This window comes from Clytia hemisphaerica, unplaced genomic scaffold (assembly GCF_902728285.1).
Source record: "Clytia hemisphaerica strain Z4C2 unplaced genomic scaffold, Clytia hemisphaerica genome assembly, whole genome shotgun sequence".
NCBI lineage: Eukaryota > Metazoa > Cnidaria > Hydrozoa > Leptothecata > Clytiidae > Clytia > Clytia hemisphaerica.
Window position 1 is genome coordinate 2457731 of NW_027103851.1, and position 143411 is coordinate 2601141.

Genomic DNA, 143411 nt, shown 5'->3' on the forward strand with positions numbered 1-143411 from the left:
AACATATCCATTTAATAATGTTCATGTATCAATCATAGCAGTACCAATGGATGTTTCGATTTGTTTGTCGTAAAACCTTGCAAAGGTCGATTCACATGACCAACCTGCTGAGTCTAGTATCTTCTTTACATCAATTTTTGTTTTCAAATTCAACGACGCAGCAGACCTGCAAGAATGAGAAGTATATCTCTTGATATCAACACCCGATAACTGTAAAAAATCCTTGCACCATCTTGCAAACTGTATCTTTTGAAACAGGCTTGAATGGTTTTATGTAACTGATAAATAAAGGGTAAGAGGTTCTATTATTTATGGTTTTAGATAGGTAGGCTTTCAGATTTGATGGCACACAAAGCTTTGGTTCATTAGGATACTGCAAAAACTCAAGTGGTTTAAGGTGTTTTCCAGGTTTAGTTTGCTTGATTTTATCCATAATGGGGATAATAATTTTATTTGGTTTAACTGTTATGTCTCTTAAGTCGATTTTATGAATAGTCTGCATTCTTTGACCACCTGCGAGTAGGGCCATTAGAACCACAAGCTTTTTACATAATATCTTCAAGGGAAGATCGTCTTGATGAGGTAATTTTCTGATGTAGTCAAATACTATTTTAACATCCCATGTTGAATAGAAACGAGGAAATGTTGGTTTACATTCAAAAAATCCTTTCATAAGTCTTTTAATAACAGGGTATTCTCCAAATGGAATGCCTTTATCAACCCAGAGAATAGAAGAGAGGGCTGATCTAGCTGTACAGAGCTGAGAGTAAGAATAACCTGATCGTGACAGTTGGACTAAAAACGACATTGCATCATCTAAGTTTGGATGGACAATGTTTACTTTATTCAGTCGAGCACACTGTCATATTTTAAACGACAAAAAAATGAGTAATCACATCATTTAGCGCCACGCTAAACAAAAGAAAAAAAAGAAAGATCAAAGGCTTAAAACAAAAAGTACTTAAAACGTTCAATAACACGTCGTGGTGAAAACAAAAATACGATATTCGTTTAGCGGCTCTTATAAGGAACACATTGATATATATTTCTGCTACCCCACAACTTGCAGTCGAAAAATTGAGCAAAATATTGAAAATATTTCTGCGGTGAAGTTTTTCAAATTTCCTTATAGAAATCTCATGTTTGGCACTCCTACACGGTAGAAAAAGTGAAGAGATGAGAAATATGACGTAAACACGATGCAACTAGTAATTATATTCCCAAGTGATTACGAAAAGTTATTCTTTCAACAATGGTAAGTTTTTTACTACGTCTATTAGGATGACGTCTTTGCAGATTCCTGTGAGAGTTACTTTAAGAAGGTCATTGACATGCGAATGAGTTCAAGGATATTATCTAAGGCCCTCTTTATATCACGATCAATAGGGGATAAAAGCTTGCTTTTTTATGCTTTCTCACAAGCATTAATGTAAATTAAGGCAACGTAAAAAGCTCGGTAAAATAATGGGAAGAAATATATTATCAGGTACGTATTATCCCTGTATCACGCGAGTGGTATTTTAGCTCTCCCGCCTCTCGCACCTCCCTGTGTCACAACAAAGGAAATATACCATATTACATCCCTGTCTCATGCGAGTGTGCGAGTGATGTTTTGCTTTCCTATCTCCCTGTCTCACAATGAAGGAAATACACATCATGTCCTTGTCGGAATACACATTACATCTGTCTTGTGCGAGTGGGATTTTTTACTTTCTCGTCTTTTGTCTTAATGACGCGACTTAGAATACGGCTATTATTACCCTAAGTCGATTAATTTTCGCATGTACTTTTTTTTAGAGAATTAAGAATTTTAAAAAATTCGCTGCGAAGCAGCCTCGTTTTCACTAGATTTCACCAAATTTCTTTAGTTTTAACGGATTTTCAATTTATAGCAAGAACTAAGTTTTGCGAAAAGGGCCAAAACTCATGAAAATTACGAATTTACCATTTTCATCGACCTCTAACGTTAGAGGTCGATGCCATTTTCAATTACTCCACGCGAAGTTAGAGGTCGATGCCATTTTCAATTACTCCACGCGAAGTTTAATCCACCTAAAGCGGCAGATACGTAAGGTACAGAATTTCACCGGTTTAGGGACTTTTAACGCCACATGATGGACATTTAAAAATGTTAGAAAGGTTTTGAAACGCTGTTGTGTGTCAACTGTTTCATATTTAATCGGTATTAAGATGATGTGGTTTTGCCAGTTGAAGATTAAAATAATTTGAATATATTGCTTTTCTTTCTAGATATTCCAAATGGACTTGCCGAATAATGGTACAGCTATCAAGTATCCCGGATCGAGAAGTCAACGCATCGCCATATTGCACATACAACATTAATTAGGAAAAGGTATTTCGTTCTCGAATGTTTCACCTGGTTTTATAAATCGTCATCCTTTATACCATTTTAATATGTATCTTTTCTTCTAGTAAAATAATTTTGTCATACACCCCTATTTAAGGTCGTTGACTTCTATCTAAAGATAAGCTCAATAATCTCATGAAGCCCTGAATATACCGCAAAATTAGTTTCATGACAATTTTTTTTAATTCATTGCCTTTTATAGGGATCACTGGGTGAACCGATAATCGAGATCGTTCTCAGGTAGACATGACTCTTAATTGTTAACTTGACTAAAACACGACAGAAAAATCGTTTGTTCACCATCGAAGCGCGAAGAACTATGCACCCGATTGTATCCACGGAGATTATATATACAAATTCTTTTATTACACCCCTATATCAGTGACCCGGTCAGCTCAACTCAATGATGAATTACCCGGTGAAAGAAATTGCATAGAACCCAAATCAAAGATCTTATTTATGGTCTTACCGTCTTACCCCGGTCAATCTCAGTTTTTTTAAGAATTCTTGAATATTAGTTGAAAGTCAATTTTTCCCTACCAGAGGAAGTTAAAGGTTATCACTTAGTGAGCTTTGGAGATCCTATATTAAGACCCGGTGGGTTTCAAAACTTCACTGGGTCACTGAGAAAGGGGTGTTCTATTATATATGAAATATAGAAAATGTACGTCTATGCGTGTTAGTAAATGTCCCGGGACAATGTATATCATCCGTTTATGAATTGGGGAGAGAAAAACTCCATATTGAGTAATTAAGTCATTCTGAGGGGCTCAGATAGCCGATAGAACTTTCCAATGGGGATAAACTTGAAAAATTTAGGGGGAAATGATGAAAATTTCGAAGAGTTAACAAAAGTACACGCCGTCGCAATTTTTCCCCGACCATTTAAAACCCCAAATTTTCTTCCCCGTTAAGATATTTTGCAATAGAAATTTCCCGCTGTAGGTCCCCACCGGGTTCTGTGATACGAGAGTGTTGTGCAGATTATTATGTTCTTCTATTGCTCGCTTATCCTTCTGACATGTGATCTTCACAGCTTTGGTAAAAAAAAACAAACGCAAAGCAAATTCTTGATGAGTTTTTTTGTTCTTATAAAAAGTCTTCGTTTCTTGCTCCATCTTGATTCCAAAGAAGACAGGCCCTAAAAATGAAATCGGAAAAAAGATCAAATTATATCTAATCTCACTAATTATGCCAATTAACTAAGTGTTAATAACATTTTCAAGTTTCAATTTATACCGTTGCAAAATCAATTTGCTTGCGTGTTCTCGAGTTTTTGGATATCGTGGGATTTGAAGATTTCTAGTGTTTTAATTGCTTTGATAGATTCAAAACACAAGTTACTCTGCGGTGGAACATTATGATGTTCTCATTCGATAGGTCTTTTTGCTTTTCTTTTTTGTATAGAGATGACTTGAAAAGATCGCTCAGTACTCGACTGTTATTTTCTAAGCAAAACGTATACCACTTTCTAAGAATGGGTTTATATTTGGCCAATGTGTTTTTCCTCCAACTTGTCATGATTACATCCACCACTTCGGGTGAAATCTTCATACCTATGTATGCAGCCCTGACAATAGACACATCATCAAAGGAATTTTGTGAGCCATCGGATGAACACCTTTTCCCACAAACATATTGGCTTTTTGGGGCTTTATGTTGAACGGCGGTTGAATCATAAGACGTTCTAGCATAGGATACCAAGCTTGAGTTGGCCAACGAGGAACAACCATTAAGACTCTTCTTGGCTTGTCCCTTCTGATCTTTTGTAGCACTCTTCTGATTAGGCTAAAAGGTGGAAATAAATAACACTTATATTTTGACCAGTCGACTGTAAAAGCATCGGTGGCAAAGGAGTTCTTCTTTGGGAATCTACATACAAATCTATCAATTTGGGCATTTGAGGGGCTTGCAAAACAGTCCAAGTCAGGCATGAAATTAACTGTTTAATGCCTTCATTGAAAAGCTCCCTATTAAGCATTGCTTCAGCATTTTTATACAACTTTCTAGACAGGGCATCAGCTTCAATATTCTCCTTTCCAGGAATGAATGTACAGGTAATCCATATACAATTTTCAATACAGTATTCCCAAATAAGTTGTCCTAATTTATTACAATAGTGCTGTGACTGGTTCCCATTTTATTGATAGTTGAAACAGCAGTAACATTATCACATACACTTTAATGTGTGAATTTTTTATGTATTTTGTAAACTTAGTGATTGTATTGAGTATTGCCTGCATTTCTAACACATTAATGTGTACATCTTCAACAAAATCCCAATGACCAGATAACTTTTTATTGGAAAATACAGCACCCCACCCTGTTTTTGAAGCATCAGTATATATTTCATGATCAAAAGGGGGTAGATCAATAGATTTCTTCATGTACATGACCTTATCTCTCCACCAGGAGCATTCTATTTTACATTCAGGAGTGAGCCTAATTTTAGCATCAAAATTGCCTTTGTTTTCTCGAAGACAAACAGTTTTATAGCTTTCAAGACATCTATAGTGTAATGGCCCATATGTTGAGCCAGGAAAGGTTGCAACGATTTTACCAATAAATCCAGCTAATTGTCTGATAGATATTTGAAAGGATTCTATTAAGGTAACTGCAAAACTCAAAATGTCATCTTTTTGGACCTACCTCCGGGTACCCCGGTGGAGGTCCTTTAAATTAACCCATGTCCGTCCGTCCGTTCGTTCGTTCGTCTGTTGCCAGCTTTTCTCGGGATTGGCTCATTAGTTTTTTCTGATTTTTTGCACAATGATGCAAAATGGCAATGCCCAAAATGTGACGGAGCCCGAATTTCGGAAAAAAATTTTGTCCGGCCGAAAATGCCGGAAATATCCCGGAAAAACTGGTTTTTTGGCACTTTCTCGAGATTTTATCATTAGTTTTTTCTGATTTTTTGCTCAAAGATGCGTGTTAACAATGCCCAAAACATGGCCGAGTCCGATTTTTGAGAAAAAATTTTTTCCGGCCGAAAATGTCGGAAATATGCCGGAAATCACTGTTTTTCTGGATTTTCATTGGACTTTTTCCTTATAATTGGTTGTTTTTTCATTCAAAAAAATTATTAATAGCAATGCCCACCATCAAGTATGTTCCAATTTTCAATGAAATTGATTTTTGAAGCCGGAACTATTCAAAAATCGCCGGAACAACCTATTTTCGCCGGAAAGACAGTATTTCTTGAATTTCTTGAGCTGTACTTTATATTTTTTTATGAAATTTTGCACACTGATGCAAAATGACAATACCTAAAATGTGACGGAACCCGATTTTCGAAAAACATTTTATCCCGGCCGAAAATGCCGGAAATATGCTGGAAAAACCGGTTTTTTGACATTTTCTCGAATTTTCATCCTTATTTTTCTCTGATTTTTTGCAGAATGATGCGTATTCGCAATGTTCAAAACATGACCGAGTTCGATTTTTGAGAAAATGTTTTTTCCGGCCAAAAAAGCTGGAAATTCCCGTTTTTGCAGATTTTCATTGGATTTTTTCCTTTCATGTCTTTGTTTTTTTCAAACAAAAACATCATTTATAAGAATGTCCACGATTAAGCATGGTTCAATTTTCAATGAAACTGATTTTGGTACAGGAACTTTCTAAAAATCGCCAGAACAGCCGAGAATCGCTGGATTCCATGAATTTCTCGAGTTGCTCTCGTATTATTCTGCATTTTCATACTATTGTTCTCATTTTTCAATTGTCTTATTACATCAATCTTCAGGTAGGTCAATTCAGCATGTAGCTTGTTTCTCCTGTGTTATTTCAACAGTCATGTCAATGGAATTAATCACAAAACCTAGATTAGTCCAGGATCTGGAGCTCAACTATTTTTTGCCTTTGATAATCTGATAGTGGAAAAAATAGAGATCGCAGCGCCATCATTCAAATCAGAAAGCGAAGATAGTATACGGCAGACTTTCTGACTAAACCTAGATATGTAATCTCATTTGATGGTATTAAATGGGATTTTATTGGATGGATAACATAACCTACTCCATCGAAGAGTTTTATTGATTTTATGACTCCTTTTTCACATTCATTGTATGTTTGACCTTGAAGGAAGAAATCGTCAATAAATTCAACAACAAAATGGCCTTTTTGTCGTAAATAGCACAGCAAAGGTTTGTTCAGTTTTGTAAACTTCCTTGGACATGGTCCGAGGCCATTCGGGTAACAGGTAAATTTATAGAGTCTTCCATCAAAAGAAAATTTTAAAAATCTTTGATATTTTTCATCAATTCTAACACTGTAATATGCATCTTTGAGATCCATGGATGCCATGTAACATTTAGGAGTGATATTTTCTAAAACAGTTTTAATAGTATCCATTTTAAAGTGTTTAAACTCAACATTTTTATTAAGATTTTTTAGATTCAAAATAAATCTTCTTCCACCATCAGTTTTTGGTACTGTGAAAATTGGGGAGACAAATTCTTTTTCTTCTGGTTCACATAGACCTTTTTTCAAAGAGGCCACCCTGTTGAATAATTATGTAGTCCAGCAGAAAAACAATCAGACAATGATAAAACTACGCATAATTATTACAATATGCATGATACAGTAATTATCCATGGCTCTATCATTGTTTTTATGGCTGGACTACATAATTATTCAACAGGACGTCCTTTTTGAAAAAAGGTCTATTGAACTATTACTCCTTTTGAAATAAGTTTTCGAATTTCTGTTGACACAAAGGCTTCTTCCACAAGAGTGAAATTAGCATTTTTACAAAAATGCTGATAATAGAAATCATGGTTAAATTTAATAGTGTCACCAAGAACAATTTGAAGAATTTCTGGATCACTTGTATAATTCTCCCATTCTTCTAAATGATTGGAGAGTTGTCCAGCACTAAAGTTTTCAACTTTCGCTGTTAAGTAATCATTCAATGCTTCAATTTGTTCTTTGATGTTTTTCAAAGAACTCACTTTTAGTTTTTTCTCTTTTGATTTCTGTTGTTGTTGTTGTTGCTTGAATGACGATGATTGTGATAATTCTTCCGACCTTGTTGCCAGGAATTTCGGCCGTGTCCTAAAAAAGACAAAAGACTGCGATTTGTTGTAAGATCTGTCTTGTCTGTCATAGGATTCTTTCTTTTGGTACGACGATCGGTTGTTGTACTTCTTTATTTTTCCACCAACTTTGTTGGTAATATCAATACTTTTCAAGACTTTCGATACATTTTCACCGAATAGTTTTGAATTTGAGGATTTAGTTTGTGTCGTCAAGCATTTGAATTCTGGTTTCAACACAGAAACGGCATGTTTTTTCCTGATGTCAGAAATGTCAGTGTTTACACGGCCAAGTAAGGCCACAATGTCAATCCCCACTTGGTAAATCTGTTGTTGGGTCAATTTTTCAGGTGAGATTGTCGTTGACACAGCAGCATCTACTAAAGTTAATGCTCCACAAACTGCAGTCCTGAGTGCTTTTTGTATGCCTTTATATCTCCTGTCATTCTTCTTTTGGAAAGACGAAAGCAGTTTGTTAATCTCCTCATTCATATCCAAAATGGTTAGTTTCTGACAATTTTTTGGGACTACATATTTCTCCATGAGTGGTTTAAGTTTGTCAACAGTTTTGGAGTTACTCCATTGTTTATTGCGAAGCGAATATACATGAGCGAAGCAGTTTTGCTATAGTGTGTGCGTACCTTTAAACCCTATATACCAGGGAAGCGCAGAAGGAAAATGAAAATTTAGTTCCCATCTATTAAATGTAGATAAGTATTTCGTTCAAGGTTGTGTTTCTCGTTCAAATATAGGTATCAATCTCGGTTTGGTAGATGGTTTCGTTAATAAAGTTGATCTTTACGGCACCGAAAATGTCCGAGTTAGGGCTTTTTTACAAAAGAGACATTTCGTCGTTTCCGTATATTTTGTATCTCTTCCTTCACCTATGAGACAGCTGATTGGTTGATATTTTCGTACTATCAGACAACTGATTGGTTGATATTTTTGTTGTTATGGTTTCGATCTTTTTATTTTTATTTATCGAAACCATTTTGTGAATTTTTTTTTCGAAGAATATTTACTGGAAGAATTTTATCGACCTGGAAGCTTCTGGAAAACTCTACCAACTAGCTACCAGTTTAGTGAATTTATTGCTCTGCTGTGGCGGTTATCATTTGGAAAAATCATATAATCAGTTTCATCCACCATAACATTTTGGATTCAACAAAACACAACACATAACTTTGTGCACCAACAGGGAAGTATATATTTGTTGACTTTTTCCTCACTTTTAGCAGTGGGAAGGAAATTGCACTCCACCTTTTACAGTCATAGTTTTCTTTTCACTTGAGAGAAATTTTTCTTGACACAAGAGTTAAATTTCCCAGCATCCTGTCTGTCTGTCTGTAACTATCTGATCTGATTAAGAAATACAGTTAGGAATATTTGGCGAGTTCCTGTACGCGGCCGCAATCAAAAAAATCATAAAATCACTCATTAAAAAATGGCGTTCGTGTCTTTTCGCATTTTTTTTAGCCTAGACGATGTAGCAAACATAGTAAGTATAAGCACACTGTGCTTTTAATTGGCTGAGATTTTTTTTTGCGTCGGAAAAACTTTTTCAAACTTTCAGCGATGATTGATCAAACTGTTACAATGAAAATTATCCAGCGCATTTTTTATCTTCTTACCTTCTTCAATTTCAATGAAGCACTCAAAGTTTACTGAAGGTAAGCACATAAGATATTCTTATAATTAATATTATCATTGAAACACGCTTCGTTATGCGCTGCGGTGGAGCGCATGACGTAACTTGCGCGGCAATTAACTCGCCTTCTGTTGGAAGATCATATTGGGCGTTTTGGCGTTACCACCCTCAAAGCAGCGGGCGCCTTTGTCTTTCCGCAACTCTTTCCACCATTTTAGATGGCCTTAACAATAGATCCAAAAGGGCGCCATAATCTTGGAAGATAATTTGTTTTGGTCTCCAGCTTTGGGAAGTAGCAATGTTTTTGGTTGTTTTCGATGGAAAATGGTAAGAAACTTAAGTTACAAGTGTCATTTAGTTTTTGCTGGCTTATAGAATGGCAGGATCCTGGATGGTTTCCCTAACTGAAATATCAACACCGACAGACCAACACTTTTTTAAATAAAGAATTTGACGTCCGACTAAAACAGAACAGTCCTAAATATCCACTATTTCTATATTTCTCTCATCGTGTTCGTCAAAATGTCAGGAGAATCAAGACTTTTTGGGCCAAAATGGCCAAAATTTTTTAATTCTGTTATTCAAGCATTATATTCTGTCAAAAGTTTTTGTGACTTTGTTTATAATTTTCAAAATAAATAAACAACACAAAAATTTGATTTTATTCAAACAAAGCTTTTCGAGTCTTAACTGCTCATCATCAGGTTAAAAATGACATTTCTAGGTTGAAAAATACGTATCTACATATCATACAAAAAATTGATTCTAGGATAAAAGGCTAATTAAAAGGGTCTATTAAAACAATATAAAACAATAAAAGAATTTTCAAAGGAGGCAATAAATCGTAAATTAATGGTTAAAACACATTGGGGAATTGATGACGTGAAGAGACGCAATGGGAAATTATTCTCTAAGTCTATTTCGCGTGAAAGATAAAGTTCGTCATCCAAGTAATGTTATTTACAAAGGAGAATGTTCTTGCAAAGCAGTATACATTGGGGAAACTACCCGAAATGCCGAAACAAGATGGAAGGAACACAATGGCAATTCAGGAAGATCAGAACCTTCAAAACATCTCATCGAAAATCCAGATCATTCATTTACTTGGAAAGTCATTAGCAAAGCCCCGTCATTTGCAAGAAAAAGGAAGATCCTGGAAGCATATTTTATAATGACTTTAAAGCCATCAATTAATGATCAAAAAGACATTAAAAAAATTACAATTATTTAGAAATGGTATTACCTAGAGAATAATTTCCCATTGCGTCTCTTCACGTCATCAATTCCCCAATGTGTTTTAACCATTAATTTACGATTTATTGCCTCCTTTGAAAATTCTTTTATTGTTTTATATTGTTTTAATAGACCCTTTTAATTAGCCTTTTATCCTAGAATCAATTTTTTGTATGATATGTAGATACATTTTTCAACCTAGAAATGTCATTTTTAACCTGATGATGAGCAGTTAAGACTCGAAAAGCTTTGTTTGAATAAAATCAAATTTTTGTGTTGTTTATTTATTTTGAATCATGATTTAGTGGCTTGGAGAAAAAAAAATTTATAATTTTGACATTAACTATGGTAACTGAGGAATGTTAATGATTAGGGAATTGTTTATCGCTATGTCAAATGCACGGATTGAAACATACCATTTGATTCCTTCTTTTTGTCTTGGGACGGATTATGATCACAGTCACTTTCAACAGTTTGATGCTCAAAAATGTCTAATATATTTGCAGTACCAAATTTATGATTTAAATCTAGGTTCTGCACCAGAAGAATCTGTTTTTACCATATCTAGCTTAGAGTGTATATTATGTCAAACATGTTATAATGCTTCAGAGAAAACTACATATGAAACTATCTGTCATATTGAGTTTCCTAATCGTTTTAACCATCATTCAATAAAAAATGAAGTTTCAAGATTAGTTAATGCCCCACATGGACAGTTGCTTCAAGACTTGTATGATTCTGCAAATTGTCCATCTCGCACAATAGCTACGAAAAGTAAAACAATTATCAACATATCTGAATATTTGATTGTCTCACTAAAAATATTTTGCTATGATCAGGCATCAAACACTTCAAGAAAACTAGTTCCCAACCTCAATATTGAAACTCATTTTGAAAATGCATAATCGAGGTGAACCCAGAACCCAGCTTACTTTGAAATGTTCTTTGTGCATTTTTTGAATGTGGAAAAGTTTTGTTGTCAACATATTTGAAAATTTTCTTAACTTTTGCCGTGAACTTTTGAACCTTCTTTGACATGCCTTTTGTCGTCAACTATAAAAACTTTGAAAAACCTTTGTTGCTTATGAGTTAGTTCATCTAATCTTTCCAGCTCACCCTAATAGAGACTTATTCGCATGCCTAATTTTGCGTTCTTTTAAACCATATGTAGTTAATTCCTGTTACAAAAAATGATGAATGAATCTGTAGGGGTGGTACAGTCACTTTCGGTCGGGGTTGTGGATGGCAAAATATGTTGTTCTTTGATTAGTTAGGGTTTTTCGTTCTTTTTTTGGTGCTTTTTAATAGATATTTGTCGTTCTTTTTAGATGGACTGGAAACGTTAGATTAAAACAGTCTCTTTTCTCCTTTTTGTTCGCATACCTTACAAATATGGAAATAAATTCTGTTTTGAACTTGATACCGTGAGATTGGGTAACTTGCATCAGTGGAGGCTAACATGCATAGCCCTCAAATTAATGACCTGGCTGGTCATTAAAATACAACTACGCAGCTCCGCTCACAGCTCTACTCTACCATTTTTGTTTTGATTTAACTTTGTGTTTTAATGACCAGTCAGGTCATTTATTTGAGGGCTATGCATGTTAGCCTCCACTGATGCAAGTTACCCCATCTCATGGTATATAATTGTGTTTTAAATGTGGAAAGCTGTCAATTTGGAAATTTTTTTCCACGTTTGTCTAATACTCTCGGTTATTCGGGGGGTTTGGAATAAGCAGGGTGCAGGGGGGTAGGAAGAAATCTCAAAATTTGATAAGCGAGGGGGTTTTCCCTCCTTGCAATCTGTTGAAAATTATGAATATGAAATTGCTTTGTCCTGTTTTGAAAGTTTTTTTCCTTTTTTTAACATTATAAGTATATTATGATAATGCAAAATGACTTTTTTTTTAATTATGAAATTTTTTGTGAAGGTGAAGCGTGACGCTACAGATCAAATCTGTGTTTTGACTGGACTCACCAACCTTTATGATTATAAGGGTACAGTTTGTTTTTTATTTTTTTTAATTCAAAATGCCCTGAATGTTTTACTGTAGTGTTTTCATCTTACTTTTCTTATATTGTTGTTTCTTTAAACTTTTTGCTATTTATTCTAGAAAATGAAAAATAGAACGGTTGAAGCTTCATTTTTCGTCAATGAGAGAATCTACAGATGTCATTTTTATAGATAGAGAGGGACTATAAGATTTTTGCGAATGATAGGATATTCGGAAAGACTGCAGCGAATGTATTAAATAAAACTTCACAAATGCCATTGAATATACAGTGTTTGTATGTCTTAAATTTCTTGCTTGCAACTTGCGAATCGAGGAGGCTCTGGATCGCTTCGCAACTTTTATATATATACGGCTTGTTGCGAAGCGAATTTATGAGCGAAGCAGTTTTGCTATATTGTGCACGTACCTTTAACTTCTATCCCAAGCAAAAATTTGCTATAAAATTTGCTATATAAATCACATCTTCAAACCGATGGTTTTATCAAAATGACCTTGAATGGTTTGGCTTGAAGCCACAAAAACTTTCTCGGTTTGGTAGCTAGGACTGCAAAAAATGCCGTTTTAAAATGGTGTACCCTCGCAGTGAACAGCAACAAAATTACCGGAAGCCGAAACACGGACGTAGAATCTGAAGTTGATCAAATTTCCGCGCGGGCGGCACGCATCTAAGCAATCTAAGCAGTGGTTCTCTTCGGTTTTTAATGTTTATTTTGCTGTTAAATGAAAAAAAATAGTTTGAACGGTGACAGAAAGGATCTTCATCATCCCTTGAATTTTAAACAGCAAAAGTATCAAGTATCAAATAAGGTCAATTAATGAGAGGTTTTTGCAAGTCGCGCGGGCGGGCGGGAGGAGTGCTCTTTTAGTGAACGAAACTTACCTTGCAAAACCAAGTGGATATTCTATGATAAAGAAGTACGGAGGTAATCAAATTTGTCGAATTTGTCAAGAAATAAATCAAAACTGCCCAACAAGCCATCGTTGTACATTTTTGTTTTTGTTTAATTTTATGTTTTGATGATTTCTACAGACGATTCGTGATTCGAATAAAAATGTTCGATCGTTCGACTAATATCGTTCGATTTTATTAAGGTACCATTTACACTAGAATAACTAGAAGGAAAAAAAAGAGCGATGCGCGGCGGGCGGGCGGCGGGTGCTGTGCCGCCATGGATTATGTGGTTTGTTTGGGGCATTAAGGCTCTTACGACCCTGTCTCTATAGCGGCTTTATTAGAGGGATTTTTGCGAAGCGAATTTATGAGCGAAGCAGTTTTGCTATATTGTGCACGTACCTTTAACATCTATCCCAAGCGAAAATTTGCTATAAAATTTGCTATATAAATCACATCTTCAAACCGATGATTTTATCAAAATGACCTTGAATGGTTTGGCTTGAAGCCACAAAAACTTTCTCGGTTTGGTAGCTAGGACTGCGAAAAATGCCGTTTTAAAATGGTGTACCCTAACAGTGAACAGCAACAAAATTGCCGGAAGCCGAAACACGGACTTGACTCTGAAGTTGATCAAATTGCCGCGCGGGCGGCACGCATCTAAGCAATCTAAGCAGTGGTTCTTCGGTTTTAAATGTTTATTTTGCTGTTAAATAGAAAAAAATTAGTTTGAACGTTGACAGAAAGGATCTTCATCATCCCTTGAATTTTAACAGCAAAAGTATCAAGTATCAAATGAGGTCAATTAATGAGAGGTTTTTGCAAGTCGCGCGGGCGAGCGGGCGGGAGGAGTGCTCTTTTAGTGAACGAAACTTACCTTGCAAAACTAAGTGGATATTCTATGATAAAGAAGTACGGAGGTAATCAAATTTGTCAAATTTGTCAAGAAATAAATCAAAACTGCCCAACAAGAAGCCATCTTTGTACATTTTTGTTTTTGTTTTATTTTTATGTTTTGATGATTTCGACAGACGATTCGTGATTCGAATAAAAATGTTCGATCGTTCGACTAATCTCCTTGTGTTTGGTGCATTAAGGCTCTTACGACCCTGTCTCTATAGCGGCTTTATTAGAGGGATTTTTAGAGCGTCTCTTATTGCTTATCTTGCTAGCAACTTGCGAATTGAGGTGGAGTCTGGATCGCTTCGCAACCCTTATACAATACGGCTAGTCTATTATTTTAGCCCAACCATCATCGATTTTTTCGCCCTTTTTCTCTTCTGTGCTCACAAGGTTGAGATTAGAGTATAAGTCAAGAGAAGTTTCTTCTTTACCAACACTTTCGTTGTTTTTCTTTTCAGCAGCACTTTGGCTGTCATTTTTGTAGCTACTTTGGCTACCATTTTTATCAGGGGTTTCCCCTGCATGAATAGATAAAGCATCACTGTCACTCAAATGTTCTTCTCTTCTCCTCCTCTTTTTTCTTTGTTTTGAATGATCGCTTGAGGAACTATCAGATGAAGATGAACTCGATGAACCACTGCTGCTGTTGTCGGAGTCAGATGATGATGATGAGTCAGAACTAGTATAACTTCGTTTTCTTCTTGGAGATGATGTCTCAAGTCCTTTTAAAATATCTTGTATATCAGCCATTTTTCTCAGAGAGGAGAATTCCTAGATTTAGATTCACTTCTAAAAGAAAAAGGAAAGAAATTGTACTTCAAGAATTTAGAATATGTTTTACAATTCTTTTATCAGAAATTGTAAAATATACTCTTTTAAAATGAAATCCTTCTGTTCAAGAAGGTTTGTTGTACACGTGTGCGCTTACCACGACAGCTTGCTATGGAATGATTCACTGTGCCGCCCACGCTCGCTATATCTCACCTAGCTCTCTAGAGACCTGGAAACTAGAATGCCGTTGAATTACAGAGCTTTACTTATATTTAAGAAAATTTCAGAAAAACGTACATGAAAAAACCCTTCGGTTAATTTTTTGCAATTTACGAGCGAAAGTTCACAAAGTATTTTAAAGCGTTCCCAATATTACTTCTGGTGTTACTAAATATTGCCTACTTTCAGTATCTAGATATTGCACCTATCGATCGTTGAAAACAGTTTGCTGATTATCAAATCTGATTTACAATGGTGATCACCTGGTCAGATGTATTTGCAGTTTTTGGTGGTGCGTATCTTAATAGAATTAGAAGTTTTAGAAATTTCGAGAAGGCAATTGCTTTTTACACATGTAATGATTTTCTGGAATTCTTAATCCGCTGTCTTATAAGGGAAAAGCTTTTTAGATAATCTAAAATGGAAAATGACTGCCCAGGTTTGCAAATTTCAAAAATCAAGTTAGACTGCTAAGCGGCCGCAGCCCTGAGACAAAAATATAGGTAGAAAAACGTGCATTGGGCTCAGAGGCAACTACAAAGGGCGTTTTCTTCTACGGAAATGGGATTACTAATGGACCAAACTCGGTACGGTCCGAGATACAGGACTTTCAAACGCACACTCCCCGTTCAAGGGGCTATGCTTTAATCCCACCCGATTGGGGCTTATATTTAAAATAAAGGTCTAATTTTGTCAAAATAAGAATAATGTGGAGTGCCAGCTCGGGACATACAATTTTTTTCCGATTTGATAAAGGTTGTACAGCTTTTAACACAAAAATATATAAGACAGTCACGTCTTTTGTTATAAAATTTGCAGCCAAAAATTACGCTTTCTTTTCGCTTTTATATAATCTCTCTAAACGAATATATATACCGGGTGTGCCACAAATAAGTTACCCTCTTTGACTTGATATTGTAGGTAGTAGCAGAAAGATTTTTTAAATATTGTTTCGGAATCATTCAGAGGAAAGTCAACTTAAAATTTGGTGTATTACTTTTTAATTTTACTTCATTGGTTCAAAAGTTATGTTCAAAAACCTAAAATTTAAATCTAAAAAATTGCCCAAAAAAGGCTAAAAACAAGGGTATCAACTTATGAGAGAAACGACTTCTCTTTTACCAAAACATTAAAGTACAAAGTCTTGCTCCTTGTAACACTCTTTATGTTTTCCTTATCTCTATTGATTTTTTTGACTTCTGTTTTTCCCTTGGGCATAAACAAGAATAAGATGCCGAATGCTTCAAACCCCACAAAATTTTCAACATCTTCCCAAGAGTTTCCAAAAGTTTTCTGTGTGTGCATCATCGTTGAGAAAGGTGGAGAAGGTGAAAGTTTTGAGAAAAATGCTTCGTTTGAACTGTTGCAGCTCATCTCGATTCACAGATGATAAAATATATTTACAGGGATGCATAGTCTTGTAAATAAGTGCTTTTTACAAATGGAAATACATTTCCTGATGCATAAAATCGTTTTCGGCCCCTATTTATTACAATCAATTTAATACACTCGTTTTTAGCCTTTTTCTGTCATTTTTTAAAATTGATATTTTAGGTTTTTTAACATAACTTTTGAACTAATGAAGTAAAATCAAAAAGTAATACACCAAATTTTAAGTTAGGCTTTCCTCTGAATGGTTCCGAAATAATCTTTGAATAATCTCTTTTCTACTGCCTACAATATCAAATCAAAGAGGGTAACTTATTTGTGGCACACCCGGTATCATATCCTTTCTAGAAACATTGACAAAGATCGCAATGCCTGTGGGAAAGACGCTGTGGTTTCTCGAATGGGCCGAATGACCTTCATTGGAAATGAGAAATTTATCGAGGAAAAATTTGGTTGGAGAATTTAGTCACTAGCCCGAAAAAATTGTCGTTAGCCTTCAAATTTATTTTTCCATGAGAAATAATATATTTGTTGAATAGTTTTTCTTTTAGAAAGTGATACTCTATAAATCGATAAAACAATAAAACATCTAAATAGCTGAAAATTAAAAATTTAAAACTTAAAAACTATTTATAGCATAAATTATTCTATTTTCTCTACGGTCATTATAACTATATCTCTTTGTATTAATAATATAATATTTTATAAATCTATTATATTAATATGAATTTAAATTTTTTTGCATAAAATCTGAAAATAAAACACCTATATAAATCCATTTTCTAATTTTTCCTCGACATTCATTTATACTTTTATTCTATAAAATTAAAAAATTGTAAATCGTTCGAAAGATATTTTTGAGGAATTTCAACCAGATTACAGATTTTCGAAAAAATGAAAACGAAAATAAAAACACACTCTATACAGACCCGGTAGGGCGGAAAATTGGCAAAAATAAATTCCCAAGTGAAAAATTATACTCCAGCCCCCCCCTCCCCGCTGAAAATAATCAACTAACAAATCTTCACTACAAAATATTGTAAATTTTTCCATCCCCACTGAATTTTGACTTCAAAATAATGAAATTCAAACCCCCCAAAAATATGAGAATATCAATCCCTATCGAGTTTCAATCTGTTATTTTTACCCTCACTGGTTGAATCGTTTCAAAACAAAGCGAATGTTATTCATTAAGCCTTTAAAGGACCATTCATTGTATTGCAAACTAATCACCAAATCATAAGTTTCTAAGTCTTTAAAATTATCATATAAAGCTAAGGACAGCAACTAACATGTATGCTACCAAAAATCCAACGAAGATCTTACTAATATTCTTCAACATTTTGTGATAGTCAGCCGGAAAAATATATGCATTCAAAGATAAAGTTGCTTTAAATAAAACATTCGACATGAAAATGTAAATCACTGAATTGACCAAAAAGTTTAACATCGGATACCCTCTAAAGTAGACCAGTAAACCTTTTGCATCTTGAATGAGATAAATATGTAGTTGAGAGATATAAGTCTCGAGTGTGATCTTGCCAAGATAGCCAAACAGTCCGCAATGCCAACGTCGTAGAAGTGGGTACGAATTACGTAAAAAGATATACGATAGCATGGGTATGAAAAATGTATACGGGTGTAGTTTATTATATGCGAATTTGTTCAAAACGAAAACATTCTTGTACCAAATATAATTCACGCCAAACACAACGATTGATATTGAAGTTATGATGAAGTGTGATTTTGAAGACGCGTTAATATGTCTCAAGGAAGCTTCAGTATTCGGATGAAAATACGCGCAAAGCATTCCAAATAAAGTCGCGTAATGATCCAATGTGCTTCGAAACACCCATTCGTGAATCGAATCTTTGAAATTCAAAACACAACCGAACGGTCGAAAAAGCGTAGTTGCAACACCAGGTACATCAAAAATGATAAAAACAACCAAAAAATATACCAAGAATTTGAATCCCATCACTTTAGGATTCTCGTTGTATTGGTGGAAAGGGCGCATCATGGCGTAAACCGATAAATACCAGAATGTATGCATGGCACATATATAGTACAACATGTATGGGTTATTTGTGACCATGCAAGTGATAAGAACAAGGAAATTCAATCGAAATAAACTGTTGAAAATACGACGCAATGAAAAGTCTTTACGGATCCAATAAAACGAGAAATTTCCTGAAAAATGAAAGAAAGTATTAAAAACATTAAGCAGTTTTATTCTTGACGCAATATCATAAGTGCTTGGGAAGAATGTCTTGTTCAAAAAATCTTTATTTTAATAGTCAGAATAACCAAAAGGTCCCCGTACCTTTTTCCCATTAGTGCATCGATGGGTACAGTATCTTAATAGCAGATTATCAGAAACTCTCAGATTGTTGTCCATATAAAACACCGATTCCACCGGACTAGATAACTTTAGCTATTCCCTCAAAAAATACGTCACTTAGCCCTGAACTTTTTCCCTGATAAATGATTTTTACGGAATAAATCCTTACCAAACCCAGTCATCCAAACGTAACATGCAATGAATATACGGATCATATTATATGTTTCTGCAGCTTTATAATAATGATACCATACAAACATCACTTGCATCCAACCTTTAACAAATAAAGTGAATAAGATTGAATAAATTTGCTTATTTGAAGTCGCTCCACACACCTGATAATTGTTAAACAAGGAATGATACAAAAATGTGAAAGTTTCCAAGGGGAGATTCATTATAATTTCAAAGCTACAAAAAGAACACCAATGCATCCTCGAAGTGGAAAACGGGTTTGAAAAAACATTCCACAAATTTCATAAGACAAAGAGACATCCATACCTTTCCATTCTTCAGTCTGGTCACGATTCAGAAGCTTATCATGGTTCCCACCATCAGGTGCCAGATGACCAGTATACACGGCATTGACAATGAACAACACAGCAATAAGGAAGAAGAACAAATCTCTATTGTAGATACGTTCAGCTCGAGGGAAGTAGTGCCAATAGTCACATAGAAAGTAGTAGCATAACACAAGGAAAACCATGCAGACATGTCTTAAAGCAATGTCGTGTGTAACAGTTGGATGACGAGGTTTTGGTGGTTGAGGGGGTGTTTGTGGTGTTGCTTCGTCTTTAATTGATATGGAGATTGAGGAGGACGAATCATTCTCTTCAAGATTTTCAGCAACTTTATTCGATTCTAGTGATAGAAAAAATAGCCTGTTCTTGTTGGATGTTAGGAAAAAAAGTGTAATATATTTTATAAAAATTCCATAAGTTTTTATCAACTTCATATTTTTTTGTGAGATAATGTTGTATGGTGTTCTCTAAACACATAGTACAGAACTAACTTTTTTTTAAATAACTGATACTAGAGTATCTAGCCATGTCATTCACAACAATGAGGCCAAGTCTAGAGCATCAATCGAGACATGATCATCAACTAAAGTACCCATGTAATCATGCTGTACAGAACTAGCCAATCCCTACGACTTACCTCTTCCTGTCCTTTTGAAGCTTTTCAACAATCTTGATACATAAACAACAATGGCTGCGATACCGATCAAAAAGAAAACTTTCTGGTGGATAGTGATTGGTCCACGGACAGGAATATATTGAACACTGGCTGTAAACTTTTGTGTGTAGTTTTGCCAAAGATTTTCCATTTTTGTCCTATTCTCGTCTGTCTTCTTTTTAAAGTTTTTTGATTATTTGTTGCATTATCCTCTGTTACATCATCTTAATCTAAAATGACAAAAAGAAAATTTCAATTTTTCTTCAAAAAAGCACATTTGACAGATTCTCTCTTTTGTTAACATTTAGTCCGGGGGGGGTCGTTTGGGGTCATGCAGTTATTACAAGACATCATCAGTAGTAAGTTTTTTTTGAAGCCAACAATTCTATACCACAACCATTTGATTGAAGTTATTAAATATCTGTAGTAACTACTTTTCAGCTAAAATTCTTCATACCCCATCCTTTGGAAGCCTTTCTTCCCTAAAATTGGAAATTCTAACAAATTAGTAATTTCTTTCCATTTTTAAAGCTTTCAAGGCAATGATACAGTATTCCATTGACATAGTTCTTGTTGAAAAGGGTTTGAATGAATGAACAAGGGATATAAAATCAGAACTGAAATTAGACTACCACCCATAGTAAGTGTGTTAGTGTCACGTAGTACTGTAACTACATGACCCCCTGGTTAGTGTTTTAGGTCAATTATTTGTGCTGTTTAACTCACTTTTGTAAGATGAACATTATTTGACTAAGTTACATACCTTTTTATTTAACATGAAGAGTGATAAAATATTAAGACCTCAACCAAACATATTTCTATCTAAACTTTGATGTTATCAAATTTAGTTTCAAATCTAATTTATTTCTAAAACTCTAGAGTTTTGATTTGAAACCAAACGTTGTTTTCAAGTAAGTACTAGATGAAAATTTACCATAAAATCTTAACTAATAGGAAACAAATCTCGTATTTCATCATAAAAAGAACTATTTACAAACTATTTACTATTTACTATTTACAGCGCTATATCATTTACTTTACTTGCAAGCAAAAAATGCGCCGTAAAACTTCTAAAGAGATTTATGGAAAAATAACCTGGTGCTTTTTAATGAAATCAACATTTTCAAAAACTATGAGAAATTGCCCAAAATTTGAGCCAAGCCAACCTTGAAAAACTAATTTTAAAGATCAACTTCCAACGAAAAAGATCTATGGGGGAGACGGAACCCACCTAGATCAGCGCACTGCTGAATAGGCTATTTCCCAGAAATCGTTGTCGGTCATTTTGTCTCATTTTAAGTTTTCAAGTTTTAATTAATTGTTTTGGGAACTTGAACTTGATTCAGGTAACTCTCATCCTTGTTGTTGCAAATACATCATGTAGATGACTGATGTTGTTTTTTCTGAAAGCTTGATTTCCTAGTGTGACTAACTGTCAGTCATCTACTGGATGTACCTATTTGCAACAACAAGGAATAATTTGTTATTCAATAGACCGTTACATTCTCCTAAACAACTATTTAGGTACCTTTAATTTATCACATTGGAATAAAAATCTTCTCCGTCTGCGTACCGTAACTTGGTCTAATATCGACATCCTCTTTTAATATCGACATCTCTCTTCCAATTCTGACACCCTTCTTTGGAGTTAGAAATAACTTGCTGATGGAATCTTTTTTTCTTTGCTTAATGATCAGAGAGGAAAAAGTATTTTGTCTATCAGTGATTCCGACCTTCCTATTATTCCCATCTCTACTGTCAAAGGCTCTAACTTGGGACTATCTGACAAAACATGGGATGGCGATTCGGCCATCCACCAATTCAAGGAACCTCTAAAGTCAATGTGACCGGCAAATTATAAAATACAGGTTCTTGGCCAGTTTTGATTTGTTTGCTTCATTGAATATCCACTTGGTTTTGCAAGGTAAGTTTAGTTCACTAAAAGAGCACTCCCCTCGCCAGCGCGACTTGCAAAAAACTTTTCATTTATTGACCTTATTTATTGGCCCAATCGAATCACAATAGACCTTTTCGCCTTTCCGTCCACCATGTTGAATTGTATGCAAAAATTATGGTGGCCGAATTGCCGCGGTGAAATTCCCTTAGAAAGTATGCAAAACATATGCAAAAAGAAAGTATTAATATAAACCTTACATGCATAATTGGTATTATATTAAAGTGTAATCTTGTAGAGGAAAGATTAAATTTGCTTCTCTTGAAAACTAAAAACAATTATATTCACTCATCTCTTAGAACAAGCACTTCAAAAGACCATAACATTAGACATAAACTCAAACTGAAAAATCACCCGCGAAGGTAAAAAATAATCCTTATTCGGCTGACGGTAAATTATTCTCCTGGGAATAGAGCCGCCAAATGATCAAATCAAAACATTGATGATGTGTGACGTCAGAATTACTGCTTTCAGTTTGCGTGTTTTGAAAGTTTGATGTGTGTACTCCGTCTTTGTGGAGTTTTTTAATGGCATGGAAACAAAATATGCTATGTCTTTAAGAACAAATTTCTAAAAGGCTTTTGTTAGTCTCTAAATATTTCTTTTTGGATTAAAAAATTCCATCTTTATTGTTCTAATGATTATAATATTTATTTAACAGTACACCCCTGTCTCAGTGCCCCGGTGGCATGGTTTCAGTACATGATTTTTTTCAGTACATGGTTTCAGTACATGATTTTTTCCTACGTCACTGCAGTAATCAAATTTTTATTGCACTCATTTGTGAATTGAGATATAAATTGAATAAAGACAGCGACAATAAAAAACAGTTCTTGAATTCCCAAGCCATTTAGGATGATTACAAATGAGTGCAATAAAAATTTGATTACTGCAGTGACGTAGGAAAAAATCATGTACTGAAACCATGTACTGAAAAAAATCATGTACTGAAACCATGCCACCGGGGCACTGAGACAGGGGTGTAACAGTTACAGAAGAATTTTTTTGGCCGCTAAGACGTAGGGGTGAGATGGTCTGAACCTTAACGGCCTCAGGCCGTTAAAAAAAAAGGAAAGTCGTTTGTCGACGGCCCCTTAGAGTTAGCTAGAGACCAAACTTTTATACACTTTTACACACTTTTACGATACATATATACTGCCAGACGATCTCAATCGAACGGAATCGACGATCGAACCAATCGAACCAAATCGAACGCAATCGACCGATTGAAATTCGATTGTCGAACGCAATCGAATCTCAATCGAATATTACTGCAATTTTCAGATTTGATTGACAGTCCGTCACAAACAGCGATATTTCGATCACACGGAAGCGCTTCAAAACACCAGCTTTTTTGGAGTTTTGTCTCGTTTACCCAAACGCTTCAATCTCGCGTAGGCTTAGGGGTCAAGACTAGAACCCCCAATACGAGACATTTGGCTGACCGAAAAAAAATCATCATCATCAATTTTGTTAATTGTCAGAATCGTTTACTCACTGGAAATACGAAACTTTCTGAAGTTTCGTTTTTTTTCGGTTGTGCTTCATTTTAAAAATAACGAAGATGAAAAGTTACCATCAATCCTGCGAGTAAAAGAAAGTATTCCGACTAGTCTACGAAAAGTGCGCTCGCGCGGCGAATAGAATATCTCGCAAATTAATATATGCATAAAACTGACGAAATCCTTTCTTTTTTATGCTTAGGTGACGTCACCATCGATCCTGACTTGATAATGGAGAACCAAATTTGGCAATGCATAATTATTACGAGCGGCCGAGAAAGTTTGTGTGACGCAAAAATTGCGCAATCAACAAAAAGCACTAGAAAAACGCCCACTGAAAATTGAAACTTGGAATTTATTGAATATTTCACTGATAAAGTATAAATTTTTTTGTTTTTGTTATTATTGTAAATTCATAATTTTTAGATACTATTTTTTGAAAGTCAAAGTACAATTAAAGTGAATTTAAGCTGATTGGGTGGATATTGGGCGGGGACAGGCGTTTTGCACGTTACGAGATCGGGAATTAAACGAGAGTAAAAGACGGGGGCGTCTTAGTATGTAATATTAATTCATTATTTTCCTATTTTTATTTTTCGCGAATGAAAAATGAATTTTTGATTTTTGAATTAGGGAAATATAATATAATATATTATATTGGATCGTCAATGCCAAAAGATATTTCTTTACTTTACAAATAATCTGCTGTGTTCTTTCGCCACTTACCCCCGGATTGTTTTACTAGGCACTTCGGTCACGTAAATAAAAATATGTTGAAGCCGACTGTGGACTGACCGAAATTGCAATTATACATAAATTATTGTGGAAGTGAACGCTTTAGACGAATGTTTGGGAAATCAAAAAGACAACTTTTGTGAGAATGTTGAGTTTTGTTTATATGGCAGTTTGTGATGGACTGATTGATATTAGATCACGTTCGATTGCGTTCGATCGTTGATTCCATTGACCCCCGGATTGTTCATCGCATAATTTCTACGGAAAATCGAAAGTAATTTCATTCAGCTTGTGATGTTTGAGAGCTTGGATGTTGGGAATCTGCAAGAATAAAGCCAGACGATCTCTCAATCAAACGGAATCGACAATCGAGAACCAGTCGAACAACAATCGAACCAATCGAATATTAATTACCCAGAATTTTGACGTTCGATTGAGATTCGATTGCCTTCGACAATCGAATTTCAATCGGTCGATTGTGTTCGATTTGGTTCAACTGGTTCGATCATCGATTCCGTTCGATTGAGATCGTCTGAATACTAACAATCCAATAAATAGCAATATGTTCTAAAATGAGTAGCTACATACCTGAAGGGGTTGTGACAATAGATGGCAGGAAGTCAACCTGAAGAAAGACTCTGACTGGACAGAACAGACACAGCCTGACAGGCAGGGATGGTGGTTCTTGATCTTGACTCCTTGTACCTTGACACTTTCACTTTCTTTCGCTGAATTAGCTGTGTGTACAGGCGGGTACAGCCTGATTATATTCTGAGGTTCGAAAACACTATACACTGTCTGCACCCCAAAATGTCGATGAATTTTGTTTTCTTTCTGACGCCTCAAATAATCATTGGAAATACAAAAATGAGCCTAATAACACTTATTTGTCACCTAAAGATTCTTTCCCAATGCATAATTCCATTTTAAACCATTGTTGATAAAAATTATTCACGCCCGAACTTTCATTTTTTAAAGTTACTGCACCCCAAAATGTAGGCTAGCCTTTTTCCGTATAACTTCTAGTGAAATCAATAAATCTTGTTGATTTTTTGTATGGTAAGACCTAATACAACACAGAATCGACATAAATTTTAAAAATAAGGGAATTGATCCAAAAAATTGTCAAAAATCTAAATTGCTTTTCTACTGCACCCCAAAATGTAGGTGTATTTTTGTGTGTTTGCAGAAAAAAGCAGAAAAATTACATCAAAATTTATGTTTTTTTGTAAAAAAGTTTTTAACCGGAGACCTTCTGTCAAATTATCAAAAGAAACCTAAAAGTTTTGCTTCGCTTGGTGTTTTAAAGTAGCATTTTAATCAGTTTTAGTTCCGTTTTTCACGGAAAAATTGCTACTTTTTGACGTTTTTGACGTCAATTTTGTCAAAATTTCGAAAAATGAGGGTGCTTCAAAATGACATATCTTTTATTGGGTTTGAGCTACCGGCATAAAATTTTGACACAATGTTCAGGATAAACAGGGCTTTAAAGTCGACCCTAGTTTTTAGGACTTATCTTTTAGTCTTGGTGTACCAATTTTTATTTGATTGAAAATTTGACCGAAAATTCAGACGTCACTTTGGAAAAACATCTCTGGTTTCGCAAGAAAATTATCAAAATAAACGATGAATTCGATTTAGATAACTTGATATATTCATAGGCTATCCATTTCCAAAGTTTTCTGGCTGCAAACACGTTGAAAAAATTTCAGTGGACGTCAAACCAAAAACCTACATTTTGGGGTTCACACACATTTTGGGGTGCAGACAGTGTACTACGATTGTGTTATGCCACTTGCATCATCTCCCCCATAAGAATGATATTATATTATTATTACAATGTTATTACTTCTTGATGACGTTACCGTAGTATTGAGTGAAATAATAGTATGCTCAGGTAAAGCCCGCCTTGTATCTACCACCAGATCGACTTTGACAATGGGCGGAGAAACAATTTGGGCGAAGGCGGGGAATATCACAAGGCGGTGTAGTTTATACCAAAATGAACTTAGCGTCGTGTTGGTAGCTAGCGTCATATTCAGATTCGTAGCGTCATATTCACTTTCAAATCGAAAGTGCTATCAAAAAGTGTTCTGGCCAACTTGGATCAAACTGTATGTGTTCCAATTATAGAACGGACGGATGCCACACCCATTGGTGACCTTTTAAAGAAAAAATGAAGTTTATAGCTATTTCCGTTCCTGAGATCGGATGCGGAACGTACTACATGATGAAGTTTCCGAAAGTGTGGAAAAGTGGAATTCTAGTGTTCTGGCCAATTTGTTTCGAACTGTATGGGTTCCGATTATAAAACGGACGGATGCCACACCCATTGGTGACCTTTTAAAGAAAAAATGAAGTTTACAGTTATTTCCGTTCCTGAGATCGGATGCGGAACGTACTACATGGTAAGTACGGCGTGGTATGACGAAATTCTTTTGTTTCAGGCCAAATTATGCGTAAACTTTAGGGGCTTATATTTTTGGGAGACCTCTTTTATACCAAAAGATACCTATATTTTCTTGCTCAGAATTTTCTAGCGATTCTAATGACATAACGGTATCCATGACCGCATAATTAGATTAAAAGCTAAAGTGCACGAAAATAAGAAATCAAATCTGTCTTTGATGAATTTCTATCAATTTTTTTAGAAATAATTTGGTATCATTGCGATGAGAATTTTTTAGACTACAAGTTAGTGTAAAATTTGTTACTGGATACTGAAAGTTTAAAAAGTAATGGATCAAAAACGAAAAACATAAAACCACTTTTATAAACACAGCATAGTTACCAGCCCTCTTCGCATGACGAGCTGTTTTTTTCTGAACTTTTTGTAACGACCAAATTAAAGCTAAAACAAAAGAGTTTTCAATAGACACGATCAGAACACTTCGGGTAATCAAAGAAGCACATTTTCTATTCCATCCCATTTCTTTGACTTATCTGGAATCAAATTATCGCTGACTATGGGTGCTTTTTCACTACGCTAGATAGATAAATGGTTCTCATCAATTGTCCTTTTCATAAATTTCTAAGGGTTGTAAAAAATATACAATGAAGATTCGTGCTTAACATCAGATTTTGATCGCTTCATATTAAGATTTCAGATTTAACGTCGAAAATTGGTCATTAAACCTTTTGTTCTTCAAGAGAGGGGTAGAACTCTCTTGGCTTAATGACCAATTAAACCGAAAATGAATTGTTTGCAATAAAATAGCATTCAGAGCATCAACATTTATCAGCAGTGGCTGCGTTTAGACCAACTGGCATTTGTAATTTGGCATTTGCTCATGAGGGATGAAAAACATGGAATTTCTCAAAAACTGCAGACATTAGGACTGAAACTTTTTGCCGTAGGGCTAGGCTGTGGCAAATCTTGCAAATTTTACAATCTATAGAAAGAACTGAATAAAAAACGTGCAAATACTTTAAAAAATCAGAAATGTCACTTTTTCTCTCTGTTTTGGTTCCTTTGTTTAATTCGAAATGCCAGAAAAGGGGATTCCTTTGCTCAAAATGGCATTTCAAATGCCAACGAAATGCCAACACGCTGGCATCATTAGGCATTTGACAAACCGAACAATTGCGCGGAACAATAGAATTCAAAAGAATACTGCAAGCAACTACAAATGCCAGGCTGGTCTAAACGCAGCCAGTGAAATGGTTTGGTTTTTGCATAAAATGAAAGAACTGCCTCCACTGTTGGAGAACTGTTTTTAAAAACGACTGAGTTATAATTACTTTCAATTAAATTTTGTCAAACATGCTGCAATTAACTCCAAATTCAAAGGGTCGTAAACGCTTTGACAACTGTTTTGGGAGTCAGTAATATTTTACAATCAATTTTTTTGTTTCAGCTAATCGATTATCGCCACACAGTCTCAATGAAAAATGAAAGAGCACCATATGCTAGCTTAAAATACCTGTTAGAGGCGATTTCCAGCTGGACAAAGGTGGGTGGGTTCGGAAACTAGGGCGGTGGATGACTTAAACTTTCTAATGATTAGTTTTGAGTGGTCGAAATTGCAGGAAGTAAAAAACGTTATCTCAAATAAAAAGGGTACAGTAGCCCTTTGCTCCTTTAGCAAATTCGACCTAACTGAAAAATTAATCACCTCGTTTGTTGTCATAGGTGTCTCTTTATGAACAGTCTGAATTGATCAAAGGAAATCAGTACCCGTTTGATTTTGGATAAGATGAATTTTGTAACTTCGTTCCAAAAATCTTCTTTCAGTCCGTAAAAAAGTCTTGACGGTACGCCATGGCTTTAACTCTTTCCCATTTCGAGCTAGTATCTTGTGGAATAAACTTTCGGATGACCTTAAGAATTCCAAAGATATTTCCACGTTTAAATCTAGTTTGCTTAAGCTTAAACTTTTAGATCTCTGTACTTGTAATATTTGCAAAATTCACTGAACTCTATTTTTTCAATCTTTTTTTGTTGTTGGTGTAAATTAGTTATTTATCTATGGTAAACTACACGCTTTTTTTTTTATAAGAATGGTGTAAATCCATTTCATCATGGATATTCTTAACTTTTTTGGGAAAATCATCCTAAAATATTCTTACAGCATTCTTATTACTTGGGGGTAATTGGCAATTTATAATTTAAAATGCTCTAAAAATGACATTCTTTGCTTGAAAAGCAAAACTCCATGATGGTGATATTCTTAGCATATTCTAATTTTTTTGGCCATTTTCATCATGGACATTCTTATAAAGTGTATTCTTATAAAAAAAAAAGCGTGTAACTTGAAATAAATGAAATGAATAAAAAAAAAAATGTAATTAAGGATTAGAGTTTAACTCTGGTGGAAACCCGAAATTAAGGTCATCCCACCACTCCGTTCATTTTTATGCAAGTTTTCTTACATTTTAAGACTATTCTTAAAAGATATTTATTCTTTGGGGAGGAAGGCTATTTTCTGCATGAACCAAAAGGGCTCTGTTGAATTCGACTTTTGCAGATGGGTTGGGGAGGGTGTGAGAAATAGGCCAAATATATGCGCGTGTCTTTTATGGATGGTCCAGGTCTCTTGGTAGAAAAAAATATATAAACAAAGAACAATTAGTTGAAAAATGCCTTTCATTAATTTCTTTTTGATTGATTACTATCTCGTCAGGAAAGCTTACATACCTATGGATATGTACCGTGAATAGCACAGGTCAAAATCATATTTTGACGCTGTGCCGACGAATCGAGATTCTATTCAGCGCGCAATCAACGAAGACAGAACCATGACGACCATCCAAGATCTTGGATGAAGTTCAAAGTTGATATTTTTATTCCCCTCTGCTAGATATTAATATGGTAATATTTGCTCTTCATCTTTGATTTTTTTCTACAGTGATTAGATTGACACATGCGCGATAAAATTTCTTTTATTGGTCTTCAGAGGTTAATATATTCTTTGAAAACTTAACCTCTGATACTCAGGGTAATGGATATGGCCTTTAATGTATTATTTTAATTTTTGTATCATTTATTCCTATTTTTACAGCAATCATTTTTCTTTTGTTTTCATAATTATTATATTCAAAACAAAATAATATTCTTCGTTTTCTTGTATTCTTTTTGTTCTTCATTTGCCTACTCAAAAATCAAAAAGACTGTCACAGAGTTAATACAATAGACAATATGGAAATTGACATGGTAGTGCATTGCAAGTGAATTGATTCATCTTTATATGTGGTATGCATTTTGGTTGATATCATAAGTCACATGTGGATATATGTATTTCTATTTTGAAATTATTACAATTGATGTATCGCTTATCCCTAATGCAGCTTATATTCATTGATTTTCAAATTATCGTAAATTGTCGTCATTTTCAGTCTTCATTAACAAAAAGTCGAATGGATTCGAAAGTTTTCATTACATTCACTAACATTCGATACTGCATATACGCTTGAAGTAATTTATCAATATTGTTTCATTCTGTTTCAACCGATTGCGATATTCTATATTTGCTCATTGGAAACATAAAATTTTATGATTTTCAGCATTTCTATCGTAAATCAACTGTCGCACTCAGCCACCAACCGACCATTGACAATAGTAAAATACAGTAACAATTCTTATCGCGATTTCTACGATTCCACTGTGACTTCTTTCGACCTATGTATCCAGACTTGACCTCTATCTTCGAACACTAGAATTCCACTTTTCCACACTTTCGGAAACTTCACCATGTAGTACGTTCCGCATCCGATCTCAGGAACGGAAATAGCTATAAAATGACGGTGGCAACGCAAGATGGCGGACGTTTAACTGTCAATCTTGTGAAAATTATTTTTGAACATTGAAAAATTTGATCACGCAACGAATTGCTGAAAAAGAATCAAGTACAAAAATGTTCAAAAGCTGATTTAGAAGAAAACCATGATTGCAGAAGCCGGTGATCCCGCCACAGTAAACAGTACGCATCAAGACGAACCGTCTGTTCCATGTGTAAAGTGTGGAAAACTGTTCCGTACTGCTAGAGGTGCTCTTCAACATCAAAGACAATGCAAAATAGTCGCAGATCGAGTCCAGTTACCACCAGAACCAGAAGCAGAACCAGAACCGCAACCTCAAAACAACATCGAGCGAATCCCAGAGAGATTTTACTGGGGAGATATCAAAGGAACTGACTTTGAGAGACTGATAAACAATAGTTATGAAAAGATAGTTTATTGGCGAAAAAATCTTTTCAAGTTACCGAGTGGACGTACAGGCAAAGATTTCATCCGAGAAGTGACAAGGCTACTCAATGCATGGATCGAAGATAGTCCTCTCGGAGTTGTATCGATGAAAGCTGTCCATATAATGCCAGCTTTGCTTCTTCAGAAACCAAGCAAAACTTCCAAAGCCCACGATCACGTCGAAGCATTAGAGAGGAGACTGCTCCAATGGCGAAGAGGAGATATCGAAGTTCTTGTCAAAGAGGCCGATACGCTTCAATCGAGATTACCAAAGCCGGTCGAATAGAAAACTATTGAAGCTCTATCGAAGCAATTTAAGATAAAAATGGAAAAAGGCGATGTTAACCGGGCAATCAAACTACTCACCAACAACATGAGTGGAGGCGTGCTACCACTGGACGATCAAACGATCAATCTCCTTCGACAAAAACATCCTGAAGGTCGCGATACCAATGAAAACAACCTGCTCAATGGTCCAAAAAAGAGACATTACAAGGAACGTGTGAACAGTGTCGAAAATGGTACCTTCACCCCATTAGTATTTCCTACAAACGGAGGTATAGGACGTGAATGCATACAGTTCGAAACAAATTGGCCAGAACACTAGAATTCCACTTTTCCACACTTTCGGAAACTTCACCATGTAGTACGTTCCGCATCCGATCTCAGGAACGGAAATAGCTATAAACTTCATTTTTTCTTTAAAAGGTCACCAATGGGTGTGACATCCGTCCGTTCTATAATCGGAACCCATACAGTTCGAAACAAATTGGCCAGAACACTAGAATTCCACTTTTCCACACTTTCGGAAACTTCACCATGTAGTACGTTCCGCATCCGATCTCAGGAACAGAAATAGCCATAAACTTTATTTTTTCTTTAAAAGGTCACCAATGGGTGTGGCATCCGTCCGTTCTATAATTGGAACACATACAGTTTGATCCAAGTTGGCCAGAACACTTTTTGATAGCACTTTCGATTTGAATATGAATATGACGCTACGAATCTGAATATGACGCCACCAATATGACGCTAAGTTCATTTTCGTGTAGTTTATTTACTTTAGCTAATTCAGACACTTTGAATTTGGAATTTGTATTTTTGTATGTATTCTTACTTTACCCGGGGGTCGACGATCACCTCGCAGGTTCAAAAATTTGAACCATGTAAACAAGTGTTTGAACCATGGTCGGATAATGAATGCTTAGATGCTTTCAAAATCATCCAAGCATAACCTATGCTTGTTATAATCAGATAATATGCTTATGAAGTGGTTATTTTTGTTGTGTATGTATGATGCTGAATTATAGCTTAGATGGAACTGACTAGAGGGTGTTTAGAACGTTTCACAAGGTTCGAATTTTTCTCCCTTTTTTAGCTAGAACTATATGCGTAAATAAAGAACAAGAAGCTGGTCGAAACTCACCAACAAATCAATGCGCCAACACTACTACTACAAACAAGCTTTCAACATATTATTTAAGAATCAACCTTATTTCTTATCATATCGAATTTACAACATGAAGAGAAAAGAAAAAAATGTTTAACATGGACGCTACAAGTGTACAATATTTTTAAATAAATTTTTGAAAGTGAGAATTCATTCGACTTCCATGGTAACTCGACTATATGAAAAAGGTGTAAATATCATTTTCAGAAAGCAAATTTTATGTGCAGTCGGCATATAACTCTAATAATATTCAAAATTAATATCAGCACACAGGCTTTAGGTACTCGAATTTCATTTTTGAATTTTCATTTGACTTTTGTTGCCTTTTGTGTTGACTTATAAATTAAATTTTTTGATTTTTTTTGATTTATTTACGAGAATTCTTTTATTTTTTTACCACTTAAAATGTTATCATAGTTGGGAAAATTTTTCGATAGAACTTGCCTTACAACGGAAACAAAAAAATATCCTTTTTTTAATATAAATAATAAAGATCTTTCGGTTAATTGAATCCATAGTAAATGCTAAAATGACTTTCCTATGCGTTAAACATAAAGAGAACTTAAAATAATAAAATATCATTTGAAAAATAATGCAACTTGACATATAATATCCTAACTACGATACATTTAACCGAACTGCAATAAAAACATTACCTAAAAAGTACAAAACAAAGGTTGTGACAAAAAACAAAATTGCCAAAACAAATTCTTTGGGGAACTGGGAATAAAGTTGAAAGTGACCCTCAATGGAACTTATGTACCTGGAAATTCTTCTTGAAATTCCAACATTGACATTTGGCCCTATGTAGCCCCAGAGGCTCACACACAAAACATCCCTGTCTCAGTGCCCTAAGGGAAACTTTTCCCCATAGTTGTAATGATAATATCTATCGTAATCCCAGTGGGGATGTACTATTGTTCCCATCTAATTTTCGCCAAATTTTCAAGTGGGGCGGGGGTCCCACCGGGTTTTTAACACAGGGATGCTCCAAAAAGTCACAAGGCCTTCTTCACTATTCTTCATAAATGCTTTTATGGATTAGTCTTTCATTTTAAGTATCAAATATCATACCTTTTTGAACTTATAACTGTGAGTGACGGTTGATTTCATTTAGTCATTAAAGAGTTAAGAGGATGCATCAACAATCGTGAAGACTGAATTAGCAAACCTAGTCCAAAGTTACAAACATTAGAAAACATAAACGTTAGAAAAAAATAACAAAAAACAGAAAAGAAAAACATAGAAAAAGAACAAACTTTAAAAATAATTATTTAGGAAGCCAAATATAGACTAGCAGTGAACACAATATCTCTTCGTATAAGACTCATCCCTTCTTCCATTTTATCGCAAAGGATCTGGACACCGATCACGTGGGACGCTTTTCTGACGTCACGACACAACTCGTCTAAACGTTGGATGCATCGCACGATATTCCCTGAGAAGATAAACAAAAACTACATTTATAAAACAATGATAGCTACAGCCAGAAAATGATAGACATTTTTAAAGCTTAATAAATTTTCTCTAGATTTTAACCTTTTTAGTGTTTTATCAGAATGACACAAAATCGCCCCTCTAGCCATTCTAATAGAACTGAAATCTATTAAATCTTCCAGAATTTTCGTATCCAAGCAAGAGGGACGTAAATTCCATTCAAGTCTTAGAAAATATTTTAAAGATCACAGTAGGTATGAATTTCTTACAATTTGGTGGTCGTGGAAGTTAGAAACGAAGAAGAAAAGGATTATGGCATTTGCCACAATCAAAAATTGTTCTTGATTTTAGTGTAATCAATCAGTAAACCAACTACTATAACATCCATCTAACGTTCATAACGTCTATAAAAGGTTGTGTGTCAGCAAAGGAAATTTAGAAAGTAATAGTTTCTTGAAGTATCAGAATAACAGGGATAACAAAACAAAACCAAAATGCAACAACGTGTGCGCATAACAATGTGTTTTACCTTCAGAAACGTCAGTCAGATTCATCACATCTTTAAAGGGCATACCACGTGCCCATTCATAAACCACCTCCATTAGTCCTGGATGTAGACCACCTACGTATTCTTCTACTGTCGTGTCCAGGCCGCATTCACGTTGACATTCTGCCACACGTGTTGCTGTCTCCTTTACTTGACAAAACACCTTAATGGAAAAGATCGAGAATTCATGACATTACATCACGGACCCAATAGCCGACTGGTTGTAAGTGACGTAAAATCAGTCAATACGTCAACCAATCAGATGTTGGGTCCGTGGAAGACATTGCAATGGTGCATATTATGAATACAATTCAGGACCAAATAATAGCACTTCGAACGCTTTAAAAATCACACGTCTTTTTCTAATAAAGCTAATATATTGCCCCTCACTTAAAGTTCTTGAGGAATTTGCCCGCATACCAAACCGTAAGCCAAGCGGCTGAATAACTCTATGACCCCTTACTTTAGTTCTCAAAGCAGGTGTTATAAAACAGCCTTGATAAATTGCAAATTGAAAGTAAGATAATCTGAGACAAGAATGAACCCCTAAATGAAAATTTAGGCATGCATTACCTAAATAAAACAAATCAAACAGTTCGCATAATGGTTGGAAAGTGCAGTGTTAATTATGACGGGTTTTTGTATCCTTTCTATGTTGACTGCTTTCTGTGCAGTGATCTTTGACTTCGGTCAGGGCCTATACCCACTTGGGAAGGAGTGTCTTGTCTTGTTTTACGTTCACAGAGATGCACAATGTGAAATGTTAAACTTACTGTTTGGAGGTTTTCAGTTAACGTTGGCTTTGATGCGCGCCTCTACAAGTAAATAAGATCAATGTATTTCATCTTGGGAATGACAGAAAAGTAGAATGAACAGTGAAATTGTTTCAAGGAAAAAATAACCTCGACAGCCTTTACTGTGACGTGCAAGTTAGATATTACACGTTCACGAGGATAAGTTTTTCATTTCTAGAGATATTGTTTTATTTTAAGTAATCATCATTGCTGAAAAGGGTATTTTTGCTGGGTAGAAGATTAAGTATCGATTGACTCATGAAAAACTTTGGACAGTTTTTGACGTCGTAATGCCGAACAAATATTCTTCTATACCCGTTTTTTTACAATTCTCAATAAAGCGAATTTTGACTTTTAAAAGCTCCGAACTATTGAAGAAATGGCTCAAATTTAAGTTACTAACCTGCTCAAAAACGAATAGCGAGAGTATGGAAACAATTTCAGCTGGATGTAGATCAGTGAGTATGTTGTTAATAAGGAGTTCAGTTATCATGACCTCATGGTTACTGATCTCGAACGCTACTCGCCCTTTATGACGTAATGTTTTGTCTTTATCAATGTAATCAAGCTTTTGCAAAACCTGAATATAGAGAATGGACATTTTTCTTTAAAAAACATTCCTAAATATATTCATAATGATATCATTCTGCATTTGTCGTTGAAGATGGAAATCAGGGGGAGGCTATAAATATGTTTTTTCTCCGATGATAAATTTAATGTCCCTTGAGAGATTTAGCCGGGGATTAAGCTCCCTTGGTGGATAGCAGACAACAGCTAAAGGACCCTGGTACAACAAACAATGCGTAAAAACCATAAAGAGTGTTTTTTTTCAAATTTATCACTCTCTTAAAATAAAAAACTCACTTTTTTGGTAGAATATTTCTCTTGACATTTTCTGGATTTTAAATTTCCGCTCTTACAATGCAGATCAAATGTCTCGAAAACACCCCCTTGAAATGTAGACAGAATGATCAATACAATGTGTCCCGAAAAAAAGCGGACAAATTTAAATGTAGACAGTCAAATAATGACGAGTCAAAAACATACCATAATTCGTTGCTCATATTCTTTGATAAGTTGAAGGTTTTCATCAGATAATTGCAATTGAAGTTTGGAAACGTCAATTCGAACTTGCATGTTCGCCCGCATCAAGTTGAACTGAAAAAATAATCGAATCTTTTACTTGTACTTGACCATTGACCGTTATTGCGCTATAATGTGGTATATTGGAGTCTGCTAAATCGCGTGCCACGCGTGCCAGCGTGCCATCGGTTTTTAAGCGTGCCATGCGTGCCAGCGTGCCAACTGTCTTGGCGTGCCAACGTGCTAGCGTGCCTACGTGTCTTGACGTGCCAACGTGTCTTGACGTGCCAACGTGCCAGCGTGCCATCCAAATTTCGGCGTGCCATCCAAATTTCGGCGTGCCATCCAAATTTTGGCGTGCCAACCAAGTTTTGGCGTGCCAACCAAGTTTTGGCGTGCCATCCAAGTTTTGGCGTGCCATCCAAGTTTTGGCGTGCCATCCAAATTTTGGCGTGCCAACCAAGTTTTGGCGAGCCATCCAAGTTTTGGCGTGCCATCCAAGTTTTGGCGTGCCATCCAAATTTTGGCGTGCCATCCAAGTTTTGGCGTGCCATCCAAGTTTTGGCGTGCCATCCAAATTTTGGCGTGCCATCCAAGTTTTGGCGTGACAACCAAATTTTGCGTACTTTTTTAAATTTCCGGAGTCTTTATTTTCCATAAAACATTAATTGGTAGGCGATATTTCGGAATATACACTTACTACGGTCTCTTACACGGGTTAAAGTACGGCAAGTGAGGGGAGTAAGAAAAAGAAAAAGTCAAGAAAAATGATGACTTCTGAAAATTACTTTAGCCCTTGGACAACCATTTAACTAAGCTCCTTATTTTTGGCTACAGCTCCTGACCACTTGATTTAAAAAGGCAAAAACGGTAACCGTAAACTCATGAGCTTTTTGGCTATTTTGAAGTTTTAGGTTTTCAAAAAAAAAAAAATCCAGAAAAAAACTTTTTCAAAAGGTTTCAGAATGAAAAGCTTTTTCAATTCTTTAGAACAGTAGCGTAGACAGGGGTGAAGAAAGATCTGCGTATGAGAGTAGATTTTAACGACAAAGCACTTACCTATTCGTGACATAAAAACATCATTATTATGTCGTTAAATCTACTCTCGGATACCTAATAGCCTGGGCGCTATAATTAATTTTTCGAAAATTTTACATCCAGGATATTTTTATTCCACCCCCCTCGCATATTAAGTTTTGACATCTTTTCCAACCCCCGGTAGGTACCTGAAAGTAAGCCAATGTTGCTTCATCCTTGTTTACTCTACTGTACAAGACTCCAAACTGCTCAAAACGACTGAAAATGACATAACATCTGGAGGTAGTTTAACGTTGTTTGGAGCATTTAAGATAAACGCTTTTTTATATAAGAATATCTTCTTGGAATATCAGGGTGAAACTCAAAAGTCCAAAACTCTCAATATGATTATTTCTCATGTTTGTAAAATAGCTAAGTCCAAAAAAGTAAGAACATGTTAAGAATAATTCACCCTCAATTTTGGCAATTTCTTAAGAATACTTGACCGTCATCCAAAGTACACTACACGTTTTTTTATTTATAAGCATAACGCGTGTAAGCATAACAAAGCTGGGATTCTGGCTCGAATACAATGGATTTATTATTTTAGAACAATAGAAAATTAAGCATATTAAGCATGTCCAGCCTCAGCTTAAATTACCATATGCTCAAGAAAAAAGCATAACGCTAAGTATCTAAACATATATTATATATAAAGCTGAAAATGAGATTTTGCTTTGTCAAGAAAATGACAGGTAGACTACTGCCTTTCGCGTGGAAGAATCACGTGTATCTTCTTTAAAACTTTTAAAGTTATGTAATGCTGTTCATCTAAAAATGAAAATGATAAAATAATAATAAAAGTACTATGTACTATTTTCATATCTCTAAAACCGTTGTTACTAAAAGTGGTAACACAGGGTAACACATGGTAACAGGGGGTAACACTAGGGTAACAGGGGGTAACACATGGGTAACACATGGGTAACAGGGGTAACACATGGTAACAGTTTGAAAATGGTGGCTCTGAGGGGTCGGAAATTTGAAAATTGACTGAACCAATGTTGTTGGTGAATACAATGATAGAATGAATGATGCTGGTCAATGCAATGATGGTGTAACTGGTGAATGCAATGATGGTGTAACTGGTGAATGCAATGATGGAATCAATGGTGCTGGTGAATGTAATGCCGGAATCAATGGTGCTGGTGAATTCAATGTTGGAATCAATGGTGCAGGTGACTGAAATGATGGAATCGATGTTGCTGGTGAATGCAATGATGGTGTTACTGGTGAATGCAATGATGGAATCAATGGTGCTGGTGAATGTAATGCTGGAATCAATGGTGCTGGTGAATTCAATGTTGGAATCAATGGTGCAGGTGACTGAAATGATGGAATCGATGTTGCTGGTGAATGCAATGATGGTGTTACTGGTGAATGCAATGATGGAATCAATGGTGCTGGTGAATTCAATGTTGGAATCAATGGTGCAGGTGACTGAAATGATGGAATCGATGTTACTGGTGAATGCAATGATGGTGTTACTGGTGAATGCAATGATGGAATCAATGGTGCTGGTGAATGTAATGCTGGAATCAATGGTGCTGGTGAATTCAATGTTGGAATCAATGGTGCAGGTGACTGAAATGATGGAATAAATGGTGCTGGTGAATGTAATGCTGGAATCAATGGTGCTGGTGAATTCAATGTTGGAATCAATGGTGCAGGTGACTGAAATGATAGAATCGATGTTGCTGGTGAATGCAATGATGGTGTTACTGGTGAATGCAATGATGGAATCAATAGTGCTGGTGAATGTAATGCTGGAATCAATGGTGCTGGTGAATCCTGGTGGTCCTTGGAATCAAACTAAATAAGATTAAATTTACCGACAATACATTATCTTATAACTACATTATTTTTCATTTACTTTAGTGTACAGAGAATGAACCATCAATGGATATGTCTTTCCTTGACCCGTCATGCACGATTGAGACTGAATACATGTTGGTCCTCAGATCTGACCATAAATTGTGCCCGAAGCAAGTGAAACGCTGTCAATACTGTCGAAGGGATTTCTTGTCAAAAGATCTTTTAGTGATCAAGACCTTTGGAGATCGGGGTGAGTTTGAAAATGAAAGAGGGCAATTGGTCCTTACCGAAGGAAACATTTACGTACATTTCCTAACCAAATGCCTAACAGAGTATGATGGCAAATTTCTGTTTTCAGAGGTGGTTGTTCCTGATAGAACTCGCCAGAAAATTCCTGCAAGTTGGAAACCACTCTTGATAAGTTCAGGAATCAAGATTTATAAATCGCAAATGAACTATCGAACTCTTATCTTTTATTCTTGAAAGACTTTGCATCGTGTTAGATCATGATTGTTATACAATTTACTTATGATATGAATTCTACTGTAATAGAAAACAACTACTACCAACGTTTTACCTACTCTACCTATGTACGATAGATTACGGCCTCTAAAACAGTAAAAGTTTTTATGTTTAAACGATACTATATTTTTAGAACGTTTTATCTTATGTTTGTATGATAAATTACTGTCCTTTAAAACAGTACTTTAAAGCTTTTATGTTTAGGTGGTTTATCAAACGATACTATATTTTTAGAACGTTTTCTTTTATGTTTGCACGATAGAATACTGTCCTTTAACACAGTACTTAAAAGTTTTTAAATTTGAGTGGTTTATCAAGCGACACTATATTTTAGGAAGCTTTATCTCATGTTTGAATTTTCTTATGGTTATTGCTGCGGCTAGGGTAGTGCATGTTACTTTCGTTTCGCGTTTCACCTCACTGCTCTCAAATTTCGTCATCTTTCGATACTGACCATTTTATTTTCCATATCTCCTAAGATCCTAAAAGCCAAATTTAATGGTATAAGAAGAAAGAATTTTTTGGGTGATTTTTATTAACTCCGGTTATAATTTCTTAATATTTTTACTTTGTAAATAGTTAGCAAAAAAGAGAGAAAAGTAATAACTTGTGTTCCTTTAAAACAAAGATTAAATTTCCTTGTCTTATACATAAGTTGGTCATTCTTATTCTAAACAATCGTGTACACCCTTAAAAGTTTATCTTTTGACTAACTCGGATCAAGCTGCATTCCACTGCATCGCCAAATTTATCAAAAAAATCGAAGTGTCCAGGGGTAGATCTTTTCAAAAATTAATTGATTTTTCATATCCCGTAGAACAATTTCTTACTAAAATAGCCTAAATTATAGAATTATCATTTTCCTTGTTCTGAAAGTTTTAAACTATTGAGACATATTTTTGATTACTTCGTTTGCATTTAGGGGGAATGTAAATTGCATTCACCAGGACCATTAATTCTACCATTGTATTCACCAGCACTATTGATTGCATCATTGCATTCACCAGCAACATCGATTCAATCATTGCATTCACTGGCAACATTGATTCCATTATTTAAGCCCTCTGCACCATTGATTCCACCATTGCATTCACCAGCACAATTTATTCCACCTACAGATACCAGCACTATTGATTCCATCATTGCATTCACCAGTAACCATCATTGCATTCACCAGTAACATCGATTCCATCATTTCAGTCACCTGCACTATTGATTCCACCATTGCATTCACCAGCACCATTGATTCCATCATTCTGACGTCAAATAAAAACTGAACGGATGTGTTGTTAAAAGATGTAAAGATGGCGGAGAAAATTCAGGAAAATCTACGAAAACAACCGAATTCAGCATCAATTTACGACCTTTGCAGCCCATCTGAATGTGTTACAAGTGAAGAAGGAAGATCCAAAGGCACACTTGAATGTAAAAAGTGCAATCGAATCGTACACTACATTTGTTCAAAGCTCCCCGTCTATCAAATCCAGTTATGTCTAACATACAAATCGAGAGCTTTTGTCTGTCAAAACTGTGTCGTGATCACCCCTGATCTATTGGAACGGGTCAATTCATGTGAAACATCAACAGTTTCAGGATTCCGAAAGGAGATAAAAGCTTGCGAAAATATAATGAAAGCCCAGGACGTAGAAATCACTCAACTGAAGTCCAAAGACGTTAATACAATGATCAGCGAAATAAAGGATAGCTTTGAGACCAGAATGGCAACGATCGAAAAGAAGATGGAAGACATCGTTGAGAAGAAAAGAGAAAATAGATCACAAAGCTACGCAGCAGTCGCATCGAGGCAAATCGAGAAAAACATAGAAAACGTACTTCGAAGGGAAAAACAGGAGGAACGACAGATTCAATCCACGGCGTCCAATCTAATTCTTCATGCGGTGGCGAATCCACTGAAGATTCAGAGGAGTCAACCAAAATCTACGACGAAGAATATCTAAATGAAACAGTCTTACCTAAGAAACTAAGCTTAAGGAATATAAAGATTGAAGAAACTCAAAGAATCGGAAAATTTTCGAAGGAAAAGGAAGATGAAAAACGCTATCGACCAATAAGAGTCCGATTTGCAAACGAAGAAGACAAAAATAAAGTGTTAAGAGCAATCACTAAAGGAGAAAGATTGCCCTTCCGTGTGACAGAAGATCTTACGAAAAGTGAAAGGAAGGCAATCAAAGAGTGGTGTATGAAAGCCAAAGAAATGAACACGTCACTAAAGGATGCAAACTTTAAATTCAAAGTCAGGGGGAGCCCTAGGAAAAAACTCTATTTTAAGAAAATTGTAAACCGAACAAAGGGCGGTTCATAGAGGCCCATGTGCTCGCACGGTGGCCTGCGAGCTTGTATAGCATTATTATTATTATTATCATTGCATTCACCAGTAACACCATCATTGCATTCACCAGTAACATCGATTCCATCATTTCAGTCACCTGCGCCATTGATTCCAACATTGAATTCACCAGCACCATTGATTCCAGCATTACATTCACCAGCACCATTGATTCCATCATTGCATTCACCAGTAACACCATCATTGCATTCACCAGTAACCATCATTGCATTCACCAGTAACATCGATTCCATCATTTCAGTCACCTGCACTATTGATTCCACCATTGCATTCACCAGCACCATTGATTCCATCATTGCATTCACCAGTAACACCATCATTGCATTCACCAGTAACATCGATTCCATCATTTCAGTCACCTGCACCATTGATTCCAACATTGAATTCACCAGCACCATTGATTCCATCATTGCATTCACCAGTAACACCATCATTGCATTCACCAGCAACATCGATTCCATCATTTCAGTCACCTGCACCATTGATTCCAACATTGAATTCACCAGCACCATTGATTCCAGCATTACTTTCACCAGCACCATTGATTCCATCATTGCATTCACCAGTAACACCATCATTGCATTCACCAGCAACATCGATTCCATCATTTCAGTCACCTGCACCATTGATTCCATCATTTAAGCCCTCTGCACCATTGATTCCACCATTGCATTCACCAGCACCATTGATTCCATCATTGCATTCACCAGTAACACCATCATTGCATTCACCAGCAACATCGATTCCATCATTTCAGTCACCTGCACCATTGATTCCATCATTTAAGCCCTCTGCACCATTGATTCCACCATTGCATTCACCAGCACCATTGATTCCATCATTACATTCGCCAGTAACACCATCATTGTATTCACCAGCAACATCGATTCCATCATTTCAGTCACCTGCACCATTGATTCCACCATTGAATTCACCAGCACCATTGATTCCAGCATTAAATTCACCAGCACCATTGATTGCATCATTGCATTCACCAGTAACACCATCATTGCATTCACCAGCAACATCGATTCCATCATTTCGGTCACCTGCACCATTGATTCCAACATTGAATTCACCAGCACCATTGATTCCATCATTGCATTCACCAGTAACACCATCATTGCATTCACCAGTAACATCGATTCCATCATTTCAGTCACCAGCAACATCGATTCCATCATTGCATTGACCAGCATCATTCATTCTATCATTGTATTCACCAACAACATTGGTTAAGTCAATTTTCAAATTTCCGACCCCTCAGAGCCACCATTTTCAAACTGTTACCATGTGTTACCCCTGTTACCCTAGTGTTACCCCTGTTACCCATGTGTTACCCATGTGTTACCCCCTGTTACCCTAGTGTTACCCCCTGTTACCATGTGTTACCACTTTTAGTAACAACGCTCTAAAACAGCTCTCTTGGAGCATTTAATGTTTTCATTGCATGACAATCTATATCCCTTTGCACCGCCAGCATCCTATTGAGCATGAGAAAACATCTTGTTGTAAATTGGTGTATACACCTCATATTTTGTGATAATGCCATTATTTACATAATTTAAGTGTCATTACATAAAATAACCTTGAAATTGCTTTCCCACTAATTTTGAGGGAGTCCATATTGGGGTCCACAATGGGGTCCATAATGGGAGGGTCCAAGTTGTGTCATCGTCTCCCCCAAGCTTTACCGAAATTTCGGTAAAACTTCGGACGAGCACGCCGAAATTTGGATGGCACGCCAAAATTCGGATGGCACGCCAAAATTCGGATGGCACGCCGAAATTCAGATGGCACGCCAAAATTCGGATGGCACGCCAAAATTCGGATGGCACGCCAAAATTTGGATGGCACGCCGAAGTTTTATTGGCACGCCAAATTTGGATGGCACGTTGGCACGCTGGCACGCCATGGCACGTTGGCACGCCAAGGCACGCAGGCACGCATGGCACGTAGGCCCGCTGGCACGCATAGCACGCTGGCACGCGTGGCATGCGATTTAGCAGACTCGGTATATTGGAGTAAATTTCTCCTAATTGCGATTTTAAGGTTCACGTCTTACGGGCTTAAAGAGCCTGTAGTTTTGACTTGCAAGTGATGTCTAAGTAAATCGATTCTTTAAACAAATTTGCCAAGGCAACACATTTTCATTTTTCGGGTTAAGTCTTACATGCTCGTTGATCTTCTTACACTGGAGACATTGGAAATCATTCAATTTGTTTTGAAGCACATTCACGCGTTTCGATTGGTCCACAAAATCAATGTCCGTTATTTTCATGTCTCTGATTGGATCAATGATCGGTGATTGGTCTGTCGTCCTCCAATCAAAAGCCATATTTAAGAGTTCTTGTGTTGCCATAATGGTAGACTGGGATGGTGGATTATCCCTGTGAGAATTAATTGATCAGAAATTTGTTAGGGACTAATTTGAGAAAATATTTTATCCTTCTACAGTGTACCGGATTAAAATATGATGAAACTTTTTGTTCAAACAAAGGTTTAAAATAGGGTTCAAAAAAAAGGAATGATTAGGTCATAAAAATTAGATGAAATTATTGTATAAGGATTTTCCTTCGCGTACAGTAAATTGTTCCGCTATTTCCCAGACACATTGGGCTTTTCCAGAAAAAGTCCGTGCCCCCCTGTTGAGGATATGGGATATCCAGGGGGTTAACGATTTTTGTTCAAAAGTGGATATCCAGGGGTTAAGTATCTACAAGGGAGCGGATGTCCAGGGGTAAAGTGTCTTTTCAAGTAAAAAATACGATATTCAGGGGGTGAGCATATTTTTAAGGGTGGATATCCAGAGGGTCTTTACTAATATATTTAGATATCCTATCCAGGGGGTTCGATACTTCGAAAAATCAATATCCTCAACAGCGGGGGTAAAAAATTTTTTCTGGAAAAGCCCATTGTTATTTGTCGATTGAAAATAGCAGTCACACGATAGAGAGTGTGAAAGCTGCTATAGATGGTTTTAATTTTGAACTATGTCTGTGATTGGGCTTTTCCAACCCCTTATGGCTTGAAATGCTGTAACCCCTGGAATTCCAGGCAATTTTAGGTATAAACCCTTCTAGAATTCTGTATCTTTATGAGATTTAAAAAATTACCCCAATCGAATTCCAGTTTATTCTAGACATATTTTTTTATATATCTGTGGAATTCCGCCACATATCAAATCATACCCCCCTTGGAACGGAAATTGACCCCCTTGAAGAGAGAGAAAGAAAGCTTAAGCGAAAGGGGAAAATATATAAAATACTGAGATACAAAGATTTTAATATTTTCTACTGCAAAGGATGCAAGAGCAAAAATTAAAAAACAACTGGAAAGTATTAGCGATCCAAAAGGGAAAATAGATTTCCTTTACCTGAACCTAGGGATCAACCTTCTCTTATGGTTATCAATAATCTTCGTTGCATCTATGGTCACACTTCGATCAAGAATTTCTTCTATACAAACTGCTGTTATTTCTTCGACAATTTGACCACTCTCGTCCTCAGGAACGTAAATATCCGTGCTCAAAAAGCGTTTGGTGTATTCTTTATTATCTAAATTGTCCTGTGTTGTTGAACCATTACTCGCACCCAGTTCTTCTTGATTCATGCATCTCAGTTCGTAAACTTTATCGCAGATAAGTAAAACTATATACTTTTTCTCCAAAGGGTCTTTAGAGCTTGACGAAGTAGAAAATGTTGAGTCTAATGTTCCAGCTTTTAAAATTACCCCTAATGCATTGTGATAGTTTTCATTAGTGACCAGTACAACACGACCTGATGTTAAACATTTCTGTGCCACACTTGATCCAAAAATTTTGACCTGAAGATGAAAAAACAAATAGAATACAAACATAGATGTACAAACTTTCACGATTTTCGCAAATTTTACCATTTCTCACGAAAGTAAATGTCTTTGAAAATTCTTGAAAGGGTCATTCGCAAACCCCCCGGAGGGGGGTACTAGGGTTGGCGGATGAGGGGCATGTGCGGACGGGACCTCCGAAAACCGACCCTTACCGTCCGCACATACCTAGCACACATTTTTGAAAAAATCCCCCCCCCCCCCCGTTCGCAAAAGTTTGTGCTCGCAAAAAATTCATTCTTGCGTTTCTAGTTTACCTGGATGTTTTCAGGAGGACAGATTTTAACTTAACTGAAGTTACGAAAAAAACTAAAAAATCGCACTAAAAAACTGCCTGAAACTGATAAAAAGTGGAGAAATCAAGACAAGGTTTTGGCAAAGAAAGAGAAAGAGCAAGAAGTAAAAGAAGGTTTTTATACGGACTATGGTCAGACATACCTTTAGCTCTTTCTTTCTTTGTAACAGTTCAGCCCAAGTCAGGTAATAATTTTTCAGATCAATTGCACAGAGTTGACAATCGGGGTCCTGTAATAAAGCAACTTTCTTTTCAAGTTCTTCGAGTTTCTTCTCATTTTCTGGTGCATCCTTTTGTTGGTAATATTCAGCGAAACTTCGTTTCATCATGTCTTGTACGGTCAATTGTTTGACTCGAAGCAAATTCAATATCATGTAGTATGTTAATCGGAAACGCGATTCTAGCTTGGTTGGCATGCCCTTTGAAAGAAGAAAATTTATGCGATAATAAAGTTTTGGGTAAAATTTTACAGTAAAATTGATCAAAGCCGATCACTATGCGATTTCTATAACTTAATTTCCAACGTCAAAATGAATTTATTTTTCAGACAAGAAACCCAAATCCTTTCGCAGGATTCAACGCTAAGAGAGATTGAACACTCATAACTTACCAACATCATAGCATGTAGAACCGAAGTTTCCGGGACATCACCTTTACACAGCATAATCACCATTCCAGTCGTATCCAAACCACGTCTGCCCGCGCGGCCCGCCATTTGAATGTATTCAGAAGAAAGAAGCTCACGCATTTTTTCACCATCGAATTTTCGAGTTGAGTCAAAGACGACTGTTCGGGCGGGCATGTTGACGCCCATGGCGAATGTCTCCGTTGCAAAAAGAATCTAGAAAAAAATAACAATAGCATAGTCAGACTAAATCAAATTCTTTTCAGGGCGTAATGTAATGTCAAAAAAGAAAACAAGTCTCTCAAAGATCGTTAGGCATCGAAAAAAGCATTAAGATTACGAAAGCAGTCCGGGGCGACCCACAATGATCAAACAACAAGATTCTGTCGCATAACATCTTTGAGATCGACCCCAATAGGGTCACCAAGGGAGGGCGAGTCTGGTTTTAGCAGTGAATACTCATTAAATAAGATCATCTGCAACCAAGTGTTTTCTGTAGAAAACACTCAGCACTTATTTCTGCAAGACAATCTTTGTTCGACAAACTTCAGACCCTAGGCATTGTTTTTCATCCACTTAACCCTCCTTTTTTCTGTCGGCTTTTATTATATGGGGAGGAAAGTTTGACCTCAATTCTAAATAAATCTATTCTTTGTTCTGTTGTTGAATTTTTTAACGAAACTTTAAAGGTTTAGCGGTGCTTTATTTTAGTTAGTTCCTAGTGGGGGGGGGGGCTAAATTTATTTTTAAGTAGTGTTTTGTAATATATGTTCGTAGTGTACATGTGTATTTGTCTCAATAAAGAAAAAAAAATCGTATGAGAAAGCGAACTGCGAACGACAGCTTGTCGAAAGATTTAGTAAAACTACTTCAACTATATTTATTAGCGAATAAATATAAGTATTATTTTGGGAAAAGATTTCTAATTCAAAGGAATGATTAGCTTTACTAGGAAATCCTTTTAGTGATAGCACATCTGGATAAGGAAGTTAATAAATCAAAGTTTCAGAGAAAAATTACTCACAAAAAATTAATGGGATAAACAAGAAATTTAATGAAATCAAAATAATATCGAAATTGAAATTCGCTTTTAAAATAACTTCTGCGTTTTCCAAATCAGGGAGTTGTATGAGATTGTATCAAAATTGAACCAAGGTGCTGTTCATAACAAAAGAAAAGAAAGAACCAAAAACTAAAGAAAGGAAAGAAAAGTTTTGGTGAGACTTTCACTTTCGTTTTTGATATTCGGGGAAATAAGGAGTGGGGAATGATTTACTGTGTGACAAAAACACAAATTATGATAGCTTGATCTTTAAGAATCGTATGAAAATACTACCTTGTCTATAAGCACAAGTTCAACAAACATTTTATGAAATCAGATTTTGGCTCGATTAAAATGCTTCGAATTGGCCAAGTTTGAACTCAAACCATTATATGCTAAGCATTTTTGACAATATTAATATTAATTACCATATCCTGTATTCATATAAAAGGAGGACGGAAGTTAATTAAACAACTTATATATCATAGTTTTCTTAGAAACTCATTTAGTAATGGCAAAGAGTATAATATACATCTCTCTCTCTCTCACTTAGTGATGACGAGATGACATACTAAAAGATTAATTGATATTTTCGTATTACGATGTGTTGAATTATAGAGATCATGTTATATCATCAACCTTACAAGAGAGTGATCAACATTTTATATCCGTTTTTGTCTAGAGAGAGTGGCTTATTTGAAATTGAGTTTTCTAACCAGTGGCATTTCTAGGTAAACTATCTTGGTCCTTATAAAGTATATTTTGTACAATGGAAATTCACATATTATAGCAGAACTTTGAAGGTTTGAATGCTTCACTTCAAAATGACGAACAATCAAATTTTGGCTCTGCTGATATTCATACCATGTTGCTCCAGTCTTTTTTGGAATTGCGAAAAAATCAACTCAACGCAAATGAATGTTAATTGTGATGATTGTGTAGACGAGAACGCTTATCAACAAGATGGATTTTTCATTGAAGTTACAGGCAGTGATGCACGAACTGTTCTTTTGGAAGATTGTAACCGGCAAGGTAGAGACGTATCTTGTATAAGGCCTTTCAACGAATCTAATTACATGACAAGAAACCTTCAACTCATAAGACAACATAGCAACGGAAGTTACACACCATTTGGAGGGTCATCTATTTTGACCAAAAAAAAACTTTCAGATTGTATTCCGCATCTTATTCGAAATTTATCCACCGGGCAACCCAATGATCCGGAGACGGAGATACAGATTCAATGGGAACTACCAAAATGGGACGAAAAAACTTTTACAGATAGTATAGTGATCTCAATGGATGGCACCGTTCGACAAACCTTCCTCAAAGCTGACCATGAACTACCAAGTAGTTTTCTTATTGAAAGACGGAAACCTTGCACGACCTATAAAATCTGTTTACAAATACAAAGAGAACGAAATTCTGGCAAACAGTACGAGAAACTTTATGAAAAATGCATCAATGCGAAAACCCAATGTGCAAAGGTATCGAACAATGATACCACATATAAAATCATACTGATAGTTTCTTTAATCGTGGTCGTAGTAATTGCTTCTATTCTCTTCTACCGGTTTATCTACAAACGTTACGTGATATGTGAGTGTCGCGATGAAATGGACGAACGAAATGATGACATCAGCGAGGAACCAGTCGAACAGAATATTCTGTTGAGACAGACAAATAATGACCCTGATATAGAGGGATGGAGGGATGCTGAACACCAATACACTACACTTATAAACACAAGTGTACGCCCCGCAGATGCTTAATTTGATGTGAAAACCTAATCTTAGTAGCATTCAGTGGCGTACCAACCATTGAGTTTCAAGCCCGAAGGGCTAGAGGTCAATCTCTAACCTTTCTCAGGCAAGAAAAATTGAAGCCTTAAAATATGCGCCGTATCTTTGATGACGGATTGAATCTAGCAATTCCTTTGTTTTCGAGTGATATATTTTTCAAAATGAAGCGGTAAATTTTAGTTTCAATCTGTCATTTGTGTAAATACCAGGCGGGTCGCTCAAGGCCGCGCAACTTTGGTAGGATTTGTTGGCTTCAAATCCTACCAAGGAGATTGACCTCTAGCCCTTCGGGCTTGAAACTCAATGGTACCAACCACTTTTTTTTTCATTTTATATGTAAATAGGGTCTTGAAGAAAACAAACAAGTCGAATGTATTGGTAGCTTGGAGTCCAATTCTTTCTTTAATTTTTCGTTTTCTAAGATCATGTTCGCACGTGGCGGTTCCATTTCGCTCCAAAACGAAATGAAGCCATTCTATTGGTTACATTCAAGTTTTACGTCACTTCTAACCAATAGAATGGGTTCTTTCCGTTTTGGAGCGAAACGCAGCCGTCACGTGCGAACATGGTCTAATTTTACTTGTTTTCAATTTGAATAAGAATCTTTAATCTACTAGTAGGGGGAATTTTGTTCGATTTTTTGGAATCGCTTGACTGTTTTGTTAGAAGCACTTGTTATACATTTTTGGAAAGCTAAGGGGTAGGGAAATCGAAATTACTATGTTTCCAATTTTTTTCGGACACTTTGGTGTGATTTTCGGACAAATATGACGGTCTCAGGCAAAAATCATAGGGTTAAAAATTAATGAAAATTTTGGCTCGAGAAAACGGAGACCTGTTGTATATTTTTGGAAAGCTCTCAAAAAATTAAGATTAGAGATATATTGCAAGTATAGGTGATTTCTGTACCTAACTCGCGCTTTTTAAAGCTCAATATCTCGAGTTAGGTACTGAAATCACCTATACTTGCAATATATCTCTAATCCTAATTTTTTGAGAGCTTTCCAAAAATAAACAACAGGTCTCCGTTTTCTCGAGCTAAAATTTTCATTAATTTTTAACCCTATGATTTTTGCCTGATACCGTCATATTTGTCCGAAAATCACACCAAAGTATCCGAAAAAAAATTGGAAACATAGTAATTTCGATTTCCCTACCCCTTAGCTTTCCAAAAATGTATAACAAGTGCTTCTAACAAAACAGTCAAGCGATTCCAAAAAATCGAACAAAATTCCCCCTACTAGTAGATTAAAGATTAAAGATTAAAGAGACCGTCATATTTGTCCGAAAATCACACCAAAGTGTCCGAAACAAAATTGGAAACATAGTAATTTCGATTCCCCTATCCCTTAGCCTTCCAAAAATGTATAACAAGTGATTCTAACAAAATAGTCGAGCGATTTTACAAAATGCCCTCTACTATACAATAGTACAAAAGGAAACCCGCCTCATAAGTAACCTCTTCTAAAATACAAAAGTCATAAAAGTTTTTTGCACTTTTCTGTTTGTAAAAAGCCTCAATTTTAGCGTGCTTATAGCAGGTACTTCGCCCTCTCGGCGGTATGATCTATCAGTTTTGCGGAAGGATTAGGAATAATTTTGAGACATGTTTTTTATCTTTGTTTGTAACATTCTTGTGAATGGAATACTTATAGAAACTTATTCAAAAAATGAAATGATAAAGGCTGATGTAGGATCTATTTCTGAAGGAATTGTAAATTTTTGACTGTTCAGTCACGTGAGGAAGGGAATCGAAGGAGACTTCCCTTTTCCATATCAAAGTCGAGCTAAGCAGATATTTTCTGCCTTTAGCCACAAGAAAATCCTTCCAAGTAAACATTATACATTTTCATCGTTATGAGTAACGTAGGTCAGTGTTTTTAGAATTAAATAATTAAGAAATTGGGCATGAAATTTCGTGGGATTTCCACTGCTAGAACTTCTCAAAAAAGGAGGGATGATGAAATTTAATTTAGGGATTTTCGGTGATAAAAAAAAAACAAAGAGAAAAAAAGATACATTGTAATTTTAACAGTTGAACAAAAAAATCTTTATCTCAGAAAGGAGAAACTATTTCTTACTTTTAGGTGAATAATTTGAAAATTTGTCGTTTTGAGAAAAATATTATAGTTGCTCTTCAAAATCAAAGAACTGTGAACAGGATAAAGAAAAAGTGAGCATGTCATACTGAGGGGACAATCATTGGAAAAAGAAGAATACTGAAAGACCAATAAAAAATGAAGATCAATTATTAATTGAGTACGAAAGATTGAAAATGTAACGAAAAACGTAAAATTTGAAACAAAAGGGGAAAAAGGAAAAACTCATGAAAAATCAAAACATTGGAACATTATATTCAAGTGTGAACGCAGTGGTACAAGATCAGTGATTCAAAATTGATGTTCTTAAAAAAGAAAAATTTTAAATATTGATTTCATCTTTCATCCAAGAGTCAAAAAGAGTGACTTTTCAATTTTGTTGAGGTTAGAAATAGAATAGATTTTGAAATAAAAGAAGGACTGGCTGACTGATCGGTTTTACAGTTTTGCGGTTTTTGTGGTGAACGAAGTCAAAAGTTATACGGAAGAACGTTTTTATTGCAAGTGATCAGCGAATATCGATAACAAGGAGAAAGGGCAGAGAAAAAGAAAAAGGAAAAGTTGATATTGTCTTGTAAAGAAAACACATAACCAAGTAAACGAAAAGAAAATATCCAACACTGGCAACAAAATTATGTAGATGGGGATACTTTCAACGAAATCGTAAACATAAAATGTCCAATTCAAAATCAGACTGTGAAAACGCATGGTTGATCGCTTATTTATTCGTATTTATTGTAATTTTATGTTTTCTGTTGACGGTTACCTGTGTTTATAACCGAATCTTGGACTACGTTATTCAGCATAAAAAGATCGCGCGACATGAAGCGGAAACCATAGCCCTGCTTGGAGGTGACGAAAAAACAGTATTTCATAGAGGTGGGACTCTTTCAGTCTTTCGAACGTTAGTCTGTCGGAAATTTTGTTTGGATTTGAACAACAACGATAGAAATACGCTGGTGAATCGTAGGAAACAGAGTATAGCGTTACAGAGATTGTATGCGGATCGAAATGACAGACATTATAAAGAGGACTTTTTACCCATCCAAAGTATGTTGGAAAGTTCAAGTTCAACATGTACAAAAAATGTATGATAATGGATGATGATAAATCTGGTGACTAGAATGGATGGAAGCTAGTTTTCCAAGATACAAAGATAAAGCCTTCAGTACTGGTTAATATCATATTTATCGCATTCTCTCGGGATCATTTAAAACGAAAGTCGTTCAACCAAATCAGCACTGGTGTGTGCTTGGTTTTTTCAAACAAAAACTTAATAGTCAGAAAAATCCGTGGCATGAAGGAGGAGCATTGATGATTCAAAGTAGGATGACCTTGGAGTTTATGGCAAACTCTAGAGATATAAAATTCAGATACATAAAGACTATTGTGGCCATGAAAACATATATAAGATCTTTTTGGAATATTATTCAAAATGAAAACTTCTAGGTTAAAAATGTTAGTACTTTGTTTGCATGAAAGTTATTTTTTCGCTTTCAAGATTTGTCTTTTGTAGATTAGGAAAGAAAGGTGAAGGTCCATATTCAGAAATCTAATAAATTTGCAAAGAGGATTGGTCAAAAATATCTACTTAACATAAGAATTCTAATCAAAATTATTTCAAAGATCTTCTAGAATATTTGTGAAATTTACTTTTTAGGGAAGATTATCAAACGGAATTAATAAAAAAATCCTTCAAAGAAAAATCATCAAAATGTTAAAAATTCTGTTTGCAAACGAGACCAAATATTTTAGAAAAATGTTTATCTTGAAAGATGACGCAATACCCCTTTTTTCACTAACACAGAATTGATTAGATAGCAAGGATATTACTTCTCATAGAGAAAATAATTCCAAGGAAATCATTGATAATTTCTACAATTTCGTGTTTACCTTTCTTATTAAGAAATTGGCTGCTGTGAAATTTAGAAAACATTCACAGTATGGCACCTAGCAAAATATGAAACAAATTATCTATTTGATCGATTTCTCTAGTCTCCTGGGACGCTCGGGATGTATAATTTTCATAAGAATTACTACTAAATTTGTCATGTGCTGTTCAATTCCTCAATATTTAAATGATATTAGTATTTTATCACCAAGGAGGTTTGGGAAAAATGCCGATAGTAGCTACTCTTGTGTTCGGATGATCTGTAAAATACCTACTGTATAAATGGCCGCCCCTTGTCTTTTTCCATGGCTTACCCTCTAACAAAAAGGTTTCTTATATGTAGTATAGAGGAGCGATTGCCGAGTTGTTAAGGCACAAGCCGCAAGCACCTCAAACCAGGGGGGTCCCAGGTCGAGTCTCTGATACTACAGAGCCGGATAGCCGTGGACCCTGTTAAAACATTCGAAAGACTGTCTAAAGAAGATTATTCCATACTTTTTTCTCAAAAATGACGCTTTTTCGAAAGAGAATTTGTTCGAATTTCCTTCATAACTTTTCAACACTTTTTTGTCGTTTTTTATGAAATTTGTCGTTCTTTTTGTCTATTTTTAGTAATGCAGGAATTGTAAGATAGAGCCTCTCTGATGGTAAAAAGTTTAGATTTATAACAATTTTAGTTTTCTCACAACCTCACTTCGAACTTGTACACTTTTTTTTGAAACATCCGGTAGATTAATGAGCTGTACACGTCAAATATCAACTCTAATAAGGTCTGTGAGTAAGACTAAAAATTGTTCTGTTCTACCAATGGTCAAACATGATTCCTGCTATAAAACCTCCACTTTCCAAAAGACTCATCCCCTGTAAAAAGGGTTAACCGCTGATGAAATGGTTGTAATAATGAATTTAAAATTAAACGAAAGTCATCACTAACCTTGATCAATCCCTTTTGGAACAGCATTTCCACAACTTCTTTAAGGATTGGTAAGATACCACTGTGGTGGACACCGATACCATGCCTCAATAATTCTTCCATCCATTTCACCTGAAATAAAGAAAGTATTTAGAAGACATGAACAGAATGAACGGACGTAGGTAGCACTTCCTAGTCAAAAAGCTCAGAAACTGCTTTCTCGGCAGAACATCACATTTGATTGTTGTGAAGTTCTTTTTTTTAAACTAGAATATCATCTGCAAAAAGACGAATGTTACTGGCAGTAGAGGTCGTTCATTTACCTTGATCTAGAAGCTAGGAGTAGCACAATTTACAGATCAAAGTTTATCGTTAGAGAAGTTGTTAGATGTTTGGGAAGGATTGGAGAAGCCTACCAATTTGTCAATCACGCTTTTTAAAGATCAGAGGAATTATATGTTTAAAGATCGCTGAGACTCTAAATTAAAATCCTCAATTTAAATTCAACTACAATTTTTTACCCCTTTATAAAAAGGATGAAGGTTAATATTTTATAACAAACCTGAGGTAGTTCTCGATCAGATCCTTTCAATTTGGATACAGATTTATTAAAGAATGTAATGATGTGACTTTGTTCAGTCATAGTGATCAAATCTGAGTTCTTCACCATATCTGCATTGCTATCACACTTCTTCTTGGATAATGTAAACGCGACCACGGGTAGCTGTTCTTTCTTCTTTAGCATTTGAACAACTGACTGCCACACATTGCGATCCTATCGTTGAAATTTATTGATTTTCACAAGAATTGGAGACGTGAATCTGTACCATAAATGTTGAAATTCTAGAGCGCATGCTCTTTATTCAAAAACGATATTGACAGAAAAAAAGTCTATGAATATAACTTCGAACAACAACACCAAGCAAATTTATAAGCAAGTTTAACTCGTTATTTATAAAGCAAAATCTAACTTTAAAAGTGAAGAATTTCAATAGAGAATGGAAAAGAAAAATCTGTACCTGCTTAGGATTTCCTTGTCTTGTTCCTTTCGGTCCGTAACTTTCATCCGATTTACTGGCACGTGCTTTCTTGGCTTGAAGCGCTGCTCTGTACCCTTCAACAGCGAATTTACCTTTCCGGTCCAAGATGCAGAAAAGTTCATTGGATGTTTTATTGCTATTCCCGGTGAATAGAAAATGTTCCAAAGGAACTGGTCGCTTCTTGGTTTGAACAACGTACACCTCCTTCTGTTTTGTTTTTCTAAGAAAGAGAACGATCGCAGATTTCTTATAATAGAAAAGTATTTATTTTTTTCTTCTTTGGAAAAGCAAAATCATACACCACGTTTGAATCAAAACTTTATTTCGACAGGCGATTTTTAAGTCATCACTGCGGTTAATGATGGAGATTATTTTGTTTCAACTCTTGTCGCCCGGAAAAGATTGAGTAGCTCTCAAGCGTGAGAAAAGTTTGTCGTTATAATAATTCTAACATAATCACGTAGGTCCAGTGCGCTAAAAATTGATCACAAATTTAAGATTTTCCTCGAAAGAGCAAGGCCTGAAGGTTTTGTTTTTAAATAAGAGTGATATCGTTTGCTTACTCATCAATTTTACACAAGCTTTTTCACATTGAACTGACACGGATGTGGAGCAAGATTGGTCAGAAAAAGGAAAAGAACAATAATTTTTGCTTATATCACCATAATAAAACAATAGATAAACACTGTCCTGGTATGAAATATGTGTCTGATATGAAACGGGAACACTTATGTAAAAATAAAACCTTTTATGTTAACGTATTTAACTTACCCGATCCAAGCAGCGAATTCGAGAGTATTTGGGACGGTAGCAGATAGTAGAATGATACCAACATGCGAAGGTAACATGATCAACACTTCTTCCCATACTACCCCTCTCTATAAACAAATAGAAATATCAAAATTATACGATTTGTAAATGTATGTATGGATGTGATATTTTATTTCATGTTGACGGAAAGCTTGCAACAAGGCTAATGAAAGTCAACGCTACATGTTTTTTCTTTTATAAGCATAACGTTTAGAAGCATATGCAGGCTCAGTTTTTGGTACCTAAGCAATGACTCTATTGTTTAAGAACAATAGAATGCTAATGATATAGGGGCAGACACTTGCTTATAAACAAAACGTGTACTTCACAATTGAAAAAAAGGTATTATAATGTTGTTGTTTGGTTGACAAAGTTTTTGGTTGATTTAACTAGGCGAAGGTTCTCGGTTTCTGAGTGTTTTATCTTACGTCGGCGTCATTAATGTAATGGATCTCATCAAATATGACCCATTCCACATCTCGAATCACATCCGAACCGTTATACAACATCGATCTAAAAACAAAGAAATACAACAACAAGCGAATAAAGGCGTTTATAATCAAACCAGCCAATCTGACATTACGTCACTATTACAACAACTGATTGGTTGAAAGTAACAAATTCGAATCATTAAAACTTGTAAAAACTGGTTCCGAGTAGTTGTTCTTTTTGTGTATATTCGAAATATTAAACCAACACTTCCTTTTAATTCTAACTGAAATACGACGCCTTCTTGAAACATAAATGCTTCTTTTTGGATTTCCTAAGCTAAAGAATTATCGATCATTTCAAATTTGAGTGTCCAGTCTAGTGTCCAACCATCTTTTAAAACAAATACCTTAGAATTTCGGTAGTCATGATCAAGCAAGCAGATTCTGGTTTGATTTGCACGTCACCAGTCAGTAAACCAACTTCAGGGAATGTCCCTTTGAAATCACGAAACTTCTGATTGGATAATGCTTTGATTGGCGAGGTATAAATAGCTCTGGAAAAATAAAATTTGCGATTCATTGTTCGAGTTGAGAAAGGATTAAAATTTTAGATTTACATGTGGTATGATGCATGCAATATACTTTTTTTTTATAAGAACCAGTAAATTTTTGCTGAGGCTCGGCTGTTCTTATTTTTTTGGCACTTTGAGCCTTGAATTGTTCTTGTTTTGTTCTTATTTTTTCTAAGGTAAAAAACAAGTTTTGGCTATTTACTTTACTATTTAGAGGATTTTAGAAACCAGTGATTCTTTTTGCTATAACTCTCTAACTTCAGCCTCTCCACTGTTCTTAAATTGTTCTTATTTTTTGGCATTTTTGAGCCTCATTGTTCTTATAAAATTGTTCTTATAAAAAAAAAGTGTAATGTGTTTATGTGATGTTTTCATTTGATAATTTTTGTTGCACAAAGTGCTCTATATAAAAAACTATAGTTGGAAAACCATGCCTAAATTTATGTTCGTTGAGATGGCTGAAATCCGTGATACTCAGGATTGTTCAATCTATTTGAATCTTTGATACATAAAAAGACCTCATCAAAATAATTAGATTTTCCCGATCGACAAGTCTAACAATAAAATGTTGAAGGTACCTTCTCATATGCTTTTGAGCTAAAGCAATTGCATATTCAGCCACGACTGTTTTGCCGGCGGATGTGTGCGCAGCCACCAGGACATTTTCGTGCCTTTCCAAATGTAATACTGCTCTCTTCTGAAAACCATCCAGTTCAAATGGATACTAGAAAGAAGTAGAGAAAAAATCTGAAGACAAGGTTAGGGGCATTGGAAAAAAACTTGTTCTCCATTGATTTCATCCAGAACTCTAATAAACAATCAAATAAGGAGGTTTTTTACATTTTCTTCTTCAAAAAAGCAAACCAAATCGGGAAATAAAACCGGAAAGATCGGGAAATCGAAACCGACTATCGCGATTAATCGGATTTACGCACAATTACAAATGAAAAACACTCATTTTAAGAAACTCCTTAACCGGAGTTTAACAAGAATTATAATTACCTTGAAAGCCATATCAGGAACTTGTTTATGAAAATCGCTGACATCTGATTGATCCAAAGTAGACCATTTCTTATCACCTTCATGTTGCTTCTTCCAATCCTTCGTCTCTTCAACCTTTAAAAATACAAATATAGAATGACATCTTCAAAGATAAATAATACACACTTTTTTTTATAAAAACAATTTTATAAGAACACCAGCCTAAGATTTAGGCACTCAGAACAATAGCTCTATTGTTTGGGATAATAGAAAGTTAAGAACAATCTCAGGCTGAGCCAAAAATTACCGGTTCCTTTATAAAAAATTGACAGAAACTTTCCTATCAGGTTAACAGTACTATGAAGAACAATGATATCAATCACTTCTTAAATCACTGTATTCAAAATTGTTGGGGACAACCATAACAGTAACACTTTCCTTACCTTGAGCACGTTTTCTGGGATATCTTCTTCGACAGTATATGCCATATCGACAGGACTTTCTTTGGAGCAGGTCTCACCTTCTGGTTCCTCAACATCCACATAGAGTTCACTCAAATCAACATCCATGGTCAAAATGTCAGAAATGTTGACTGGTTTGGTGTCAAACATATCATCTGGAATGGTGGACTCTAAATTGAAACGGAAGGTATACTTTTTATGAGATAAGTGATAATGACATTGTACTCCTAACTGGCGCAAATGAAGTAATTGTAATGAAATTTAGGTGCTTTCGCTCGTTTGGAAAAAGTTTGATTTATAATTTAGATTGGTAAAAGTGCATCTTTTAATGGTAAAACAGACACGTCTTGAAAGTAAATTGAAGCATAATTCGTAACAGCTCTTCATTATGATAAAAACTGAATTTTTTAGCTACCCTGGATTATTTAAAGTAAATTAATTGTTCCAATGAAAAACCTTTTCAAAAATACCTTTAGCTTCACTGGAGTTTGACGTTGGCAGCTCAAAATTGACGGAAAGGCTAAGCCCTGGAGGTTGTGTAAGTAGACTTTCTGAAATGAAAATTGAAGAAGTGGTTTGGAATCATCATAGAAAACATATTTGGTTGAAAATATTCCACTGAAAATATTCAGCTACATTAAATTGAAAATAGAAGGTCAGTTTTAGATTTTCAGGTCTCTGATAGGAAAGCCAACTAAATCTTAACTTAGGAATAAGTCAAGAAAATACTTCAATAGAAATAACAACATACTTGGTGATAAATCAATAACTTCAGTATCATGATCCTCCAATGTCAACATTTTGTCTAGTGATGGTAGTTTCATACCCCCTGGAAAAAAAAGAAAGAAATTGACGTTATCAAAGTTATCAAAATCAAGATAAAAAGTTCTCTTGGTTTTTTAATTATTTTGTTGAGCCTTACTTTGGATGGAGAAGCTAAATTACTGGAATAAATCTACCTAAACTGAATACAAAATAGAGTAAAAAGATTCTACTACGCTGTTTTTGATGATTTTTTGAAATTTTGACATGGAAAAAAAGTCAGTTTTTAAAAATAACTTTTGAACTACTTTTTCAAACCTAATGTATGATAGCTCAAAATTTAAGTTAGAGCATCCTCTATACGATAAAAAAAGAATGAACAAAAAATTTAAATTCTGAAGCTCACAATATCTCGACAAACCTGTATACTTTTTTTCGGTGCACCCGGTATAATAATTTCAGTCTTCAAAAAAAGAGAGGTAATCAAACCTGGCCAAAATGGACAATTTGAGGAATCTCCTTTCACAGAATCATTGTATGCACCCGGCTGTCGTTTCATAAGCATGGAGTTTTGAGCAGTGAATCCAAGATCCTTATTAACTTCCTAGGTAATGACAATAACATAAAAAAATAGCACAGCAAGCTAATTGATTTTAAGAGTGTAGCTTTTAAAACAATTGGTTGCAAGTGAGGAAAGGTAAATAATTTGAGCAATATTGCCGGTTTGTTGCCAAGCCCACCCTCTTTTATGACATTGATCATTAACAGCTTGAAGTAATGGTAAGGATGATATTCTAAAGCTTAAATTATTCAAAGTATATTTGAGAACAATAAACTCAACTAAATAAGGAAATGTAGATATTGGCTTACTTCTTTTATAGCTTGCAATTTTCCGGTTTTTGGATCTCTTTCCATAACAATCTCAGTAGCTATTGGTGTTAAATTCAAATCAAACAAACTCTCTACATCTTTCTCACGCTCCCAAACTCTAAAAAAGCAAAGTAATTTATTTATTCGTAGAATTATATTTCACATGTCTATCGACCTCTACGAAATAATTTTAAATTTATAAAATATTGTCTAATCTTCATCTGTCGTCCAGTCGTCAGAAGATATGGACAGACTAGACGTTGTTTTGGTCTTTCTCCTAGGCAATGAATCGTAAATCCATTGTAAGCAGTATTATGAGCCACAGCACCTTAGATTAATTAATATTCGATCTCGAACATTTAAAGTATGTGTGAGAGACTTTACTCAGTTCAAGTTAAATGCATAACACAACCTTTGGAATAGACAAGGCACAAGTCACATGTCCCAGAACATGTACCTATAATTAATAACAGTATGAAGTCATTTACTTTTGAGAATGTTGAAATGCATGAATAGGAATATCACCAGGTGACAAGAGTAATTGTTCAATTTCATCCTTTAACTCTGGATAGACTGGTGGAATTCCCAATGGTAGCTAAATGAAAATATATTTAAAACTTTTTAGATTTTCTATAATATATATTGTAGCACTATCGACAATAAAGAACTAACTTATATAATTGCTTGTTTCACAATGATGCTCTCTTCAGGCAATGCAGCTTGTTTAAGATTGTATCTAAGCTAGTTCTTTATTTCACCATATTTTACTCAGATATTTTTCAAAAGTTTGTTATGAATTTCAATATAAATTCAAGTTTTATGGCAGAATAATTCTCGAGTTCAGTTACAGAAATAATCTAATGTTTTTTAAGAAATCAGTGAGACTGATTTTCAATACTTACTGTTGTTCCTGGAGTTAGCTTTTTGGGATCATCAGATTTCACAATTTTTGTTTTTCCAGTTTTTCCCAAATGAACCAGATCAATTTTCAACTCTTCTGAAACCTTTGATAGGTCCACAGTTGAACTTTCTAAGTTTTTCAACTCTTGATCCATGTTGATTGGAATTTTGTTTTCATAAATTTTCCTTTGAAATTTTATACATTTCTTAGCTACTATGCATAAAAAATTAGGAATAAGAGAGACTGATATAAATACCACAAATTTGCAATAAGTATTTTTTAAAGTAATAATACTTTAATCATATATTATATTCTTTGGAGGGTTTCAAACACTTTGAAATTAATGAAGAAATGAAGCAAAATAATAAAATTATGTTTTAAAGTCTAAAATTAAAAAAAATAAAAATTACAAGCATTAAAAATTGAGGTCTTTTTAAGCAAACAAGATTTTAGTGCGAGTTGTTTTAATGCCAATCTCAAAGAGACATCTCTACTAAGAGACACACGTTGCAAGAAATAAAATTCTAATCTTCTAGATGTGTGCCTATTGAAAGCAATCTATTTGTACTTTGACGAGAAATATTCATCTTCTAAAAGTCTTAAATCACCATCCACTTGCTCTCTAAGTTCCCATAGTTTTTTCTTTGTTTGTTCTTCTATAGATCGCAATTGTTGTGTCCTTTTTTGTAAACAAACATTGACAGCAGGATAGTCATTTAAAATTAGGAATTCTTTAATGTCAGCTGTTAATTTCATCAGTGACTCACCAGCACGAACCTGAAAAATATTAAAATTAATACTCAATAAAGTCTAATAAAATAAAATAAAATGAAATAGAAGATTTTCCTCTTTGAAAATTGACTATCCTTTTTAAAAATATGAACATTTTTAAGTTTCAGTAAAAAAGATGGTTACATACAATGTTTGCACCTCGCACATCAACTTCATATGCATCACCAACCGATTGTGTTAATCTTGCTACTTGAGTTTCTTCTTCAATCTAAAAAAACACCCAGCAATTTTCTGAATGTATCACAAACATTTAAGAAGACCCTGTCTTCTTTGTACGGGTTAAAGCAGATTTTTCTATCTTCGATCTCGAGTTTCTCGGTTGGATTTAAGAGTTCAACTTTGAACTTTTGAAATTTGCCAAAGTTAGGTTCCTAGTGGTATTCAAACCCACACATGAAAAGTACCCCCATTTCAGAAGCTCCTTATTTTACCACTAGAATACCACGGCAATCAACCAATTTCACAAGCTAGTGTATTTTACAGACCCATAAATGTCATTCTCAAGCTTCAACCCTGACCCCAGCTGATAAAAACAAATTTTTACCATATGGATTGAAAAAAGTTTTTAACCTGTACCTGGGGGTATTAGGGTTTCAAGCTGACGGGGGTGTGTTGCCTAACTTTCGCCCCTCAGACCCTTAGCGGGACTATAAAGGAAGAAAACATACCCTTCACTTGCCGGGACCTGTACAAACAAGTCATTACCATTTAAGAAGTAGTGGATTTAGTTTAAAGAAATTCTCCTGATAAATTTAAGTCCTAATCTTTGCATTTAGAAGTTCCTTAATTTTGTGATTGAAATGATGCGAATCAAACAATTAGCCATGTGAATAAGAAAGAATATATGGGTGAAGTGTAGACTTAACTTACCTTTGCAGTTTTGATTACTTCAGTGTAATTGTCCAATATAGATTTAACATCATCCTTCAAACGTCTTGTATAGGATTTCAGGAGAGCTTCCCTTTGAGAGGTTGTTGCTCTTTGACTCATATTATATTTTTGTTATGTCATACTGAGCTTTACTATCAGGTATTTTGAAACATTGGATTATAGAGAGGCAATTTTTGCGATTTTGAGCTACAAATAAATATTCCCATACGTTTTTACATAGACATAAAATTCATTCTGTGCACAAATTGATACTTTGGCTTTGGGTGAATTGCGAAAATTTGTACTGTGTCTGGTCCATCACACCAAATGTTTTCTGCATCGTAGCATCCCATTAATAAAAGCTCCTCTATATTTTCTTTGAAATTTTTATGTGGTGGATTGGACATGGTGCAGGGGGGGGGCACGCAGTTACTACAAGACAGTATGTGTAGTAAGTGCCTTTTCAGTACTTTTTTTTAGAACACCACCCATTGCAGTTACTACACCAGGCATATTTCCAGGGGTAACTCAATCTTAAATTGAGTTATGAAACTCAATCTTCAAGAAAAAAAATTCTGCTCTTTGCCAGATGATGTAAACTTATTGATAGAGCACAGAAAGAAATGGGTGGAAGATTTGGCCTCCTATTACGGTTCTCGTCTTTGTTAGCTGATGGCAAAGAATCTGTTCAGCCAGCATTGAATGGGCCAAACTTGATTGTCCAGTACGAGTATTTCAAAAAATTGCTCTGAACAACAAAAATTTATTTGAATCAAGTCAAAAGGTCAAACTCCATCAAAAAGAGGAAGAGATCACCACAAAGCAAAAGGAGCTGGATTTGATGAGCTCAATATTTTCTCCAACCAACATCTCGAAGAAAAAGCAAAAGCTCAAACAAATGGAGGCTGAAGCTACAAAACTAAGACAAAAAATCAAATCTACACCTTCGACATGCTGTTCAAGGATTGGCCAGCAAATGAACAGTTCTTGATTGTTTATCCAGACATCACGACTGTATTGGGACTCGCTGCTCTCATTCCACCCTCGACGGCAGAAGTCAAGACGTCCTTTTCTCTAATGAACCTGATTCTGACTCCTCAAAGAAAGAGACTACTCCCAGAAAACTTAAGCCATTGCATGCGAATCTGTAAGTTTCGCAAACTTACAGACGCAGACTTCAATGAAATTTTGAAACGCTGGCTAGTTGGAGAAAGCACTAAAACTGCCACGCGTAGAGTAGCATGCCGTTTGTAAAAGTTTCTCATATATTTTAGTCTTTATATTTTTTGGTCATAAAAAGAGTTTTCGATTTTATGTTTTCTTCTCAATTTTGCAGCAAATGCTAGATTTTCCTAGTTTACTAACATGGTTTCATCCATGATTTTGAGTCCCCCCTTAAAACACAAATCACCCCTTATCAATTTATCCCCCCTTAAAGCTTAAAGATGGTTTTGAGGTGTCCCTTAAGTTTTACTCCCCCTTAAATTTGCAAGACTCTTATGTATACATGTCCTTAATTTTTGGGGTGTAGAGACAAGCGAGAAATTAGTCCTAAACGCATTTGCAACATAAACAGTGAAATTCTATTGATAATTTACTATTGATAATCTAATGATAAAAAGTCATAAAGTCAAATTTACAGGTTAAAAATCAATCGAAATATCAAATGTAAGATACATGTCCTGTCACAATATTTAAAAAGGTTAAGAAGGCTAGAGTAGAACAAAATATGAAGTGGTATTTCATTAACCATCCTCTATTTTCCTGATTCAAGCTTTTTATTTCTAAGTTTTGTTATAATCTCATGTGTCAGTGCGGGGGAAAACCCTAGTTCTGGGCAGTAGACCTGTTCTGGGTTCCGCTTTTTATTTTTTTGTTTCTTGGTTGGTGGTGCATACAGCATCAGCTCTATCTTTTGAGGAAGCTCTTCTACTGATATTTCTTTCTTTCGTGAAAAAGTTTTTTTATCATTATATACTTTTCTAAATCAGCAAATTTAAAATATTAGTAGAGAATGATAAACTGCAATAGACCTTTTTTTAAAGAGGCAGCCATGTTGAATAATTATGTACTCCAGCATAAAAACAATGGTACAGCAATGCATAATTACTGTATCATGCATATTTTAAAAATTATGCAACATGGCTGCCTCTTTAAAAAAGGTCTATAAACAATATATATACCTGGTATAAAAATCCCTACAATAAACTTCTCTAAAATCGTTTTCTCCTCAAGCTGATAGCATTTGAACGAAACTATTCCATATAGAAGCAAAACAGAAAAATATTCCAAATTGAATGTCTTTAAAAAATGTAAACATGCGAATCACGGGACATTCCATTACTGAAATGTGATTGGAGCCTTAGATGTAGTGTAGGATGATGACACATCAAGGAAACAAAAATATTTTCGAATGTAACATTCGAATCGAAATAGAAAATGAGATTGGAACCTCAGATGCTTTGCAAGATCGGGACACAGCAGGAACAAAATTATTTTACCGGGTGCAGCAGAAAAAACTTTGGACGTTTGGCGAGCCACTGAGGCCGAACAAAGTCTTGTTTAGACTCAAAACCACTTTTATTAGAAAGAGGACATGCTAACTTAAATTTTGCGGTATAACTTTTTAAGTTTGGTCAAGTAGTTGTCAAGTTATAAGCTTTTGAAGTTAAAATTCACTTTTCGAAAAGTGTGAAAAACACGTAATAAAAGGGTATTAAATTAAGCATTTTTAAGCGTTTTCGATAAGAATTTTTTTCAAATATTTCTAAAAACTGACTATTTACTAAAAACTGACTATGTTGTAAACGAAAACTGCTTTTAAAAGTATTTTTATTAATTAATTATGTCGTAAAAGTCGTTAAATTAGGGCCTATTTGTTTCACTTACTATAAATGCTGTAGATGCTATTTGCTAAAAGTGCTATGAAATCCCATGAAAACTTTGAAAATGATAGTAAATATTGCAAGTTTTGTTGTCTGCCATCTTTATGATCCCTGGTTGTACTTTGAATTTTGAAAAGTAATTTTCAATCCACTGTTTATTTTTTACGGTTGTGTGACCACCATCCCGCCATTATGAAAACAACTGCTATTTTGATTTCAGATATAGACCCGTGCGTGGAGCAAGCTACAGTTTCAGCTCTTCACTTCTCTAATTTCATTGGTTTAAAATCGGCAATCAGGCTAAGAAAGTATCGTCCAGTCTAATTTTAGATGCAATTTTTACTGTGAAGAAATTGCAAACTTTGCTTTGCTTGCAGAAGGTTGATGTTTTTACTATTTTTGCTAAAAGGGAGTTTGCAAGTTTATTTACAAAAAGTGCTACAGATCTGGACAGAAAAAATTGAATCGAGTGCACTTGTAGTAAACATAGCAAAAATAGTGATGAAACAAATAGGCCCTAAGTCAAATACTGAGCTATTTTTTCATTATTTGCATAAATTTAATACACCTTTTTTTACGTGTTTTTTACACTTTTCGAAAAGTGAATTTTGACTTCAAAAGCTTATAACTTGACAACTACTTGACCAAACTTAAAAAGTTATACCGCAAAATTTAAGTTAGCATGTCCTCTTTCTAATAAAAGTGGTTTTGAGTCTAAACAAGACTTTGTTCGGCCTCAGTGGCTCGCCAAACGTCCAAAGTTTTTTCTGCTGCACCCGGTAGAATGAGGTAAAAATGAAAAAAGTGACAAAGAAATATCAGCTGTTGGAACAGAAAGGAGCAAGATTACTCCCCCCTCGAGTAGCAAGGGCTTCCATTTGACCCTTGAGACCAAGTCCCCCCTTATTTCTCAGTTTTTAACATTTTTACCCATTGTGTTTTTCTCTAAATTTTAAATCACCCCTTATTTTAAGGGGGGGGGGCTGAAACCATGTTACTCTATATTGAGTAGTTTTGTTTGATTTATTTAACACAACGTCTGAGTAGTTTTGTTATATTTTCTTCGGTAAAATGAGTTTTCGATTTTGTCTTTATTTTTTTCATGTTACAGCAAACGATGAGTTTCCTAGTTTGCTCTATTTGAGTAGTCTTCTATATATTTTATTAGGTAAAATTGTCTCTGAGCATACGATATTCTAGTACTTTATTTTACAATAAAAGCAAAATTTTATGGGGGCTTCGCCCTCTAAACCCACATTTTGTGCGTGATTTTGTGCCTACAGCACATTTTAAACTCAATCTTCAGCTCAAAAACGGTAGCAGCCTCAAATCCTGGAAATTTGCCTGTACACCAGGGTAGTAACTGTTTTTTAGAAAAAAAATTTAGGCACCATTTCTTGAAACCATCCATAACACGAGGTTGTTTTGGCTGCTGGCTGGCTGGCAGGCAGTTTCCTTCAAGAATACACTCCAAAAATGGATGATGGAGGTTGGATGAGAAGAAGAAATTCATTCATTTTTACGACCAACCGACCGACTCACCTTTTAGACCCAACGAGGGAGCGAAATGAAGATATTTGCGATTGCCTCCCAGTCCCTGGGACGCATAATGAATGTGAATGTTTTAGAGAGGTTTTATCTAAAGAATCCTGCATTTACTGAAAATAGACAAAAAGAACAACAAAGTTCATAAAAAACGACAAATGTTGCCATCCACACGTAACCCCGACGACCAAAAGTGACTGTACCACCCCGCCCTCTACGTATTCATTTCCCTTTGTTTAATTGAATTGAATTGAATATATTTTCGCTGCAACACAGCAGGATAACCCCTTACAAAAAAAAATAGATTTCTCTAATACAATGGGGAACCTAGAAGAAACTGAAAAATTATTTATTACAGAACTAAAGAAAAAATGAATAAACGATTATCATAATATTAATAGTGACAACAAAATAATGAATATAAGAAATATTTTTACTTTTATTTTATGACAATTTCTTTGAGTAGATTTACCTATAAAGTTCTTCCTGTTACACCACCCACCCCTCCCACCCTGGGAAAACACACTAAGTTCACGCACACACAATACTCGCACACACAGACACACACACACAAAGATTATTCGTCTTCAGCTTTGTATTTGTCTAAATAGAATTTTGTAGCTAAAGATTTTAGTTCATCAGTATCAAGGTTCTGAAAATCAGTGTCAGGATGATTTATTAGTAACTCATTCCATTGTTTTGACGAAAGACGAGAGAAAGAGTTAAGTCTAAAATTTGTGGTTTTGACCGAAGAAAGTTTTAGTAGTTTAATAGCTTTGCCCCTGGTGCCAGTTTTGTGATCAATTTCATCAAAATTAAGTGTTGATAGGACATCAGATGGAAGATTACCCTGGAGGTATTTTTGAATAAATAAGATATTCATTACTTTCACCTGATCAAAGATTTTGAGTAATTTAAGCTCAGCAAACAGGGGAGTGGCAGAAGTTCTTGGCTCACTAAAGGTCATGAGTCTTAGTGCAGTGTTTTGAAGAGTAAGAATCCTATGTGTGACAGTATTGTCACACAGTCCCCAGAGTTGACTAGCATAGCGAACATGAGAAGCAAAAATTGCATGATAAATGTTTAGAAGGATCAGGAAGGATGTGAATTGGAACATAGTGACGAAGTTTGGATATTGCCCCATTTGCCCTTCTCAATGTAGCAGCAACGAAAGAAGTATGAACCTTCCAGTTTAGATGATTGTCAAGGTAAACACCCAAATACTTCACACTCTTACTTGGTGATAGAATTTTCCCGCAAAGCCTAATTCTTGGAATACAGTCCATCTGTCTCCAAGGGGAACGAAAAATAACAAACTCAGTTTTGCTAGCATTCAAAGAAATTTTGTTGGCATTAAGCCAGCTGACTAAAACTCTGAGATCAGCATTAACCCTCCCACAAAGACTCCATACAGTTTTTGAAAAATTTAGTAAATGAGTATCATCAGCAAAATGATATGTTTCAGAGGTTCTTATACAGCGGTGAAGATTGTTTATATACAACAAGAATAGCAGAGGACCCAAGACTGAACCCTGAGGAACTCCATGATTAATAGATTTTAAAAGGGAATTTGAGCCTGCAAGAGAAACATACTGGGAGCGGTTAGTGAGGTGCCAGCCGGAACCAGTCGTTAACAATGCCTCTGACTCCGTAGTGATCGAGTTTTTCAAGTAAAATTTCGTGATCAACTGTGTCGAAAGCCTTTTGTAGATCTACAAATACACCACAGGCAAACCCACCATTGTCAAGATAGTTTCGGATACGTTTGACAATATTAATGAGTGTATGCTCAGTAGAGTGAGCCTTACGAAAACCAAATTGTCGAGAGTAGATTTGATTATGGTTTTCAAGAAAGTCAGAGAGACGTGAATACATCACTTTCTCAAAAAAAATTTCAATGTTAGATAAAAGTGAAATTGGCCTATAATTAGAGACTTCAAGGGGAGAACCTTTGTGTTTGAAGACAGGCACATCTTTAGATATTTTGAGAGTAGAGGGTAAAAATACCACTGAGAAAGGAGTAGTTTATCAGCGCCGATATTGGCACAGAAATATCAAGTCTTAAAAGTTTAAGGATTTTTATAGGAATACTATGAGGACCACTTGCTTTATTTATTGAGAAAGAGCCAATCACCTTCGCAATTTCTTGATAAGTGGTTGGTGCTAAGAGGATGGAATGCAGATTTGGATCTTCCATGAAACTGCTGAAGTGATTGTAAGGAGGCGGCATTTTTTCACGAATAGACAGGAATTAACTACATATGGTTTTAAAGAACGATAAATTATGCATGCGTGTTACAATGCAGGATTCTTTAGAGGAACAGGCTGTTAAAAATGATACCAAAATGTTTTCAAGATTAGAGTAGTGACCAGCCAATTTTCAAAAGACCAGACAGTGTCAATCGAACAACTTTGAACAAAAATCGCAATCAATAACTGCGGTTTGATTGTTGAACGTAATCGAATCTCAATCGAACGGCCAATTCCTGGATAATATTCTATTGTGTTTGATTGCGTTCGAGTAAGGTTAGATTGGTTCGATTGATAAAAGTTGACTATGTTCGATTGGTTTGATTGATTGTCAATTACATTCGATTAATCTTCGATTCCGTTCGTTTACGATTATGTTCGATGAATTTGATTGCGATTAAATTAAATTGGATCACTCCGTTAGAGCTTTTTAGCATGGGCGGCCGAGCGCTTAAAAGTATCATACGAAATGCAATTGAATCAATCGAACGTGTAATTGAACATAATCGAATACAATCAAATGTAGTCGAAGCAAATCCTGGGTAATATTCGATTGTGTTGGACTTTTCTAGTTAATTTTTTTTTTCTTCGTATAGATGTGTACATAGCTCGAAAACCACCCATGGTTAAACCTTACCGTGAGAGGTCCTAAATCCGACACCACTGCCTAAATCCGATGGGGTCTTTCAAAGATACAAACTAAAATAAAAACAAACCTTTCGCTGTGACGCAACGAAGATACCAAAGTGTCAACTAAACTGATAGATTTGATACACTGTACCAATCGAACCAAATAAACAATAATTGCTTCTTATAACAAAACATTTTTTATTGCAATATGCACAACGTCATAAATGACAACAGCATTAACAACTTCATAAAAGGTAATGAGATGTTTTGATTTCCCAGAGCTCACGAAAATATAAAAGAGGTCTGTGTACGAGCGTGCTCATTTTGAAACGTTACGTAGTCAAGCCTGGTTTTACTTTACACTGGCACTTGGCTTGATTGCGGGCCTTCCGTAAATAAACATCCGGACTTATGGGTGGTAAAGAGGGCGTTGATAGTTGCTGCCTCATTGATTCGATGTTTGTTATTCAAATTAAGTGCTACCGCATCCGCCCTTTTTTCAACTTCACGCCATTTTTGCAATTTAGTCTGTTTGTTTCTTGATGAAAACCAGCCCAAGTTGTTTCGTATTTTTCCCGCACAAGTCACTTTTATTACAAAACTGTTATCATTTTAAACATGAGCAACTGATCCAGAATAAAAGGTAATTATTTTTACAACTCACACTTTTTAATTACATTAATTGACATCTTGACGTTGCAGCTATCTTGTTAGATGTTTTGTTTCGAGAGTTCTAGCAATAGTTTATCGTTCAACTTGGAGAGGGAATGTTTGTAAACATAGATTTTTTTTCATAACAGTTATTTGGGGGGTCGGAATTAGGCAGTGGTGTCGGCTTTAGGACCTCTCACGGTATGTACATAGTTTATTCTTCTTCTATAATCTCAAAAAAGATAAACAAACAAAAGACAATCACGACCCTGCCTATGCCCCGGACAGTCCGGGGCAAATGTCTGGGGTCTGAAAAAAATAACTTTTTCCCCGGACCTACGTCCGGGGCTCCAATTTTTGCGCCATAAATTTATCCCGGACGAATTAGAAAAAAGCCCGCGCGGTCAGCGATTCTATAAAAAGCGACCGCGCGGGCTGTCTGGGGCGTCCGGGGTAGTCTCTCAAAAACAAATAATACGGACCCCGGGCACGCATCAAAAAAAACCCGGACTGTCCGGGGCATAGGCAGGGTCGTAGACAATCAAATTGCAATTAATTATTAGATTGTGTTTAACTGTGTTCAATTGATTCAGCGTTCGATTGACATCGTCTGAATCGAAAGAAGTACCTTTTTAGTAGAAAACCACTAGAAAAAGTGTCCTTTTTGGCCACCAAAAAACGCTGCCCTACCTTTATAAAATAATGGCTGTATGGCCCTGGAGGACCCTGCCGACGCACCGGACTTAACGAACACCGGACACGCGAAAGTCCGGTGTAAAATGAGAATTTTTTTTACCACCGGACAATCTCTACACCAGACTTAAGAAAGTCGGATGTCCGGTGTAGGAGAAGGATATTTTTTTCCACCGGACAATCAAAACACCGGACATGACCAGTCTGGTGCGTCCGGTGTTTCTTAATTTTTTGTTTCATAAATGTCCGGCGTCCAAAATTCCCTGTATGCAACACCGGACTGACACCGGACTTATTGCGTCCGGTGTAATGAAAGGATACTTTTTGCCACCGGACAAATACACCGGACAGTCCGGTGCGTCGGCAGGGTCCTGGCCCTGGTGAAACAGTCTCTTAAGATTTTTTCAGCTCTTTTTTGCGGTTTAAGACCAAAAAAGTTAAAATTATAAAAAATATAAAACTGACAAAGCTTTCTTGAAACATGCCTGAAAGGCTTCAAAGTCTATTTCTATCACAGTCTGTTCTTACTCTGGTAACATTATTGAATGCAGGTCAATGAGATCCCCAAATAATACGTCAAATAATCTGAAGGTTGAAGATCAACTGTCGTGCCGAGCTTGATCTGTCATTTTGGTCTTATTTTTTTCATTAGAGTTCCGGAAAATGGTACCACGGATCCTATTTGTTATTGTTCGTTAGAATAATGACTTTTCTTTCCAAAGAGACCAAGAGAGACAACAAATATAATAAAATTATTTTTGGTATTTGAATTAATACAAAAACACTTTAATATGAATGAAAAATATGATATTACTCAATTAACAATTATTTTCAGTAAAAGAAAAGAACAAAATTGATTTCATGACAAACCTATAGCAAAACGTTTTTTTTACTGTGGCAAACAAAGTCTGCTTTGCTTTTAAATTTTATGCGATCCTTCAAAACCTTACAGAAAGAAGCGTAGAATCTTTCAGTGCAAGGCATCAAGTGGAAGTTCACAATGGTAATAAAGCTTTGTTATATTTCTTATCATATCTGGAGAATCCTAGTTGTTCACTGTTGATAACCTATGGAGACTTGATACCTGTTTATACTACCTGGTGCTTAGTGCCGTAGTTCATCGTGTTTGTTCTAAATTGTTTTGTACAGAGATGAGATTGAAACCTAGTACAGTGCTACAATCATAGGTTTCAGATTTTTGGTGAATTTCGAAATCGGCATATACTATGAGCTAACACAAGCAGTAATTATTGAACGAGAGTAATCATTCAATGTGCGAGCAGAATGTCTTACCTTACGAGAAGTGTTAATTGTGATTCAATTTTATTCAATGATTGATGTATTTGTTGATAGACCGCTTCCATTCCGTATATGATGTCTCATTTTCACCCACGATCAGTCATTTTTCTATGAAATGGCAGAATTGATATGTACAGGACAATTTAGTAACACCTTGCATAACTCAAAAGCTCTTAGTGTTCCTGTTCCTGTTTGTTTTGGGTGAAAATTAGTCAGTTACAGGGACAGGCAGCTTGCTTGAGATTTGGTTGAAGATAGTGTCTAAGGCCAGGTCTAATTGATAGTTTGGTTCGTGTCCTCCGACCGACTCTAAGTTTTTGAGAAAGTGTTTCACTTTGAGTCAGAAAAACCAAAATAATTTTACCTCCTTCTCACATGATAACTACTATCTCTGCGGTTCTTTTTTAACTGACTGCTTTGATTCTTCTATAAACAACATCCACTTCCCGCACGGAAAATCTCCCGGTGTAACCCTTACTTAAAAACAAATATTTAGCACCTAAAAGCAGAGAGTCACAGCTGTATTCCTTTAAGCACGCGTCGCGAACGCCTTCAACTCCAACTAGAAGTTATCTTGCGATCGCAGCGCATGCCTTTGCAGATTCAGGCTTTAGTTTATTTCTTTACATTTGCGGTTGGATATCAGGATTGCACGATTGCTTAAGGAATTTCTAAAATTGAGGATTTTGGTGGGAAAATGAAAAAAGGTTCCAGTTTTAGCTACCGACCAACCGACCCATTTTTCAAAGCTTCTAGGACACAAACCAAACAATCAATTGGGCCTGGCCTAACTGGATTTCAGTGAATCAGTTTATTAATATGTCAGAATATGTACACATTTGGTTGTTGTACTTAGTATACTTACTTTTGGATACTTTTGGATGTGTTTGAGCGTACCGCTCTGGCAAGAATCTTTTGATCCACACCACAATCTTCATTCAATCCATAATTCCTGAAGGAAGAAATGGATCAGCAGAGAGATTTCATGTCTAAAATTGAGTTTGAGTCAACTCTCCTGCACCCTGTATAACCACGGATTTGGGGCTCATCGGGAATTTTTTGTACTAAGTGTTTGTCAAGTGCATTTTTGAATTTGTCAACAGTTTAATTTTTCAAGTTTCTAATGCTCTTTGGCATTGCATTGAAAAGTTTTGCTCCTTGTATAGTCATGGTACTGTCGCGTAATTTTGAATTGTTTGGACCGGCGTATTTGCTAAAACACATTCGTCCTAATCTTGGATGGTCTTTAGATTTGAAGCAATCATTGATATTTGGCACAAGGTTTTCCAATATTTTCCAGGTGTATATGATCCTGTAGCGTTCTCTCCTTCTTTGAAGTGAGTATATTCTAAGCTTCTTTAGACTTTCCCAATAATTTTGGTGTGTTCCTTTTATTTGTTTTAAGAATGATTTCTGGATCTCTTCAAGTCTTTGAATAAGACTAGTAGTACTGGGGCTCCATAACGCTGAGCAATATTCCAGTATAGGGATCACAAGTGATTTATAGAGAGTGATCATGGTATGTGTAGAGCGGGAAGTGAAGGTACGCAATATCCAAGAAATTATGTTTTTGGCTTTTTCAATTATTGATTCAATTTGATGTTTAAATAGACAATCATTGGACATAAGAACTCCCAGGTCTTTAACATATTCCTTTCCTTCAATTTTATCTCCTGATGGTGAGGTATAGTGAGATTCATTTTTGATTTCTGTATTTGAGCCATAACGTAGCAATTCAAATTTTGCATCATTCAATTTCATATTGCTTGCAATTGTCCATTGATATAAAATCTGAAGGTCTTGTTGCAATATTTTTACATCTTCAGCATTCTTTATTGACTTGGTTGTGCGAGTGTCATCTGCAAAGGACTTGACGATAGATTGGATAACATTCTCATCTTTGTCTCCAATGAGTATCAGGAAAATCAGGGGTCCAAGTACACTTCCTTGTGGTACACCTGAGATAACTTCTTGGTTGTTTGATTTCACACCATTAACCACTACAGTTTGTTGCCTGTCTCTCAAAAAGGACTCTATCCTATTATAGATTCTACCAGTTATTCCTAGCCTTTTGAATTTTGACAGAACAATTGAATGATCCACTTTATCGAAAGCTTTAGAAAAGTCTAAGTAAACAACATCTACATTGGTCTCTAAGTAAGGCCCTCAAGTGGTAACTTTGAGCACAATTTTGCACAGTTTTTTGTCTTTGATCATCAGCAAAAAATGGCTAATCACGCATCCCTTTCCAAATCACAAAATCATGCTACAAAAAGTTCCTATCACATAATCACACAAATTGCTTGGGGGGCCTCCTTAGTCAGTGGATCAAAGAAACTTGACTGTCAGTAGTTTAATTGAAACCTGCTCTTCAATTTGTCTATTCCCATTAAAAATATTTTACTAGCTGGAATATATTTTTTAAACTGCAAAATGGTCTGCTGAAAAGGGACTCAGTTATTGTCTAGTTGCTACAGGTTGTTATCTTGGCGGTGGACAGATTATTTCACAGGTAGTGGAGATGAATTATTCAAACATATTTCTGTGATAGAAATATTATTTTTCATGCTACAGGCTTTGCTGAATCTTAACTGGTAAAGTATTTCAATCGGAGTCACCTATATCAGTATTGTCATATCCTATATCATCATTAGAAACATTAGTCTTTTCTAATATTTTTCTAGTATAGAGAAATGACTATGTTTGTTATCTAGTATCATTCTAATAAGGAAATGTGTGAAGGTTGGGATTAATGGAAGGCATGACAGATATGTTCTCTCCAACAAAAATAGTATATAATAGCTAAGTTGTATTTCAAACTTGATTTTGAAGATTTTGAGCCTTATGTACTGGAGATCAGTTAAAGCAACACTCGAAACACAATTTGTTAATCTATATTTAGAAACTCGCACTTATTTGATTGATACTGTCTGGGTATAATTCAATGGTTTTACATTAAATTAAATAAGCTTTAAAAATCAACATGTAGTTTCATTTATGTATCCTTTTTTCACTTTTCAGCCGCCAAAATCCAAGAAGGTCAAGGTTAAGAAGCCTCAAGCTGCCCCTTTCACCACCAAGGGTGCAAAAACCACCAAGAAAACTTCCAATGTTTTAATTGAAAAACGTCCAAGAAACTTTGGAATCGGTATGCAACTGTTTGTACTCATTGTTTACTTATTCAAAAATTTATTTCAGGTATCTAATACAGAGCCTATTTATGATGATCAAGTTATGCTTACAGAAAAACAAACATTGACCTTAAAGATAATGTTTGGCGATAAAAGGAAGGGTAACAGCAAAAGGGTGGCACCTTCCTGTGATTGAGATATGTAAAAGCTACTTATTTACTCAAGCGAAATGAAAGAAAAGTTGTCAAGAGATGTGACCTCACATTCTATTGCTTTTGTGCGATCTCAATAGCTTGTGTTCACATCGTTTTTAGTTCATTAGAAACTTTTTCTTCAGTCCTTAGTGATTTTTTGCAATTGATTGATTTACACATTTTTAGGTGGTGACATCCAACCAAAGAGAGACTTGGGACGTTTTGTCCTATGGCCAAAATACATTAAATTGCAGAGGCAGAAGCGTATTTTGTACCAGCGTTTGAAGGTTCCACCAAGCATCAATCAATTTACTCAAACTTTGGATCAGCAAACAGGTAAATCTTTGCTAAGTGATTATTTCAATGCTGTTTGCTGAAGGATTTAGCCATTTGTAAAGGCGTGTAGTGCTGAAACCTATGGGAATCCTTGTATCTTATGAGAATGAGTTATTCAAAATATTGATTTTTGTGTTTCAGCAACACAACTTTTCAAACTTCTTCACAAGTACAGACCAGAAACAAAAGCTGAGAAGAAAGCCAGATTAACAGCTCAGGCCGAAAGCAAAGCTGCTGGTAAACAAGAAACTGCTGGAAAGAAACCAATCAATGTTAAATGCGGTATCAACCACATCACAAACTTGGTTGAAGCCAAGAAAGCACAATTAGTTGTTATTGCTCATGATGTTGACCCAATTGAGGTATCTCTTTTGAAATGATACTGTTAATTTATTTATTGAATTGAATGGCTGCCCAATGATTAACTCCAATCCAACTCATATTCTCCATGGTGAAACAACCTGAGCAGAATTTCTGAGGGCGTGTTTACTGTTTTGTTGATTTTCTTTGACTAGTGTTCAATTAACATTGTCATAGTGTGCAGAGGGGTCCAGCCCCCAGCATTTTTCAGAGGGGGCTAAGGAAAATAGCCCCCAGCTAAATTTTAGAAACATAGCCACCACCTTCACAAAGCAAAATATCAAATAAATTTTGCATGCAAATTCTCAATAAATTTATTTCAAGAGGGATAAAACCTTCCCCCAGCATAGATTTTTAACATAATTTAAAATATCTTCAACCTATCAGCTCTGCCCCCAGTTCTATTACACAACACTCAGTCTGGATTATCACTTCGCAACCCTTATACAATACGAGGCCTGGAATTCCCGAGTTATTTTTTCCGAGTTAAAAAAACCGAGTTAAGAAAAAACCGAGTTATCCCGAGTTATGACGTCATTTTCGGAATTTAGTGACGTCATTTTTCATTTTATAACTCGGTTTATTTTGCTTCCTTTAACTTTCCGAGTTATTTTCCATTTTTTAACTCGGGAATTTTTGCTTCCTTTAGCTTTCCGAGTTATTTTTGAATTTTTAACTCGGGAATTTTTGCTTCCTTTAGCTTTCCGAGTTATTTTCCATTTTTTTAACTCGGGAATTTTTGGTTCCTTTAGCTTTCCGAGTTATTTTTCTTCATAAAAAAAAACACCAGCTTTAATCTATTGATCGAAACCACAAGCACACCGCAAATTTACTATTTGCTTGAATAAAAGAAGAATTTTGTGAATGAGTTCTATGGGGAGGGGTACTAAGACAAGTACGGGTATGTGCCGCCCTTAAGGGTGCCTTTTTTGGACCTTCGAAGGGCGGGTCGTAAAAATCACAAAATCTAATTTCAGTCCCCCTAAGCAAGCCTTGTAAAACAGCCAAAAGTTCCAATAAGAGTCACGAAATCCCGAAAAATCAGTTTTTTCCTCGATTTTTGCAGCACATACCCGTTAGCTCGCAACCCTAGTTACCCCGGATAGTCTGTGAAATGATTGATTCAAGAATCGTTGGTGATTCATTCAAAATTTTTACAGCGAAGGGGGCCATGACTCTTGTCATGTCACTTACAGTATTCCTTAATGGAATAGGGAGGAAATATTAATTTTGAAATAGCTTTATCTCATCACTTACCTACTGTATTTTTTTAGATTTACACAGCATTTATGCTGTAAGATTTTTGAAGGGCTTACACTTTGTTTATCTAGCAGGTTTTAACTTGCATTTCAACTATTCACTTGTTTGTTGATTATTCATTTTATTCAAAGTAGGTTAAGGTTTTTCTAGTTGGTAATGGATGGTTATGTCTTTGATTTTGGTTGGTATGGGATCAATAGATTAAAGCTGGTGTTTTTTTATGAAGAAAAATAACTCGGAAAGCTAAAGGAAGCAAAAATTCTCGAGTTAAAAATTCAAAAATAACTCGGAAAGCTAAAGGAAGAAAAAATTCCCGAGTTAAAAAATGAAAAATAACTCAGAAAGTTAAAGGAAGCAAAATAAACCGAGTTATGAAATGTAAAATAACGTCACTAAATTCCAAAAATGACGTCATAACTCGGGATAACTCGGTTTTTTCTTAACTTGGTTTTTTTAACTCGGAAAAAATAACTCGGGAATTCCGGGCCTCATACAATACGGCTAGGGGGATTTCCCAATTGGGGGGGGCACGAATTTTAAAGACAGGTGGGGGGAGGCTAGATGGGGGATTTTAGCTCATATTAGGGGGGACCAAAAAGCTGCAGGACGCCATGCCTAGCAAGCTAGCCCCAGTATTTTTTAATTAATACAGCCCCCAATCAAGCAAAAATGGATTAGCCCCCTCCCCCTAAGCTCAGGGGGTGCATTCTATGATTGTTAAGGTAATTTTTGTTAAGGTCGTCATCTTTGTCCAATGATTATATTCAATCCAACTCATACTCTTCATTGTGCTGAAACAACAATTTATGAGGACAGTATTGCTTAACTTAGATGATATATTATCTTATTCTCATAGAAATGGCCAATTAAAATAAGGGATTGTCCTTTTTCATTGATTTTGTCTCACCACTTTCCTATGATTATATTCAATCCAACTCTTAATCATTATGATGAAACAACCTGAGCAGAATTTCTGAGGAAAATGGAAAATTATTTTAGCTGTTTAGCCCAAAACCTATATTGTTTCCCCATGATAGAAAAGGTTGTCCTTTGATTATATTCAATCCAACTCATATTCATTATGCTGAAACAACCTGAGCAGAATCTCTGAGGACAACTTTGGCTTATCTTAATGATGAATTCTCAACTTCAGTTGAGCTACAATCTGACAATTTCTGTGTGTGTGTCTGTCTGTCTGACACAAAAACTTTAAGGCAGACGGAGACCTTAAAAATGGTTGGATTTGGCTGAAATTTGGCACGCTTCAGGCGATATTTTAGAAAGGCAGGGCAGCGTCCATTGGTGGCCACAAAGGGCACTTTTTCTTGTTTGTTCCTTGGATGAATTCTGGGGGTGTTTTTTTTTTTCATTTTTTGAAAATTTTGATTTTGGGCCTGGGACAAGTTTTTTGCCAAAACGAGGCTAAAACTTTGGGGCAGCCTGGAGACTTCAAAAATGGTCGGATTTGGCTAAAATTTTGCACAATTGTTCCTTGGGTGAATATCTGGGGGTCTACAATCGGGCCTATGAATAATTTGAAGCCACTGAAGTTAAGCCCAGTGCGTTGCGCACCGACTATTTAATAAATACTCGTGGTTAAAACCTTTTGAAAATAAGGGATTACCTAGTTTATTGGCTCTGTCTCAACACTTTCTGATGATTATATTCAATCCAACTCTTAATCATTATGATGAAACAACCTGAGCAGAATTTCTGAGGAAAGGTGAAAATAATTGAAGCTGTTTCATCAGACACACTGTGTGCGCTTGATCAATTTATTATGTCCTGTGATTATATTCAATCCAACTCATATTCACTATGCTGAAACAACCTGAGCAGAATTTCTGAGGACAACCAGGGACAATCTGTCTTACCTTTATGGTGTATTTATTAAATACAAAAAAGAGGGATCGCCCTTTTTTGTTTATTGTCTCGCCACTTTCCCATGATTATCACCAATCCAACTCTTAATCATCATTATGATGAAACAACCTGAGCAGAATTTCTGAGGAAACATGAAAATAATTTAAGCTGTTTCATTCAGTTTCAATTGGAAACTTGATATTGCCTGCTTTTCGTCAATTTATGATGTCCTATGATTATATTCAATCCAACTCATATTCATTATGCTGAAACAACCTGAGCAGAATTTCTGAGGACAACTTTTGTTAATCTTAATGATGTATTTATTAAATAGAAAAATAAGGGGTTTTCCTTATTCAGTGATTTTTTTTGACTTACTACTTTCCCATGATTATCACCAATCCAACTCTTAATCATCATTATGATGAAACAACTTGAGCAGAATTTCTGAGGAAACATGAAAATAATTTAAGCTGTTTCATTCAGTTTCAATTGGAAACTTGATATTGCCTGCTTTTCGTCAATTTATGATGTCCTATGATTATATTCAATCCAACTCATATTCATTATGCTGAAACAACCTGAGCAGAATTTCTGAGGACAACTTTTGCTAATCTTAATGATGTATTTATTAAATAGAAAAATAAGGGGTTTTCCTTATTCAGTGATTTTTTTTGACTTACTACTTTCCCATGATTATCACCAATTCAACTCTAAATCATTATGATGAAACAACTTGAGCAGAATTTCTGAGGAAACATGAAAATAATTTAAGCTGTTTCATTCAGTTTCAATTGGAAACTTGATATTGCCTGCTTTTGGTCAATTTATGATGTCCTATGGTTATATTCAATCCAACTCATATTTATTATGCTGGAACAACCTGAGCAGAATTTCTGTGAAAACGTGAAAATGTTTTTCCATGGCTCAATAAAGTAGGGGTTAATTGTCTACTAAAATGACCCGTTGTCCTATGACTATCCTAAACCAAGCTCGTGATTATAAAACCTGAGCAGAATTTCTTAGGACAATAAATTTATTCAAATTATTATAAACGTTTCTTCATAGTATTCATTGATTTTCTGTTCTTTTCTAGATCGTTGTATGGCTTCCAGCCTTGTGCAGAAAAATGGGAGTTCCCTATTGTATTGTTAAAGGAAAAGCTAGGTATGCCTTACTTATTTGTTCCTTAGATAGCGGAATGGTCAATGATTATAGAATATTTGCTAATTGAGAATTTTTGAAAAGAAATACCAATTTACTGAGACCATTGCTTCAAGTCCGCGATTAATTAAGTTTTTCAATTTCTTTCTTTTAAGATAGAAAGCTTTCTTCTTGAGATCTGAAGTTTGATTAGTCTTAATCGCTCGAGATGACGGTTTTAAGATAACGACAAAATATCCGATCAGGATTGCTCAAGTTCTTTATAAAACTATGAATTTCATTTTGCCCAAAGAATATAATATTGGAAATGTATTCTCGGAGTCTTATATCAGTGACCAAATCGCCTTTTTTTCTGTTTCGTGGTTTCAATGGTAATGTTTTGTTATTTTAGACTCGGCAAGCTCGTCCACATGAAGACAGCCACTGCTGTCGCACTTACCGCTGTCAAACCAGAAGATAAACACTCTTTGGAAAAGGTTGCTGAATCTGTAAAAACGAACTATAACGAACGATTCGATGAGATCAGACGTCACTGGGGTGGTGGTGTTATGGGAAACAAATCTCAAGCTAAACTTGCAAAAATTGAAAAAGCTAAGGCCAAAGAATTACGTTAAAATTGTGAATAAAGATATGGCTATCGACCCGACCTTGAAATACTATGTTGTCTTTCTCTTCACTTGGTTGTCCCTCAATCTCGTAAAGTAAAAAGCTTTTTAGATGATCCAACCTTGGCAGGCAAAAGATCTTTGTCAAATGAGTATAAATAAGGCTCTAAACTCTAAATCTTTCTGGAGATATTATAATCAAAATCTCTTGAAATTTGACTTAAATTATTGTTTCACTCAATTAAATTTGTCTCTCAAAAGTATGTGGACAATTTAGTTATTTTACCTTTTCTCAGCACCCATCCATGCTATGCTAGAAAGTTTAACATTGTTGGAAAGATATTTCTGAGGAGAATAATCTAAAAGATTTTTGAAAAAATGTACCCCAATGTTGGCGTACCCCAAGCTCCAACTTTTGACAGGTAAAAATTGAAAATATCTATTTTGGCCAATAAGCTGGCGTTCTAAATCTTAAAGGGACATACTCTCGGGTACCTAATAGCCGTTCCCCGTTTTCGTAATAATATTTTATGTTCAAACTTTTATTTTTCGATGACGTCATCGTTTCATCACGTCATTTTGCCTTTTGTCAACTTGAAAAGATACTTCAACAAATTCATTTTTATCAAAATCTCAAAACCATTTTAGGGCAGGGACCTTACAAAACATCGAGATATCTTTCAATTAGTATCATTAAAATGTTCAACAAATTTCTTGTTGGGCCCTCGAAAGGGTTTAAAGGTTTTCTCTTCACATACCTTATTAAAGAAAAAAAATTTGGCGGATTGTTTTTTCCTCTATCCGCCAAATTTATTTTATTTAACACATTCCCCAAATTGGTGCTATTTCAGGCCTTAAAACAAGTTTTTTTGCTTATTTGATAACGATTTTGACCGAAAACTTCCTGCAACCGCCAAATTGAATTCCCTTCTAATTTAATTTTTCCAGCCATCCGCCAAAATTTCTTCCTTTAAGGTAAGTGTCCCCTATAGTCCAGTAGAATTTAGGGTCAACCTAGAAAAAATTATTATAAAAGGTTTCTATATACCGTTGGAAAGATAATTTTATCAGCTTTCAAATGAGGGGTAGAGTCAATTCTTTTGTCATGGGGAAAAAAAGTTATGGACCAAAGAGTGAGAGGGGGTTTTCTAAGCAAAAAGCAGTGACCCATTAAAAATGTCAATTTTAAAAGTTTTTAAACAGCTAATTTTGATGGTTCCATCTGGTAGAGCTTGAAGAGTAGATGTCCAAAATGGGGTCATTTGTAAAATTTGGTCAACCAGACCCTGAGAAAATAGCCATAATGGCTGAAAAATCGTCATTTTTAATGCTGACGTCAACACTTTAAAAATTAATTTCAGCACTCAAAACCACTTTCAACGGATGCGTCTTGAAGAGTACTATCGAATACAGGTATAGTTTGTATAGGTACCATGGCTAGATCTTGAGATATTTGCATTTCAAATTTTGATGACTCAGCAAAAAACCATCAAAATCGCTCAAATATGCTGAATCAGCAAAATTTGAAATACAAATTTTTAAAGTGTTGACGTCAGCATTAAAAATGACGATTTTTCAGCCATTATGGCTATTTTCTCAGGGTCTGGTTGACCAAATTTTACAAATGACCCCATTTTGGACATCTACTCTTCAAGCTCTACCAGATGGAACCATCAAAATTAGCTGTTTAAAAACTTTTAAAATTGACATTTTTAATAGGTCACTGCTTTTTGCTTAGAAAACCCCCTCTCACTCTTTGGTCCATAACTTTTTTTCCCCATGACAAAAAAATTGACTCTACCCCTCATTTGAAAGCTGATAAAATTATCTTTCCAACGGTATATAGAAACCTTTTATAATAATAATTTTTTCTAGGTTGACCCTATATGGACGAATTTCTACTGGACTACTATGGAAGTCGAAATGCACAAAAATATCGCAAACCTAGGTTTGCGCTTCGAATTACGCTTCGTAAACCTAGGTTTGTACTTTAAAACTTGGGTTTGCGCTTTGTAAACCTAGGTTTGCGGTTTGAATACGTGAATTGTTTTGACTAATAGCATATAGTCCTCTAAAATTGTTGAAATCGCTGACCAGAGATCAATTCATAGTCATTAGAACGAAGAAGAGACTGATGGATGTGGACAAGCAATCTGATTGGCCTATGTTAACATAATGCCTAGGACATGTTGCTGTGTGAGCCTGGGGCAACTTATAGCTTTTTTATAGACTGGATGGGTGCTGATTAGTGGCCCGGTGTAATTTGACAGGCTCCACTTTTTGGCTTTGCTTGACGTGGTAGCAAACCCGAACCGTAGTCTGTGAAATGGGCTCTTCCAGAAAAAAATTTTACATGGGGGATGGAGGATATTTTGTCCGGGGGGTAGCAAAAAATCATCAAAATTTGCCTTGTCCGGGGGTAAATTTGCTCTGTCCGGGGGTAATTTGGGGTGTCCGGGAGGGGGGTCAGCAGATGCTTGTCCGGGGGGCCAAAAGTCACCTTGTTCGGGGGGTAAATCACTAAAAATTGTTATATCCTCCACCCCCCCCCCCATGTACAATTTTTTTCTGGAAGAGCCCAATGTCTGTTTGGAATATAATGTGGTTTCCAGTTATGGAATTAGCTTCTCAGTTCCTATTGGTCAGAAATGCGAGAACAATAGGCTCAGGGAAGGATGAGCATTGATTGGTTAGTCATGTAAACCTTAGTAAAAAGCCCTAAACCCGCAAACCTAGGTTTTCAAAGCGTCGTAAACCCAGGTTTTAAAGTACAAACCTAGGTTTACGGATTGCAAACCTAGGTTTGTGATATTTTTGTGCATTTGGGCTTCCATAGTCCCCCGTTTTATATCAGGACAGTGTCTGCCTATTGTTATATTTTGCTGATATAAGCAAGAAAATGTTTTTCTTTTCCTCTGCTTTCTGACCAACCTTGCTCAACACCCGTGTCAATTCAATGTTCAAAAGCTTGTGAATTAGAATTGCTGAGTAAGCAAACGATATCACTCTTATTTAAAAACAAAATCTTTAAATTGACAAGATCTTCAACTTTTCGTTCTCAAAATTTATATAAAAACACTACAACAATATATTCTAAAATCCCATCAAAATGATAAAACAAAATTTGAAAAAGCGGTCTACTTTTGTATTAGGCGAACAAACTTACGCGAGGTCGAAAAATCGTGAAATTTACGACATCGACAAATTTGACGAAAATTCTTTTTTCGCATTGCGAGCATAAACTTTTGGGAATGAGGTATATTTTTAGTAGAAAATTCAAGTTTTCGGTGCATGAAACCAGTGTTTTGATCGTTCAAATGTACGGATTCGCTACGTGCTCAAGCAAAGCCAAAAAATAGAGTCTGCTACTTATATCACATTGATTTCAAATTCCTCGTGTGTAAGGAACAGTGAAAGCTAAACTTGAATTTGCACACATTTAGAAAAAACTAAACAAAAAGATGATATGATATTGATGAAACGACGTCCTATCAACGTTTTCTGTACTACCCTGAGTATCAGAGGTTAAGGACGTGTTCAGACAAGTACTAAGTCGATATGGGAATCAAGAAATGCAACGACTTAATTGCTATTTCATCTTTTAGATAGATTACATAAGAGAGAAAAAAGGAATCCCCTTTTGAATGGTTTGAGTGAGGCTTCGTTTTTGATAGAGGTTCATCAAAAATGGATTTAACAAGTCAATTTTTTTGTTGCGGAGTATGGGAATCTCCATACCTCGATCCATGATATTCTCATTAAAAGCCCATTAACTGCCTAAATTGCTAGAGACGCTCCGAGCATCTCTAAGTCATAAATTTCACGTTCTCCTTTCATAATTTACAAAAGGAGCATGCTTTTCACTTGCAAATTCTGATTTCGTCTATTCAGAAAACTGTGATAATATCGTAAAAACTTTTTTTTTAAACCAGAGGGTGATTCCTTTTTAAACTTTGGTTTAACTTATGAGGGGCGTGCAGCTAAATACAAAAGGAATATAAAAGAATCATGTAGACTTAATTACTTTAAACCTTGGTCTGAACACGACCTAAGTTTTCAAAGAATATATTATACCTCTGAAGAACAATAATAGAAATTTTATCACGCATGTGTCAATCTAATCACTGTAGAAAGAATCAAAGATGAAGAGCGAATATTACCTTATTAATGTCTAGCAGACTGTATCAGTATGCAGTTTACTATTTACGAATTCTCCAGAAACCTCCAAGTGTAATTGAAGTAATAAGTTTCTTTCGAAAGAAATCTTTTACATGATCCTCAAATGTATAACAGTAATTACTAAACTACACGTTTTTTTTTTTTTTTTAAGAAACACACTTTTAAGAAACATGAGGCTCAGAATGCCTAAAAACTAAGAAACATCTAAAAAACATGCTGAGGCTGAGAATGAGAAAATAACATTTTTTAATTCGTTTTTTTTTAAGAATCTTCCAATCAAGGTTCCAGGGTTCCAGAAATATACATACATTATCTGATATTCCGATGGCGTATTGGCGGCCGCCCACGCTAAAGCTCTAAAGGAGCGGGCCAATATACCATCGGAGAGAAATAGTAGTCATCCATTGATGTGCCGACACAAGTTTAGCCCTCATTTTCGGGGCCGTGCTGAACGCTCAAAAATTGTTTTTTTGAGATCTGGCGCCTCAAAAAGACCGTCAAATCACTGTCGTTAGTTACCACGTCATGAGTATGTCGGCAAAAATTACAAACAACATGGCTGATGTAATTTTCAAAAAATGTGTGCTGTTATGGTTGTTTTTGGTTTCTTTTGATAGATTTTTTGTAGTTTAACTGTACTTATCACTCCCTGAATATTAGTTTAGTATCCAGTGTAATTTCTGTATGTGCACCAACCCAAAAAATGTGTTTCTACCACAGAAAAGTTGATAATCATAACTTTTGTTTTTGTTTGTTTTGATTTGATGGCTGATTTTTTCTGCACTTTCTCAAATTTTATACCATTCAAAGACCAAAGAAACTAAAACAGGTATGTTCCTATGGGCTTAAGCTTTTATCAGTAACTTTCATGTTGTTATCTATCTTAGACCGTCCTCCAAATATAACTGTTGTCCACCGGCCGACAACCGACATAACCGACTTCAGTGACAGTGTTCCAGAACTGAAGTTTTTTGGATAAAATCTTTATCAAACTTCACAAAAGTGTTCATTGAGGGTTATTATTCATTTTCTATAGCTTTAGTTTTTCTTTTAGTGTTATTATAGATGATGATTATGACTTTTCTCTTCTTTCAGGCTTTTTTGTGTACAATGTTATTTCTATTTTGTTTTTGCTTCTGTGATCAGTTTAAAGAAGGAAAAATACTTATTTGAGTATTTCTACATGCCCTCCTTGTGAAAAGAATGATAATATTTTGCATAATTCCTTCTCCAAAAAGTTTTGTATTTGAATTTATTTCGTGAAACCTTTTGTAGTTTTTTCTGACCCAAATTTTGTCGGCCATGACACCTTCCCTGTCCAAATTGCACTCGGGCCCATTTTCCTAAAAAATTACGCGGTCAGGCGAAATTCCGTAATGTATTTCTTCCAGATGTTGAAAATTTTCCCGACCTTCAGAGCTTTAGCGTGTCGGAAGAAAATTTCTACATCGGGTGCCAGATAAATACATACATAACAGTTAGAAACACTTGAGAAAGTCAGAAAATCAATATAGAAGATAGGAAAGTACCGTAGATTAGTCAATTAGACTATTGTATTATCGACATGCGTCCTTTAAGCTTGACAAAGTTTAGAAACATTTAAGGCTCAAAAGGCCGATTTCTTAAGAAACATTGAGGCTGCTTGAGAAAACTAGTTTCTTAAAAAAAAAAACGTGTATTGATTATGGAAATGTCACTTTAATTGAATCGAAATAATAGACAGACTTTATGTTATAATTCTCTATCACTGACTCTTTTTAAAAAGCATTGATGATTTTTTTTAGTTGTGTTTTCAACGACGGGAATAAAAATATCAATTGATGCGGAACTTTGTAAGCCGGAACACAAATACTGAAAAACGCGCGCACTCGGGTAACTTATGGCTGGCCGCATGTAGCAAAATTCATTACTTTTTTTTTTTTATTCAATATCCATATTTATATTCAATTTTCTATATTCATGTTCAATTTTCTATATTCATGTTCAATTTTCAATATTCATGTTCAATTATCTCATATTTTCATTCAATAATTATTGTCAATAAAAAAGTATTTGCCAATAAAAAAAGATATTGCCAATAAAAAAATATTGCCAATAAAAAAGTATTGCCAATAAAAAAAGTATTGCCAATGAAAAAAATATTGCCAATAAAAAAGTATTGGCAGTAAAAAATTATTGCCAATAAATTTTCTCATTCAATAAGTTTTCAGTAAAGGTTGAATGAAGGTCTCCACAATAGATATATCACGTGATCACTTAAGGAATTCGTGATTGTTTACTTGGAACCTCAGCCATACAACAATGATTGAAAAGAACACAGCGCGCTAGATAAAGCGTAATGAAATGCGCCAAAGCGAATTTTCTACCTCATTTCATTGTTCGGTCCGCATGGTTTTCACACAACCGACGGATTGAAGGTAAAATCGACTATTAATTTGAAATATGTGCTACTGGAAAAGAATGAAACCGCCAGATTCAATCCGTCGTCATTTGGTGCACACATTGAAGTTGATTTCACTACCTTATAACCCTGGGGCACTTCATCATTATGGTCCGACCTACGGCATGTGTCGCCTAGGGTAGGTTTTATGAGGTTCTAGAAGTGCATTGTAAGGGTGTACTTTTGAGGAAGTGCACTGTAAGCATGGATATATTTTTGGGCAAAAATGATAATTCAAGACTAAACCAAACTTACTAAAAATTTTCATTCTCTTCTTTTTACTTTCAAAAAGCCCATATTTATATGATTCTCACCGTTTTTAAATATCCCAGGGTAATTCTTAAGAAAAGAGACACGGTAATATACTGCATTATAAGGGTTTGAACTCGGTAAAATAATGCACTGTTGAGTGAAAAAAAAAAACGAAGAAACGTGAGGGCATAATTTTATGCATAATTGTAGGTGGTGGAATAAGCAGGGGTGAGTACTTATGGGGAAATAGAATAAAACGGGCGAGGGTCACTTATGTGATATTGGGGGTCTTCCCAAAAAGTCCCTGCCTAGAAAAATGTCCAGGGGTACTAGGTTTGGAGAATGTCAGGTATGTGCGAATCCGGACAAGCCTGACTTCTAGAGAGATCTGGCGAAAAAGTGACCCTAAAAAATCGACCCTTAAGACCCGTATATATCTGCCTAGCCCCCCTACAACTAAGCACAAATGAGTAGACAGAAAAGATTTCTTTTGAAGGAATTACAATTTTGTTTGTGTTATTCCAAGCTATTCAAAATATTTACAACTTCTAAATATATGTCAATACCGGCGTCCCGGTATATCACGTGACCGGTGTAAAAAATGTTGAAATGTTATCACGTGATTTTTTTGAAGAGACAAAATACATTCAACGTTTGCTAAAAACTTATTTAATTATTGGCAATATCTTTTTTATTGGCAATAATTTTTTTTATTGGCAATATTTTTTTATTGGCAATATTTTTTTATTGGCAATAATTATTGAATGGAAATATGAAATAATTGAACATGAATATAGAAAATTGAATATAAATATAGAAAATTGAGCATGAATATAGAAAATTGAATATAAATATGGATATTGAATAAAAAAAAAGAAGTAATGAATTTTGCTACATGCGGCCAGCCATAGTAACTTAAATGCATGTCCCAAAAATACATTAATTTTTCCGCCCCAGTTCCAGTCCCTAAACCATAACAAACTATACATTTTTGGAAGCGTATTTGGATGTAGAATACCGTATTCGGTGTAACTTAAATTCTTTCTCAGCAGAATTTGATCATAATTTTAAAAAGTTAAATATCTCAAGAACTAATAATACTAAACTTTATGAAATTTGGACCAATGATAGAACTCATCAAGAGTAGGAGAATTTTATTTTTAAAATTTGAAAATTTGCTGATGTCAGCATTTTATCGCAAAAATTCGAATTCTTGCAATTTCTGCTGATGTCATTAATTTTGGGAAATTTTTTAAAAATTTATTTGAAACATCTCAATGTACTCTACCACTGGTCCAAATTTCATAAAGTTTTTATTTATATTTCTCGAGATATTCAACTTTTTGTATTTATGACGTCATCAATCATGACGTCATAATCAGGTTTTCTTAAGATATCTCTAATTATACTGAGAAAGAATTTAAGTTACACCAAATACGGTATTCTTCATCCAAATACGCTTTCAAAAATGTATAGTTTGTTATGGTTTAGGGACTGGAACTGGGGCGGAAAAATTAATGCAATTCTGGGACATGCATTAAGTTACCCGAGCAAACGCAAACGCAAAATTATGAGATGTTTGCCCAACTTCCTTATGTATGAAGCTATGAATGCCATCCTCGGTCGCTTTAGGCTCCCTGCGGTGGCAAAAACGTGTAGTTGGAGTTTTATGAAAAAGGTGCGACTACATTTTTCTATCTATACACGTTTTTTTTTTTTAAGAAACTAGTTTTCTCAAGCAGCCTCAATGTTTCTTAAGAAATCGGCCTTTTGAGCCTTAAATGTTTCCAAACTTTGTCAAGCTTAAAGGACGCATGTCGATAATACAATAGTCTAATTGACTAATCTACGGTACTTTCCTATCTTCTATATTGATTTTCTGACTTTCTCAAGTGTTTCTAACTGTTATGTATGTATATTTCTGGAACCCTGGAACCTTGATTGGAAGATTCTTAAAAAAAAACGAATTAAAAAATGTTATTTTCTCATTCTCAGCCTCAGCATGTTTTTTAGACGTTTCTTATTTTTTAGGCATTCTGAGCCTCATGTTTCTTAAAAGTGTGTTTCTTAAAAAAAAAACGTGTATAGCATTTTCGTCTCTTATTTTTTTATAGTTACAAAAGACTATTATCTAATTGTTCAACAGTAAAGATAATTTGGCAACTATCATGCTGTGAGCATGATACAAAAGATACGAGAAGTCCAAACAAAACAAAATCACATTTTTAACAAACATGTTAAAGCCATGAACAGCTGACTGTTCTGCGACCATGATCTTGAATCTTAACATTGCGAAAAAGGCATCGGTGAAAATCATTGTTAAAGATGCTTTTATGATTTTCTTCCGTGTCATTGAAAACTGCATGGCGTAACGATCGAGTGTTGTTCTTTTAATCCTAGTGGTAACAAATGTATCATCCGTTGGACTGTCCATAATGGGAGAGGATGTGGAGCTAGGTGTGATTGTATTCATTTTCTGTTGATTTGATTGTTTAGAATTGGTCACATCCATGCTTGTAACGCTAGATCTTTTATGAACAGTTTGCACTGCAAATGGTGTCTCAAAAGTAACAGGAGCGTCAAGAATGGAAATCATTGATTGCCCGAGTATCCCCGATTCGGATGTAACAACAAGGGGCTGCCTTGACGACCAAAATATATCCTCTTCCTCGATTTTGACTGGGAATGCAATAAGAACAGCTGTTACCCCTAGTGAGAGATAATAAACTGTCATCCAACCGTAACCATAGTTACGCACGAAAACGAGGTCACCAATCATGTCCATCGTATCAAAAGCGTTGATAAATTCCATTCCGACTGCAATATATTCGGAATAAGTATATGCTCTCTGTGGTAGAGGGTAGATAACAAAAGTTAATAACATGACTAGCATAACGAGTTGCAGAAGTATGAAATCGTACATTGGCTCGTGTGTTGCGATATCTTGATCCGTTGTTTTACAATTGGTGATATTGTTATAGGAAGCTACCTAAAAAGATCGAGGAGAATGACATCGTGTCAGATGAGGGAACTATTTTTTTGGGTTGATGATGATTTCCTGATCCCTGGCACTTTAAGCCTTAGAAAGAGAGAAAAATTGAGAAAGATGCTTTAAATTTTACTTTTCTCTTCCGAAAATTCCATTTTTTCGAACCCTCAAGGAAGATTTTAAAGGTAGAAAAACCTTATCCTCTGCTAGGCATGCCATGATATGAATTGCAGTACTCTACAAAAACTACGGGTAGTGTATAATGAGCAAGAATCGTTTAGATATAACAACAGCAGACAAAGCATTTGATAAACGTTGAAGGAAGGTGATAAATCTTTCCTTACATTTTGAATAGCATTTGTATCCATCACTTCATACATGTATTGCAAAGTGAATCCGTAAGGTGGAAGGGTGAAAACGACGAACAACAACAGAGGGAAGTTTAACCAGGTCTGCTGGAGGATTTGATGTGGACTATAAAAAAAGAAAGTGTTAGAAATACAAACTAGGTAGCAGTATACGTCAAAATTCTTTGAAAAAGCAACCTCTTTGGAAAAGAGTTAAGGAAAAGGATTTCGAGGTTTAGCACAGGACGATTGTAGGAATCTACAGCCAAAATGTCTTCTATTATCTGATTATACCTTTAAGATCAAGTGGAAAGAGAAATTTTTATCAGTTTTCAGCCCTTTACTATTGCAAAAACCAAGATAAGTTGGAGATGTCACTGATACAGGGTTGTTGATAAATATGTTGAATTTGATTAAATACTCTGAGTCTTTTAGTAACGTGGGTGTGTTAAGAAATGGTTGGATTCGATAACTAGTTGATACAATTGGGAATCTGATACAGGGGTGTAGAGAAACGGTTGAATTTTAAACACTGGGGGAAGCTAATGCATCGTTATGAGACACGGGTTTCTGATGTATCTGTAGCCTAGTTAACCAAGCCAGTTTTTACAAGGCCAAGATACGACTGCAGGCAATTTAGCGTTATCAGCGCTTTAATGATTATCATGATGTAAGGAATTTCAAGTTTGCCTTGAAAAAACAGATATTCAGTCACAATTTACCATCAGATTTTACCAAGTGACTGAATCAATCTGGCTTAGATTTCTAGGCTAATGTATCTGGAGGTTTTCTTCAAATAATTTAAACATCAAAACTTGATTCTGACAGGCAACTGATACAGGGGCATGTAACAAATGGCACTTACTTTTGCTGCAGCCCAACAAGTGCTGTAATGCAATGACACAAGACAAACACAACCATCCATACTATCATACATATTTGTAATGTCAATTTCTTATGTCCTGTTTCAACCCCCCAATCAATCAGTTTTAACCATAACAATGTTGCGTAAACCGCGTACAAAACATGAACACTTGTCACTCGAAGTTTGAACAAAATGCCCTTCCCTCTGTCTGGTGCGTTTCTGCTTGTTACAGTAGAATGTTCATTTGAATTATTTTGCATTTTGACTTTTCAGTTTTAAATATACTCAGCTGGAAGAATTTTAAACACGAAAAACTAACTAAATGTAGATCATAAATTCATTCCATCCGTTGAAATATGCTGTATCATTTCCAAAAAAAAGCATTATCGAATACTTTAGTATTTTCAATTTTTAAAATTTCAAAACATTTTACAATCGAAAGATTTTAAACACAAACTGTATTTTTCTTTGCTTTAAAAAGTAAACACTTAGCAATTTTGCTTCCTTTGCTTGTAATTTGATTCAAAGTTCTTATGTTGGCTGTTTATTTTTCCCAAGCATTTTTTTGATGAAATAAAAAATCACACTCATATGTTTAAATCAAATGTCAAATATTAATTTTAAAGCAAAAACGTCTAGTTTTACAATCTAAGATTTGAATTATGATCAGAGGTGGCATACTTACCCTAAACATTTCTTTTATTGTCACCCAACGAGAGCTTAATTTTCCTTACTGCTTCACATCTGATTAAAATTTCTCAAGAAATACATTTACACAGAAGATAAGCTTTACTTTATTTGTCAATTTGTGTTAATATTTACAATAAACCAGAAATAAATTAAAATATTCGAGATAAAGATATGTACAACCCCAACAATATAATTTCTCAAATTTAAAAGAACTTTGCGCATGTAGTTTTTCAAATAAAGAATTCGTCGTATCAATGAATATAGCTGGAGGCAACTAAGCCCTTACAACCTATTTAATACAACTGAGTATAGTTGATCTGCCAAAATGAGACAGGTGTCTTGTTGTAATAATGAATTTCGAATCAAATCAAGATCTCAGTAAAAAATTTTAAACACGCTTTATATACGGAAAGGTGATTTCAAAGATGATTGTGTTCGCAAAAGTGTTCATTTTTCACGCGTTGCCTTGTTCTATCCTCATTTTAGTTTGTCTCAGGGTAGGTCGACAGCGGCGCTTGATCATGTACATGATACCCACAACCATCAACAATAGTACCATCCCACAAACAGCGTTCATTAAAACAGATCCGTGAACAGATAATACTGATTTTTTCTGATCATCAGTCCCTAACAATGCATTCTTAGCTGCATTACTAGCCACCTTCGAATGTCCTTTAGCAAAAACTTCAGTGGTCTTGCATTTCTGCGCATGGTTAAACAATAAGTAAACTGTATTTTGGGTTTGGTTTGCAAAATTACATTCAACCATACTCATACATCCACAGGAGCAACGACTATCTGGTTTTCTTAATCGTTTTCTTCCAAGACAGTATTTACAGTCCAACATTATACATTCACCCAAGCTAGGCTCTTGTAATTTCGTGATGCTTGCGTGGAAGTGTGTTATCTTTCGGACGGGTGCTCCATTGATATTGTCTGGAAGGCTTTTCACTAGAAAGAGAAATAGGTATAATGAAATTTAGACATCCCATTTACGTAGAGAAGTGTAAAAAAATGGAGAAACAGCTTTTTGAAAGCAATGGAAGTACGGCTCGTCATGTATCAGGTCCTTTGCCCTGGAGTTTGTTTCGGTTAGTGGATTTCTTTTGTTGTTGACCAGAAAAATCTGCTTAATTAGTGTGATGTGACGAAATTATCTTGTCTATTTATGCGTAAACTTTAGGGGCTTATATTTTCTTGTTCAGAATTCCCTACCAATTCTAATGATATCCGCATCACGACCACACTATTGGATAAAACGCCTGAATGCAAGTAAGCTCTAGTTTAGACGGCCCATTTTTTGCCCTGCCTATTCTAATTGAATCTTTTGAGGCGTAATAATAACGTCATGACATGACAAAAACGCTTTGGGCAATTTCTTTGGATCTTATAACATAACAACTTTTTTCTAAGCAACCTTATTAGATCCCTTAGGAGCGAGGTAGAAATAACTTCGAAGGGGAATTCATTAAACTAAAAATTATAGCGTGACACTACTTTAGTGTCGCGGGGATTTAAGTATGTATCTAGCTTTTTATCAAAATAGATTCGAATTTTTTTCTCCCTAATTGGTACTCCAGCAAACTTAATCTGCAGTTCATAAAGTACGCATTTGCTAATCCATATTTTACTATTCAAGTGTTCTGAGAGCTCCTTGGGTTCTGACATCAGTAGACTTGTATAATCGGATTAAATTCACACGATTTCTAAATTCAAGGAGACTAAACATGAGAGTTACACCCCACTTTAAATTTACTTTAAACTTCTTGTAAACAAATCATTAACATAACATGTGATAGAGCGACCCTTATCTTTCAGGAGGCCGGGTTTGCTAATGAAGCATATGTGCTATCAAAATTTTGGAAATCTGAAAGTTAGCCGGCATATGTACCCGCACTCTCCATTTGCCTTGGTAATTCTCTCCCCAAGGATTTTCGACACTAGCTGGAGAGACTATTGATCTGGGGTGAATTTTTACAAAACCGATTTTCCTAGCCATCTCTGATTGTCTTGCACATGTTTTGGCAACCAAATGATTCCAGCGGAATAGAAAATATCTATCACCATTTAAAAGCACTCTTACAGATTTTGTCACGACTTTAATTTAAAACAATACAATGACTGAGGCAAGGAAGACGCTCTTGAGTAAGGGATCAGATTTCAAAAGGTGGACACGCATACATCACGTTTTGAATTGGGGTCACGACAGCAACATTTCCAAGTGTATATTTATCGTATAATGACTCTCCTTTGAAACTTGGTGAATTAAGCCATCGACTGTCCTATCACAGTACCCGGTAAAAATTTTGTCCCCGGTAAGAAAAGCTTGTTAAAAAAATTCTCCCAAAAATATGTAACCCGGTGGAAAGCAAGTAGCCCCTCCCACGGAAAGAGATTGAATTTTCAAGAATTTTTATACCACTTATCAACTTTTGTTTTGAAATTGATATTTTGCAAAAACCTGATTTACCTAATAGGAAGGTTAAGCACGGGTTTATTTTGACCGTAAAGTGTGATACCGTAGGCCTGTACATAACATGTACATAACCAAAGCTAAACATGCAAGTGAAATCTTATTATGTACAGGCCTATGATATCGCATTGAACGGTCTAAATAGGCACTTGCTTAACCTCGCTAATAGCTGAGGAGGTTGGAACATTCTTTATCATTCCAAATATTAAACATATACTAGCAGTAGCACGGACAGGAATCAACGTCAGTTTTGTGACATCAAGGGTATACGAATGTTTTATGTCAAAAGCCTCGTATTATCAGCTTATTGATGGTTACTGAATGCGCCAGATAATACATTCTGGCGTCTATCAATAACATAAATAAAGCCTGGGATATACGAGGCTGAGTCTGTGCCCATTGAGGCACGGCAAATTTTTTTTCCGTACATGGACGGAAGTACCATCGACGGGCGGGAGTATCTTAAACTTATCTTAAACCTTGAAATATCGACCCGACCGGGGTTCGAACCCATCGTATGAAAGAGTTTCTGATCAGAAACCCAGCGCGCTATCCGTTGAGCCACACTCGCACAGCAGAACACAAAATTTGGAAATACTTATAGAATGACAAAAAAGACGGGGGTAATGTTATTATAATATATGGGTAAAATTGCCCCTTTTTTAACCTGACTGAAATTCGATCCGTTACTAGCAACCCTGCGGGGCCCAAGGCGCCGAGTATGCACCCGGCACAGTGACAAGCCGTTACTAGCAACCCTGACCTAAGCAATTCCAAACAACAAAACCAAACAACAAAGATGAGATACTCCCGACCGTCGATGATACTCCCGTCCATGTACAGAAAATAAATTTTCTGAGGCACGTGTAAATGATCGATAAAGGGTAAAAGTAACATACCATTAGCATCATATTCATAGACTTGAAAATCACCAATAGGACCAATATTCTTCAATGATGACGCTGCAATAATAATTTGTCCGAAAACAACGAAAAACAACCAATTCAAAATGTGTTCCATTATGTACGTGTAAAATTTATCCTATCAAAAATCTGATAAAAAATAAATGCGAATGGGTTTATTCTTTTGCTAGCTGTCTTGACTCAAGGTGACTTGCTCTTTATTTACTCAAGTCTAGAATTGGTAGTCTGTTTATATAGGGGAAAACCAACTACAAAAGAAGCCTACCAAACAAAAGCCCCAAACCTCTTTTGTTTACAAGAAAGTAAACAGAAAAATATTTCATCAAGACTTGATCAGTGGTTTTCTGCGGCTGAGTGTTTCTCTTTTGATTTTTTCCGCTATATCTTTTTTACGGCGATATACTTTTGTGTTGGTTTTCCTGACAAGTAGGAGAAAAGAAGGAAGGAAGGAATACCTAATTTCCCCTTCACTTCTCTGTCATGGTAATCTGGTAAACAAAAAAGTCTGACAGGGCAAAACGCAAAAGGTCTCACGCTTGGAAACAACAGCCTTTTTCATAGTTCCTATATGTTTAATGCTGGGATTTCAGGATTTTCTTTAAGTTAAGGTGGCCATCCACTGGAAATTGAAAAATCGACCTTTTAACTTTAAATGTTGATTACTCAATGACTATAAATGATATGGGCTTGAAACTTCCAGGTATTATTATTTATGACCTAAAGTTAATATTAAAAAAAAAAATTAAAAAAAAAAATTGGAAGACGGGGGTTTGGTACGACTTTTCAGTAAAATCAAAATAATCTTGTGTCAACGTTTTAGAGAGAACTACAAATACTTGGTTAATGATTTTTGGTATGTTGAGGCAATTTGGGACAAAGAATGGAATGAGCAAAATTTTTTTTTGAAAAATCCAAAATCCGGGGGTAAAAGCCAAAAAAACAGTTTTTTCAAAATATGAGATCTGAAATTAGTTAAATCTGCAAAATCCTTCGCTCATTCCACAGCTCTCATAGATGTGGAAATACCCTGAAAAAATCAGACCAATCGGACAACTACATCCTGAGATTTTTCCGCCACAGTGATTGCGAACCCCCAGATTTGCGTTTTGAGAAATCGTGCTTTTAAAACATAAATTGCGGTTAAATGAACAGATTTATAGTTTTCAATAGGGATTTTTTTATGATTTGAGCCTATAAGGGAGTTTTCTACATTATTTCAAAGGAAATAAGGATTAAAACTATTTACAGTGAAAATTTTGGCCAATTTGAGTGACATTTTGATCATTTCCAGAAAGACCGCAAAACTCATTTTCACCACGAAAACCACACCGAAATGTAAATAACAATGCCCACATTCATTGTAAGACTATTTTGGACTATTCCTATCAGCAGGGAATCAATTAAGTTAAAATATTCATTCAAAAAGCTCTGGAACTGAAGACTCATTATCGTGTTACAGGGCACTTTCACTTTCACTTTCATGCCATCGCTGAAAACACATGAAACCGCCACATTCTAATCCCACACATTTGAAAAAGTAATTTGAAGATGATTGTGTTGTTTTTTAAGAGATTCCTGGCAAAAAAACATTAAAATAGCACCCAAAAAAGAATAAACAAGCAAACAAAAGTTCTACATACCTTTGGCGCACTACACAAACAACCGACCGTGCTCTTAATCAAAAGAAATCGTTAAATCAAAGTTACATCATGATTAAATATTCCTTAGAGCTTTACAAACCTCCTTGTATAATAAGAGAACCATAAAACATCATTTACAGCAACAAATGTGGATGAAACACTCAGCAAAAGTCAGTAAGCTTCATCCTCCAAAAAAACCATCTTTCTGTCTTTAAAATTCACCTCAAAATTCGAGGGCGGTCATTGTTTACAACATTTGAAAACTGAATATGGGTACACCAAGCGACTTCAAACCTTCTAGAAATGTTTCTAGCGACTTGAAGACGACCCGTAAAGATTTTCAAGCCGTTCGAGCTGCTAGAGAAGGTAGAATTGCTGTTTTACTAACGGGCGGGAAACAGGGCGTCTGTGGGCGAAGCATTAAAAGCTTAAAGGTACGAGTATTTTCAAACTCAGTGGATGGCCACCTTAAACATTAGAAGAGAGCAAGCAAATTGTATTTGCTCAATAAAGTCCTACATTAGCATATATGATACAGAAATGTATTTTCAATCTTCTTTTTCATCTTCATTTCTCAAATTAGCAGAATCTATTCGGTTAAGTATTCTCCTAAAGATAACTTTCCGACTATGAACTTTACTTTTTGATATAAATGGGCTTTGATAAGAGAATAACGTCGTACTTCAATTGGATAGTACCTTGCAACATTGTGCAACGAACCAGGAAATGATTCTAGTGTATCAAAAACAACTCTTTGGAGTTTAGTAATAAGTTTTTCTTAAAACTTGAGTGGTTTAAAAAAAACGCAAAATCTTTTGATATTTTATCTCCTATCAAGTATGTTATTTTTCTACCTGAAGGGTTTTGGTTTCAATAAAGGGGGAGTTGTTTCTTACTTAACTTTCTTTGTTTAAGGGTTTCTTTATAGGTTCTCAAAGCATTTTTTTTCTCTCAAGCGATGATCTAAACTAAGTTTAACTGTGTGTGGCATGGAAGAGGAAGAAAATATTAATTTAGGTTAGCGCATGGGTAAATATACATTCAAAATTAATCTTTGAAATCAATTTTTTCATTACTGTATGTACAAAATAATTCATATTCATAGAAAATAAAAGATAAAAAGATTTCTAAAAAAATAAAGACATAAAAAATATACTGTTCCAAGATTCACCCGAGCACCCAATGTTATCAAAGTTTCAATTCCCAAAATTATACCCGAACTAAATTTGAAGAAAAACTCCTCTTTAGGCTGGAAAAAGCAAATCAAAGTAACAGAATGCCTAATGTAATATCCCGTAATATCCCTTGAACGTCGAGCCCCTAAGAAGGATGGGATATACTTATCAAAAATAGGGAGCTAGGTTGAACCTTAATTAAATCATAGGTAATATTATTAATGATTTTAAAATAAATGAAGACTTTCCATGAGAATAAATTCATATTTTTCTCTATTTTTATCAATTCATAACTCTAGAACTAGCTACCAGAGAAGGAAACGGAACAAAGTATATTACTCATTTCCTCTCTGGATAGACTATAGTTTTCTATTGCGTGTTATTATTTATGTTTTGACTATCTGTTCATGATCACACGGTGACAAGTTTGCCGGAACCAATCGTATCATATTCAGTATCATACATTTTTGGAATTGCGTAATCGAATGGTTCATCAACTGAAAAATTGAAATAAAGTGAAATATATAAATATACAAAGTGAAACATAAATAGTTTTGACCCTTGAGTTGAAAACTATCAAAGTACAGTCATGAAAGCAGAAGAGATGTAGTTTTTATAACATACTTTAATAATTGGTCATTTAAAGTAATGAGAATGACGCGTTCTTTAGAAAAAGTAACAAAATTGTTTTATTACTGATTAACGACCAACCAAATCAACTAAGAGTTTGTAAAAACTCCATCTCGTCCCCATAAAAGTCACTAAGGGATTAGGTCGAGTTTACCAGGACGGAATGACGTCAAAATAATTATCTTATATAAAATTAATCTTACAGTATACTTGGAACATTTGACGTCCATTCTACCTTATTAAACTCTAGCCCAGTCTCCACACTTTAAAGGTTATTAGGTGTACTGTTTTGGGGCTTTTTTGGAAGAACCACCCTGTATAGTTCTTTGCCAAGATTATAATATTCTGTTAAGTGAAGAAATATTTTTTGGCAGATAGAGAACTTTGTAAAACATGAAATATCTACTCACCAGTATTAGGGAACTGTTGATTAACGATCGGTGGTTGAGGAACTGGACATTGGAAAAGTTGTTCACGATCTTCAGATGTGATGTCTTTATAATTGGCCATTACTTCTGAACACATTCCCCTGTCAAAAAGAAAGATTTGATATTATTTAAGAGCGCTACCATACATAGAATGTATAATATAGCTGACAGACTTTATTTTTACGTAAGTGCTCCCGTTTCATATCAGACACATATCTCATGTCAGGAAAGTGTCTGCTTATTGTTATATTATGCTGATATAAGAAACAAATGTTTTTCCTTTCCTCTTTCTGACCAATCTTGCTTTACATCCGTGTCAATGAATTAAAATTGATGAGTAAGCAAACGATATCACTTTTATGTAAAAACAAAAACTTTAATTTTAACACTCAAAAGTATTCGTTGAAACGACAATGATGAGAAGTTATTCAAGGAGACTTACACCTAATACACAAAAGTATTCGTAAAAAGAACTCAGAAGACTTTCTAAAGGCAAGCACTTTATCGACCGCCGGAGGCGGTTTCTTTCATAGTGGTACGCTAATCTCGTTTTGCCTTGGCTCGTTACTTTGTCTACCATTTACTTTCGGTTTTTTAACTAGATTACCCAGGTGTTTCTCTTTTTTTCCCCTAAATGTCTTTTATTCGGAATTGAATGACCGAGACATGAAAAATGGCTATATTGTAATCTATTTTCAATGAATAATCTAAAATGTACTGGAGATGATATGTAGGCGTTGATAATGCGCGTGCGCTCTTTAGCGAGCGTGATGCGTGATGGAAGGCGGTCGTTTCAGTGTGGTTTACATCCACACTGTGACCTAGTATTTTTTAAACATGGTAGGCTGCGCGCATCTCTGAAATAGTTTTTTGTTATAACGAGACATTTTCAATCCGATATTTAGATTGCAGATACCTTCTGTGGTCCTTAAGTAAAGGTATTTTGAAATTTGAAATTTTTGAAAATGTTTTCTTACACGGTTCTTACGTTGAAATTATATTGTTTTCATCCTAAACGCCAAAAACTTGTAACTTAAATATTTCGACTTTGGAAAATAGTTAGGCAAAAATATTTTGAGATTTTAAGAAGGATCTCTTAACTTTCAATTATCCAACTCAATTTCGAAAAGTATAAAAATCCCATGATATCAAATGAAAGAATTGCATTTTGAACTTACGTGTTTGGAACAGGTTCTAGCCGTTTCGGTATTCTCGGTATTATGGTTGCCGATTTGAACAGGAGTGTATCACGCATGGGACCAGATTCTCTTTGTACTGAATCGGATGGTAAAGGATTCTCTTTGGAACCATGTCCCCATGATTTGGGATAATTCTCACATTCCCAAAACGTGGCATAGGTTTTCTTTGGGTAATCATCCAACTCTTCTCTAAAAAATACATATTCAAATTGCCCTATTGGTGACCATATGCCGAGTTTTATCGTTCTACATCTGCAGCAATTCATGATATGCACCAATGCAATGAGTTCAAAAAATTATGCAACTTTTCTGCTTTTGTTCCACCCAATACGTCACTTTTTAAGTGACGTATTGGGTGGAAATTTTTAAAAGTTCTGAGAAGACTTTTCAGTGGTGCATATCATGAATTTGAGCTCAAATTACAGACCGCGATGTAAAATGATAAAGCTCGGTATACATTCACTCACCACTATCACTCTGTCTCATTAAGATTTTGCCAATTGGTAGTGTGAATGGTTCGATCACAGATCACAGCACCGCAATGGACTGTGTTCGAATCCCAAGCACTTCCAGGCAGGGCGTTAGGGGAATATGGTGATAGACTCTCTAACCTTGCTCTATTGGTAATTGGCGAGTTTATTTCTTGGTTAGATTTTGAGAATGTTGCTAAGAGCTTTTTCGCTATCGTATTGAGTTACTGTATGGCAAAATAAACTTTGATGCAATTTGATACATCAACAAATTCAACTTGCAGGCATCACTAAATCCTCAATTTAACCTCCCCTAAACAGACAAGCTTTCACTGATGATATCTTACTTACTTTGAGAAAAGTCGATGATCCTTTTGTGTTGTCGATTGGTACATTTCTCCGTGGTAGTCAAAGACACCTTTATGTTGCACAGGGTACTTTTTCCCTTTCACCAGTAAGAAATTATCTGTTGATGGTTGTATAGTCTAGAGAATATAAAGATTTTTGGTTTGGCTTTTTTCCTCCTCCTTGGCAAGGAATTCATACATGGTATACATATGATTTTTAAAAGTATCAACTAATACAGGAAATTATACCAATTCACAGGATTTAATAGTTAAACAAACTTCAAGGCCAATGTTATGTGGACTGCTCTCTAGAGCATTTCGTGGCTTTTCAGAAGAGGTATTCAGAGCACATTATTGTTTAAAGGGTTTATCTTTTAAAATTTTAGACCAATAAGGCCAATACAATGTGGACTCTTCTCTAGAAAATTTCGTGGTTTTTCACAATTTCCTTGTTAGATTAGAAGAAGATATCGTTTGTTGTTACCTTGAGAGGTCCATTGGTGAAATGATGTTTATAAACTGGTGGTTGACGATCTGTTGCAAATGAAGTATCTAGTGACATGACTGGTTTTCCTGTGTATTCAGATTTCATTTCACTTTCTTGATTACCCATGGTTAAAGGCTCACGCTGTGGTCTTTCTTCAATCTAATGATAAATGAAATAAACTTACTCATCACTACAATAAAAGAAGAATTAAATAAGTCATCATGTATCAATGTATCCTTTTGTTTTTCAATCATTTAAGAAATATAAAGTTCTAAAGAAAAAAGTAATATCTCCTGCAAAATTTTCCTCTATTTCCTCAAACTTGCGTTTTTTATAAGGCTTATACAGTTTTATTCATCAAAACAAAAAACCTTATTTTAGAATTGCCTTAGCAGCAAGACAATCCCTAAAGACTGGCCCAGTTTTACCACAATAGGTTTTATTTTTAAGTTCCATACCAAGTAAGGATTTTAGCAAGTTTGAATGATTGACGGTAGATTCAAAGTTTGAGGCAAAAAATGTATAACACGATAATAGAAAAATTTACCTTTGATATAGTATCAGCTGTATAATGGACTTTCCAGTGACCTGGTGCCTTCTTATGCTCGATATTGTTTAATACTAAATCATGGGGTTTGTAATCGTGTGCAGTTCCAGTTGTTGTGAGAAAGATGTTAGTTGTTTCATTATTGTTCCGTAGAATTGGTGGTAATGGCTTTGTGACACTTCTCTGTAAAAAGAAGGGATTTAAAAAGTTAGTCAGAAAATAATTAGGAAGATCAGCATTATATCTTTATGAATATATTGATGTCCAAAATTTTTTCCCTACCCTTGGTAATCAATGAAGCACTCTTTTATATAAATAAATCAAAAGTTCTGCTCCATCGAATAAAATAGTTACTTTCTGAAAGTGCTCAAAAACGTTAAAAATCGACCTACCCAGTAGCCCAAAAACTCTCTCCTAGGAAATTATAGACCATAAACTACTTTAGTCATTGGTTTGAGAGGATAATGATCTCGTTATATTGGGACATTTTCTTGTCTACATTTCAAATTTTGCTGAAGATGTAAGTAAGTGGCAGCAGTAGTAGAAACTGCTTGAACAAAATTGGGTTGACAAACTAATTGACCTGCAATTTAAGGATCATTCAAAAAAACTTTTCAAATGTTTTACATAATATACCTTAAATTCTCAACTCCATCTTTCTCTTATTTGTTTTTATAGTTGAATCATGTATTAAAGGTTTTTATATGACTATCATTGTATTTTTATATGTAGCAAGAATGGGCCTTCGGGCCTGATGTTACTTAAATATATAGATACCGTATTACTTCGAATTAACTCCCCCTTCTTTTAAACGCCCCCTCAAATAAACGCTCCTCCTAAAAGGAAAATTATTTAATAAGCGCCCCCCTCAAATAAACGCCCCCTTCGAATGAACGCCCCCTCTAGGGGAGGGGTGTTTATTAGAAACTTGTGACTTTAATACTTCATTACCAGTATTGTTTTGGTTTGAAAAGGAAGATTTTAGTCATTTCTTGTAACCAGAGCAGTTTTCGATGCAATTTTAGTCATTGAACCAAAGAAATTTTGCACTAAAATCCTGATAAAGAACTAATCCAAAGGGTATATTTGCCCTAAATATTTGACTTTAGACTAAAATGTTTTAATAAACGCCCCTCCTAAAATCGAAAAAATTTTATAAACGCCCCGGGCGTTTATTCAAAGTAATACGGTAGATGGATAGATAGATAACAGAAAACAGCAAAAGAACAAAGGAATTACCCATAGCCATCATTTCGCAACCATGGGAATCGCGATTTTATGGAAATGGGAATCCTCATATCAAATAAAGCAGCTTCTGAAAATTTCATTCAATCCCCATAAATGCGAAAATGAAAAACGAAAAAGCTTTCGTTTTCTGATTGTCTTTTTAATCTGCCATAAACTGTTATAAAATTCCTTATTAGAAAGACACATTCTCCTACGAAGAGGCTTAAAACAATGATGTAGAAAAAAGTTGTTAAAAAGTATGTCACTTTATCTTAACAATTTTGTATATAAACTATGTCACAACCAGGGAGCACAACTTTTAGTTTTATGACTTGTTTTCACTCGTTTGGTTTCCGTAATAAAAAGAAAGTTGTTATTGTGAACTTTGAACAATGGTAAAATCGAGGTACTTCCACTAACTGACTGAAACTCCTATACTGTATCAAGATTATGGGATTTTGGAGTGCGGTCTGATTTTACTTTTGTTTTCAGTGGTTTGTTTTCGATTTCAAGCCAATATTTTAGCAACACAGGGTGCTTGCCTGTAGTTACAGTGGTTTGTACAAAAAACTAAACATAGAAAACTTTCCAAATTCCAAATTCCGATTATAAAACCAATAAAGATGAAACTTTATCATGTCCCACTTTTTTGCACCAAATCTACAGTAGTAAGGCTGGGATTAAAAAATTGTTGGTTTGCCGTCACCCGACCCTAGATTTTGGAGGTGGGTCGGTCGGTCGGAATTTTTTTTATTTTAGCGATTTATGAAATTTTCGTCCATGGAAGGCTTAACAGTTTGTTTACATTTGGGTAATTTTGAATAAAAAACAGAAGTGCTAGCAGGGAATTTACGATTCTTATGCTTGAGACAAACAAGATATGAGTATTGATTTTTTATTGTTTGAAGTTTTTGAAAGAAAAAAAATCTTCTTTAAAATGGCAATAAAGTTTTTTGGGTCGGCAGGTTTTGAGGTAGGGTCGGTCGGGTGACGGCAAAGCAACAATTTTTTAAGTCCAGCCTAAGCTAATCTGAATCAAATCAAATTGCAAAAAATGAAAACATTTATGATTGTAATTATTCTTCTTCTTTAAATTTTTTTTGCAGCATTTTGCTGACATCTAAACCCTTGCACTCGCTCGAGAGAATTAAAGATGAGAAAAAGTATGATAAACATCTGTGCATCAGGAGTGCCACAAAGCAATCAGTAAAAGAGACCACCTTTGTTTTTGTTGCAAATTTCGATATAAACTTCTCATAGGGATTAGTTGTCAATGTGTTGTGGTAAAAGAGGTAAGACTAGCCTAGTTTCTAATACTGATATAGGAGTTCCAGTCTAGACTGACAATCATTTTTTCAAGTGAAAATTACGACACAAAAAGCAATTATAGCTTTTTGATAGTGTCCCGAATCATCAGCATCAAACATTTTCATTTTCATTTGCAAAGTAAGGCGGCAATCAAAAATATGTTTCATTTGGGTCCTAAACATCTTCAAATCCAGTCGGTTGGGCGGTCGGTCGGTCAGTAGTAAATTTTGTGGGAGTTTTATGATCTAGTAAATCCCAATTAATCAAGTCGGAAATCAACAGAATCTTATGCCGCCATCTTTAATTTGCCAAACTAAATGTGCGCGCGCATGTGTTAACCTTAAAGCGGCCCTTATTTTTGGCTCCCAGGGTATTAGCCCTACCGCGTTGCGAAATTTTGACATGAAAATTCAATAAGGGTACATGAAAAAACTTGAACGGACCATGTCGTAAGTAAACAATAATAATGATTCAAAGACATGCCGTTCGCCCGTCCTCCATTATGGGAAAGATCCGAACCTGCGAGCCGGCCAAAAAAAACCTGACGATTTTAGCGACTTCCGAATCGGGTTTCTTGTAATAAACAGTCGGTCGGACGACCGAATGCAACATATTTTGATGCCCGCCTAATTGAATTTTTACGATAGAAAATTGTACTTTTACTGCTCTTTTTTCCCTAACTTCTTTAAACAGTCTGGGAAATCTCTTAGGATTTCAGGGGTTCCGAATTCGTATGGGCGCAACGCTCCCGCCCCGGTTGACTGGGCTCTAATTCCGGGCAATCCATTTTTACTCTTCTCATAAATTTTGAGTAAAACTGCCCTAGGCTTTTGAAATTCAACAGAGCTTTCGGAAGGAATTACGTGTAAAAAATATAGGAAATTTTAAAGCGTGCAATTACATGCTTACCGCAAAAGCTGTCACCCGTCAATCTTGCTTAACGCTTACCGCCCGTTTCAGAACAATTTCGATAAGCGTGTAATTACACACTTAAAAATTCTGCCATTTTGATAACCGTGCAATTGCGCGCTTACGGCCTCGGAACATAAGCGTGCAATTGAGAGGATTTCCCAGACTGTCAAAGCTACTACTTAAAAATACCTTAAAAAAACTGATTTTTGTCCCACTTTTGCGGGAATTTAACTCAAGTGCTTGCATGCACAATTGGGTACAAATTTCAAACATGCGCTATATTTTCAATAGTCAGATTTTGTACATCCCAGCAGGGCAGGGTGGTACACATGACCAGAACTTTCTTCTGGTCACTTTGCAATTTGGTTCTTTAAAGACCAGGGGGATGATTCTGAAACATCAAATTAAGAAAAATACTTTACTGACAGGATACCCAGCAGGCTAATAATAGACATTAAACAAAAATAAAGTTAACATTTAAAAGGAAGAAAGTTTTTGATTTTTTAAAAGAATCAAACCTCAAAGTTTAACGGTGGAAAAGCTAAAGGTGATCTGTATTCATGTCCTTTTCCAGTTGATGTTAATTCCAGGTATGTCGTCATGATCTTTAAGTGTGTGCTTGGTGCTTGTGAATGTTGATTATAAAAGATTTTTACAATTTTTATTGATTTTTTGACCTCTCCTCATCCTGCCATTTTGTTTAGTTTATTTGTTGCCCATGGTACCTTCGATTCTCGGTACCGTAATTCTGGCTGCCGCGTTCCATTTTGTAGCTTAGCTATCATTTTGTTTTCGAGCACTGATCTATATTTTTTATGGATTCAAAGCTATATCATAGGCAGTGGGGACTGGCCGTACCACCTTACGTTCGAATGATATATATTTTTTTATTTAAATCTCTTTTATCACCATTAGATAATATTTACATCGAAAAAATTACATCCAAATAAAAACTATGTTTAAATACAATGTACATGTTCTCGTTTTCTATGTTATTTTTTATTTTAATAGCAAATTCGAATATTACATATCTGTAATATCAAAACAATAATACCATTTTCATGGAAATACATTACAGCTAGAGTCTTCTGCGGCGTGCTTGCACTTCATAATGGTCAGTTTTCAATGACTGCTACTACTTCAACAGACAAGGTGAGTAATAGTTTGAGAACTATTTCTATTCGATAATTCAAATGAGGTTAAGTTAATAGTCAGTAGTCAAATCAAGATCTCTTTGCAGTATATGTCTGAAGCCCCAGGTATTATCTGTACAACTTTGTTTAATCCGTCCACAACAGGCATCTTACCTACGACGACCCTGCCGGTGCACCCAACAGTCGGGTGCTGTTGTCGGGTGTTCTAAGTTAGAAATTTAACACCCGACAGTCGGGTGCCCTTTGTCAGGTGCTACATCTTGGGCGCTTTTAACAGCACCCAACATATAACAAAGTTATAGGAATTTTAGCACCCGACTGTCGGGTGCGCTATTTTCGGGTGTTTTTGCAAATTTAGAAATTCAGCACCCGACAAACATCCGACAGCACCCGATTGTCGGGTGCACCGGCAGGGTTGTTACCTACGTTGTTTACGATAAGGTGATAAGATAGGCCAGCTTGGCAGTTAGTCACACTAGCGTCCCGCCAAAATGCGTTTCAAAGATTAATGCTGCGAAAGAGCGCTATATCTTTTACTTGACTCTCGAGCAAAAAAATGCGCCGCAAAACTTCTAAAGGGATTCATGAAAAAATAACCCGGCGCTTTTTAATGAAATTAACATTTTCAAAATTTTTGAGAAATTGCCTAAAGTTTGAGCCATAGATGAAAATTTTGAGCCAAGCCAACCTTGAAAACGAATTTGAAGATCAACTTCACAAGAAAAAGATCTACGGGGGAGGCGGAACCCACCTAGATCCGCGCACCGCCGGATAGGCTATTTCCCGGAAATTTTGCCGGACCTCAAACAATGACCACAAGTGTTACGCGTAAGCCAAATCGCGTATTACGAACAACCTCTAAATTGCCGAGTACAGGAGAAAAAAAATCGAAATTCAAAATGGCGGCCAAGCCCACGATGATAACTATCAAAAATCTTCGTTTTTCATTCAGCTATTGCAGCTCAATAAATCAATGAAATAATTTGAAATAAAAAGTAAAAAAACCTTGAACCTTTCATGAATCCAAATAAATAAAAGTATTCATCTAAAGTGAAGATTACATTTCAAAATAAAACGATTTCCAAACCAACCTAAAGTCAGTGTCTGCCAACTAAAAACTTCTCTGCGGGGTCACTGACAAGGAGTTACGACTTCAGACTTTAGATTCCAATTCTTGTATAGGCTGCAACTACACTGCCAAATGATCTGTATTACAAAGACTTCCAATTGGGTCCATAAGTTAAGAAAATGAGATCATCTTATAGCACGGGGGTTCTGTTTTTAAAAACAAACTTCAAGATAAAATTGTTAATGAGCTTGTTACTTAAAATATCACTTACTTACATAATTTATATATGATATAACACCCCTTTCTTAAATAAATGGTCTCTTAAAGTCTTTTATGTTTGCCGCAAGAAGGGAGAAACATTTAATTTGACCCCCGGTTTTTTCTCTCTTTTTCTAACAAATTCCCGCGCGTTATTGTAGACACAACTTTAATCCGGGGAAATGAAGCGTTTTCATTGGTCTAAAATCACGGATAGTCACGTGATCAGAATTTTTATCCAGGGAAATGCCGTGGCCGCAATGTTTTGCTTTAGTGAGATTGACCATTTTGTTGTTTAGATTTGAGCGGGCGAAATTTCTGTACAAACCAAAATATGGCTTCGTTGGGATACTTGTTGAAACACTTGTGTGACCCATTTATATGTGCGGAATTATTTTTACTTTAGCGTATAAACAAGGCCTTAAAAATCGAAGCGCTGTCTCGGGAATTGAATGACAAAATTTGGTTGGTTGATATTTGGCTGCTGCACGTTTTATTTTGTTTCAAACTTTCAAGTTTTAATTTTTAATTGTCTTGCGAACTTGATTCAGGTAACTCTCATCATTGTTGTGCAAATACATCCTGTAGATGACTGATGTTGTTTTTTCTTAAAGCTAGATTTCCTAGTGTGACTAACTGCTTGGTAGGTAAATACTGTGTGTTTTTTTTGATACAAACAAACTCTCACTTTCTTTTAACCTCCCCCCTGACAGCTGACAATTAGGCAGTTAGTCACACTAGCGTCCCGCCAAAATGTGTATCAAAGATTAGATTAATGCTGCGAAAGCGCTCGCTATATCGTTTATTTGACTCACAAGCAAAAAAATGTGCCGCAAAGAAAAAGAAAAAGATCTACAGGGGAGAAGGAACTCGCCTAGATCCGCACACCGCCGGATAGGCTATTTCCCAAAAATTTTGCCGAACCTCAAACACTGACCCTTTTAAGTTTTACATTCTTGGGGATTGAATGAGAAAATTTGGTTGGTTGATATTCTGCTGATTGCTGCTGCACGTTTGCAATCGGGCAATCAGTCATTTTGTCTCATTTTGAGTTTTCAAGTTTTAATTAATTGTCTTGGGAGCTTGAACTTAATTCAGGTAGGTAACTCTCATCCTTGTTGTTGCAAATACATCCTGTATGTAGATGACAAATGTTGTTTTTTCTGAAGGCTTGATTTCCTAGTGTGACTAACTGTCAGCCATTAATGAAATTAAATTTGTCACATTATTCGAAAGCATCACTGGTCGAAATATCGAAAAAAAATAAAAAACGTGAGGTTTCACTTCCACAAGTGAGATTTTTTTTAAGAGCCAGTTTTTCTAAGAATTGGGCAGTTTGGGGCAGGTCCAATAGTTTGAAACTTAGATTTTTTTCATTTTTGGATATGTTATTAAGTATAATGAACTGAGTAAAATCCCAAAATATTTTGGTCTGAAAATCCATAATGGCCGATTTATGGCAATTTGAAGTTTTTGGGATTTTTTGGCATTGCACTTAAAATTGATTTCTGTTATGAAATTATGCTTTCTCACATCAGAATGAGGAATTCTTTTTTGGTTATCCTGAAAATATGGGCGGTCAACTATCCAATTTTCAAAAAAAATCAAAATTCTCAAAATGGTAGCCTGAGTTATGACGTCAAAAAAACGCTACAATTTTGATTTTTGGGGTAATTCAGAGACACCTGACCAGTCTCAGGGGAGTTTTTATCTGATCAAAATGATTATTTCTGATAGTTCAGTCCTTGGACTATCCAATTGAGTTGATTGCAACAAAAAATTCTGGCCCCACTGGCCCCATCCATTTTTTGGACTTTTATATAAAGTCATATGTTCCAACATTCAAAAGATCTCTTAAACTCCATCCTGTCTATAGATATTTTGAATGTTGGAACATATGACTTTATATAAAAGTCCAAAAAATGGATGACAAAACCGTTGTAGAGGTGCTTCTAAGTCATTTTCAAAGATTTGAGAGTTTAGAAGCACATTTCGCCAGGCTTAGCCTCTGAAGAAGAGATCTTTAGGTTAAGATCTTTATTAGAATTTGCATTATCAATATGATTATTTCACAAAATCAAGAATCAAGTGTCTTGGGGTAACCCTTTTTGTGTAAAATTTGAGTCAAAATAGCAGTTTTGAGCAATATGATCAAGATTTTCAGAGTTTTAGAGTTTGAAGGGACGTTTAGTTCGGCTCAATCTTGGAAGGAAAGGTCAGGAACTTTAGTTCTTGGTCAACTTTTGCACTTTAATAAATGGGATTCTTTCACAAAATTAAGACTCAAGTATCTTTGAGGACTCATTTTGTGTATAAAATTCAGCCAAAATTGTGTTTTTAAGCCATTTTTACAAAGTTAAGGGGGTCAGCAGAGTTAGAGGTGGTCTTTGAGTGAATTTTCAGCCTCCATAAGACATCAAAGAGTATCACATTTGATTTCCCTGGAAACCTTTATGGGTTTGGTTGAAGAAAAATAATTATAACATCAAAATTATTTTTTACTGGCCAATTGTTGGGTGCAATGGAATGTCTTCAGCTCTAGTCGAAAAATTGAAAAAAGTGTATTTTTGGTCCAAAAATGCACTTTTGACAACTTTTTCCCCCTAATCTCATGGTTTTATTATGAATAATTTGTCTTAGCCCTAATTTTACATCAAATTCATGGACCTAGACCGCTTCAAAGTTTTCCAATGAACCAAAATATCACATTTTTTGGTCGTTTTTTGACCGAAGTTTAAAAAAGTTTCAAGTCGAGATAAAAAATTAATGGAGCAAGGTCACATAAGTTTCTCTTTTGTTCCTGAGAGACTAGGAGGTTGTCTCTGAGGAACAAAAGAGTTGGAGGCCAGACAATGTTGGGATCTCTGGGAAATGGGAGTTAAAGTTGGTACTTTTTTCAGACATATCAGGCTTTTCGGGCCTCTAGGGGCCAGTGGGGCCAGAATTTTTTGTTGCAATCAACTCAATTGGATAGTCCAAGGACTGAACTATCAGAAATAATCATTTTGATCAGATAAAAACTCCCCTGAGACTGGTCAGGTGTCTCTGAATTACCCCAAAAATCAAAATTGTAGCGTTTTTGTGACGTCATAACTCAGGCTACCATTTTGAAAATTTTGATTTTTTTTGAAAATTGGATAGTTGACCGCCCATATTTTCAGGATAACCAAAAAAGAATTCCTCATTCTGATGTGAGAAAGCATAATTTCATAACAAAAATCAATTTAAGTGCAATGCCGAAAAATCCCAAAAACTTCAAATTGCCATAAATCAGCCATTATGGATTTTCAGACCAAAATATTTTGGGATTTTACTCAGTTCATTATACTTAATAACATATCCAAAAATGAAAAAAATCTAAGTTTCAAACTATTGGACCTGCCCCGCTCTTAGAAAAACTGGCTCTTAAATACATGCGTGCGCAGTTAGTTGTCACATGATTAGCACAGCGAATGTTATCGTATTTATATCGCGGATATCGTGCTCCGGAACACTGGTAGTACTCCGGAATCTTCCGGTGTTTCGAAGCACAAAAAAACCGGCACTTTTAGCTCCGGACGTTTCCAGAGCGCCGAGAGGGTGGGAACGCCGGGAGGGTCAGAGCGCCGGGAGGGTAGGAGTGCCGGAAGGGTCGGAGCGCCGGGAGGGTCGGAGCGCTGGGAGGGTCAGAGCGCTGGGAGGGTCAGAGCGCTGGGAGGGTCGGAGCGCCCGGAGGGTCCTACAATACAGGGGAAATGTCCGGGGAACAAAACAAATATTTCTATCCCTGGACATATTATGTCTGGGTACCATTACGCGCAAGAAAAATTACCCCCTACCATTATCCCCAAGCTCAAGTGCACGATGGTACGGTCCTATACAAAATCCCAAATATCTCAACAACCAAGGGGCCACCGACAAACGAAAACCCTTTTCTGACTCTGACCCCTCCGCCTTCCTCTTAACGGCCAAAACATTCTTGAAAAAAAGTAAGTAAGTACACCCTAAAATTACCTTTCTCCTACATGTGCTTTCGCATTCTTTTTCTGCGCTGACATTGAAATGCTTCCTTATTTTCACAGAAAACATGTGGTTTTGAGTCATGACCTTAGGATTTTGCCCGAGACGAGTCAAGGCGGGATGGGAATAGCGGGTGTTACCATGAGGGTGGGAGAAAAATTGCCAAATTGGGTCACGTCACAAATGATATTTCTTGACGTACAATTGAAAAGTATGGTGGAAGTGTTGGATTGTACGAATTCTTGGTATTTTTTAAGACTGCGAGGAGCCTCTATTGTAAGTGAGATTTTCCTTCTTAACTATTTTTAACGACATAAACGTTGACCCCCTCCCCCCTTACGACCTGAAGCCGTTAAAAAAAAGCATTGTTGATTGTCGATGGCCCCCAAAGTAGCTTTTTTTTTAAATTCTGTAAAAAAACATTTTTTCATAGAAGGACACTCAAAATTTTAAAATGATTTAAAGTAAATAATTGAAGGCTCATTTGAAAGCCCTTACATTCAGAAATCCACCAAAGGGTCATTTGTCCAAAATGGTTGAGTATTTCAAATTTTATAACAAAAAGTTGTTAATATCTTACCTTTCAATGTCATACAGCGAATCAAACCAAACTTAAAGCAAAAGTGGCTTGCGGGACCATCGAAGCAAAAAATATTTTGAAAAAGGTCACGTGACCAGTATAGCAAAAGAGCTGGTTTTTGCCTACACGGGTAAGAAATATTGTCAACTAGCTATAAAATACTAGATTTCCAAAGGAGCAGTTGATGATAAGAAAAAAATACTTTTTTAGTCATTGGAGATGTAAAAAAGTGCCAGGGATATAAAGAAAGAGGAACTAAGAGTCTACTTTATGATGTAAAAAACCAAACAGAAAAATACCTGAAAATAGTAACCCTCAGTTTTCAAAAGTACGCGTGTCGGTAAGGACACAAAGAAAATCAGTGCATAAACAGAAGCACAAAAGACTTTATTATTAGATAATGACAGCAAATTTGGACTTTTAGTTTTTTGTATTGTACAGGTAAATTGTTTCTCTTCATATTTAAAACAAATTCTAGATTAGTATTTGTTTTCTTCATTTATATAATTGACTCTTAAGTTCAAATGTTATCTTTTTTTCACCTGCGTGCTTTCTGTCACGTTCAAATCCTCTGACTTACGTCATCCCTATTAATAGAAATAAAACTTAATAAACACTTTCTCTTTTTTTCTTCTTGGAAATCAGGATCAAAGACACCGAAAGGCAATTTTCAAAATTTTCGGATCTGTTTTTTCAATGGAAATCTAGGCTTATAAGGGACTTTTGGGTTGTTTGCTTTAATAAGTATTGGAAGGGTAGAGGACATGTCTGGGAGTGATCAATACCCACATAACATGAGGAAAGTTGAAATACAGCTTTTTTTTATCTTAAAAACTCAAATTTAGGATTTTCTAAAATTTTGGGGATTTTAAATGACTTTTTATTAGAGGAGTATTTCACTAAATAATGTATTCCAAATCAGTCCATGATGAAAATAATTTGACAGACAACTGTGTGTGTTTATGTAATAAATGATTCCTTCTTGATTTATTTGGAGAATATGGATACATGCCATTTTTCATGCCCTCCTGAAAACACTAAAGTTTTGGTAAAAGCAACCTTTTTAGTAGAAAAACACAAGAAAAAGTGCCCTTTTTGGCCACCAACGGACGCTATATAGTATAAATTTAACAAGAATAGGCAAGAAGAATTTTTTTCTTGCTAATTCTGCCTCTGCCTGAGGTTCTCTTGCCAGCTTGATAAAATGTGTGTGTTTTGCTTTTGATACAAATAAGCTCTCTTTTTACGCCCCCCCCTCCTGACAGCTGACAATTAGGCTAGACTAGGCTTACCTCTTTTCTCTTTTCTATTCCAACAATAAAATGCTTACATAGTTGACACATAATACACATTGACAGAGGTATTCCCCATGCAATTTTTATATTGAAATCTGCAATAAAAACGAAAGTGGTCTCTTCTCCTCAGTTGCTTCCGTAAGCGTAATTCGCTCCATCGGAAAGTCTTTTAAAATTTTTTTGCCCTTTTCGGCGTCTTGGATAATGAGTAGTCATTTAACTTTATTTGTTTCAATCGTTGATTTTAAGGGATGAATTTTTTAAAATCTTTAGTTCTCAAACGAAAGCCGGAATTTGATGCGAGCATTATTTTTTCAATGAATCCTTTCTGATTGGGTGAAAGGCCTTTACCTGCATGTGATTGGATACTTCTTTTTTAAAAATCTTACAGCAATATTTTCATTGGACCAAATAAAACAATCGATATTACCATGATTGGATAGTAAAATATTTGGCACTTTCACAAACGTTTGCGATTGAACAAAATAAAACAATCTAAATATTTTCCAGGGGGTGAATCTTTAGTTTTTCTTTTCATGTTTGCCAATCCGAGGAGTCTTCATATATATACCACAGGAAAACTCATGAAACCCGCCAACTTAATCTTGAGTTTGGGAAATCCACAAGATTGACGAACAATCATTTTTCCCCACTTACGGCTTTTCTCTTTGATCTTTTATTGGTTTCTTTTGTTGATTTCTTGCGTCATCGATGACTTGCACAAAATTTCTTGAAATGGAAACATACAGATTTTACCAAGCTACTTGCAATTGTATTCTTGAAATTTCCAACTTCTACTTTTGCATATGGAGTTATCAGGACGCAGCTGTGCAGTGATGCAAGATCAGGGAGTTCAACCATTCAGCCATAAATTTGAATATTGCTGCACACCACACAAGTCGTTCTACAAAATAAAGAGAAAAATTTAACTAAAAAAAATGAATTGATTTTGGTGAGTCCTATGCCTAGAATGAAAATTTTCCATTCCCATCTCGTTTTTCTCCACCCTGGCTTCCTGGGGAGGACACTATGGTACCCTGATATACCACTCACCTACCAATTTGAACCACCCACCCAGCAGTGGTCCCCATAACTTACTCAGACCCCCTGGTTTGTTGATGGCCCAAGCATCTGTGCTCTGAAGCTAAAAGTACACATTAATAAGTAAACATTAGGTTACAATCAAGTCCAAAGATATTAAATAGCCTAGCAATTGTGTATGTACTTTCTAGCCTGGTGCGCAGGCACTTGTATAGCAAAATTCATAGATAAAATTGAGTGTTAAAAAGTTGATCCACTATCAGGCTATAGTGCTGCTATTTTTTCAAGTCATTTCGCACAATCTGTTAGGTACCACTAGAAGCAGAATTTTACAGCGTCAGGTTCTGAGTATGTTAATCGTTATAAAATTCTGCTTCTAAGTTACTAGCAAGATTGTGCAAAATAGTAATAATTTATGCAAATATTGTGCATTAAAACATGTCTGTAAAATATTCAAACATAATAGCTAGTCAGTAGTAAGTAATAGGTAGTGAGTATTGTAGGTAGGAGGCTTTTTCAAAGCTGCCCAATAAAAATTTCTTTCTTTTTTAGAATGACTGCAGGAGAAGGATGCTTGAAGCTTCCATTTGTAGATCTGGTATCATTGATCCCAGATACAGTGAAAAAAATGAATGCATTGGATAAATCTTTATTTGATTCTTCAATCGATGTTCCTGCAATCAAATGTTTACCAGCTTTGTGTGGTATGGTGCAGAAAGAGTTCAAATACATTTTATTTAATAGACCACACTTTCGAAAGATTATACCTTGTGAAGAAAAAAATTCCAAAGATAGACTGATTCTTTTACACACTCATATTAAAACAAAAGATGATTTAAGCAAAAAGCAACTAGATTTCATGGAAAAGAATAGATGTACTTTCCTCATTCACCATATGACAATCAGCTATAATGACTTTACATTTGATGAAATTGTGAAAAAAATCTTCCCAGAGAATACAAAAGATATTGTTACTTCGTTTGAAACTGTGGGGCATATTGCTCATCTGAATTTAAAGCCGACTATGTTTGATCATAAGAAACTGATAGGTGAGTACCTAGTTTTCAATTTTATCAATTATGAAACAAAGATTTTTCTTTAGATGAAATATTGGGTTGTTGCATGAGGTTCTGTTTTTATTCATATTCTAAGCATTTTAATCCATCAAAACTTTCACATTACATTATTTCTTCTAGGAGAGCTACTTCTTGATAAAAACAAAAATATCAAGACTGTAGTGAATAAAACCAACTCAATAGAAGAGACATTTCGGTTTTTCAAAATGGAACTGCTTGCGGGAGAAGACAAAATGAATGCTACTGTTCACGAACATGGATGTGTTTTTGAGTTTGATTATTCCAAGGTTTATTGGAATTCAAGGTTACAAACAGAGCATCAAAGAATTGTCAAAGAAATCAGCCCTGAAGATGTAGTTTATGATGTTTTTGCAGGGGTTGGCCCTTTTTCTATACCAGTTGCAAAAAAAGCTAAAGAAGTTTATGCCAATGATCTTAATGTGGAATCCTACAAAGCATTAAAACACAATGCAGAATTGAATAAGGTTCAGGTGAAAGCTTATAACTTGGAAGGTCGTGAATTCCTGGACCAAATTGTAATTGAAGAGGGTATTTGTAAAACTGAAACCTGTGAAAGTCTTAGTAATAGAAAAAAACACATTATAATGAACTTGCCTGCTATAGCACCTGAATTTCTCGATGTCTTTGCAGACAAGTATGCAACCTTTAATCTTCCCCTGAAAATTCATCCTAATATATTGATACATTGTTATTGCTTTTGTAAAACCAAAACACCAGAGGAAGAAGCAATATTACGTGTATCAGAAATTCTACAAGTTGATATTTCACCAACTAGCAAAGTTCACTTTGTGAGACGTGTAGCTCCAAACAAGGTTATGATGTGTGTGACCTTCAATTTGATATGGTTTGAACACAAGGTGGAGAAATGCTCCTGTACAAATTTAACATCTGAGTTTTCAAGAAAACGACCAGCCGAAGGTTTCATTTTATTTTAGTTCTCATTACATTTTCCCTTAGAATACACCATATATGTTTCTGAATAAATGAATTGAATTATCAAGATTTTTTTCTTAAATTCTACCTCTTTTTCATACTATGCCAGTCTATAAACTGTATATAAAACATACAACATAACAAACATTCATGTAAAATTTTAATTGTCTCGTACTTATTTAACATTTAAAATTACAATTTAAAATATCTCCAACATTACTTATACATGTCATTAGAATAACCCTATTATTTTTACAGAAAAATTTGGTCCATTTTCTTCAGTCAAATTTTTAGGGGGCAAACCCTAAAATAAAATAGCCTTAAACTAGAAGAGCCTTAGAAGATTTCGTCCAGAGTTTATTGGAAATCTCAAAAGTTTTAAAATATTTTTGTCGTTGTGTTGATTTATCAGTTTGCCAATTTTTTCCTTATTGCGTATATGATTTCTTTTTTTGGTTTGAATGTTTTTTACTTTAAACTTAACATGTGTTGTTTCTGAATTTTAATTAGCTTTTTCAGATATCTGAAAAAAAATGGTCCAAACTTTTCATTCCTGTTAATAGAATTATTAATCACTTATATACCCCAAGCCAGTGAAAAAAATCAATACTGAAGTAGATCCTATATAAATCATTTATTTCTTCCTTTTTAGGGGGTGATATTCCAATGGAAGGAAAGAAAACTCGATTATAATGCCAAGTGGCAACGATAAACTTTTAGTGACTAGAGTTTGGAGTAGCTTTATGTTTAATGAGAGTGGCTTTTTTACATGACTTTTTGGAAAAGTTTATGTTCTTTCTGGCTAGGACTGAAACGTTTTTATGTTTTTTTGCTTGTATCAGCCCTTTCTTAAACCTCAAATTTTGATTAAGATTTCAGCACAATGACATATTTTAAATTTCTTTTTTTTATTATTTGTTTAGTAATAGAAGAATATTATTGTTTTCTTTTTATTATAGCTGAAATAGAATTTTTACACTTGTCTATAATAGTCTGGGAGGCTCGACCATCTGTCTAATTTCTAAAACCTTCACTAACTCAACAAGCTTCCTGCTTTGAATTTGTTTTTGATACTATCGATTTCCATCTTTCAAAAACACGTCTTAAAATATTAGCTCAGCTCTGAACAGACTAGTTGCCTTATTAAAGCTAAGGCTACACTGATATTTTTTCAAGTAGTTGTAATGCAATTTCCGGCAATTTGTTTTGCAATTTTTTGATCGTTTTCAAAAAGATTCGTTTTCAAAAAGATTTTGTTTTCAAAAAGATTGCAGAAAGATTTGACTTGCTACATTTTGCAATCATTTATATTCTTCCAACTGGTTGTCCATGCATCGCAGCCACCTCTAGAATCATATCAGTGTATAATAATATAGGAAGCATCATCAGGGGGGGTCAACATCCAGATACCAGACCCATAGCCGGGTGGTGGTGTCTTTTTTTCCTTTAAAAGTCTGAAAAGTCAAGTTGGTATTGATGGGGGTGGGTCCCCCTTTTTTTAGAAAAAAAGAGTTATCCTCAGTTGGTATTGATACCAAAATACCCCTTTTTTTAAATAATACGATTCAGAAAGTTGGTATCCATATCATAATGACAGCAAAACTTTCCTAATTTTTGCCCTTATAGCTAGAAAATACCCCGGGTACATATCAGTCTAAAGTCTAAACAGGTTTCAATTGGATTTGTTTTAGCTTTTGAGTAATAATGACTGTAAATGAGTAATAAGTATAAATGACTTTGAAGTTTGTTTATTTTGGACTTTTTCCATATTTTCAAGTTTTATTTTTGATCAAGCCTGAAGCAAAAACATTTTTTCTGTGATAGCATTTGGTAATGAGTGAATCTATTCTGTTCTAAAATTATGTACTAATGATACATAGTTTTTGCACATCAATTATATTTGATTTTGCTAGCTTCATTGGGTTTGTTTTTATTATATTGTCAGTTTTCAGTCATTTTCTATTTAAGCATATGACATTTTTTGTGTTGTGTTGAAGAAAGGGTATTTCAAAAGTGAGTTTTTTTGAAGTTTCTCTTAGTACCCTGGTTGTGTGGGAGGGGGTGGGTTCCCTTTAAACAGCTTTAAATTCAAATTTGTAAGATTGGTATTGGTACTAAATTAGGGGGTGGGTCCCATGATATTTTGTCAAATTCAAAAAGTCATGTTGGTATCGATACCAAATTAAGGGGGTGGGTCCCCTTTTTTCTGAAAATTATGATTTTCAAGTTGGTATCGATACCAAAATAAGGGGGTGGGTCCCCCCTTTTTCTGAAAATTATGATTTTCAAGTTGGTATCGATACCAATTTTGGGGTGGTGGTGTTAACTTAGCTCAAAAGGTCAAAAGTCAGGTTTTTGGGCTATGGGTTGGTATTATAAATGTTGACCCCCCCTGGCATCATTTCTCAATTGTATTACTTATTTGTTTTTTGTTTTTGTTTTTAGTAAAAATGATACATCTAAAAACTTAAATTGAAAATACAAAAGAATAGTAAAGTGCTGATAATTATGGCATTTCACCATGCTGATGTTAAGCCGACAGCAACCTATGTTGGAATCAGTGACACCTCCAAATATGATGATAATGCTAAGGGTATAAAAAAGAAATCTCTAAATCGGGTATGTAATCAATTTATTTAGGTCAATTGTCTATACTTACCATACAAGAGTAATTACAAAGTTTTATTTTACCGTATGGATACAAATATTATTCAGACATACTTGATTCTTGAACCTTTTTTTGTGCAATTCTCTAAACTCTCATCGTTTTTTTTTTACATAACTTTTATTTATTAATTTAAAAAAGCTATTTTCTTGAGATATTTGCCAATTACATCAACTTTTATTTTTTTCAGGTATGGAGGCAATTATCACGTGTTCAAAAAATGACAGTTGTTATGGCTATTGCAACTGTGGTTTTGTTTTTCTATGTTTTCTTTTACAAAACATCTGTTTCTCAAGTAACAGCTGAAAGACTATCAAAAAGTGATCAACCTCTTGCACCCATCAAAAACCCAAGGAAAAGTAAATTTGACCGTGAAAAATATCTAGAAAAAATACATAAAGAACTAGATTCTAAAATACGACCCATCAAACGTGGTCCACCTAAAAAAGACAGTCCTTCAAATATAAAGAAACATTTTGAAGAGTTGGAGAAAATTAAGAAAGAAAAAGTAGAGAAGAAATCGGATGACGGCTTTAAGGAGTACAATATAATTGATGGTGAACGTGATGATGTCAAAAAAGAAAAGATCCGTCTTCAAAAAATTAATAACGCTGACCCTTCCACAGACTTTGCTCATAACCCGCACAAAGTTCCTCAAACAGAACGCCAGTTGGAAGTCATTAAAGCAATGAAGCATGCATGGAAAGGGTATAAAGATCATGCTTGGGGTCATGATGAGCTGAGACCTATTGCTAAAACCTATTCTGAATGGTTTATGCTGGGTTTAACCATCGTCGATTCTTTGGACACTCTCTGGTTAATGAATATGAAGGAAGAGTACAAAGAGGCTAGAGATTGGGTTGAAAATGACTTGATATTCGATAAACATGTTACTGTTAACTTATTTGAAACCACTATCCGTGTTCTTGGTGGGTTGTTGAGTATCTATCATTTGAGTGCTGACCCAATGTACTTGAACAAAGCTGTAAGAAACAATAGATTTAATTATTTCTTTTCTTATTCAATTTTGTCTTTGTTAAACACTTTTATCAGGGTGTAATTTGATATTTCATTATCTAAAGTTTTTGCCAACAAACTGCAACAAAAGTTAAAAAATGGAAGTTTCATTTCATTTGGTTCACTTAGCTTGGAGAATGGAATTTTTGTTTGGAAAGAAATTAAATTCTGTTTATAATCTAGTATTCTAGTTCCAAAACGGTCATTATCCTGGATACTAACAAATTCTCAAAATTCTAAAATAACTTGACATCGCCACATTTAAAACAATCATCGATATCAACTTTCTCAACCCTAAAATTAAATTTTTGTTTCATTTCAGAGTGATCTTGGCGAACGTTTGATGGGAGCATTCAAATCATCTTCATCAATTCCGTACTCTGATGTCAATCTCAAAGACAAAGCTGGAAGACCACCAGCTTGGGGTCCTGATAGTTCACTTGCCGAAGTTGCAACCATTCAATTGGAATTTAATGATCTATCTATGAGTTTGACAAACCCAAGATATCAGGTTTGTATAATTGGGCAGGATTGAGTTAATCTTAATAGTTATTAAGATTTTGTATAACTTTAAATCCTACAACAATTTTTGGTGTTGATATCTATTCTATTCTAAAGTGATTTTTGCTACTGCTGAACTTATTCATAAGCGTAACCAAAGTAAAGCAATGGTTTTCCTTGATTTACAATAGCAAAAAAACAAAAGAAACCTAGCTAGCTAGTTTCTAATAACACATGTTACAGGTAATAATAGGAGTTATGTTATTTGATAACTGCTACATGGTTGATTCGTATGATAACGTTGTGTTTCCTATCATACCCTAATCACTCTTGATTTTCAAACCTCTAAATAACTTGATCACACTTTTGATTTTGTATAGTCAGCAGGTCACAACATCATGCTTCAGATTTTTTCTCAATCGCGAACCAGTGGTTTAGCTCCCATTTACATCAATGCAGATTCCGGATCTTTTCGAGCGAGCTCACATATAACACTTGGTGCACGTGGTGATAGTTATTACGAATATTTATTGAAACAATGGTTACAGGGAGGTAAAGAAGACGACCAGTGAGTGATGTTCTGTTTTTGATTGGATTTTCTTCTCAATTATTTATTAAGTAGTCAGAGCGATTTGGAACAGGGCCTGAGCCTTTTTTCGAACTAAGATGTGACAAAGATAAAGCGCTTGTTAAGAGGTGCAACTCATTTGTGCTGCTGGAAGAAAATTTCGATTTTGCCCCCCTCTGATATAAAGAAAATCGCTCTATTTTCATAGAACTTTCCTGGAATCCTAGCCTTCCTGAAAGATTATTCTATAAATTACCAATTTTACGATTTACTTTACACTTTTCAGAATGAAAGAGGAATATTTAAAAGCGATGGATGGGGTTATGAAACTTCTGGTCAAGAAATCCAAACCTAAAGGATTGACTTATGTTGGAGAGTTACTTAATGGGCGGACGTTCAGTCCTAAAATGGTAACTATAATGAAGTAGTTTTCTTGAAAACCAAATAATCTTTGTTCTGTTTACCTGTCCAGTGCTCAACATTTTTTTAAAAGTCAGAAAGATTTCTATTGTTATGTGAAACTGAACTTTCTTAAAAGTTCGTAGTGGATCTCTAGACAAGATTGAAGCTTCAATATACCAGCCACTGCCCCTCAACCATAAAAACAGCATAGTGACATTTGATAATAATGGAGAGAGGTACTTGAAGCTTGGCCTCTAAGTTTAAGTAATAACTTCCTTTTAGGATCATTTGGTGTGCTTCCTACCAGGAACATTAGCCCTTGGTTATAAAAATGGTCTACCAGAGTCTCACATGACATTAGCGAAAGAACTGATTGAAACGTGTGTACAAATGTACAAACAGATGGGTACTGGATTGAGCCCTGAAATTGCCTACTTCAATGAAAGAAACTCTGGTCATAAGGATATCATCGTCAAGGTTTGTTTCCCTGAACTCTTAAAAAAAGACTAGGATCTTTATAGTCTTGGTGGCTTTTTTTTATTTTTATTTTTATCCAAATCATACCCCTCTCTTCGAAGCAGTGGTCTCTCTGCAGTAAAACTACCTACATCAACACTGGCGTTTTCAAAGAATCCCTACTATCATTGTTTTATTTCTTCTTTAGCCTTTGGATGCTCACAATTTGCTTCGTCCAGAAACGGTGGAATCGTTGCACGTGATGTATGAAATCACAGGTAAGGAATCACACTCCTTTACCCCCCCTGGGTTCTTTAGATCAATTGGCAAGTTTAAACTTACCTCCAACCCTTCGAAAACAATCGCGGGGTTGCACAAAAAGTTCTTGATTTAGGTTTGCTGGCCCTTACATCTTAAAATCTGTGTATAGATTTTGTTGTATATAAAACATTATTTTACTTTTGCAACACGTTCTGATTATACTGAGTTAAATATCGACTCCATTATCCATACATTTATCTAAAGGTGACAAGAAGTATCAAGAATACGGATGGGACATCCTCCAAGCATTCAATAAACACTGCAAAATCCCTGGTGGTGGTTATGTTAGTATCAATGATGTTCGTAATGCCGCCAACCCAAGGCGGGGTGAAGGGCGGGATAAGATGGAAAGCTTTTTCTTAGGGGAAACTCTAAAGTATTTGTATTTATTATTTAGTGACGTGCCTATTGTTCCACTAGATAAATTTGTTTTTAATACTGAAGCCCATCCATTACCTATACACGCTAGGTAATTCTTAATATATTGAAGATTTTTTAGAGAATTTTTTCGAACTTCGTTCTCAATTTTTCATGAGAGAATTTATTGTTATTTATTGATATGTATTTTTGTAGAGTGGATATTTTTATTTGACATTTTATTGTTGTCAATTCTGCAATTTTTTTGTTAAATTTTATCGAAATTCTCTAACATTTTTCACAGGGTGTCTACGGGACTTTGAACACCTTGAAAACCTTGAGAACCTTGAAAATGAACCGATGAACATTGAAACCTTGAAAACTGTCCATTTTTGGGGAAAAAAGCTTGAAAACTCAGGGAAACCTTGAAAAATAGTTTAAAACCTCGAAAAGCAATTAATGCTATTCTTCTTATTTATCATTTACTCTTTTCTGAATAGGGCAGTGGCTAGAATCTAGGTTTTTCTCTCGAATGGAAAAGTGCACGTCAATTTTTAAATCTTTTTGCCTTTGAATATTAATTTGTCACGATGTCTACTAGTAGTATCTTACGAAACTAATCTTAAAGTCAGTCGTGCCAACTTAGTTTAAAAAAACCTTGAAAAGTACCAACATTTCTGCCCAAAAATCTTGGAAAAGTACTCAAAATAGCGCAACATAGCCTTGAAAACCTTGAAAATGCTGAAAGAAAATCCGTAGACACCCTGTTTTCACCAGCAAGTCTTGTTATTGAAAGTGTTGAAAGGTAATGTTATTATTTCAGACAGGCTTCGGATCAAGGAACCAACAAATGAAGTAAATTGAAATTGTTTTAGTAAGAAAATGTCTTTACTAGCCCGGGGTCCACTTAAAGCATTTTTGATAGACTGAATAGCGCTGATGAGGGGCCCGGTGTAATTTGGTAGACTCCAATTTTTGGCTTTGCTTGAGATGATAGCAAATACATGGAACTAGATCCAGTCCCTTTTTGGAGAAAAAAACAAACAGAAAACAATGACCAATATACCAATTTTTTCAAATGTTCGAGGTATTTACATGTTTTTATTATGTTTCAAAAATTTTGATAGGGTTTTAGAATATATTTTATTGATTTGTTGTTTTCTTATAATTCTTGAAAATGAAAGTGAAAAAGTTCAAGATGGCGATATCCTCTAGTCTACTTCACTGGACTCAGCGCCATCAAAATCATCAGAAAGCAGGTTCAGTCAGAAGTTGACTCTAGTCTATACCTTTACAAGATAAGTTTATTAAATGTACATTTACACACAGAAAATGAATGAAATAATTTCCATTGATGCTCAAACATTATGTTAGATTTGTGATGAATTTTTGTTTATGTTTGAATGGACCTTGTTTTTGAAATGCTCAGAATATTGTATTTTTGACAAACAAGTAATGTCCATCGCTTCTTGCCATTTGACCTGTTGCGTTATGATATATTCAAGAGATAATTTTTATACATGTACACTCACATTATGATAATTGATTCGACAAGAAGTATTATTTTTATTCAATTTTCAAGTTAGGTTTTAATTTTCCGTATTTATTGTAAGATTCAGGAAGTAGCTGATAAAAATATTCTTACTGCTCTTTGCTCTTCACTTCATATCAATTTCTATAATACCACTCATTTTTGTTATCATTTTTCAATTTTAATATAACCAGCTTATAATTGCACTAAAAATCTAGTTACTTTATCAACCTTGACGGTAAAGTAACATTTTATTTAAATACACTCACTAGTGGTATAGACAGTATCTATGAACCATGTACAATCCTTACTTCATAGTTCACCCCAATGCTCAGGCGATCTCAATTTTCTTCCAATGTCAGTCCAAGCTCTTACGCTTAAAGTTAATCTTGAGATCCGAAAAGCAAAATTTTTCGATTCATTCCTTAAATTTTTGTTTTACGGAAAAAATGATTAATTTTTGGGTCTTGCTAAACGCATTTATTTTTTTTTCAGATTAGATATACAAAATCATATTAAAAATGAAAACATGTCAATAATATAATAATCACCAGAGATTGATTAGCCTCGTGTGCCGTGTGCCAAAATGTCAATGCTACGATTGGCTTGTAAATCATGCCTTGCTCTGCAGAGAAACTTGAACCCTGACCAAGGTAAGAATTAACTGTTGTTTTATTTAATTGAAATTTGTAATACAATCAACCCTCTTCAATTCGGTTGTCAAGAGGTGCTGAGATTTCAATCGAATACAGAAACATCTCGAAATAGTGGATAGTGCAGATATTGTCTCCCTAATCCTTAAAAAAAAGAGTAAATTGGATCCATATGTCTGACAAAGAAAAATATAACTGATAACAGGTCAAAACAAAAAATCAAGTGCGATAAGACTAGAAAACGGTCAAAACATATTATAAAAAGATTTCATACACAAATTCAAAGGATTATTCAATGACACTTTTTCGAATGCTTTCACCAAGTATAATTGAACGTTTTCTATTTTTAGATTAAAACATTTCATTGTTAATCTGTTCGAAATCACTTATTGCTCTTTTATGTCTACAAAACCAATAAAATTAGGTGCAACAGCTCAAAACAGCTTTCGGCCTTTAATTTTGCTCAGAAGATATCGCTTTTATCTATCCGACTCAGTATGAAGGTGCGTCACCTCTCTTGTCACTTCCTTTTTACCCCATACATTATATTTAACATGAATTAGAACAAATTTCGAACGTCTTGATTCAAACCCAACTTTTTCAAAAGATATCATCGACTCAGCTTCGAGGAATCGAATTTTAAAGAAATAATTCGAAAGCAAAAGCATAATGTGCTGAAAATCATCATCACTGTGAAAAAAAATTTCAAAAATATTCATTCAATCAAAAGATATCAAACAAAGTTTATTGGTAGTTGAATCTATAAAGTAGTAAAAAACGACAAAAAAACAGCCTTTTGTCGATCAACCAATAACAAACTTTGTTTGATATCTTTTGATTGAATGAATATTTTTGAAAATTTTTTTCACAGTGATGATGATCCAAGATTGAAAAATCACTCCTGTGAAAATGGTAACTATACCATATTTCTACAAGAAGTTGATTTTTTTTTTCTTCATTTTTCATTTTCATTTTTCTTTATTTTTCAAATCTTTTTGCTTGATAATATTCCACTTACAAATATCTTTTCAACGAGTACAAAATCGCAACTTCTTCAAATTTTATCAAAAGTTACAGGCATTTTCGTCTCAGCTGCAAATTATTTTGAGATAGACTTTAAGCCAATTTTATCTTCATACCTTTCGCTGAAGCTTATAGACCGATTCCGTGTGACGTTATTTTTACCCACGATCAGCCATTTTGGTTGAAAGAATAATGTACAGGATGATTAAGTAACACCTTGACAGCTCAAAGTCTTCAAATATTTCCCGTTTGGACCAGCGCATAGTTTTTTGTTTGTTTTGGCTTCGTGAGTGAAATTTATGTCAGTTAGGAACAGGTAGCTTGCTTGAGATTTGCTTGAGGATTTTGGGGAATCGTTTTATAAGCAGATTTAAAAATTTTAATTCCAATCATGTTATTAATACTTGTTATTGATTTAACAGGGTCGACAATATTTCGAGTTCTTAACCGGCAACCATACTTTAAACGCTATCTTACAATCACTACATGTACGTCAAATTCGAACCGGCCAACTCCTGTTGAAAAAAAATCGGAATTGTCAGAACTAACAACGGCTGATAATGAAAGTTTCTCGCTAGACCCGATAATCGCCGATGAGAATGTCGACCTTTGGGAGAGTGTAGAAGCTGATATTACGGATCTGACAACTTTCAATTTGTTGAAAGAGCAATATAATTCACGTGTTCAAGAAATGGACGAGAAAACAACGGCACAAACTAAACAAAATGGAGAAGCAACGATTGTGGCACCCATTAAAAGCAAGCGAAATTTCCGTAAGAAGCCGGTCCATGTTAAGAAGCAGGGTGATCAACTGACATACCAGAGTGAGCAAAATGTCCTTGCAGAAATAGATATTTACACCTTTCTGAAAATGGTAAGAGCAATTTCATTATGACACATGCCAGCATATTCTTTTTGTGAAGTTTGCAAATTGTTTGCATAGCATTTTTAAGCATTCTATTCGAAACACTTTTTGAAATATCGCCTTCAATTGAAAACTGAATATCTTTTTGAATCAGTCGATCGCAAAAAATTCGGAGATGTCGATCCAAATCATTGACTCCCGTTTCCCGTTTCAGTATGGCCTAAGTTTCATATTCAATAACATCAAATGTTTTGATCGCATAAGTTTTTATGTCTTTCAATAAGCATTTCAACAAAACAAGTGTGTAGTGGAGTCAGTTAGGATAACAATTGTGCAAATCGTGACAAAATCGTGAAATTTTGCACAGTGGTTCAGGATGGTCTATAGATGAAAATTTTAAGGGGAGACAAGTGTCAAATGTCACCTGTCACTCCCTGTCAGCATTTGTTGACAAACAAATATGTCACTCCAAAACATGTCATATTATATACCATTGGAAAGATAATTAAAAGCTGAACAACTTTTTTGCTTACACTAACTTCCGAAAATGTACTCAATAAGAGTAAAATCAAAATAAAGTTGGAAAAATGACGTCATCGTTTGAAATAAAATTTTGTCAAGACTGAAAGTGTTTCAAACTCCTATATATTATATATCGTTGGAAAGATAATTAAAATCTGAACAATTTTCTTGCTTACAAAAATTACTGAAAATATACTCAATAAGAGTAAAATAAAAATAAGTGAAAAAATTGACGTCATCATTCTTGGTATAATTTGTTAAATTAGCTGGTGTCTTGAGTTCGTAGATGTTGATTTAAAAGTATTTAATAGTCTTACTGACAATGATTTCCCTATTTAGCCGACTTCAATGTAAAAAAGCCTGTATTTGGACTTTCTAGAAGTGAATAAATTGATTGCAAGACAAAGTAGCCAAGAAGAAAGATCGTTTTTCACTAGAAACCGTCACAATAGAGAAAGTTTTCCAACATCGGCACAACAAAAGGCTATTATCCTAAAATGATGGTAATGTAGGATTTAAGCCTCCGAAAATCGACCCCTGCTATTATTGGATCAGCATAGTTATGATGTATTGGGGAAAATATCGTAAACTTGTTGGCAGGGCTTTATTAGTATATTGACATTTACACTGTGGCTGTTGATGTTCGGTTCCGTTATGAAAGTAAGTAGTCTTATTAGAATAGCCTACGCGATGGCTTTCTACCTCGTATCTTTTGAAATACCAACATAATGTTTCGATTAGGTGCTTAACTAAGCCTCATTTACAACTTTATTTACAATTAGATATTTTGCAAAGTTGCCTCAAATTACTACTTGGGCGAAATGGATATCGGGTATGTGTGAGCCATAAGGATCCCTTCTCGAAAGTCTCTAAAAGGGGTACAAAAACGATAAATTAGAAATTGGTTCTCTGAAGGGGTCCCAAACTTACGAAATATTAAAAATTGAGTCCCTCAAAGGGTCTTAAAATCTGGTCATCTGAGCTAAATATTGGAATAATAATCTTTAATAAAGGGTCGCAAAAACGTCGAAATCAGTCTCTCAAAGAGTTCAACGAGTTCAACTTTGGCTCAGACATACCCTTTACCTCGCAAACCTAGTACCCTCCAGGTAGCTACAATACTATAGCAACTAATTCTACACCCCGTTCTCGCAGACCCGGTGGAAAAATTGGCCCAATATCATCTCCCAGCAGCTCCCAGCCATAAAAAGCAAGGAAATATCGATCCCCATCGAGTTTCAGTCCCTTTTTTTAAAGCCCATTTGCTGAAAAACATGTCTGTGAGAAGGGGGTGTAATTAAATTACTGACTAAGTCTAAAAGCACTATCAGGACATCGTCAGCCTTAGAACTCCCAATAATAAAATTGACAAACATTTTTTGAGGGAGAGTCAAGATTAATCGGCGCAATGAAATTTCGTCACTTATGAATTTTATCTTGATTTCAGAGATTTTTGTTAGATATTGAGTTGAAACTCGAGAAAGTTGATGAAAAATAGCGAAAGAAAAGCATATTTTGCAGGAAAAGACTTGAAGATGTTGCAAGCTAGCAGTTAGTCTGAATCACAGAATATAAAAAAGTCAGTAGCATATGATGCAGGTAAGTATACTCCAGTTGGCTAAAAATACCATACTTTAAGCCTTAACCTCCTAGCTGCTTCAGTCGAAAAAGTTGCAAAACTGAGAATTTGGTGCAGTTTTTCAGAGAAGTTTGTAAAAAAAGGAGTACATTTTTTACATAAAAGTAAATTCACTTACTGATTGAAGAGTAAGACTATTTGCTTATGTTGAGAAACTTTCTCTATCATGGACAGTCGGGGTCAGGGGCTAAGGTTTGACAAATGGTGTTGTCTGTTCAAATTGGGGTGCTAACCTTTCTTAAGGCTCTGGCAGTTCTTATATCCGTATTTTCAAAATTTCCTTTCTTGTTCAAAATAGCAAATTTTTGAGTCAAAAAGAGAAAAAATATCTGAAACAATTTACTGTACTCCCCGCTCTCATTAAGAGAAAAAAAACAATATTTTTCCTATTTTCTTCACCAGTCTTGGTCAATTCAACACGCTACTGCAAAAAGCGTGGATGTGAAAGAAATTCTTAGGTGAATGGAGCACCTCATTCAAAGCAAATTCTTTTGAAAAAAAAATTGAAGACATGTCAGCGTAATTTGACTAATTCCCATGAAATTGTGATAGCAAAAGTAGTGCAAACTTTAGATTATGCACTTTGCACCAGCCTAATAGGGAAGTCTTTGTCAGTAAGACTTTTAAACAAAAACTAAAAACTAAAAACTCCAGTTAATTTAACAAATTATACCAAGAACGATGACGTAAATTTTTTAACTTATTTTTATTTTTACTCTTATTGAGTATATTTTCAGTACTTTTTGTAAGCAAGAAAATTGTTCAGATTTTAATTATCTTTCTAACGATATATAATATGTAGGATTTTAAAACACTTTCGGTTTTGACAAAATTTTATTTCAAACGATGACGTCATTTCTCCAACTTTATTTTGATTTTACTCTTTTTGAGTACATTTTCAGAATTTAGTGTAAGCAAAAAAGTTGTTCAGTTTTCAATTATCTTTCCAATGGTATATAATATGACATGTTTTGGAGTGACATATTTGTTTGTCAACAAATGCTGACAGGGAGTGACAGGTGACATTTGACACTTGTCTCCCCTTAAAATTTTCATCTATAGACCATCCTGAACCACTGTGCAAAATTTCACGATTTTGTCATGATTTGCACAATTGTTACCTATCTGACACCTAACTGACTCCACTAGTGGTAAATCAATGCCATAGGAGTGCTCGATTAGTTAAGAACCAGAGCCATGTATCAATATAGATGTACCGATATATTCATCTCCAGCATTTCAACAAGAAATTTTCAAATCTTTTTAGCCGACCAACGCCATAAACCTGTTCAACTACCACCGAAGACATGGTCACAAATTCAGTTTGGATGCTTACAACAAAGTCATTCATATTTGGGCATCCCAAGGCAGTTGGAGGAGTGTCCAAATGCTGCTCAAGAACCTAACTAAGGAAGGGCTAGAACCAAACTATCAAACTTATGCTGGATTACTTGAAACTTGTGGGAATATTAAGGACCAACGGAAAACAGAAAAAATCCTCTTTGAAATGGAACTCAAGGTAACTCTACAGCCCTACTTTTAGTCTATTTTCATTTCACTTCTGCACTAATAAAGAGTTGACCTTCAACTGGTCTCGAGACTTCCTATACTGCTTAAATAAAAATCCTCAAGATTTTGAAATAAGTGTTAAAAAAAGTGCCAGTTGCACTTAAACACATTTAAAACAGTTATAATTAAGTGTACCAAGCCTCGTTTTTCTAGATTCTCTTCATTCAATTAAATTTGCATTTAATTCGACCCATGATCTAATTAATTAGTTAACAACTTAAAAACCTCCTTTTGGCGTCTAATTCAGGGATTCAAAGTAAAGGAAGTGTTCAACCAATCAATATTAACAGCCAATCAAATTTCATCAGTCGTACGCGCGGTCGGAAAAATTCATCCAAACATAGTAGAAGAGTATCAATTGAACCAAACAGTTCGAAACTTTGGCGAAAGAGAAACCACAGTTGATCTACTTCGAGATGCCAATGTCTTCAAGCTAATAAGTGAACAAAAAGAAAAGGAATTAACAGGTAGGTTTAAATGTCTGATCGTCCTTCAAGCTTTCTTTGTTTTTCATTTCTAACAACGAAATGAATAGATAAAGTAACCACGTCTATCATCGAAATCGAAATATCAAACAGAACAAGGACAGAGATAAAGTTGTTTGAACTCTTTCACTTGACCCACCTCTTACCCCTCTCCTTGAGCTCTTCAATCTTTCCTTGATTTCTAAGATCTTTTCTTGCAGGTCTATCATCGAAATCGAAAGATTGAGCAGCGCAAGGAGAGGCTCCGCCGAAATACGCGCTCGCTTTTTGCTGTGAAAGAGCCAAAGTTGTTTGAACTCTTTCACTTGACCCACCTCTTACCCCTCTCCTTGAGCTCTTCAATCTTTCCTTGATTTCTAAGATCTTTTCTTGCAGGTCTATCATCGAAATCGAAAGATTGAGCAGCGCAAGGAGAGGCTCCGCCGAAATACGCGCTCGCTTTTTGCTGTGAAAGAGCCAAAGTTGTTTTGAACTCTTTCACTTGACCCACCTCTTACCCTCTCCTTGAGCTCTTCAATCTTTCCTTGATTTCTAAGATCTTTTCTTGCAGGTCTATCATCGAAATCGAAAGATTGAGCAGCGCAAGGAGAGGCTCCGCCGAAATACGCGCTCGCTTTTGCTGTGAAAGAGCCAAAGTTGTTTGAACTCTTTCACTTGACCCACCTCTTACCCCTCTCCTTGAGCTCTTCAATCTTTCCTTGATTTCTAAGATCTTTTCTTGCAGGTCTATCATCGAAATCGAAAGATTGAGCAGCGCAAGGAGAGGCTCCGCCGAAATACGCGCTCGCTTTTTGCTGTGAAAGAGCCAAAGTTGTTTGAACTCTTTCACTTGACCCACCTCTTACCCCTCTCCTTGAGCTCTTCAATCTTTCCTTGATTTCTAAGATCTTTTCTTGCAGGTCTATCATCGAAATCGAAAGATTGAGCAGCGCAAGGAGAGGCTCCGCCGAAATACGCGCTCGCTTTTTGCTGTGAAAGAGCCAAAGTTGTTTGAACTCTTTCACTTGACCCACCTCTTACCCCTCTCCTTGAGCTCTTCAATCTTTCCTTGATTTCTAAGATCTTTTCTTGCAGGTCTATCATCGAAATCGAAAGATTGAGCAGCGCAAGGAGAGGCTCCGCCGAAATACGCGCTCGCTTTTTGCTGTGAAAGAGCCAAAGTTGTTTGAACTCTTTCACTTGACCCACCTCTTACCCCTCTCCTTGAGCTCTTCAATCTTTCCTTGATTTCTAAGATCTTTTCTTGCAGGTCTATCATCGAAATCGAAAGATTGAGCAGCGCAAGGAGAGGCTCCGCCGAAATACGCGCTCGCTTTTTGCTGTGAAAGAGCCAAAGTTGTTTGAACTCTTTCACTTGACCCACCTCTTACCCCTCTCCTTGAGCTCTTCAATCTTTCCTTGATTTCTAAGATCTTTTCTTGCAGGTCTATCATCGAAATCGAAAGATTGAGCAGCGCAAGGAGAGGCTCCGCCGAAATACGCGCTCGCTTTTTGCTGTGAAAGAGCCAAAGTTGTTTGAACTCTTTCACTTGACCCACCTCTTACCCCTCTCCTTGAGCTCTTCAATCTTTCCTTGATTTCTAAGATCTTTTCTTGCAGGTCTATCATCGAAATCGAAAGATTGAGCAGCGCAAGGAGAGGCTCCGCCGAAATACGCGCTCGCTTTTTGCTGTGAAAGAGCCAAAATTAATTGAACTCTTTCACTTGACCCACCTCTTACCCCTCTCCTTGAGCTCTTCAATCTTTCCTTGATTTCTAAGATCTTTTCTTGCAGGTCTATCATCGAAATCGAAAGATTGAGCAGCGCAAGGAGAGGCTCCGCCGAAATACGCGCTCGCTTTTGCTGTGAAAGAGCCAAAGTTGTTTGAACTCTTTCACTTGACCCACCTCTTACCCCTCTCCTTGAGCTCTTCAATCTTTCCTTGATTTCTAAGATCTTTTCTTGCAGGTCTATCATCGAAATCGAAAGATTGAGCAGCGCAAGGAGAGGCTCCGCCGAAATACGCGCTCGCTTTTTGCTGTGAAAGAGCCAAAGTTGTTTGAACTCTTTCACTTGACCCACCTCTTACCCCTCTCCTTGAGCTCTTCAATCTTTCCTTGATTTCTAAGATCTTTTCTTGCAGGTCTATCATCGAAATCGAAAGATTGAGCAGCGCAAGGAGAGGCTCCGCCGAAATACGCGCTCGCTTTTTGCTGTGAAAGAGCCAAAGTTGTTTGAACTCTTTCACTTGACCCACCTCTTACCCCTCTCCTTGAGCTCTTCAATCTTTCCTTGATTTCTAAGATCTTTTCTTGCAGGTCTATCATCGAAATCGAAAGATTGAGCAGCGCAAGGAGAGGCTCCGCCGAAATACGCGCTCTTTTTGCTGTGAAAGAGCCAAAGTTGTTTGAACTCTTTCACTTGACCCACCTCTTACCCCTCTCCTTGAGCTCTTCAATCTTTCCTTGATTTCTAAGATCTTTTCTTGCAGGTCTATCATCGAAATCGAAAGATTGAGCAGCGCAAGGAGAGGCTCCGCCGAAATACGCGCTCGCTTTTTGCTGTGAAAGAGCCAAAGTTGTTTGAACTCTTTCACTTGACCCACCTCTTACCCCTCTCCTTGAGCTCTTCAATCTTTCCTTGATTTCTAAGATCTTTTCTTGCAGGTCTATCATCGAAATCGAAAGATTGAGCAGCGCAAGGAGAGGCTCCGCCGAAATACGCGCTCGCTTTTTGCTGTGAAAGAGCCAAAGTTGTTTGAACTCTTTCACTTGACCCACCTCTTACCCCTCTCCTTGAGCTCTTCAATCTTTCCTTGATTTCTAAGATCTTTTCTTGCAGGTCTATCATCGAAATCGAAAGATTGAGCAGCGCAAGGAGAGGCTCCGCCGAAATACGCGCTCGCTTTTTGCTGTGAAAGAGCCAAAGTTGTTTGAACTCTTTCACTTGACCCACCTCTTACCCCTCCTTGAGCTCTTCAATCTTTCCTTGATTTCTAAGATCTTTTCTTGCAGGTCTATCATCGAAATCGAAAGATTGAGCAGCGCAAGGAGAGGCTCCGCCGAAATACGCGCTCGCTTTTTGCTGTGAAAGAGCCAAAGTTGTTTGAACTCTTTCACTTGACCCACCTCTTACCCTCTCCTTGAGCTCTTCAATCTTTCCTTGATTTCTAAGATTTTCTTGCAGGTCTATCATCGAAATCGAAAGATTGAGCAGCGCAAGGAGAGGCTCCGCCGAAATACGCGCTCGCTTTTTGCTGTGAAAGAGCCAAAGTTGTTTGAACTCTTTCACTTGACCCACCTCTTACCCCTCTCCTTGAGCTCTTCAATCTTTCCTTGATTTCTAAGATCTTTTCTTGCAGGTCTATCATCGAAATCGAAAGATTGAGCAGCGCAAGGAGAGGCTCCGCCGAAATACGCGCTCGCTTTTTGCTGTGAAAGAGCCAAAGTTGTTTGAACTCTTTCACTTGACCCACCTCTTACCCCTCTCCTTGAGCTCTTCAATTTCCTTGATTTCTAAGATCTTTCTTGCAGGTCTATCATCGAAATCGAAAGATTGAGCAGCGCAAGGAGAGGCTCCGCCGAAATACGCGCTCGCTTTTTGCTGTGAAAGAGCCAAAGTTGTTTGAACTCTTTCACTTGACCCACCTCTTTCCCCTCTCCTTGAGCTCTTCAATCTTTCCTTGATTTCTAAGATCTTTTCTTGCAGGTCTATCATCGAAATCGAAAGATTGAGCAGCGCAAGGAGAGGCTCCGCCGAAATACGCGCTCGCTTTTTGCTGTGAAAGAGCCAAAGTTGTTTGAACTCTTTCACTTGACCCACCTCTTACCCCTCTCCTTGAGCTCTTCAATCTTTCCTTGATTTCTAAGATCTTTTTTGCAGGTCTATCATCGAAATCGAAAGATTGAGCAGCGCAAGAGGCTCCGCCGAAATACGCGCTCGCTTTTTGCTGTGAAAGAGCCAAAGTTGTTTGAACTCTTTCACTTGACCCACCTCTTACCCCTCTCCTTGAGCTCTTCAATCTTTCCTTGATTTCTAAGATCTTTTCTTGCAGGTCTATCATCGAAATCGAAAGATTGAGCAGCGCAAGGAGAGGCTCCGCCGAAATACGCGCTCGCTTTTTGCTGTGAAAGAGCCAAAGTTGTTTGAACTCTTTCACTTGACCCACCTCTTACCCCTCCTTGAGCTCTTCAATCTTTCCTTGATTTCTAAGATCTTTTCTTGCAGGTCTATCATCGAAATCGAAAGATTGAGCAGCGCAAGGAGAGGCTCCGCCGAAATACGCGCTCGCTTTTTGCTGTGAAAGAGCCAAAGTTGTTTGAACTCTTTCACTTGACCCACCTCTTACCCCTCTCCTTGAGCTCTTCAATCTTTCCTTGATTTCTAAGATCTTTTCTTGCAGGTCTATCATCGAAATCGAAAGATTGAGCAGCGCAAGGAGAGGCTCCGCCGAAATACGCGCTCGCTTTTTGCTGTGAAAGAGCCAAAGTTGTTTGAACTCTTTCACTTGACCCACCTCTTACCCCTCTCCTTGAGCTCTTCAATCTTTCCTTGATTTCTAAGATCTTTTCTTGCAGGTCTATCATCGAAATCGAAAGATTGAGCAGCGCAAGGAGAGGCTCCGCCGAAATACGCGCTCGCTTTTTGCTGTGAAAGAGCCAAAGTTGTTTGAACTCTTTCACTTGACCCACCTCTTACCCCTCTCCTTGAGCTCTTCAATCTTTCCTTGATTTCTAAGATCTTTTCTTGCAGGTCTATCATCGAAATCGAAAGATTGAGCAGCGCAAGGAGAGGCTCTGCCGAAATACGCGCTCGCTTTTTGCTGTGAAAGAGCCAAAGTTGTTTGAACTCTTTCACTTGACCCACCTCTTACCCCTCTCCTTGAGCTCTTCAATCTTTCCTTGATTTCTAAGATCTTTTTTTGCAGGTCTATCATCGAAATCGAAAGATTGAGCAGCGCAAGGAGAGGCTCCGCCGAAATTCGCTCGCTTTTTGCTGTGAAAGAGCCAAAGTTGTTTGAACTCTTTCACTTGACCCACCTCTTACCCCTCTCCTTGAGCTCTTCAATCTTTCCTTGATTTCTAAGATCTTTTCTTGCAGGTCTATCATCGAAATCGAAAGATTGAGCAGCGCAAGGAGAGGCTCCGCCGAAATACGCGCTCGCTTTTTGCTGTGAAAGAGCCAAAGTTGTTTGAACTCTTTCACTTGACCCACCTCTTACCCCTCTCCTTGAGCTCTTCAATCTTTCCTTGATTTCTAAGATCTTTTCTTGCAGGTCTATCATCGAAATCGAAAGATTGAGCAGCGCAAGGAGAGGCTCCGCCGAAATACGCGCTCGCTTTTTGCTGTGAAAGAGCCAAAGTTGTTTGAACTCTTTCACTTGACCCACCTCTTACCCCTCTCCTTGAGCTCTTCAATCTTTCCTTGATTTCTAAGATTTTCTTGCAGGTCTATCATCGAAATCGAAAGATTGAGCAGCGCAAGGAGAGGCTCCGCCGAAATACGCGCTCGCTTTTTGCTGTGAAAGAGCCAAAGTTGTTTGAACTCTTTCACTTGACCCACCTCTTACCCCTCTCCTTGAGCTCTTCAATTTCCTTGATTTCTAAGATCTTTTCTTGCAGGTCTATCATCGAAATCGAAAGATTGAGCAGCGCAAGGAGAGGCTCCGCCGAAATACGCGCTCGCTTTTTGCTGTGAAAGAGCCAAAGTTGTTTGAACTCTTTCACTTGACCCACCTCTTACCCTCTCCTTGAGCTCTTCAATCTTTCCTTGATTTCTAAGATCTTTTCTTGCAGGTCTATCATCGAAATCGAAAGATTGAGCAGCGCAAGGAGAGGCTCCGCCGAAATACGCGCTCGCTTTTTGCTGTGAAAGAGCCAAAGTTGTTTGAACTCTTTCACTTGACCCACCTCTTACCCCTCTCCTTGAGCTCTTCAATCTTTCCTTGATTTCTAAGATCTTTTCTTGCAGGTCTATCATCGAAATCGAAAGATTGAGCAGCGCAAGGAGAGGCTCCGCCGAAATACGCGCTCGCTTTTGCTGTGAAAGAGCCAAAGTTGTTTGAACTCTTTCACTTGACCCACCTCTTACCCCTCTCCTTGAGCTCTTCAATCTTTCCTTGATTTCTAAGATCTTTTCTTGCAGGTCTATCATCGAAATCGAAAGATTGAGCAGCGCAAGGAGAGGCTCCGCCGAAATACGCGCTCGCTTTTTGCTGTGAAAGAGCCAAAGTTGTTTGAACTCTTTCACTTGACCCACCTCTTACCCCTCTCCTTGAGCTCTTCAATCTTTCCTTGATTTCTAAGATCTTTTCTTGCAGGTCTATCATCGAAATCGAAAGATTGAGCAGCGCAAGGAGAGGCTCCGCCGAAATACGCGCTCGCTTTTTGCTGTGAAAGAGCCAAAGTTGTTTGAACTCTTTCACTTGACCCACCTCTTACCCCTCTCCTTGAGCTCTTCAATCTTTCCTTATATCTAAGATCTTTTCTTGCAGGTCTATCATCGAAATCGAAAGATTGAGCAGCGCAAGGAGAGGCTCCGCCGAAATACGCGCTCGCTTTTTGCTGTGAAAGAGCCAAAGTTGTTTGAACTCTTTCACTTGACCCACCTCTTACCCCTCTCCTTGAGCTCTTCAATCTTTCCTTGATTTCTAAGATCTTTTCTTGCAGGTCTATCATCGAAATCGAAAGATTGAGCAGCGCAAGGAGAGGCTCCGCCGAAATACGCGCTCGCTTTTGCTGTGAAAGAGCCAAAGTTGTTTGAACTCTTTCACTTGACCCACCTCTTACCCCTCTCCTTGAGCTCTTCAATCTTTCCTTGATTTCTAAGATCTTTTCTTGCAGGTCTATCATCGAAATCGAAAGATTGAGCAGCGCAAGGAGAGGCTCCGCCGAAATACGCGCTCGCTTTTTGCTGTGAAAGAGCCAAAGTTGTTTGAACTCTTTCACTTGACCCACCTCTTACCCCTCTCCTTGAGCTCTTCAATCTTTCCTTGATTTCTAAGATCTTTTCTTGCAGGTCTATCATCGAAATCGAAAGATTGAGCAGCGCAAGGAGAGGCTCCGCCGAAATACGCGCTCGCTTTTTGCTGTGAAAGAGCCAAAGTTGTTTGAACTCTTTCACTTGACCCACCTCTTACCCCTCTCCTTGAGCTCTTCAATCTTTCCTTGATTTCTAAGATCTTTTCTTGCAGGTCTATCATCGAAATCGAAAGATTGAGCAGCGCAAGGAGAGGCTCCGCCGAAATACGCGCTCGCTTTTTGCTGTGAAAGAGCCAAAGTTGTTTGAACTCTTTCACTTGACCCACCTCTTACCCCTCTCCTTGAGCTCTTCAATCTTTCCTTGATTTCTAAGATCTTTTTTTGCAGGTCTATCATCGAAATCGAAAGATTGAGCAGCGCAAGGAGAGGCTCCGCCGAAATACGCGCTCGCTTTTTGCTGTGAAAGAGCCAAAGTTGTTTGAACTCTTTCACTTGACCCACCTCTTACCCCTCTCCTTGAGCTCTTCAATCTTTCCTTGATTTCTAAGATCTTTTCTTGCAGGTCTATCATCGAAATCGAAAGATTGAGCAGCGCAAGGAGAGGCTCCGCCGAAATACGCGCTCGCTTTTTGCTGTGAAAGAGCCAAAGTTGTTTGAACTCTTTCACTTGACCCACCTCTTACCCCTCTCCTTGAGCTCTTCAATCTTTCCTTGATTTCTAAGATCTTTTCTTGCAGGTCTATCATCGAAATCGAAAGATTGAGCAGCGCAAGGAGAGGCTCCGCCGAAATACGCGCTCGCTTTTTGCTGTGAAAGAGCCAAAGTTGTTTGAACTCTTTCACTTGACCCACCTCTTACCTCTCCTTGAGCTCTTCAATCTTTCCTTGATTTCTAAGATCTTTTCTTGCAGGTCTATCATCGAAATCGAAAGATTGAGCAGCGCAAGGAGAGGCTCCGCCGAAATACGCGCTCGCTTTTTGCTGTGAAAGAGCCAAAGTTGTTTTGAACTCTTTCACTTGACCCACCTCTTACCCCTCTCCTTGAGCTCTTCAATCTTTCCTTGATTTCTAAGATCTTTTCTTGCAGGTCTATCATCGAAATCGAAAGATTGAGCAGCGCAAGGAGAGGCTCCGCCGAAATACGCGCTCGCTTTTTGCTGTGAAAGAGCCAAAGTTGTTTGAACTCTTTCACTTGACCCACCTCTTACCCCTCTCCTTGAGCTCTTCAATCTTTCCTTGATTTCTAAGATCTTTTCTTGCAGGTCTATCATCGAAATCGAAAGATTGAGCAGCGCAAGGAGAGGCTCCGCCGAAATACGCGCTCGCTTTTTGCTGTGAAAGAGCCAAAGTTGTTTGAACTCTTTCACTTGACCCACCTCTTACCCCTCTCCTTGAGCTCTTCAATCTTTCCTTGATTTCTAAGATCTTTTCTTGCAGGTCTATCATCGAAATCGAAAGATTGAGCAGCGCAAGGAGAGGCTCCGCCGAAATACGCGCTCGCTTTTTGCTGTGAAAGAGCCAAAGTTGTTTGAACTTTTTCACTTGACCCACCTCTTACCCCTCTCCTTGAGCTCTTCAATCTTTCCTTGATTTCTAAGATCTTTTCTTGCAGGTCTATCATCGAAATCGAAAGATTGAGCAGCGCAAGGAGAGGCTCCGCCGAAATACGCGCTCGCTTTTTGCTGTGAAAGAGCCAAAGTTGTTTGAACTCTTTCACTTGACCCACCTCTTACCCCTCTCCTTGAGCTCTTCAATCTTTCCTTGATTTCTAAGATCTTTTCTTGCAGGTCTATCATCGAAATCGAAAGATTGAGCAGCGCAAGGAGAGGCTCCGCCGAAATACGCGCTCGCTTTTTGCTGTGAAAGAGCCAAAGTTGTTTGAACTCTTTCACTTGACCCACCTCTTACCCCTCTCCTTGAGCTCTTCAATCTTTCCTTGATTTCTAAGATCTTTTCTTGCAGGTCTATCATCGAAATCGAAAGATTGAGCAGCGCAAGGAGAGGCTCCGCCGAAATACGCGCTCGCTTTTTGCTGTGAAAGAGCCAAAGTTTTATGAACTTTTTCACTTGACCCACCTCTTATCACTCTCCTTGAGCTCTTCAATCTTTCCTTGATTTCTAAGATCTTTTCTTGCAGGTCTATCATCGAAATCGAAAGATTGAGCAGCGCAAGGAGAGGCTCCGCCGAAATACGCGCTCGCTTTTTGCTGTGAAAGAGCCAAAGTTGTTTGAACTCTTTCACTTGACCCACCTCTTACCCTCTCCTTGAGCTCTTCAATCTTTCCTTGATTTCTAAGATCTTTTCTTGCAGGTCTATCATCGAAATCGAAAGATTGAGCAGCGCAAGGAGAGGCTCCGCCGAAATACGCGCTCGCTTTTTGCTGTGAAAGAGCCAAAGTTGTTTGAACTCTTTCACTTGACCCACCTCTTACCCCTCTCCTTGAGCTCTTCAATCTTTCCTTGATTTCTAAGATCTTTTCTTGCAGGTCTATCATCGAAATCGAAAGATTGAGCAGCGCAAGGAGAGGCTCCGCCGAAATACGCTTGCTTTTTGCTGTGAAAGAGCCAAAGTTGTTTGAACTCTTTCACTTGACCCACCTCTTACCCCTCTCCTTGAGCTCTTCAATCTTTCCTTGATTTCTAAGATCTTTTCTTGCAGGTCTATCATCGAAATCGAAAGATTGAGCAGCGCAAGGAGAGGCTCCGCCGAAATACGCGCTCGCTTTTTGCTGTGAAAGAGCCAAAGTTGTTTGAACTCTTTCACTTGACCCACCTCTTACCCCTCTCCTTGAGCTCTTCAATCTTTCCTTGATTTCTAAGATCTTTTCTTGCAGGTCTATCATCGAAATCGAAAGATTGAGCAGCGCAAGGAGAGGCTCCGCCGAAATACGCGCTCGCTTTTTGCTGTGAAAGAGCCAAAGTTGTTTGAACTCTTTCACTTGACCCACCTCTTACCCCTCTCCTTGAGCTCTTCAATCTTTCCTTGATTTCTAAGATCTTTTCTTGCAGGTCTATCATCGAAATCGAAAGATTGAGCAGCGCAAGGAGAGGCTCCGCCGAAATACGCGCTCGCTTTTTGCT

At 35.9% G+C, this 143411-nt stretch overlaps 11 protein-coding genes and 1 long non-coding RNA gene across 12 annotated transcripts in view; 4 read left to right on the forward strand and 8 right to left on the reverse strand.

Annotated features, from left to right (window-relative positions):
* Window positions 1-2471: 2471 nt before the first annotated feature.
* On the reverse strand, window positions 2472-11178 carry LOC136807776 (uncharacterized). Its single transcript, XR_010846718.1, has 4 exons — window positions 10699-11178; window positions 7318-7420; window positions 3925-4156; window positions 2472-3509 (listed from the first exon to the last, which is right to left on the reverse strand). It is a non-coding gene; the product is annotated as an uncharacterized lncRNA (long non-coding RNA).
* Window positions 11179-14416: 3238 nt separating this feature from the next.
* On the reverse strand, window positions 14417-14842 carry LOC136807838 (protein FAM133B-like). The gene has a single exon (XM_067064460.1). The coding sequence runs from the start codon at window positions 14840-14842 to the stop codon at window positions 14417-14419; it is 426 nt and encodes a 141-aa protein (XP_066920561.1).
* A 2129-nt stretch (window positions 14843-16971) lies between these two features.
* Window positions 16972-25231, reverse strand: LOC136807777 (uncharacterized). The gene is made up of 5 exons (XM_067064401.1): window positions 24765-25231; window positions 19968-20215; window positions 19311-19670; window positions 18982-19086; window positions 16972-18661 (listed from the first exon to the last, which is right to left on the reverse strand). The coding sequence occupies exons 2-5, from the start codon at window positions 20134-20136 to the stop codon at window positions 17736-17738; spliced, it is 1560 nt and encodes a 519-aa protein (XP_066920502.1). The 5' UTR covers window positions 20137-20215; window positions 24765-25231; the 3' UTR covers window positions 16972-17735.
* A 7556-nt stretch (window positions 25232-32787) lies between these two features.
* Window positions 32788-61524, reverse strand: LOC136807778 (superkiller complex protein 2-like). Its single transcript, XM_067064402.1, has 24 exons — window positions 61317-61524; window positions 60903-61009; window positions 60415-60532; window positions 60034-60148; window positions 59534-59611; window positions 59253-59333; window positions 58765-58952; window positions 58343-58456; window positions 57919-58064; window positions 57176-57322; window positions 56766-56850; window positions 56299-56405; window positions 55507-55747; window positions 55050-55262; window positions 54509-54619; window positions 46726-46956; window positions 46259-46534; window positions 45330-45778; window positions 44127-44343; window positions 36136-36246; window positions 35492-35668; window positions 35068-35109; window positions 34277-34457; window positions 32788-33748 (listed from the first exon to the last, which is right to left on the reverse strand). The coding sequence occupies exons 1-24, from the start codon at window positions 61467-61469 to the stop codon at window positions 33585-33587; spliced, it is 3852 nt and encodes a 1283-aa protein (XP_066920503.1). The 5' UTR covers window positions 61470-61524; the 3' UTR covers window positions 32788-33584.
* A 143-nt stretch (window positions 61525-61667) lies between these two features.
* LOC136807779 (mediator of RNA polymerase II transcription subunit 22-like) lies at window positions 61668-63370 on the reverse strand. Its single transcript, XM_067064403.1, has 3 exons — window positions 62978-63370; window positions 62235-62315; window positions 61668-62092 (listed from the first exon to the last, which is right to left on the reverse strand). The coding sequence occupies exons 1-3, from the start codon at window positions 63095-63097 to the stop codon at window positions 61874-61876; spliced, it is 420 nt and encodes a 139-aa protein (XP_066920504.1). The 5' UTR covers window positions 63098-63370; the 3' UTR covers window positions 61668-61873.
* A 9085-nt stretch (window positions 63371-72455) lies between these two features.
* On the forward strand, window positions 72456-81892 carry LOC136807781 (large ribosomal subunit protein eL8-like). Its single transcript, XM_067064404.1, has 6 exons — window positions 72456-72634; window positions 75952-76078; window positions 76442-76591; window positions 76733-76953; window positions 81171-81241; window positions 81630-81892. Exons 1-6 carry the CDS (start codon window positions 72632-72634, stop codon window positions 81850-81852), a joined length of 795 nt encoding a protein of 264 aa, XP_066920505.1. The 5' UTR covers window positions 72456-72631; the 3' UTR covers window positions 81853-81892.
* An 8953-nt stretch (window positions 81893-90845) lies between these two features.
* Window positions 90846-93288, reverse strand: LOC136807839 (uncharacterized). The gene is made up of 3 exons (XM_067064461.1): window positions 92916-93288; window positions 92048-92177; window positions 90846-91703 (listed from the first exon to the last, which is right to left on the reverse strand). Exons 1-3 carry the CDS (start codon window positions 93173-93175, stop codon window positions 90846-90848), a joined length of 1248 nt encoding a protein of 415 aa, XP_066920562.1. The 5' UTR covers window positions 93176-93288.
* Window positions 93289-93937: 649 nt separating this feature from the next.
* On the reverse strand, window positions 93938-97159 carry LOC136807807 (uncharacterized). Its single transcript, XM_067064429.1, has 2 exons — window positions 96978-97159; window positions 93938-94556 (listed from the first exon to the last, which is right to left on the reverse strand). Exons 1-2 carry the CDS (start codon window positions 97096-97098, stop codon window positions 94060-94062), a joined length of 618 nt encoding a protein of 205 aa, XP_066920530.1. The 5' UTR covers window positions 97099-97159; the 3' UTR covers window positions 93938-94059.
* A 2529-nt stretch (window positions 97160-99688) lies between these two features.
* On the reverse strand, window positions 99689-108073 carry LOC136807782 (stabilizer of axonemal microtubules 3-like). The gene is made up of 7 exons (XM_067064405.1): window positions 107890-108073; window positions 103925-104107; window positions 103375-103536; window positions 102895-103028; window positions 102053-102262; window positions 100857-100975; window positions 99689-100313 (listed from the first exon to the last, which is right to left on the reverse strand). The coding sequence occupies exons 1-7, from the start codon at window positions 107971-107973 to the stop codon at window positions 100228-100230; spliced, it is 978 nt and encodes a 325-aa protein (XP_066920506.1). The 5' UTR covers window positions 107974-108073; the 3' UTR covers window positions 99689-100227.
* Window positions 108074-108449: 376 nt separating this feature from the next.
* On the forward strand, window positions 108450-119792 carry LOC136807783 (uncharacterized). Its single transcript, XM_067064406.1, has 4 exons — window positions 108450-108523; window positions 117320-117816; window positions 117964-118782; window positions 119450-119792. Exons 2-4 carry the CDS (start codon window positions 117321-117323, stop codon window positions 119488-119490), a joined length of 1356 nt encoding a protein of 451 aa, XP_066920507.1. The 5' UTR covers window positions 108450-108523; window position 117320; the 3' UTR covers window positions 119491-119792.
* Window positions 119793-121242: 1450 nt separating this feature from the next.
* Window positions 121243-125314, forward strand: LOC136807784 (endoplasmic reticulum mannosyl-oligosaccharide 1,2-alpha-mannosidase-like). The gene is made up of 8 exons (XM_067064408.1): window positions 121243-121416; window positions 121653-122447; window positions 122802-122990; window positions 123361-123548; window positions 123835-123958; window positions 124233-124427; window positions 124615-124684; window positions 124932-125314. The coding sequence occupies exons 1-8, from the start codon at window positions 121306-121308 to the stop codon at window positions 125198-125200; spliced, it is 1941 nt and encodes a 646-aa protein (XP_066920509.1). The 5' UTR covers window positions 121243-121305; the 3' UTR covers window positions 125201-125314.
* A 1800-nt stretch (window positions 125315-127114) lies between these two features.
* Window positions 127115-143411, forward strand: part of LOC136807840 (uncharacterized) — a 24240-nt gene continuing 7943 nt past the window's right edge. The window contains exons 1-4 of the mRNA XM_067064462.1: window positions 127115-127268; window positions 128714-129165; window positions 132585-132836; window positions 133134-133353. Of these exons, the coding sequence (XP_066920563.1) occupies window positions 127202-127268; window positions 128714-129165; window positions 132585-132836; window positions 133134-133353 (991 nt within the window). The 5' untranslated portion in view covers window positions 127115-127201. The remainder of the gene's footprint in view (window positions 127269-128713; window positions 129166-132584; window positions 132837-133133; window positions 133354-143411) is intronic.

Coding starts and splice junctions, on each gene's coding strand:
- LOC136807838 (XM_067064460.1), bottom strand. CDS start 14,842: ATGGCTGATATACAAGATATTTTAAAAGGACTTGAGACATCATCTCCA.
- LOC136807777 (XM_067064401.1), bottom strand. CDS start 20,136: ATGGAAAATCTTTGGCAAAACTACACACAAAAGTTTACAGCCAGTGTT. Junction 19,087..19,310: donor CCAGACTGAAGAATGGAAAG/GTATGGATGTCT, acceptor TATTTGTTAAAG/GTTGGATGCAAGTGATGTTT. Junction 18,662..18,981: donor CGTTTGGATGACTGGGTTTG/GTAAGGATTTAT, acceptor TTCATTTTTCAG/GAAATTTCTCGTTTTATTGG.
- LOC136807778 (XM_067064402.1), bottom strand. CDS start 61,469: ATGGATCAAGAGTTGAAAAACTTAGAAAGTTCAACTGTGGACCTATCA. Junction 57,323..57,918: donor GCTCAAAAGCATATGAGAAG/GTACCTTCAACA, acceptor TTATTTTTCCAG/AGCTATTTATACCTCGCCAA. Junction 36,247..44,126: donor GTAAGAAGATCAACGAGCAT/GTAAGACTTAAC, acceptor TTATTTTTTCAG/TTCAACTTGATGCGGGCGAA.
- LOC136807779 (XM_067064403.1), bottom strand. CDS start 63,097: ATGAGTCAAAGAGCAACAACCTCTCAAAGGGAAGCTCTCCTGAAATCC. Junction 62,316..62,977: donor AAGTAATCAAAACTGCAAAG/GTAAGTTAAGTC, acceptor GTGTTTTTTTAG/ATTGAAGAAGAAACTCAAGT. Junction 62,093..62,234: donor ATGTGCGAGGTGCAAACATT/GTATGTAACCAT, acceptor AATATTTTTCAG/GTTCGTGCTGGTGAGTCACT.
- LOC136807781 (XM_067064404.1), top strand. Junction 76,954..81,170: donor ATGATGTTGACCCAATTGAG/GTATCTCTTTTG, acceptor GTTCTTTTCTAG/ATCGTTGTATGGCTTCCAGC. Junction 81,242..81,629: donor ATTGTTAAAGGAAAAGCTAG/GTATGCCTTACT, acceptor TTGTTATTTTAG/ACTCGGCAAGCTCGTCCACA.
- LOC136807839 (XM_067064461.1), bottom strand. CDS start 93,175: ATGCAAAATAATTCAAATGAACATTCTACTGTAACAAGCAGAAACGCA. Junction 92,178..92,915: donor CTTGTTGGGCTGCAGCAAAA/GTAAGTGCCATT, acceptor CTTTTTTTATAG/TCCACATCAAATCCTCCAGC. Junction 91,704..92,047: donor ATACAAATGCTATTCAAAAT/GTAAGGAAAGAT, acceptor CGATCTTTTTAG/GTAGCTTCCTATAACAATAT.
- LOC136807807 (XM_067064429.1), bottom strand. CDS start 97,098: ATGGAACACATTTTGAATTGGTTGTTTTTCGTTGTTTTCGGACAAATT. Junction 94,557..96,977: donor CTATGAATATGATGCTAATG/GTATGTTACTTT, acceptor TTCTCTTTCTAG/TGAAAAGCCTTCCAGACAAT.
- LOC136807782 (XM_067064405.1), bottom strand. CDS start 107,973: ATGACGACATACCTGGAATTAACATCAACTGGAAAAGGACATGAATAC. Junction 102,263..102,894: donor GATCATCGACTTTTCTCAAA/GTAAGTAAGATA, acceptor TGTATTTTTTAG/AGAAGAGTTGGATGATTACC. Junction 100,314..100,856: donor TCAACAGTTCCCTAATACTG/GTGAGTAGATAT, acceptor TCAATTTTTCAG/TTGATGAACCATTCGATTAC.
- LOC136807783 (XM_067064406.1), top strand. CDS start 117,321: ATGACTGCAGGAGAAGGATGCTTGAAGCTTCCATTTGTAGATCTGGTA. Junction 117,817..117,963: donor TGATCATAAGAAACTGATAG/GTGAGTACCTAG, acceptor TATTTCTTCTAG/GAGAGCTACTTCTTGATAAA. Junction 118,783..119,449: donor AAGAAAACGACCAGCCGAAG/GTTTCATTTTAT, acceptor CTTCCTTTTTAG/GGGGTGATATTCCAATGGAA.
- LOC136807784 (XM_067064408.1), top strand. CDS start 121,306: ATGGCATTTCACCATGCTGATGTTAAGCCGACAGCAACCTATGTTGGA. Junction 122,991..123,360: donor TGACAAACCCAAGATATCAG/GTTTGTATAATT, acceptor GATTTTGTATAG/TCAGCAGGTCACAACATCAT. Junction 123,959..124,232: donor GGACGTTCAGTCCTAAAATG/GTAACTATAATG, acceptor ACTTCCTTTTAG/GATCATTTGGTGTGCTTCCT.